This window comes from Pseudophryne corroboree, chromosome 5 (assembly GCF_028390025.1).
Source record: "Pseudophryne corroboree isolate aPseCor3 chromosome 5, aPseCor3.hap2, whole genome shotgun sequence".
NCBI lineage: Eukaryota > Metazoa > Chordata > Amphibia > Anura > Myobatrachidae > Pseudophryne > Pseudophryne corroboree.
In genome coordinates this window covers 123,996,352-124,103,465 of record NC_086448.1, presented here as the reverse complement: position 1 = coordinate 124,103,465, position 107,114 = coordinate 123,996,352, and the positions used below count along the sequence as shown (strand labels likewise).

Sequence of the window (107,114 nt, the reverse complement as noted above, 5' to 3'; positions counted from 1 at the left end):
AGGGAAGGAGCAAGCAGGGAGAGTGCAAAAGGGGACAGGAGAGAGCAGAGGGGTTGTTTTGCAAGGAGAGTTGAGTTGGGTGTGCTGTCACTGTGTTAGGGCTCTGCATAGTAGCATACTGTGGCTGTGTATGTATAGGACCAGGTATTCTCTGTCTATAAGGGGCTGTGTACTGCCGTACACTACTGCTGTATATCCTCTGTGTGTGAGCCAAAGCAAAAATATATTTCTATTGGTGCGTCACTCTGACTACTAGTACAGCGGCTGCTGTACACTACTGTTATATATCCTCTGTGTGTGATCCAGAGCAAAACTTATATTTCTATTGGTGCGTCACCCATTGAGGACTACCAGTACTGCCGTACACTGCTGCTATATACCCTCTGTGTGTGATCCAGAGCAAAAAATATTTCTCTTACGTCCTAGAGGATGCTGGGGACTCCGTAAGGACCATGGGGATAGACGGGCTCCGCAGGAGACATGGGCACTAAGAAAGAACTTTAGGTATGGGTGTGCACTGGCTCCTCCCTCTATGCCCCTCCTCCAGACCTCAGTTGATTACTGTGCCCAGAGGAGACTCGGTGCATTACAGGGAGCTCTCCTGAGTTTCCTGGAAAGAAAGTATTTTAGTTAGGTTTTCTATTTTCAGGGAGCCCGCTGGCAACAGACTCCCTGCATTGAGGGACTGAGGGGAGAGAAACAGACCTACTTTTATGTTAGGCTCTGTTTCTTAGGCTACTGGACACCATTAGCACTAGAGATGAGCGGGTTCGGTTTCTCGGAAACCGAAACCCCCGAACTTCAGCCTTTTTACACGGGTCCGAGGCAGACTCGGATCTTCCCGCCTTGCTCGGCTAACCCGAGCGCGCCCGAACGTCATCATCCCGCTGACGGATTCTCGCGAGGCTTGTATTCTATCGCGAGACTCGGATTCTATATAAGGAGCCGCGCGTCGCCGCCATTTTCACACGTGCATTGAGATTGATAGGGAGAGGACGTGGCTGGCGTCCTCTCCGTTTAGACTGTAGACTAGAGAGAGAGTAGAGAGTGACACTTGAGTTACTAATTTTGGGGAGCATATTAGGACGGAGTACTACTTGCTGATAGTGTGACCAGTGACCACCAGTTTAATCCGTTCTCTGCCTGAAAAAAAACGATACACAGCAGTGTGACACAGTCACATACCATATCTGTGCTCAGCCTCAGTGTGCCCTCAGTGTGCTGCATCATCTATGTAATACTGTATATCTGACTGTGCTGAGTGCTCACTGCTCACACAGCTTAATTGTGGGGGAGACTGGGGAGCAGTTATAGCAGGAGTACATATTTTAACAGTGCACACTTTTGCTGCCAGAGTGCCACTGCCAGTGCCAGTGTGACTGACCAGTGACCACTACTACTTGCTGATAGTGTGACCAGTGACCACCAGTTTAATTAATCCGTTCTCTGCCTGAAAAAAAACGATACACAGTGTGACACAGTCACATACCATATCTGTGCTCAGCCTCAGTGTGCCCTCAGTGTGCTGCATCATCTATGTAATACTGTATATCTGACTGTGCTGAGTGCTCACTGCTCACACAGCTTAATTGTGGGGGAGACTGGGGAGCAGTTATAGCAGGAGTACATATTTTAACAGTGCACACTTTTGCTGCCAGAGTGCCACTGCCAGTGCTAGTGTGACTGACCAGTGACCACTGACCACCAGTATATTGTGATTGTCTGCATGAAAAAGTAAAACACTCGTCGTGTGGTGTTTTTATTCTATAAACGCATTCTGCTGACAGTGTCCAGCAGGTCCGTCATTATATAATATATACCTGTCCGGCTGCAGTAGTGATATATATATATATATATTTTTTATATCATTATCATCCAGTCTATATTAGCAGCAGACGCAGTACGGTAGTCCACGGCTGTAGCTACCTCTGTGTCGGCAGTCGCTAGTCCATCCATAATTGTATACCACCTACCTGTGGTGTTTTTTTTTTTTTTTCTATCTTCTTGATACTACTAGTAGCTTACTTTAGGAGTCTGCAGTGCTGAGCTGACAGTGTCCAGCAGGTCCGTCATTATATAATATATACCTGTCCGGCTGCAGTAGTGATATATATATATATTTTTTATATCATTATCATCCAGTCTATATTAGCAGCAGACGCAGTACGGTAGTCCACGGCTGTAGCTACCTCTGTGTCGGCAGTCGCTAGTCCATCCATAATTGTATACCACCTACCTGTGGTGTTTTTTTTTTTTCTATCTTCTTGATACTACTAGTAGCTTACTTTAGGAGTCTGCAGTGCTGAGCTGACAGTGTCCAGCAGGTCCGTCATTATATAATATATACCTGTCCGGCTGCAGTAGTGATATATATATATATATATATATTTTTTTTTATATCATTATCATCCAGTCTATATTAGCAGCAGACGCAGTACGGTAGTCCACGGCTGTAGCTACCTCTGTGTCGGCAGTCGCTCGTCAATCCATAAGTATACTAGTATCCATCCATCTCCATTGTTTACCTGAGGTGCCTTTTAGTTGTGCCTATTAAAATATGGAGAACAAAAATGTTGAGGTTCCAAAAATAGGGAAAGATCAAGATCGACTTCCACCTCGTGCTGAAGCTGCTGCCACTAGTCATGGCCGAGACGATGAAATGCCAGCAATGTCGTCTGCCAAGGCCGATGCCCAATGTCATAGTACAGAGCATGTAAAATCCAAAACACCAAATATCAGTAAAAAAAGGACTCAAAAATCTAAAATAAAATTGTCGGAGGAGAAGCGTAAACTTGCCAATATGCCATTTACCACACGGAGTGGCAAGGAACGGCTGAGGCCCTGGCCTATGTTCATGGCTAGTGGTTCAGCTTCACATGAGGATGGAAGCACTCAGCCTCTCGCTAGAAAAATGAAAAGACTCAAGCTGGCAAAAGCACAGCAATGAACTGTGCGTTCTTCGAAATCACAAATCCACAAGGAGAGTCCAATTGTGTCGTTTGCGATGCCTGACCTTCCCAACACTGGACGTGAAGAGCATGCGCCTTCCACCATTTGCACGCCCCCTGCAAGTGCTGGAAGGAGCACCCGCAGTCCAGTTCCTGATAGTCAGATTGAAGATGTCAGTGTTGAAGTACACCAGGATGAGGAGGATATGGGTGTTGCTGGCGCTGGGGAGGAAATTGACCAGGAGGATTCTGATGGTGAGGTGGTTTGTTTAAGTCAGGCACCCGGGGAGACACCTGTTGTCCGTGGGAGGAATAGGGCCATTGACATGCCTGGTGAAAATACCAAAAAAATCAGCTCTTCGGTGTGGAAGTATTTCAACAGAAATGCGGACAACATTTGTCAAGCCGTGTGTTGCCTTTGTCAAGCTGTAATAAGTAGGGGTAAGGACGTTAACCACCTCGGAACATCCTCCCTTATACGTCACCTGCAGCGCATTCATCATAAGTCAGTGACAAGTTCAAAAACTTTGGGCGACAGCGGAAGCAGTCCACTGACCAGTAAATCCCTTCCTCTTGTACCCAAGCTCACGCAAACCACCCCACCAACTCCCTCAGTGTCAATTTCCTCCTTCCCCAGGAATGCCAATAGTCCTGCAGGCCATGTCACTGGCAATTATGACAAGTCCTCTCCTGCCTGGGATTCCTCCGATGCATCCTTGCGTGTAACGCCTACTGCTGCTGGCGCTGCTGTTGTTGCTGCTGGGAGTCGATGGTCATCCCAGAGGGGAAGTCGTACTCGTAAGCCCACTTTTACTACTTCCACCAAGCAATTGACTGTCCAACAGTCCTTTGCGAGGAAGATGAAATATCACAGCAGTCATCCTGCTGCAAAGCGGATAACTGAGGCCTTGGCATCCTGGGCGGTGAGAAACGTGGTTCCAGTATCCATCATTACTGCAGAGGCAACTAGAGACTTGTTGGAGGTACTGTGTCCCCGGTACCAAATACCATCTAGGTTCCATTTCTCTAGGTAGGCGATACCGAAAATGTACACAGACCTCAGAAAAAGACTCACCAGTGTCCTAAAAAATGCAGTTGTACCCAATGTCCACTTAACCACGGACATGTGGACAAGTGGAGCAGGGAAGGCTCAGGACTATATGACTGTGACAGCCCACTGGGAAGATGTATGGACTCCCGCCGCAAGAACAGCAGCGGCGGCACCAGTAGCAGCATCTCGCAAACGCCAACTCTTTCCTAGGCAGGCTACGCTTTGTATCACCGCTTTCCAGAATACGCACACAGCTAAAAACCTCTTACGGCAACTGAGGAAGATCATCGCAGAATGGCTTACCCCAATTGGACTCTCCTGTGGATTTGTGGCATCGGACAACGCCAGCAATATTGTGTGTGCATTAAATATGGGCAAATTCCAGCACGTCCCATGTTTTGCACATACCTTGAATTTGGTGGTGCAGAATTATTTAAAAAACGAGAGGGGCGTGCAAGAGATGCTGTCGGTGGCCAGAAGAATTGCGGGACACTTTCGGCGTACAGGCACCACGTACAGAAGACTGGAGCACCATCAAAAACGCCTGAACCTGCCCTGCCCTGCCATCATCTGAAGCAAGAAGTGGTAACGAGGTGGAATTCAACCCTCTATATGCTTCAGAGGTTGGAGGAGCAGCAAAAGGCCATTCAAGCCTATACAACTGAGCATGATATAGGAGGTGGAATGCACCTGTCTCAAGCGCAGTGGAGAATTATTTCAACGTTGTGCAAGGTTCTGCAACCTTTTGAACTTGCCACACGTGAAGTCAGTTCAGACACTGCCAGCCTGAGTCAGGTCATTCCCCTCATCAGGCTTTTGCAGAAGAAGCTGGAGACATTGAAGGAGGAGCTAACACAGAGCGATTCCGCTAGGCATGTGGGACTTGTGGATGGAGCCCTTAATTCGCTTAACAAGGATTCACGGGTGGTCAATCTGTTGAAATCAGAGCACTACATTTTGACCACCGTGCTCGATCCTAGATTTAAAACCTACCTTGGATCTCTCTTTCCGGCAGACACAAGTCTGCTGGGGTTCAAAGAACTGCTGGTGACAAAATTGTCAAGTCAAGCGGAACGCGACCTGTCAACATCTCCTCCTTCACATTCTCCCGCAACTGGGGGTGCGAGGAAAAGGCTCAGAATTCCGAGCCCACCCGCTGGCGGTGATGCAGGGCAGTCTGGAGCGACTGCTGATGCTGACATCTGGTCCGGACTGAAGGACCTGACAACGATTACGGACATGTCGTCTACTGTCACTGCATATGATTCTCTCCCCATTGAAAGAATGGTGGAGGATTATATGAGTGACCGCATCCAAGTAGGCACGTCAGACAGTCCGTACTTATACTGGCAGGAAAAAGAGGCAATTTGGAGGCCCTTGCACAAACTGGCTTTATTCTACCTAAGTTGCCCTCCCACAAGTGTGTACTCCGAAAGAGTGTTTAGTGCCGCCGCTCACCTTGTCGGCAATCGGCGTATGAGGTTACATCCAGAAAATGTGGAGAAGATGATGTTCATTAAAATGAATTATAATCAATTCCTCCGTGGAGACATTCACCAGCAGCAATTGCCTCCACAAAGTACACAGGGAGCTGAGATGGTGGATTCCAGTGGGGACGAATTGATAATCTGTGAGGAGGGGGATGTACACGGTGATATATCGGAGGATGATGATGAGGTGGACATCTTGCCTCTGTAGAGCCAGTTTGTGCAAGGAGAGATTAATTGCTTCTTTTTTGGTGGGGGTCCAAATAGAGATGAGCGGGTTCGGTTTCTCTGAATCCGAACCCGCCCGAACTTCATGGTTTTTTTCACGGGTCCGAGCAGACTCGGATCCTCCCGCCTTGCTCGGTTAACCCGAGCGCGCCCGAACGTCATCATGACGCTGTCGGATTCTCGCGAGACTCGGATTCTATATAAGGAGCCACGCGTCACCGCCATTTTCACACGTGCATTGAGATTGATAGGGAGAGGACGTGGCTGGCGTCCTCTCCATTTAGATTAGAAGAGAGAGAGAGAGAGAGAGAGATTGACCTGATTTACTGGAGCTTAGGAGTACTGTAGAAGTGTAGAGAGTGCAGAGTTTACTAGTGACTGACCACAGTGACCACCAGACAGTGCAGTTTTATTTAATATATCCGTTCTCTGCCTGAAAAAAACGATACACACAGTGACTCAGTCACATACCATATCTGTGTGCACTGCTCAGCCCAGTGTGCTGCATCATCTATGTATATATATCTGACTGTGCTCAGCTCACACAGCTTATAATTGTGGGGGAGACTGGGGAGCACTGCAGTGCCAGTTATAGGTTATAGCAGGAGCCAGGAGTACATATTATATTAAAATTAAACAGTGCACACTTTTGCTGCAGGAGTGCCACTGCCAGTGTGACTGACCAGTGACCTGACCACACTGACCACCAGTATAGTTAGTAGTATACTATATTGTGATTGCCTGAAAAAGTTAAACACTCGTCGTGTGACTTCACTTGTGTGGTGTTTTTTTTTTATTCTATAAAAAACTCATTCTGCTGACAGACAGTGTCCAGCAGGTCCGTCATTATATAATATATACCTGTCCGGCTGCAGTAGTGATATATATATATTTTTTATATCATTATTTATCATCCAGTCGCAGCAGACACAGTACGGTAGTTCACGGCTGTAGCTACCTCTGTGTCGGCACTCGGCAGTCCATCCATAATTGTATACCACCTACCCGTGGTTTTTTTTTCTTTCTTCTTTATACATACATACTACTACATCTCTTTATCAACCAGACTATATTAGCAGCAGACACAGTACAGTACGGTAGTCCACGGCTGTAGCTACCTCTGTGTCGGCACTCGGCAGTCCGTCCATAATTGTATACCACCTACCCGTGGTTTTTTTTTCTTTCTTCTTTATACATACATACTACTACATCTCTTTATCAACCAGTCTATATTAGCAGCAGACACAGTACAGTACGGTAGTTCACAGCTGTAGCTACCTCTGTGTCGGCACTCGGCAGTCCATCCATAATTGTATACCACCTACCCGTGGTTTTTTTTTCTTTCTTCTTTATACATACATACTACTACATCTCTTTATCAACCAGTCTATATTAGCAGCAGACACAGTACAGTACGGTAGTCCACGGCTGTAGCTACCTCTGTGTCGGCACTCGGCAGTCCGTCCATAATTGTATACCACCTACCCGTGGTTTTTTTTCTTTCTTCTTTATACATACATACTACTACATCTCTTTATCAACCAGTCTATATTAGCAGCAGACACAGTACAGTACGGTAGTTCACGGCTGTAGCTACCTCTGTGTCGGCACTCGGCAGTCCGTCCATAATTGTATACCACCTACCCGAGGTTTTTTTTTCTTTCTTCTTTATACATACATACTACTACATCTCTTTATCAACCAGTCTATATTAGCAGCAGACACAGTACAGTACGGTAGTCCATGGCTGTAGCTACCTCTGTGTCGGCACTCGGCAGTCCGTCCATAATTGTATACCACCTACCCGTGGTTTTTTTTTCTTTCTTCTTTATACATACATACTACTACATCTCTTTATCAACCAGTCTATATTAGCAGCAGACACAGTACAGTACGGTAGTTCACGGCTGTAGCTACCTCTGTGTTGGCACTCGGCAGTCCGTCCATAATTGTATACCACCTACCCGTGGTTTTTTTTTCTTTCTTCTTTATACATACATACTACTACATCTCTTTATCAACCAGTCTATATTAGCAGCAGACACAGTACAGTACGGTAGTCCACCGCTGTAGCTACCTCTGTGTCGGCACTCGGCAGTCCGTCCATAATTGTATACCACCTACCCGTGGTTTTTTTTTCTTTCTTCTTTATACATACATACTACTACATCTCTTTATCAACCAGTCTATATTAGCAGCAGACACAGTACAGTACGGTAGTTCACGGCTGTAGCTACCTCTGTGTCGGCACTCGGCAGTCCATCCATAATTGTATACTACCTACCCGTGGTTTTTTTTTCTTTCTTCTTTATACATACATACTACTACATCTCTTTATCAACCAGTCTATATTAGCAGCAGACACAGTACAGTACGGTAGTCCACGGCTGTAGCTACCTCTGTGTCGGCACTCGGCAGTCCGTCCATAATTGTATACTAGTATCCATCCATCTCCATTGTTTACCTGAGGTGCCTTTTAGTTGTGCCTATTAAAATATGGAGAACAAAAATGTTGAGGTTCCAAAATTAGGGAAAGATCAAGATCCACTTCCACCTCGTGCTGAAGCTGCTGCCACTAGTCATGGCCGAGACGATGAAATGCCAGCAACGTCGTCTGCCAAGGCCGATGCCCAATGTCATAGTACAGAGCATGTCAAATCCAAAACACCAAATATCAGTAAAAAAAGGACTCCAAAACCTAAAATAAAATTGTCGGAGGAGAAGCGTAAACTTGCCAATATGCCATTTACCACACGGAGTGGCAAGGAACGGCTGAGGCCCTGGCCTATGTTCATGGCTAGTGGTTCAGCTTCACATGAGGATGGAGGCACTCAGCCTCTCGCTAGAAAAATGAAAAGACTCAAGCTGGCAAAAGCAGTAGCACCGCAAAGAACTGTGCGTTCTTCGAAATCCCAAATCCACAAGGAGAGTCCAATTGTGTCGGTTGCGATGCCTGACCTTCCCAACACTGGACGTGAAGAGCATGCGCCTTCCACCATTTGCACGCCCCCTGCAAGTGCTGGAAGGAGCACCCGCAGTCCAGTTCCTGATAGTCAGATTGAAGATGTCAGTGTTGAAGTACACCAGGATGAGGAGGATATGGGTGTTGCTGGCGCTGGGGAGGAAATTGACCAGGAGGATTCTGATGGTGAGGTGGTTTGTTTAAGTCAGGCACCCGGGGAGACACCTGTTGTCCGTGGGAGGAATAGGGCCATTGACATGCCTGGTGAAAATACCAAAAAAATCAGCTCTTCGGTGTGGAAGTATTTCAACAGAAATGCGGACAACATTTGTCAAGCCGTGTGTTGCCTTTGTCAAGCTGTAATAAGTAGGGGTAAGGACGTTAACCACCTCGGAACATCCTCCCTTATACGTCACCTGCAGCGCATTCATCATAAGTCAGTGACAAGTTCAAAAACTTTGGGCGACAGCGGAAGCAGTCCACTGACCAGTAAATCCCTTCCTCTTGTAACCAAGCTCACACAAACCACCCCACCAACTCCCTCAGTGTCAATTTCCTCCTTCCCCAGGAATGCCAATAGTCCTGCAGGCCATGTCACTGGCAATTATGACAAGTCCTCTCCTGCCTGGGATTCCTCCGATGCATCCTTGCGTGTAACGCCTACTGCTGCTGGCGCTGCTGTTGTTGCTGCTGGGAGTCGATGGTCATCCCAGAGGGGAAGTCGTAAGACCACTTTTACTGCTTCCACCAAGCAATTGACTGTCCAACAGTCCTTTGCGAGGAAGATGAAATATCACAGCAGTCATCCTACTGCAAAGCGGATAACTGAGGCCTTGGCATCCTGGGTGGTGAGAAACGTGGTTCCGGTATCCATCATTACTGCAGAGCCAACTAGAGACTTGTTGGAGGTACTGTGTCCCCGGTACCAAATACCATCTAGGTTCCATTTCTCTAGGCAGGCGATACCGAAAATGTACACAGACCTCAGAAAAAGAGTCACCAGTGTCCTAAAAAATGCAGCTGTACCCAATGTCCACTTAACCACGGACATGTGGACAAGTGGAGCAGGGCAGGGTCAGGACTATATGACTGTGACAGCCCACTGGGTAGATGTATGGACTCCCGCCGCAAGAACAGCAGCGGCGGCACCAGTAGCAGCATCTCGCAAACGCCAACTCTTTCCTAGGCAGGCTACGCTTTGTATCACCGCTTTCCAGAATACGCACACAGCTGAAAACCTCTTACGGCAACTGAGGAAGATCATCGCGGAATGGCTTACCCCAATTGGACTCTCCTGTGGATTTGTGGCATCGGACAACGCCAGCAATATTGTGTGTGCATTAAATATGGGCAAATTCCAGCACGTCCCATGTTTTGCACATACCTTGAATTTGGTGGTGCAGAATTATTTAAAAAACGACAGGGGCGTGCAAGAGATGCTGTCGGTGGCCAGAAGAATTGCGGGACACTTTCGGCGTACAGGCACCACGTACAGAAGACTGGAGCACCACCAAAAACTACTGAACCTGCCCTGCCATCATCTGAAGCAAGAAGTGGTAACGAGGTGGAATTCAACCCTCTATATGCTTCAGAGGTTGGAGGAGCAGCAAAAGGCCATTCAAGCCTATACAATTGAGCACGATATAGGAGGTGGAATGCACCTGTCTCAAGCGCAGTGGAGAATGATTTCAACGTTGTGCAAGGTTCTGCTGCCCTTTAAACTTGCCACACGTGAAGTCAGTTCAGACACTGCCAGCCTGAGTCAGGTCATTCCCCTCATCAGGCTTTTGCAGAAGAAGCTGGAGACATTGAAGGAGGAGCTAACACGGAGCGATTCCGCTAGGCATGTGGGACTTGTGGATGGAGCCCTTAATTCGCTTAACAAGGATTCACGGGTGGTCAATCTGTTGAAATCAGAGCACTACATTTTGGCCACCATGCTCGATCCTAGATTTAAAGCCTACCTTGGATCTCTCTTTCCGGCAGACACAAGTCTGCTGTGGTTGAAAGACCTGCTGGTGAGAAAATTGTCAAGTCAAGCGGAACGCGACCTGTCAACATCTCCTCCTTCACATTCTCCCGCAACTGGGGGTGCGAGGAAAAGGCTCAGAATTCCGAGCCCACCCGCTGGCGGTGATGCAGGGCAGTCTGGAGCGACTGCTGATGCTGACATCTGGTCCGGACTGAAGGACCTGACAACGATTACGGACATGTCGTCTACTGTCACTGCATATGATTCTCTCACCATTGAAAGAATGGTGGAGGATTATATGAGTGACCGCATCCAAGTAGGCACGTCACACAGTCCATACTTATACTGGCAGGAAAAAGAGGCAATTTGGAGGCCCTTGCACAAACTGGCTTTATTCTACCTAAGTTGCCCTCCCACAAGTGTGTACTCCGAAAGAGTGTTTAGTGCCGCCGCTCACCTTGTCAGCAATCGGCGTACGAGGTTACATCCAGAAAATGTGGAGAAGATGATGTTCATTAAAATGAATTATAATCAATTCCTCCGCGGAGACATTGACCAGCAGCAATTGCCTCCACAAAGTACACAGGGAGCTGAGATGGTGGATTCCAGTGGGGACGAATTGATAATCTGTGAGGAGGGGGATGTACACGGTGATATATCGGAGGATGATGATGAGGTGGACATCTTGCCTCTGTAGAGCCAGTTTGTGCAAGGAGAGATTAATTGCTTCTTTTTTGGGGGGGGTCCAAACCAACCCGTCATATCAGTCACAGTCGTGTGGCAGACCCTGTCACTGAAATGATGGGTTGGTTAAAGTGTGCATGTCCTGTTTTGTTTATACAACATAAGGGTGGGTGGGAGGGCCCAAGGACAATTCCATCTTGCACCTCTTTTTTCTTTTCTTTTTCTTTGCGTCATGTGCTGTTTGGGGAGGGTTTTTTGGAAGGGACATCCTACGTGACACTGCAGTGCCACTCCTAAATGGGCCCGGTGTTTGTGTCGGCCACTAGGATCGCTTATCTTACTCACACAGTCAGCTACCTCATTGCGCCTCTTTTTTTCTTTGCGTCATGTGCTGTTTGGGGAGGGTTTTTTGGAAGGGCCATCCTGCGTGACACTGCAGTGCCACTCCTAGATGGGCCCGGTGTTTGTGTCGGCAACTAGGGTCGCTAATCTTACTCACACAGCTACCTCATTGCGCCTCTTTTTTTCTTTGCGTCATGTGCTGTTTGGGGAGGGTTTTTTGGAAGGGACATCCTGCGTGACACTGCAGTGCCACTCCTAAATGGGCCCGGTGTTTGTGTCGGCCACTACGGTCGCTAATCTTACTCACACAGCTACCTCATTGCGCCTCTTTTTTTCTTTGCGTCATGTGCTGTTTGGGGAGGGTTTTTTGGAAGGGACATCCTGCGTGACACTGCAGTGCCACTCCTAGATGGGCCCGGTGTTTGTGTCGGCCACTAGGGTCGCTAATCTTACTCACACAGCTACCTCATTGCGCCTCTTTTTTTCTTTGCGTCATGTGCTGTTTGGGGAGGGTTTTTTGGAAGGGACATCCTGCGTGACACTGCAGTGCCACTCCTAAATGGGCCCGGTGTTTGTGTCGGCCACTACGGTCGCTAATCTTACTCACACAGCTACCTCATTGCGCCTCTTTTTTTCTTTGCGTCATGTGCTGTTTGGGGAGGGTTTTTTGGAAGGGACATCCTACGTGACACTGCAGTGCCACTCCTAGATGGGCCCGGTGTTTGTGTCTGCCACTAGGGTCGCTAATCTTACTCACACAGCTACCTCATTGCGCCTCTTTTTTTCTTTGCGTCATGTGCTGTTTGGGGAGGGTTTTTTGGAAGGGACATCCTGCGTGACACTGCAGTGCCACTCCTAAATGGGCCCGGTGTTTGTGTCGGCCACTAGGGTCGCTAATCTTACTCACACAGCTACCTCATTGCGCCTCTTTTTTTCTTTGCGTCATGTGCTGTTTGGGGAGGGTTTTTTGGAAGGGACATCCTGCGTGACACTGCAGTGCCACTCCTAGATGGGCCAGGTGTTTGTGTCGGCCACTAGGGTCGCTTAGCTTAGTCATCCAGCGACCTCGGTGCAAATTTTAGGACTAAAAATAATATTGTGAGGTGTGAGGTATTCAGAATAGACTGAAAATGAGTGGAAATTATGGTTTTTGAGGTTAATAATAATATGGGATCAAAATGACCCCCAAATTCTATGATTTAAGCTGTTTTTTAGGGTTTTTTGAAAAAAACACCCGAATCCAAAACACACCCGAATCCGACAAAAAAAATTCGGTGAGGTTTTGCCAAAACGCGGTCGAACCCAAAACACGGCCGCGGAACCGAACCCAAAACCAAAACACAAAACCCGAAAAATTTCAGGCGCTCATCACTAGGTCCAAACCAACCCGTCATTTCAGTCACAGTCGTGTGGCAGACCCTGTCACTGAAATGATGGGTTGGTTAAAGTGTGCATGTCCTGTTTATACAACATAAGGGTGGGTGGGAGGGCCCAAGGACAATTCCATCTTGCACCTCTTTTTTCTTTCATTTTTCTTTGCGTCATGTGCTGTTTGGGGGGTGTTTTTTGGAAGGGCCATCCTGCGTGACACTGCAGTGACACTCCTAGATGGGCCAGGTGTTTGTGTCGGCCACTAGGGTCGCTTAGCTTACCCACACAGCTACCTCATTGCGCCTCTTTTTTTCTTTGCGTCATGTGCTGTTTGGGGAGTGTTTTTTGGAAGGGCCATCCTGCGTGACACTGCAGTGCCACTCCTAGATGGGCCAGGTGTTTGTGTCGGCCACTAGGGTCGCTTAGCTTACTCACACAGCTACCTCATTGCTCCTCTTTTTTTCTTTGCGTCATGTGCTGTTTGGGGAGTGTTTTTTGGAAGGGCCATCCTGCGTGACACTGCAGTGCCACTCCTAGATGGGCAAGGTGTTTGTGTCGGCCACTATGGTCGCTTAGCTTACTCACACAGCTACCTCATTGCGCCTCTTTTTTTCTTTGCGTCATGTGCTGTTTGGGGAGTGTTTTTTGGAAGGGCCATCCTGCGTGACACTGCAGTGACACTCCTAGATGGGCCAGGTGTTTGTGTCGGCCACTAGGGTCGCTTAGCTTACTCACACAGCTACCTCATTGCGCCTCTTTTTTTTTTTTTGCGTCATGTGCTGTTTGGGGAGTGTTTTTTGGAAGGGCCATCCTGCGTGACACTGCAGTGCCACTCCTAGATGGGCCAGGTGTTTGTGTCGGCCACTTGGGTCGCTTAGCTTAGCCATCCAGCGACCTCGGTGCAAATTTTAGGACTAAAAATAATATTGTGAGGTGTGAGGTGTTCAGAATAGACTGAAAATGAGTGGAAATTATGGTTATTGAGGTTAATAATACTTTGGGATCAAAATGACCCCCAAATTCTATGATTTAAGCTGTTTTTTAGGGTTTTTTGAAAAAAACACCCGAATCCAAAACACACCCGAATCCGACCAAAAAAAATCGGTGAGGTTTTGCCAAAACGCGTTCGAACCCAAAACACGGCCGCGGAACCGAATCCAAAACCAAAACACAAAACCCGAAAAATTTCCGGTGCTCATCACTAATTAGCACCAGAGGGAATGGAACGCAGGTCTCACCTCGCCGTTCGTCCCAGAGCCGCGCCGCCGTCCTCCTCGCAGAGCCGGAAGATAGAAGCCGGGTGAGTATGTGAAGAAAGAAGACTTCAGAGGCGGCAGAAGACTTCAGTTCTTCATAGAGGTAACGCACAGCGGTAACGCTGTGTGCCATTGCTCCCACACAGCACACACACGGCAGTCACTGTAAGGGTGCAGGGCGCAGGGGGGGGCGCCCTGGGCAGAAATAAGGACCTCCAGAGCTGGCAATAAGTATATATACAGGCTGGGCACTGTGTATAAAAGAGATCCCCCGCCATTTTTTTCATTTTTCAGCGGGACCGAAGCCCGCCGCTGAGGGGGCGGAGCTTGTTCCTCAGCACTCACCAGTGCCATTTTCTCCACAGCACACCGCTGAGAGGAAGCTCCCCGGACTCTCCCCTACTTACCACGGTGAAAGAGGGTTTTAAAGAAGGGGGGGGCACATAATTTGGCGCAAATACATTATAACAGCGCTATCTGTGTAAACATATTGTGTTTTTTTTTCCTGGGTCATTAGCGCTGGGTGTGTGCTGGCATACTCTCTCTCGGTCTCTCCAAAGGGCCTTGTGGGGGAACTGTCTTCAGATAAGAGGATTCCCTGAGTGTGTGGTGTGTCGGTACGCGTGTGTCGGCATGTCTGAGGTAGAAGGCTTTCCTAGCGAGGAGGTGGAGCAAATGAATGTGGTGTCTCCGTCGGCAACACCGACACCTGACTGGGATATGTGGAATGTTTTAAGTGCTAATGTGAATTTATTGCACAAAAGGTTGGACAAAGCTGAGTCCAGGAATTATGCAGAGAGTCAGGCCCTGCCTGCCCCTATGTCGCAGGGACCCTCGGGGTCTCAAAAGCGCCCACTATCCCAAATAGTAGACACTAATACCGACACGGATTCTGACTCCAGTGTCGACTACGATGATGCAAAGTTACAGCCAAAATTGGCTAAAAGTATTCAATATATGATTATTGCAATAAAGGATGTTTTGCATATCACAGAGGAACCCCCTGTCCCTCACACGAGGGTACACATGTATAAGGAAAAGAAACCTGAGGTAACCTTTATCCCTTCTCATGAGCTGAACGAGTTATTTGAAAAGGCGTGGGAATCTCCAGACAGGAAACTGAAGATTCCCAAAAGGATTCTTATGGCGTATCCTTTCCCGGCTAAGGACAGGATATGGTGGGAATCCTCCCCAAGGGTGGACAAAGCATTGACACGCTTATCCAAAAAGGTAGCACTGACATCCCAAGATACGGCTACCCTCAAGGATCCTGCTGATCGCAAGCAGGAGGCTACCTTAAAGTCCATTTACACACACTCTGGTACCTTACTCAGACCGGTGATAGCGTCGGCTTGGGTTTGTAGCGCTGTAGCAGCGTGGACAAATACCTTATCAGCGGAATTGGATACCCTGGATAAGGATACCATTTTATTGACCCTGGGTCATAGTAAAGATGCTGTCTTATATATGAGGGATGCTCAAAGAGACATTGGCCTACTGGGTTCCAGAGTCAACGCTATGTCGATTTCTGCTAGACAAGTCCTATGGACCCGGCATTGGACAGGTGATGCCGACTCAAAGAGGCATATGGAGGTTTTACCTTACAAGGGTGAAGAATTATTTGGGGAAGGTCTCTCTGACCTGGTCTCCACAGCTACGGCAGGTAAATCAAATTTTTGCCTTATATTCCCTCACAACCGAAGAAAGCGCCACATTATCAAATGCAGTCCTATTGGTCAAATAAAAACAAGAGAGTACGGGGATCGTCCTTTCTTGCCAGAGGTAAGGGCAGAGGGAAAAAGCTGCCAACCACAGCTAGTTCCCAGGAGCAGAAGTCCTCCCCGGCCTCTACAAAATCCACCGCATGATGCTGGGGCTCCGCTGAGGGAGTCCGCCCCAGTGGGGGCACGTCTTCGACTTTTCAGCCACATCTGGGTTCACTCACAGGTGGATCCCTGGGCAATAGAAATTGTGTACCAGGGTTATAAGCTGGAATTCAAAGAGGTGCCTCCTCGACGATTTTTCAAATCGGCCCTACCAGCTTCTCCCCCAGAAAGGGAGATAGTTTTAAATGCAATTCACAAATTGTGTCTTCAACAGGTGGTGGTCAAAGTTCCCCTGCTTCAACAAGGGTGGGGGTATTACTCAACCCTATTTGTAGTCCCGAAACCAGACGGTTCGGTCAGACCCATTTTAAATTTAAAGTCCTTGAACCTATACTTGAAAAGGTTCAAGTTCAAGATGGAATCGCTCAAAGCGGTCATCGCCAGCCTGGATGGGGGGGATTTTATGGTATCCCTGGACATAAAGGATGCATACCTTCATGTTCCCATATATCCACCTCATCAGGCGTACCTGAGATTTGCGGTACAGGATTGTCATTACCAATTTCAGACGTTGCCGTTTGGGCTTTTCACGGCCCCGAGGATTTTCACCAAGGTAATGGCGGAAATGATGGTGCTCCTGCGCAAGCAGGGTGTCACAATTATCCCGTACTTGGACGATCTCCTCATAAAAGCGAGATCGCGAGAGCAGTTGTTGATCAGCATGTCACTTTCACTGAAGGTGTTACAACAACACGGCTGGATTCTCAATATCCCGAAGTCACAGTTAGTTCCTACGACTCGTTTGACCTTCTTAGGCATGATTCTGGATACAGACCAGAAAAGGGTTTATCTTCCAAGAGAAAAGGCCCAGGAACTCATGACTCTGGTCAGGGACCTATTGAAGCCAAAACAGGTGTCAGTGCATCACTGCACTCGAGTCCAGGGAAAGATGGTGGCATCTTACGAGGCCATTCCCTTCGGCAGGTTCCATGCGAGGACCTTCCAATGGGACCTACTAGACAAGTGGTCCGGGTCACACCTACAGATTCATCAGTTGATCACCCTGTCCCCCAGGGCAAGGGTGTCTCTCCTGTGGTGGCTACAGAGTGCTCACCTTCTAGAGGGTTGCAGGTTCGCCATTCAGGACTGGATTCTGGTAACAACGGACGCGAGCCTCCGAGGTTGGGGAGCAGTCACACAGGGCAGAAACTTCCAAGGTCTTTGGTCAAGCCAGGAGACTTGTCTTCACATCAACGTCCTGGAGCTGAGGGCCATATACAACGCCCTTCGTCAAGCGGAGACTTTGCTTCGCGACCTACCGGTTCTGATTCAGTCAGACAACATCACCGCAGTGGCTCATGTAAACCGCCAAGGCGGCACAAGGAGCAGAGTGGCAATGACGGAAGCCACCAGGATTCTTCGCTGGGCGGAAAATCATGTAAGCGCACTGTCAGCAGTGTTCATTCCGGGAGTGGACAACTGGGAAGCAGACTTCCTCAGCAGACACGATCTACATCCAGGAGAGTGGGGACTTCATCAGGAAGTCTTCGCACAGATTGCAAGTCAGTGGGGACTGCCCTAGATAGACATGATGGCGTCCCGCCTCAACAAAAAACTACAGAGGTATTGTGCCAGGTCAAGAGACCCCCAGGCGGTGGCAGTGGACGCCCTCGTGACACCGTGGGTGTTCCAGTCGGTCTATGTGTTTCCTCCTCTTCCTCTCATACCCAAGGTGTTGAGAATAATAAGAAAAAGAGGAGTACAGACAATTCTCATTGTTCCAGATTGGCCACGAAGGACCTGGTATCCGGATCTGCAGGAAATGCTCACAGAAGATCTGTGGCCTCTTCCTCTAAGACAGGACCTGTTACAACAGGGGCCCTGTCTGTTCCAAGACTTACCGCGGCTGCGTTTGATGGGATGGCGGTTGAACGCCGGATCCTAGCGGACAAGGGTATTCCTGATGAGTCATTCCTACTCTGATAAAGGCTAGGTAGGACGTGATAGCTAAACATTATATATGGTGGAAGTATGTTTCTTGGTGCGAGGCCAGAAATGCTCCTACGGAAGAATTCCATCTGGGACGTTTCCTTCACTTCCTACAGACTGGAGTGAATTTGGGCCTAAAATTAGGCTCCATTAAGGTTCAGATTTCGTCCCTTTCCATTTTCTTTCAGAAGGAATTGGCTTCTCTCCCAGAAGTACAGACTTTTGTCAAGGGAGTGCTGCATATTCAGCCTCCTTTTGTACCTCCAGTGGCACCTTGGGACCTGAACGTGGTGTTGAGTTTCCTTAAGTCGCACTGGTTTGAACCACTTACAATGGTGGAGTTAAAATATCTCACTTGGAAAGTGGTCATGTTGTTAGCCTTGGCTACGGCTAGGCGAGTGTCAGAATTGGCGGCTTTGTCTCACAAAAGCCCCTATTTAGTTTTCCATATGGATAGAGCGGAATTGCGGACCCGTCCTCAATTCTTGCCAAAGGTGGTTTCGTCTTTTCATATGAACCAACCTATTGTGGTGCCTGTGGCTACGCGAGACTTGGAGGAGTCCGAGTCCCTTGATGTGGTCAGGTCTTTGAAAATTTATGTGGCCAGAACGGCTAGGGTCAGGAAAACAGAAGCACTGTTTATCCTGTATGCAGCCAACAAGGTTGGCGCTCCTGCTTCCAAGCAGACTATTGCTCGCTGAATCTGTAACACGATTCAGCAGGCTCATTCTACGGCTGGATTGCCATTACCAAAATCAATAAAGGCTCATTCCACCAGGAAAGTGGGCTCTTCTTGGGTGGCTGCCCGAGGGGTCTCGGCATTACAGCTGTGCCGAGCTGCTACTTGGCCGGGTTCAAACACTTTTGCAAAATTCTACAAGTTTGATACCCTGGCTGAGGAGGACCTCATGTTTGCTCAATCGGTGCTGCAGAGTCATCCGCACTCTCCCGCCCGTTTGGGAGCTTTGGTATAATCCCCATGGTCCTTACGGAGTCCCCAGCATCCTCTAGGACGTAAGAGAAAATAAGATTTTAAACCTACCGGTAAATCTTTTTCTCCTAGTCCGTAGAGGATGCTGGGCGCCCGTCCCAAGTGCGGACTACTTCTGCAAGACTTGTATATAGTTTTTGCTTACACAAGAGTTATGTTACAGTTTTCCTCAGTCTCGGACTGATGCTGTGTTGTTTCATACTGTTAACTGGTTCGTATTTCCCAAGTTATACGGTGTGGATGGTGTGGGCTGGTATGAATCTTGCCCTTAGATTAACTAAAATCCTTTCCTCGTACTGTCCGTCTCCACTGGGCACAGTTTCTCTAACTGAGGTCTGGAGGAGGGGCATAGAGGGAGGAGCCAGTGCACACCCATACCTGAAGTTCTTTCTTAGTGCCCATGTCTCCTGCAGAGCCCGTCTATCCCCATGGTCCTTACGGAGTCCCCAGCATCCTCTACGGACTAGGAGAAAAAGATTTACCGGTAGGTTTAAAATCGTATTATTTCTATTATGTATTTGAAATAATAATAATAATAATAATAATAATAATAATAATAATAATTTTATTTATATAGCGCTCTTTCTCCAACAGGACTCAAGGACTGGAAGGGGTGCTCAGTCTGCTTTATCTGAAATGGGTGATCTGTCCGTCCATCCAGAGGCTCCGCCCCAGTGTAAAATTAAAATAATAAAAGCTAAAAACAAAAATCCTAAAATTCTAATTATTAAAAAAAAATTTTTGTTTGTGCTGTACCCTAGTGTACTATACAATTTTTATTTTATTTTCTTTAGTACTGTGACACTGCTGGCATTGTGCGACGCTGTCTGTGTAGTCAACCGCAGTGTGTAATTATTATAAATATTTCTGATTCATTTGTGTGACACTATAACCACCGGTTTGTGATATAAAAAATAATATATATATTTTGAATTAAATTTATATTTTGTGCTGTGTCATCCCAGTATACATCCAGGGACTGCAACTGCTCCGTCCATCTAGGGATGTTCTGTCAGTCCACCCAAAATAAAAAAAATAAAAGACATCTTTTTTTTATATTTTGTGCTGTATCCTCCCTTAATACATCCAGGCGTGCTCTGTCCATTTCAGGGTGTGGTGTCTGTAGCTCATATTCTTATTATAACTTATTGTCCTATTTTCATAACTCTTCTTATCACCACATTGTAATTACTTCAAATCAATATTATTAACAATAATTATAAATTAGATACATTTAAATTAAATGAATATAAATAAACTCTCCACACTCATATAGTGAACTTTCTGCATATCGAAGATATCTTTGAGAAAATGGAGAATTTGATTCTAAATAAATTCAATTAAATAAATTGAAATTAAAATAAATTAAATAAATTAAATATAAAATATTGTCTTTTTTTATTCTTCTTTGCCTTGATCATCTTTTTGTGAACTGAAATCTTGAGCCTTGCCTAATGCATCTTTTTTTAAATACATTACTTTATATCATAGGTTCTCAAACTCGGTCCTCAGGACCCCACACAGTGCATGTTTTGCAGGTCTCCTCACAGAATCACAAGTGAAATAATTGACTTCACCTGCTGACCTTTTAAAATGTGTCAGTGAGTAATTAATACACCTGTGCACATGCTGGGTTACCTGCAAAACATGCACTGTGTGGGGTCCTGAGGACCGAGTTTGAGAACCTCTGCTTTATATATATCCAAGGGCTGCTGCTCCTCTGACCAGCTACTGTACCTCGATGCAACCTTTTGGTCTAAACTGGATAAAAACAATATTGTGAGCTGTGAGATGTTCAGAATAGTCTGGAAATGGGTGGAAATGAATGTTATTGAGGTTAATAATACGGTAGGAACAAAAACACCCCAAATTCTGTTATTTTAGCTGTTTTGATTATTTTTTCGAAAAAATCCAGATCCAAAACCAAAACCCACAAGGGTGGTTTTGGCAAAATCAATCCAGATCCAAAACACGAAGTAAATCCAGATCCAAAAGCAAAACACAAAACCAGAAAAATGTCCTGGTGCACACCCCTAATTTATTCTCCTCCTCCTCATGCTTGGAAAGCTTTCACACTTCATACAGTATGTGTACCTCTGCCCTTATCCCTCTCATGTATTTCACTGATCTACCCCATACGTTTGCCCCTCTGACCACTGCCTTTCCATGTGTATCTCTGACCACTGCCTCCCCCAAGCGCACCTTTCTTACCACTGCCTCTCTATGATTTCCTCTGACCACTGCCTCACCATACTGTATGTTTCTTTGACCCCCTACTTATGAGTGCCTCTGAACACTTCCTCCATATCCCAGACCCTGTCCCCACCATCATACACAACTGTGCATTTGCCCCTCTCAAAGCTGGTGGCTGAAGATCATGTAGCATAGATGAACAGAGATAAGACCATGTTCAATACTAGAGTCTAAAGATGGTATTCATTCTTAATATAATTAATTCTTAAAGGTGTCTTTACACCTCTACTGGCACCCAGTGGACAAAGGGAAATAATACCAGCCAATATGAAATCTCTGCTAGAATATGTACATCTAATACTTTAAGCCTGTATTTACCTCAGCCACCCATGGATCTGGCAATGAAATAGTGACTATCAGCCATATCCAATAGTCACATATTCAAGGAGTCTTTGCAGTCCTTCGTTTTACTCCATTTTCTCTCTGATATACTTTACAATTGTGGGGGTCACTCTGACCCGATCGCACGCTGCAGTTTATTGCAGTGGTGCGATCGGGTCAGAACTGCGCATGCACTGGCGCTGCAGTGCACCGGCGCATGCCAGACGGCCGAAGGCTGTCGGGCCACTAAGATTGCCTCTGCCTGATTGACAGGCAGAAGCGTTCGCTGGGCGGGGGGGGGCAGAACGGTGGCGTTTGGCCGCCGTTTCGTGGGCGCAGTCCAGCCAATGCAGGCGTGGTCGGACCGAATGGGGGGCGGGCTGCAGCGGCTGCGTGACGTCACACGCAGCCGCTGCGGGCCGGTGAGCGATGAGTAGTTCCCGGCCAGCACGCTAAAGCTGCACTGGTCGGGAGCTACTCTTGAAGCGCAAAGGCATCGCCGCTGTGCGATGCCTTTGCACTTCTGCGGGGGGCCGGCAATGACATGCGGGGCGGGATAGCCCTGTGCTGGGCACCCACCCGCATGTTAGTGTGAATGATCGTAGCTGTGCTAAATTTAGCACAGCTATGAGCAACTCGGAATTACCACCTGTATCTCTAATCATGGGCACTAAGAAACTGAAACAAGACAAATCTGTACCTCCTGTGCATTTTTGGAGCCTATATATCAGGGAAGGATATGTTTCATGCCAGTCTTCCACCTCCTCATCTTACTACAAGGACACCATCTCCTCTGGTTCACAAGATGAATCCCTGACTGTTACCATTGATTGTCCAGTTACTTTGTTCTCTATCTGTTCTGTCATCTTTAAAATTGAAAATGAAAGTGGACTTTAGGAAACTGTCAAGGATATAAAGTGCAAAATGACAGAGCTGGGAGCATAAACCGATCATCTGGGGCACGAAATGGAAGAATTGGTCTTTTCCCACAATGTCTTCAAAGTTAAGCTTACATACCTTGAAGACAGATCACAATGTAACAACATTAATATCTGAGGAAGACCAGATGATGTCTCTAATGCACATGTGTACACATACTGTATGTCACTTCTCTTTTTCCAACAGTCATTATCATCCACTTCCTCCTCAGACTTGCTCATTGACAGACTACATTGACTGCTTAAGTCAAAGGAGGCTGCTGAATCTTTTCCTAAAGATACCCTACCCAGAGTCCACTTTTTCAAAGAATGGCTTCTCAGAGTGGCTTAAACGATCTCTGGTTCCCTTGGGGATATTCAACTATTTGCAGATATTTCCCCAACTGCTTTGGAAAAATGGAGACTTTTCTGGCCTCTATTGACTACCCTTAGAGCAGCCATCATCCATTATAGATGGGGTTTTCTCTTCCTTCAGAGTGGTGTCTGTGTTTCCATCTTCTCATCTGAGGCAGGATTATCTCTCTTGAAGAACTGAGACATTTCATTTGCAATGTCATTGTCATATACCCCTATTCACAAACGTAACATCTACCAGGTTTCGAATGCCTCAATAACTGCCTGGTGGTACCTCTCTTAGGGAGGGTGAGTACAATAATATCTTTTTAAGCTTATTTTCCTTTTTTTGTGATTGGGTTTTATTTGCAATCACAATGTAATATATTTTATGGTGAATTTCAGTCATTACACAGGGACACCCTGCATGTGCTGTGGCAAGTGAAATTTGTACCCATTTATCTTACATCTATTTGCACACTATACTCTGTATCTAATTTTGACTTACTGTTATACTCAACATTTAACTAAAAATGCCCTGATACAAAGTCAAGTGAATGTGCTATTGATTGAGAGATTATTTTGGTTAAAAAGATTGCATATTTGTTGTTTCACTCAATCCTGAGCTAGGCCTCTTCAACTCAGTGAGGCTAATGCAGATGTAGACGGCATAGCTATAGCTGCTGCTTCCTTGGTTTCATTGTTGGTTTCATTCTTTTCTATGGCTCTTGACTTTGACTTGTCTCCGGTCTACTGTCTGCCTACCACCGGCCCTGATCCAACTCTGGTTAAACTGTAATGTCTTGCATAAAAGGATTACCGCAAGAATGCGGCACAAGAGTCTCCTAAGTAGGGACCCTCTTATCTACCACAAGATTACAGTCTGGATACAATGGACATCTGGGGTAATATAAAACGTAACTTTTATTTGTTATCACAAAGTAAAATTGGAGTAGAGTAAACTCCAAAAATATGTTAAAATGCGAAATATGAACACATAACATATACAGACATGAAACACAACATGGTTAAAAAGTACACAGGTTCAAATTATCATTATATACTGGCCACAGCCAGTGTTCTTGATAATGAGACAATATGTGTCAATTGATAGTTGTCTGTGTGAAAGAGATAGGGAAGGCTTTTGAGGTATTTTCTGGGTTCTGCTGTCCCGTATTTGCTAAAGCATTGAATATGGGGTGAGAGACCCCTACTGGTTTCAGCCAATGTAAAGAAAAGAAGATACCAGGGTAATTATGGTGTGTAACTTCTTTCTTTGTCTTCATTAAACTGTAATGTCTGTCTGCTACTAGTCCAACCCAGCTTTATATCACAGCCATAGGGGGAGATGTATCAAGCATTGGAGAGAGATAAGTGGAGAGACCAATCAGCTATTCAAACTCAGCCTTTAAAATGACAGAAGCTGATTTGTTAGTACTTTATCTCTTTCCTCTATATCCCTAAAGTTGAACTCCAAGGGCGATATTCAACTGTTATATTGCGCCAATCTATCTAAACTGACAGGAGATCACATGGCGATATTCAATTGATCTGTTGTATTGCACATATTGCGCCCTTAGAGGTCGGGTTTAGCCGCATAAAGCAGCTAGACCCGACCAAACTAATGGGCACAACGTGAAAAGTCCAATTTGTAAACCCCATGGCTAATTGGATCCACCCTGTATCAGGCTGTCCCATTTGGAAACTTCTCATTATCTACCACTGAATACCATTTACAGTTCTCACGTACACATATAAAGCCCTCATAACCCCACTCTTTCCTACATCTCCAAATGTGGTTATTTCTACAATCCCTTCCGTCCTTGCCGATCTTACACTGAATGCTGCCTCACCTCTGCTCTGATAACGTCCTCACACTCTCTCACTCAGACTTTCTAACACTCTCCATACCTTTAAATTAGCCCTTAAGACTCAACTATCATAAAAGCCTATCAATTCCTCCAAATAACTCACTTCTCACTTTTCACAACAAGGTGCTGCAGACTTCTTAAGGTACCCTATAAATATCTATTTGTGTTTTACTGAAAAACAATACTTTACAAGTTGCTTAGTATATAGCAATCTACATCACTGCCACATTTTCAGTCACTGTCTTTTTTAAATAAATAGACAAATGCCCTGTTCGTAGAAAAGCATGCTGTTAATTTTTTGCTTTATTTGTTTACATTGAAGACTTTTTTGCAACACAGATGAACAGAATATTTCAAATGTATACTGCAAAGTACAACTGACCTTGGGGCAGATCTGAATCATAATTCCAATAATGTTAATATATCAAAATTAATTTATCACTTCTACATGACTGAATATAGGTATTTTAGTTGGCTTTTTATATTAATATTTCTCTGTTTTATTTTTTTCACGTCCACTTTAATTTTTTTCATACTTTTCATTCGATTGCAAATGATGGACATTTTCGTATCATAGCTTTGTCTCCTCTATTACTCTTTGCACTGGCTTTTCTTCATTTGAAATGTTTTTTTGGACCTCTGACACCAGCATTGAGATAGATGTGTTGGGATCTAGCAGTGTTACGAGAGGAACATTTACATTCTTCTCCATAAAGATACGATTTTGCAATGTCATAGCCAACATTGAGTCAATCCCAAGAAAATTCAGAAGACTATTGCTTGCAATGTCACGTGAGCTGACATTGGTGAGCTCACTAATTAGTAACAAAATGTAATCCTCTGGAATTTCATTAGTTTTGGAAGATTCCTTAATTTTTGGGGTGTCTTCCCAACTTTTAATTTTTTCAACCATCACATTGTAAAACCGCTTCTTCAGTGATGGAATATTAGAAATGAGGTTTGCATACATGGTTTTAAAATCAAATTTGACTATTGCCTGATGATTATTGTTTAGTAAAAGACATAGTTTCAGATACTCATGAATTTCCTCGGTATTCAGAAGAAGTATTCCTTTTGCCTGCAAAAGTTTATGAATTTGGTGCTGATTGAGCAACACTCCAAGATTGAGACCTCCCCAATTTATTGATTGCCCCGATAGACCAATATTTCTTCTGTATTGACAGAACATATCTAGAAAGGAGTTGGCAGCAGCATAATTTGCTTGTCCTGGATTTCCTATAAATGAAGCTACAGAGGAATAGCAGACAAAATAATCAAGCTTTTGGTCTATTGTAGCACAATGAAGATTCACTGTCCCATCCACTTTTGGGCTAAGGACTTTCTCAAACAGTGAGAGGTTTAGATTCTGCAAAACTCCATCATGTAAAACTACAGCACTGTGAAAGATGCCTCTGATTGGAAAGTTTGGAAACATTTTTTGTATTGATTTTATGGCATTTTTCACTTCAGAATAGTAGCTTATGTTACATGGTAACGTGATTATGTTAGTATTTTCCCTTTCATTCTGAACCTCAGATATTTGTTTTTTAATTTCTGGGGTTGGGTGTCTTCTGGACAAAATCACAATGTGGCCACCTCCATTCCGCACAATAAATTTCACAGTTTCAAAGCCAAGACCAGTTAGTCCCCCCGTGACAATGTAAACCGCATTGTGCCTGAAGAGCACTGGATCAGATGAAGACAATGTAATTCTCGAGATTGTGTTGTTGTCTAGCTCAATAAGGGGTACGCATTGGGCTGTGAAGTAGCTGGTTGTTATGTTCTTTGTACTACATGATGGTTGAATCATATTCTTTGGAAGAATAAGATGGATGTCTACAGATAGTGACTGTAACCATTTATATATGTCTTTTGCAAATTTCTGTAAATTTGCCTTTTGAAAAATGGCAGCAACATAAAGCAGGTGGACATGAATGTCTTGTCTACAGCTTAGCGCCAGATTCTGGTAACTCTCATGGTTGCTATGACCACATATTACAATTACATGTTTGAGGAGTGGCAGCTTGAAAAGAGCTTCTGCTGAGACAACATCCGGTGAAGGGAGAATAATCATGGCACTGCACTGTATGAAGTCCGCTGTAATTTCTTGAGATATTACTGTTTCCCAGCCTACTTGTTTTGCTGTCTTGGATAAAACAGTGCACAAAACTGACTTTATTTCAGTAGCCATAATACCTAGCTTGGGTTTGTTCTTTGCATGTGGTAGCTGGTGACAAAAAACTTCCCAGGCTAAGACAAATAGCGAAACGCAAGGAGCATTTCTTAACATTGGAACTTTCCTCACCAAATAGCAAACATTCTCAGGAAGTCTCACTTTAGAGGTTGCAACAGTTGGATAACATGCAGTTATACGATCACCAACTTGAATTTTCTTGACATTTTCTCCAATGGAAGTTACAGTACCAGCAAAGTCCAGAGCAATTAATTCATGTTCTTCATTAGACAAAGTGCTCCAATACAAAGTATTTCCATACTTCCAGCTTGACATACTAACAGGAAAATAGTCTTCAGCGTGGATACATATTTGATCAACCATAATCTCGATCCATTTGTCTGTGAGCTGACTATGTTTGAGATGAGTTTGTTCAGCAGTAAGTCCTGTTACTGTGTAAGGTTCTGCAGTGTACAAGGTGAAATAGTCTGACTTTTCTAAAGTTGTTATTTGCTGCCTACAGTTTTCAGTGTTGGTGGGTATAATTTCACTTGTGTAAATACAACCTTCATTGATCCAAATCTCTGGATAATCATTTGGTTTATAATTAAGAAGAACTTGGCCTAGGGCTTCCACATCTTCAGGACTTGAAGAACTTATATCAATCAGTTGAAATGTAATATTAGGCTTTTCAATGATACAAGCTCTTGTCATACCAATTAAAGCAAAACCAGGATTAATGTCATCCAGGGTATTTCTAGTATTCCTCAATGTGACTGTCCTGATAGTAGCCTTGGGGGTCCATTGACTCACTGCTAAGATCAACTGCCGATAGACCTCACAGCACTTTGCTAGATACTGTGTGAGATTGGTTGGAATATCCTTGCTCAGTGCTTGGATTCCCCACATGAACACAACATCTTTACATTCACTCTGGAGTATTTTATGTATCTGAATATCAGAATCCCAGCTTTGAAAGGAAATGAAGCTCAGTCCATCATGTATGTATTTTGATAATTGTTGGCTTACTCCATAGTTGTCTGCATAAATCAGCATATTTGGCTTTTGTTCTGGTATATCTATGGATTGGGGAGTCTGTGTCCAAGTGACTTGGAAAAAAGTGTTTTCTTGTTTGGCCTCTGTTTGCTTCACAAATGACATCTTCACGTTTTTTAATTCCACTAACATCATGCCATTGTTATCTGCAAAACATCCACACAGTTCAAAGTAATTCTTTGTTGTTTTTATCAATTGTATGTATAGGATCATTTCTTCTTGGAAGGGTTGAAAAACAGTCAAGCTACCTATGGATGATGGGAAGATTGCTGTAGTATCTTTGTCTCTATCTCCCACACAAACAACCATTTGAAGAAAACAGTCTAAAATGACTGGGTGTATGTGGTACTCATACATTGTTTCTCTGACTTCTTCACTTACTCTTATTCTGGTGATTGCTTCTTTAAGAACATCTCCATAATGAATGTCATCAACAAGCTGTCTGTAAGCCTTCCCGTACTCGAACCCAAATTTATATAGCTGCTCATAAATTTTTTCTTTTTTGAAAATTAAATGGCATCTTTTGAAAATATGTTCAATAGAGATTTGTTGGCTTATCTTTGTTTTACAGTGATTTATTTTAATTTGCCCATTTGCATAAAGATGTGATGTAAGCACATCAAAATGAGTGATCTGGTCTTCTCGTTGTAGCTTTACATTTAGCTCTAAATAGTCTTGGCGAAGAACACATGGTCTAGAAAATGTAACACTGATTTCCAGAGAACTTAGAGGAACTTTGGGTATTAAACTGGTAGCTGTAGCTGCCAGTCCAAGCTCTACATAAAATGTCCCAGGAACTAGGACGGAGCCCAGGTTCTTATGCTCATAGATGTATGGTGTCAGTGCTTTAGACACTGTACATCTGAACTCTGTGAAGTTCTCACCTATTCCATGGAGAAGTGGATGGATAGCAGTTGCTACTGTCATACTTCCTTGCCTGATTTTTTCAAAATTTATGTCTTGCTTGATGTGATCAAACTGGTATCTTGGAATCCCAGCTGGGGAAGATTTATATAACTTGTAGATATTGCCCCAGTCTGGATTGTACCCCGCTGTAAAAAGCATCATCAACATAGAAAATATAGTCTCATACTCTTTTTTGGGTTGCACAACTGGTAAAATGATTGTATTTGATCCTAAAGTTTCCAATATATTTCGTTGCAATGCTCTTCGGGGTCCTATTTCAATATATATTGGGTGTTCTTTATCCTTTGCAGAAATTTGTACAGCTTGTTCAAAAGCAACTGGTTCACGTATATTTTTAGCCCAGTAGTCCCCAGTAGTGAAATCTCCTTTGGATGCTGGCTTTCCAGTCACTGTTGAAATTAATTCAGTTTCCATCTTTTGTGGTTTTAAATCCTGTAGTATGTTTTTTATCTCACTTAATATAGGATCCATCAGGTGGCTGTGGTACGCAGTGGGAACATCTAGCACATGGAGAAATATATTGTTTTTACTGTAATGTTTAGTTACTTTCTCATGAAGGTCCTGTATTGACTCTCCATCCCCAGAGATTGTACATGAGGTAGGACTGTTGTAAGCAGCAATACATACTTTGCCATTGTAAGACACAGTAAGTTTAGATATTTCAGTCACAGGTAGATTTCCAACAACCAACATTTTCCCCCCTGTGACCTTACATTGCAATGTGCTCCTGAAATAAATAACTTTAACAGCATCTTCCAGTGAAAGAAGTCCAGAGCAATGTGCAGCAGCAACTTCTCCAACTGAATGACCCACAATGCAGTCTGGTTTGATACCCCAATATCTCAGGAGAGCCACTAAAGATACCTGGAGTGTAAAGAGCAGTAACTGGGCCACATCTGGACTAGAGAAATCATCACACTCCTTCTCTAGCAATTCTACCACAGACAGGGTTGTGTAGACTTGAATCATCTCATTTATCTCTAAACATTTATCTTTGAACACTGGCTCATGTTCCAGTAACATCTTGCACATCCCTTTATAAAGGACTCCATTTCCACAGAGTACATACACAATCTGAGGACTTCCTTTGGCTGGAGGTGTCTCCGTATTCACAGACTGAAGTTGTTGATGTAAATGGGTTAATGAAGATGTCAGAAATGCTGTCCTGTATTTGTAACTAAGATGACTTCTTCGGCAAGCTGCTGTGTAAACCAGGTTTTCCAGAGATACAGATGTCGGCTTATTCAGCTCACGTTTTGTATCTTCAATGGAAAGTTGAAGAGATTTTCTGGAGGCTGCAGATAAAATAAATATTTCAACAGGTCTTTCTGAATGACATTGAGGGTATATTTGTTCACATTTCTTGACCACAACATGAGTATTAGTTCCCCCAAACCCAAAACAATTAATTCCTGCTATTCTTCCAAACTTTACATCCTCCTGCCATTTTTCTGGGCTTGTAGGAACAATTAAATTTGATTCTTCAATTTTTTTGATTCCAAGTTCTTTAGTGTAATGTAGCGATGGTGGAATAACTTCATGGTGCATCATGAGCAGTACTTTTATTAGACCAGCCATGCCAGCAGCTGATTCAGTGTGACCAATGTTCCCTTTAACTGATCCAATCTTTAGAGGCTTCATTCCACTTGGACGCTTTTTCCCAATGATGTTTCCTATGCTGGTGACTTCTATTGGGTCCCCAACAGGTGTTCCTGTGCCATGAGCCTCGACATACTGCACAGAACATGGGTCTATAATTCTATATATGCTTTGCAATAATTCCTCTTGTTGGTGCTGAGATGGTTTGGTGATTGGTGTAACTGATCTTCCATCTTGGTTAACGGCAGTTGCATGTATTATACCCCAGATGTTGCAAAACTCTTCTTTGGCCTGTGGAATGAGAATGCATTTGTTAATTATAGTCACACTGGGCCTGATTCAGATGCGGTCATAACCTCGATCATGTCACAATGGAGTGATTATTAGCAGACTGCATATGTGTTGCAACCAAATTGCGCACGTGCCAATGTACCTTTGCAATGCTGCTCACAAAGAGGAATCAGTCGCAGAGTGATTGACAAGAAGAGGTCATTTGGGGAGGTAACTGGCACTGCCTGCAAACACACAGGCGTGTCGTGACCATTTTGGGGGCGTGTCTCAGCATGCAACTGTGATCTCCTATGCATAAACTATGAAGCCAGTGTCACAGCTTCCACGGCTAGTCTGCATGGCCATGGAAGCACTCAGAGAGTCAGTGTTCCTCTCATCTACGCGGCAGTTGCTTCAGAGTACACAGTTGCCGAGCATGTTGCGATGGCTTCGGTGTGAGTCTCTGTTCCCTTGTGGGTGGCTGCTACACTTGTGATGCCTCTCCGTTCCGTCACTGAAAAAGTCGGCATTGTGTCGGCATTGTGATCGCATCTGACTCAGGCACATTATCTTCAGATTTCTAAAGGTACCATATGTTTAAAAAATATAAATGAAAAAATATACTTGCCAATGGATTTTCCAAAAAATAAATGCGACGGCTGTTGCCACAGATAAGAAAAAAACCATGAAAAAAAAGCACCGGCAAGTTGTGTTTCTAAGTTTATTAAACCCTTATGAAAATTGTATACATTAAAACAATTCCCATCAAAATATCAGCCGTTCAAAAATGTATATTCCTTATATTACAATTTTACCTTTACGATGGATTTATCCTACCACAATACATACAGTAGATTACTAGATTCAAAAGCTTCCTTCAGTTGCTCTCTCCACCCTGTAGTCTAGTTTTTTTTTATTTCAGTTGGCAAATACTTTGTTAATAACAGGCTGTATTAATTATAACAGCACATATACTTTTATATGGGCAGCTAAAATCAAAGACAGTGTATAATTTCATGAAAAACATTTTCTTGCAGTGTTCAATAAATGTGCGTGTATAATGTATATATATATATATATAGAGAGAGAGAGAGATAGATAGAGAGAGAGAGAGAGAGAGAGAGAGAGGTGTGTGTGTGGGTGAGGGAAGGGGCAACATAGAACAGGCTTTCTCTGGGAACAATGAACAATGTTGTCATGCCCCTTCCCCGCTATGCATGCATCTTATGTCCCTATTGGAAAAGCATTGGGGGGGGGGGGGGGCACCATTTCTCTTTCTGGCACAGGGCACCAAAAAGTCTAGTTACGGGTTTGGAATCTGTATCTGCTATGATAATGTGGCCACAACTTTTTCTCATACCACGTTCTGTTGCGCTTAGCTGTGACTTAATGTGCGCTTAGTATGTGTTAAAACAAATTCCTGTCCACACCAGCGATAATATTTTTTAGCCATCCTTTGGTGCAGATGCAGAATGTGCAAGCCGTGAGACGTACACTTTCTGCGCCCCTGTGTTCAATAGCACCATAAGCGGTTGCAGATGGTCCTACATTTTTACACCATCGTGTCCAACATCGAAAGTGGCACCTACCAATGGCAGATACAGTCTCCCCATCTGAACTGAAAATGCAGGCCACTTGCACTGGGATCCGGTCTTTAGTTCGACAGCACTTAGGTCAACACTCATCAGGTCGAACTATTGGTCGACATGCATTAGGTCGACATAGGCAGGTGTAGACCTAATGACTGTTGACCCTATGATCCACACCCCTTGCATTGACATGTCTGCAACAGGGTGTTTTTTTCCACTCTCTTCGGGCCATATCCCAGACACCGCCCAGGAACACCCATCATTTTGCCTCACAATGGGGTAGATGTACTCAACCTTGGAGAGTGATAAAGTGAAGAGAGATAAAGTACCGACCAATCAGCTCCTAACTGTCATTTTTCAAACACAGCCTGTAACATGGCAGTTAGGAGCTGATTGGCTGGTACTTTATTTCTCTTCAGTTTATCTGTCTCCAAGGCTGCATACATCTCCTCAAAACTCTGGTGCCAGCACCTTCATACTTAACAGCAAAATCCCAAATAACCATCCCAGGAGACCTGTTTTCCCGCTATGCTACATGGGTCTGGAAACTTATCCAGGATCCCATGTGTTATCATCCAAAAACGGGACATTTTTCGTCTGCAAAAAAATGACTATGATTGGATAGCCCAATAATGACCATCAGGTTAGACTTGCGATATTAGACTTTCTTTTTTCAGACAGTAAAGTAACATGGCTAATAGAATACACCACCTCATTGGATAAATGAACAGGGTAGGTTGAGGAATGATCTTCAGCTGTCGGAGCCTAAGCTAAAGTTGTCAAATGCCCATCCCAAGACAGCATCGATGTTACTGTGAGAGCGAGCATACAATGTTAAAGAGACTGAAACACCTGACTGGTTTCATCATTGTGGTGCGACTTTATGAAAGGTAGGATGCATTTTAGTCCAAGGTTAAGTTTTATATAACCTTTATTAAATCAGTTCAGGTGTTCCAATTAGGGAATATATTCAACTGAAGTCGAAAACTACCGTCTGTCGAAAAGACGGCAGTTTTTGACTTGTGATTCGACCTATTCAATATATCCCAAAATTGTCGAAAAGCATGTGGATCGGCGGAATAGCTGCCGATCCACGTGCTTGTGTCAAAAACGGGGCCAAAACCACTAGGTTTTGGCCCCCTTTTCAACCATCTCAGTCCAACATAAAAAAATGTCGGACTGAGATGAGGGATTAGAGCAGGAGAGGGGGAGAGCCGAGGCAGGGACGGGCTGAGCAGCGCTGGAGGACTGCTGCCGCTCACAGCAGCGTCCACCCGGCTCCAGCAAGCAAAACCTCGCTTGCTGGAGCCGGGTGGACACTGCCGTGAGCGGCGGCTGTGAGAGAGGGGGAGACGGGGAGCGGGACGGAGTGGTGGCTGTGACGGGGGACGGAGCGGCGGCTGTGATGGGAGACGGAGCGGCGGCTGTGATGGGGGACGGAGCAGCGGCTGTGAGACAGGAGGGACGTGGGAGAGCCGCGGGCAGATGGGGGAGAGCAGCGCTACAGCAGCGGCTGCTGCCGCTGTAGCGCTGCTCTCCCCCGTCTGCCAACGGCTCTCCCCCGTCTTTTGTAAAAGTCGAATTGAGATGTCCATTGAATAGACCAGGTCGGATCCATTCCAACAAATGAATGTCGGAATGGATCCGACTTCAATTGAATATACCCTTAGATCCTTTAGGTCTTGTGGTGAGAGGGCTTGTGTCTCACCACAATTGCCCACATTTCTGTGGGATCAACTCCCACCAAGGGAGAGGAAAATAAGACCTGCACATTCTGCACCTGCAGTAGAAGTATCGAACTCCTGGGTTTACAGGACTTCACAGCTCAAAGTGGAAAGTGGAAAAATAGAATTCTGGGTCTTCCAGCTCACCCAGAGTCATCAGGAAGTCAGAAGCAGGAGAAGAGTTTAAAACTCCCATACACCCACTGCACGTTGCACTGATGCCTGTTAGAGGCCAGCAAGTAGACTGCAGTTTTATAGTGCCAGGGACTGTGGATGTTGGCTGTGCCAGGAGAGCATGGAGGATGGTGGCTGCAGGATGTTGAGCATGGGGAGTGATAAGACATTTACTTTCATTTGTTAATTTTAAGTTATGTACCTGTGTGACCAGGCCCAAGCCTGTGTATGTTATTTCCAACTTGTCATTTTGGTAAATAGGGACATCCTTGCGCGTCAAAGGCACGTGCCCGAAATTAGGGTGTGTGGCTTCATGGGTGGAGGCGTGGCTTTGCTGGTAGGGGGTGTGGACTCGTGGCAATGTCAGTAAAGACACTGTGTTTTACCAGAAAACCTGTCTGAGAGTCCTTATTTCCAGTACCCATTTTACAGTCTCTTGTTGCAAAGACATCATTTCTTTAAATCGGCAAATGTACAGTATCTGAATCGAAATATATTTAGATTTTATATGGGATATTTATGTCATGTCTCAGGTTGTTATATCTATTTATGAATTTACTGCCTTATTCAGGTTAATATAGACCTGCAGATGAGTGTTTTAGGATCTGGTCAGCATTTTTGGATTACCTGTTCTACAGTAATAATGTGTTCATGTAATTGCATCTAAAGAAGAACTAGACACATAGGGGTATATTCAATTGAAGTCTAAAACTGCCGTATGTCGAAAAGACAGCAGTTTTCGGCTTACTAAGGTTGAATCCTGATTCGACCTATTCAATATATCCCAAAAAATTTCGACAAGTCGATGAATTTGACTTGTTGAAAAGCACGTGGATCGGCGGGATAACTGCCGATCCACGTGCTTGTGTCGAAAACGTGGCCAAAACCCCTTTTCGACCATCTCAGTCCGACATAAAAAAATGTCGGACTGAGATGAGGGATTAGAGCAGGAGAGGGGGAGAGCCGCGGGGAGACGGGGGACAGGCGCGGGAAGCCAGGGGAGATCAGCGCTACAGCACAGCACTGCAGCAGGATGTCACACAGCCGTGCCGCTCACGGCAGGTTCCACCCGGCTCCAGCAAGTGAGATCATGCTTGCTGGAGCGGGGTGGACACTGCCGTGAGGTCGGGCGGCTGTGTGACATCCTCCTGCAGCGCTACTGTAACGCTGAACTTCTGCGTCTGCCGGCGGTTGTTCCCGCTGGTCTACCAGCGGCTCCCCCTCTTTCTCCTCCTCTGGGTCCCTCATCTCAATTTGACTTGTAAAAATTTGAATTGAGATGAGATTTGAATAGGGGTTGTCGGATCCATTCCGACAAATGCATGTCAGAATGGACCGGACTTCAATTGAATATACCCCATAGGCACATGTCAGAAGTTGTATTTTTTTTCAACATTCAGTGTTCTACAGTGGTAGAGAAAATAATGTTTTTTACAGAAATCTATTAGGAAAAGTGCTATGATTTCTCCACTAATACTCCTTTTCCACTATACTTTTAACCTGGGTTATTGCTGGGTCAACCCAGGTCGAGGTTTGGTGTGAAAGGGTCAGATAATAATTACCCAGGTCATATTACCCAACCCTGGTAGCCTGCTGTGGCACCGACCCATGTAGCCTTCTGTTTGAACAGTGCGACCTGTGTCATGTGACCAGGGTCACACTAAAAGCATATGGAGAGCTGCATCACCAGCGTTTGGAGATGATGTTATCTCCAAGCGCTGGCAGAGGTAAGATCTGGCAATAACCTGGCGCAAGCCTGCAATGTGAACACAGCTGTGACATGCTTGAAACCATGTTCATTTACTCAGGTCAGAACCGGGTTTTTGTTGGAAAATGGGTATTACCAGGCCATCCCTTTTAACTACATTCTCTTCAATCTTATTTAAACATCTTATTTAACAATCGCACATTTTTGCATGTTGCACAATATAAGATGTAAACTTTTATAGAAAGGGGAGAGGACAGAAGGCTCTTGTGTGGGCGCACTCTTATAGAAAAGAAGTAAATTTGATAAGGTAATTGAGATAAATGGTTAAAACATAACTTTTATTGACTAATATTACAAACGAGGTTGTTACCGGAGATCTATCCTTTAAGAATGCAATATACCGAGCATCTTAGTGAGATAAAAAATGTTCTGGTCTCTTAATGATTAAAAGTGTGTGGAAGGGCGGTAGACATTAGTTGGTCATACCCCCATTCCCACTTGACCAGTACAGACTTGCTGTATTGATGGAACCACAGGGTAGTCAAGACACAAAAATAATGATAATAACTATGCTCTCTTGGCTTAAGTAGAATTAGAGAAATGATCAGAAGTCATTCCTCTGAGTATAATACAAGAAAAATGGACATGCTCCTATCTGGATTTGAGACAGTAATAACGGTAGAGGTAAATATGGCACCTCACGTAGATGGTGCCCGTGACCAAAGGTCTGGAGATTGCAGAGTAAAGAAAACAAGTGGTGATACTGCTGTTGGTGTTGCTACCACATAGGTGAGGAAAAAATCCCACTCTACAACACCAGGTATTCGCAGGTGGTCCCCCTTCCTGGTACTGACTTGGCCCAACGCTGTTTAGCTTCCAAGATCAGACGAGATCGGGCGTTGGCAGCGTGGTATGGTAGTAGAGAATTTTATGTGAACATCAATGAGAGTGCACCTATTTAAGAATATTGAAAATCAGAGCCGACAGGAAGAGGATTGAGGAAAGATGGAGTAAAAAGGTGGATCTGCTTTCCACGTTAGACCTGATCCAATATTCCCACTCATGTGGTGCAATGTACCAGGAATCGTAAATGAGAGTCCACGAAGGATAGTGATCTATAGACAGTTGAAGTTAATGAGAATCATGATCTATAGACAATTTGAAATTAATAAAAATACAGTCAGAAAAACACTATCACAGGTATATTACAGTATATCCCGACAGATAGTGCATGATAGGAGATGCTGATTGAAACAGATAAATGCGTAGTCACTCTGGTGATACGGTCTATTTCAAAACTGAGGGTAAGGTCTGGGATCTATAGGGTTAAGCACTGAGGTGACTGATTTATAGAAACTATACCAACATATATCTGTTAACCATGTGTGTCATACACTGTTTGCCACGTAGTCCCGGATAGAATATGGGATGCTAATATATACTAATTATCTGCATGCATAAATTGCTATGAGGAGGCAATAATAAAAATGGATGAATACCAGCACTTAAATAAGTATAACAAATATAATGGTCAAAAATTAATAACACCTAAACTAGGCGTTAGTTTCCAATAGGTTCACTCAATGCTAGGTGAGTGCTAATGAATAAAGGTCTCTAGATAATCACCCCTATGATACGTACTAGGTACGAGATAATTCAAGCGGTACTGCTAGGTTTTGTAAGTAGGAGTTGCTATCCGTGTCAGAGAGCCACAGGATAGTAATGCTTACAGTTTCACCAGAGATCAGGGTAAGCCGAGAGAGCAAGGCAGATAAATGAAGCTAAATGCCAGGATACGGTAGTGTCGACGGGACCCCTGTTCCTAAATGCGGAAGACGCGTTTCGCCCTAGGGCTTGTTCACTTCCGGGTTCCGATGTGTCTAATGTCTAATGTACATTATTATAGCAGTACCCTGTTCTACCCATCTGCTCCCTTGTGAAGGTGTCACATTTTGCATCACTATTGCTGATATTTGTTGGTCCACAATTGCATGCTAGTGTACAAAGGCAGATTACAGCCTATCTCAGAATAACACAATTGCAAACAAACCATTTTTTCATCATGAATTACCTTTTTTAGAGGTTTTAGGAGAACAATACCACATCCTTCCCCTCTTCCGTATCCGTCTGCTTTGCTTGAAAAAGGTTTACTTGTACCTTCCGGAGAAATCATTTTTGCTTTACTAAGAGCAACATAGACACGAGGTTCCATAATACAGCTGACACCACCGCAAATCGCCATCTCACAGTCTCCTGTTCAAGCAGAAATTTCCATTTATATCTCAGTTGTTTGTATGCAGTGTGCATATATGTGTGTGTTTGTGTAAGCATTATAGCTGCGATATATAAGGAAATACAGTATCTAAAAAAAGTTGACTTTTACAATTAGTTCACAATAAACACTGTGTACAGCAATGAATGTAGACACTACGGTTACAGTAGTGTGGGAACAGCGGGTGGTGGTCAATGGAACATTTTAGAGCTGGGCTAAAGTATTAAGTAGTGTACCTCAAGGATCTGTACTAGGGCCTCTTCTGTTTAACATATTTATAAATGACATAGCAGAGGGTCTTGAGAGTAAATGTTTGCAGATGACACTAAACTGTGTAAGATAATTAAATCAGATCAGGATGTTGACTCTCTTCAGAATGACTTAAATAAACTGGACGTTTGGGCAGCTTAAGTGGAGTATGAGGTTTAATATAGAGAAATGTAAAGTTATGCATTTTGGGACCAAAAACAAACATGCAATCTATAAATGAAATGGGGTAATTCTTGGGAAATCAGTAATGGAGAAGGATTTGAGGGTGCTCATTGACAGTAGGTTTATCAGCAGTGCCCAATGTCAGGATGCAGCAGTAAAGGCCAATAAGGTATTAAGAGACATGATTAATATTTACAAATACATCAAGGGACAATGCATGGAACTGTCAGGCAATTTGCTTATTGAGAGGTCTGGACACAGGACACGCGGTTACACTCTACGGTTAAAGGAGAGGAAGTTTAACACCAAGCACAGGAAGGGTTTCTTCACAGTGCGGGCAGTAAGATTATGGAATTCACTGCCAGAGAAGCTTGTAATGTCTGACTCAATTGATGTGTTTAAGAAAGGGTTAGACACATTTTTACTGAAAATAGCATCCAAGGATATAATCTGTAATAATAATGTAAGACAGTATCTGGCTCAGGAAAGATAATCCAGTGATACATTATCAGTAAATCAAAATATAGGTTGAACTCGATGGACAATTGTCTTCTAAAGGTGAAAATGAAAATGAAAGTTAAAGACCCGGCTGTGGCTCATTCCTGTTTTGCATTTTGGTTATGTATTTTATGTTATACTTCTGTTTATGTTCCCCGTGGGTGTCATGGGGTGTTCGGAGCTCACCCTTAAGGAGAGGGTACTGTTATGAACCACAGGTAGTGGTTCATTCCTGTTTTCGGTATTTTATGTTTATAGTTCTCTTGCAGGCCAGGATTTCCCTTTGCTCTGGTTTAGAATATTGTTTGCTGTTGGTGGTGAGTCTGTGTAATTGCAGCCTGTTTCCATGTGGTTGGCCTCACCTGTCTGCTGATTGCATTTTGTCAGTTTGGAGTCATGCAACAGGTCAGCTGCACGACATAGTTAATTAGGGCTCTCTGTTATATTCTGGCTCAGTGCAATACACAGACGCCGGTGATAGTTCTTGAGTTCTGAGCTAGTTCCTGAGTGTCGGTTCCTGAGTGTCGGTTCCTGAGTGTCGGTTCCTGAGTGTCTGATCCAGTGTCTGATCCCATGTCCTGCCGTGAAGCGTTCCTGTCCAGAAGTCCTGTGGCTTTGTCTGTGCCTGGTCGAGTATCTGGCTTCTTGGTGTCCACCGGTCTGTCATTTGGGATTCTGCCTGTCCTCCGGTTCTGAGAGCCTGTGTCGGCTACATTGGGGGTTCCTGTCCGTTGGCCGGTATTTGTACCAGTTCCGTGAGTAGCGGCTTTGCAGCGTCCGTCGGCCTAGGCCGCTGTATTCCTTGGTTATATCTGTTACTGGTGTTTTGCAGAGGGTTCTGCATATGCTGTCACCGCCGGTACACAACAGTATAGTGTCGGCGTGTGGACAGCATTTCCTTTGTTGTTCTTTTCCTTTGGCGGCGTGCCGCACATGTATTTAGTTTTAGGGTTGTTAGTAGCCCCTAGCCTTCAGTTTGCTTTAGTTAGAGGTCCCCTTGTTATTATCCTGTCTCGGTTCACGCCTTGTCTCACTCTAAGACCTGGGGGCATCAGAGTTGGGCAGACCTAATCCGCCCTTCAAGCGCGGCTGCCGTGGGCCCAAGAAACCATAGTCACGCAGGCGTGAACTGACCACACGGGTGAAACAATGGAGGTAGGCTGCTAGGGGCTATTTCCATACCACACCTTATTTCAGCGTCACGTTCTGGTGCTCTGGACTCACTATGCAACATCTCTCTTGTTCTGAGCACCAGGAACGTAACAACGGCTTGTGATACCACTAAACACTACAATCAAGTTAATTTTGTTCTAATGTTGTTGATTTGTAAAAAGGGATATTAAGGATTCATAGATTTGAATGAAATCACCAAAGCTGTCCTGAGAGCATCTCCCTCAAACTTATTGCCAATTACTACAGCTAAAATACTCAGCGAACTGGGAGACACAAGTTTCCACGTAGGAAATAAATCCATCTGGAAAAAGGGAAAAATCAGGAAAAATAAAATTTGACAAAAGATTCTGGGGCAACTGGAAATGTACATTTGGTACAGACATGTCAAAGCAAAGTGATGAAAAGCTTCACACAGCATCTAGCAACCAGATCTTGGGAATACCTCCATCATTACTTAACACTTTTGTAGGAACAAGAATAGCCAAGAAACCCGCATTATAGGATCTGAAATAGAAAATCTTAAAACTCCTAAACATACCCCAGGTTGTGTGGCTAAGAGACCAACTTAATGCCACTTGGATCTATATATTGGGACCTCCGGCGGCTGCAGGACTTCCAGGATCCAGTGTTCATGTGAGAACATGCAGCTCCCGAGTCTCCTTCAGCGCTGCCAGGCTCCTTTGACCAGCTGCTCCTTCAGCTACCAGGCAGCGCTGAAGAAAACTCGGGAGCCACGTGCTCTTTCTGCAGGACTACTGAGACTAGGTGTTCTCGCGAGAACACGCGGCTCCCGAGTCTCCATCAGCGCTCCCAGTGCCCCCTCCTTCCTGTACCCGAGGCACATGACCCCTTAGCCCCCCCCCCCCCCTAGTTGTGGGCCATGGATTAGCTCTATCATTTACTTATTGTCTCCCAGGAAATTAAAGAATTAGAGAGGGCCTGATTCATTAAGGATTGCAAATGCAAAGCTGCTCGCAGCAGCTTTGTATTTTTAGTCCTTAGCAATGCAAATGCAGTAGGAGGTGCATACCATCTCCTCCCTGCATCTGCAATGCGATTGCATTTTAGATGAACATCGCGACCAGATGTTCATCTGCAACGGCAGGCTGAGTAAGCTTCAGCCTATTCAGCCTTGTCATCACAGTGCAGCTTGCAGGGCAAAGGTAACTGCATCTCTCAACGCAGTCCTTGGCCTCGCCACTCCTGTAAAATGTGGGTTAACAGGCAGAGGCATTCATGGGGACGGGCAGGGGCAGCCAGCGTTTGGGAGAACGGGGGGTTCTCCCGAACGCTGGCTGCCCCTGCCCGTCCCCGTGAATGCCTCTGCCTGTTAATCAGGCAGAGACATTTGCATTTTAGAGAAGAGATCGCAGGACCTGTTCTGCACATGCACAGAACAGGTTCTGCGGGTGCACAGTCCTTGAACATTGGCAAAATGCAGTAAGGATCGCTTTTGCGAATTAGCCCCTATGACTGAATAAGAGAATAGTGGCAAGACAATAGCATCCTGCTTTAGGCAACATGTAGTAAGAGCATTTAGCTCTAATGCATTGCAGAGTTAAAATAAGATGGAAACAGCACCGCAACTACCTGTGTGCCTGGCACACAGCGCAGTTGCCCTGAGTGCGCACAGCCAGCGGCTTGTAATGAGTCAAATTTACTCATTACAAGCCGCCTGTTCTGTGCGCGCCCATGTGCCACGTTGGAGGAGAGCAGCAGAGCCGAAGGCAGGGAGGAGGAGGAGGGAGGGGGACTGGAACCGCAGCAGCGCTATGTAATTGGTAGTAGCGCCGCTGCAGCAGTCCCCCTCCCTCCTCCTCCTTCTACCCTACGGCTGCCCGGGATCTGCCAGCACAAGGAGCCTGACTGCCAGTGGGGAGAGATGGTAAGTATCTCTCTCTCTCTCTCTCTCTCTCTCTCTCTCGCTCTCGCTCTATCTATCTCTATTCTGTCTGCCACAATGTGTAAAAAGGGGGACTGGCTGCCGTAATATGTAAAAAGGGGGACGCTGTCTGCCGTAAGGTGTAAAAAAGGGGACGCTGTGCGCCATAATGTGTAAAAAGGGGATGCTGCCTGCTGTAATGTGTAAAAAGGAAGACTGTCTGCCGTAAGGTGTAAAAAGGGGGACGCTGTGCGCCATAATGTGTAAAAAGGGGACGATGTCTGCCGTAATGTGTAAAAAGGGAGACTGGCTGCCGTAATGTGTAAAAGGGGCTCAACCTGGTGTAGTGGCGCTACTGTGCAGCGTAATTTGAATAATAGAGACTACTGTGCACCGTAGTATGAATTGGTATTATTTTGTGGCCATGCCCCTTCCGTGTGAAGCCACGTCCCTATATATTTTTTGCGCGCACTGCCCCTATCTTGCATGGGGGGAGGGTGCCAATGCCGTTTCTTGCACACAGCGCTAAAATGCCTAGTTACGGCACTGGATGGAAATACTACTGAAACACACAGATCATTTGTGGGTGGTCTAGTGCAAATATTAGTTGATAGTAATGGTGGCTGTCACTACTAGTAACTCGCTAGTGATTGGTCTATTGTCCTGCTTAAACTGATATATGCTACCTTTGTCTCTCAGGCAAAAAATGTGCTTTTGCAATTGTTTCTGAAAAAATTAGAGATGAGCGGGTTCGGTTCTCAGAGATCCGAACCCCCCCGAACTTCACCTATTTTACACAGGTCCGAGGCAGCCTCGGATCTTCCTGCCTTGCTCGGTTAACCCGAACGAGGCCGAACATCATCATCCCGCTGTCGGATTCTCGCGAGATTCGTATTCTATATAAAGAGCCGCACGTCGCCGCCATTTTCACTCGTGAATTGGAGATTGAACGGAGAGGACCTGGCTGCGTTCTCTCCCTGAAAAGCTCCGTAATCTGTGCTCAGTGTTCTGCAAATATCTGTGCTCAGTGTGCTGCAAATATCTGTGCTCAGAGTGCTTCAAATATCTACGTTCTCTGCCTGAAAACGCTCCATATCTGTGCTCAGTGTGCTGCAAATATCTGTGCTCAGTGTGCTTTATTGTGGGGACTGGGGACCACCAGTATATAATTATAGTAGTACAGTACAGTAGGCCATTGCTGTATCTTGCAGCTCTGTGTCACTGCAAGTATCCATTCCATATCTGTGCTGCATTTTTGTGAGCAGTATATATAGTATTACAGTGCAGCATTTTGGTGACCAACAGTATATAGTTGTACAGTAGGCCATTGCTGTATCTTGCAGCTCTGTGTCACTGCAAGTATCCATTCCATATCTGTGCTGCATTTTTGTGAGCAGTATATATAGTATTACAGTGCAGCATTTTGGTGACCAACAGTATATCGTTGTACAGTACAGTATGCTGTATCTTGCAGCTCTGTGTCACTGCAAGTATCCATTCCATATCTGTCCTGCATTTTTGTGAGCAGTATATATAGTATTACAGTGCAGCATTTTGGTGACCAACAGTATACATATATAGTACAGTACAGTAGGCCATTGCTATTGATATATTACTGGCATATAATTTCACACATTAAAAAATGGAGAACAAAAATGTGGAGGGTAAAATAGGGAAAGATCAAGATCCACTTCCACCTCGTGCTGAACCTGCTGCCACTAGTCATGGCCGAGACGATGAAATGCCATCAACGTCGTCTGCCAAGGCCGATGCCCAATGTCATAGTAGAGAGCATGTAAAATCCAAAAAACTAAAGTTCAGTAAAATTAAATTAATCGAAATTAAAAGCATCTGAGGAGAAGCGTAAACTTGCCAATATGCCATTTATGACACGGAGTGGCAAGGAACGGCTGAGGTCCTGGCCTATGTTCATGGCTAGTGGTTCAGCTTCACATGAGGATGGAAGCACTCATCCTCCCGCTAGAAAACTGAAAAGAGTTAAGATGGCAAAAGCACAGCAAAGAACTGTGCGTTCTTTTAAATCACAAATCCCCAAGGAGAGTCCAATTGTGTCAGTTGCGATGCCTGACCTTCCCAACACTGGACGGGAAGAGGTGGCGCCTTCCACCATTTGCACGCCCCCTGCAAGTGCTGGAAGGAGCACCCACAGTCCAGTTCCTGATAGTCAAATTAAAGATGTCACTGTTGAAGTACACCAGGATGAGGATATGGGTGTTGCTGGCGCTGAGGAGGAAATTGACAAGGAGGATTCTGATGGTGAGGTGGTTTGTTTAAGTCAGGCACCCAGGGAGACACCTGTTGTCCGTGGGATGAATATGGCCATTGACATGCCTGGTCAAATTACAAAAAAAATTCACCTCTTCGGTGTGGAATTATTTTAACAGAAATGCGGACAACAGGTGTCAAGCCATGTGTTGCCTTTGTCAAGCTGTAATAAGTAGGGGTAAGGACGTTAACCACCTAGGAACATCCTCCCTTATACGTCACCCGGAGCGCATTCATCAGAAGTCATTGACAAGTTCAAAAACTTTGGGTGACAGCGGAAGCAGTCCACTAACAACTAAATCCCTTCCTCTTGTACCCAAGCTCCTGCAAACCACACCACCAACTCCCACAGTGTCAATTTCTTCCTTAGACAGGAATGCCAATAGTCCTGCAGGCCATGTCACTGGCAAGTCTGACGAGTCCTCTCTTAACTGGGATTCCTCCGATAGATCCTTGAATTTAACGCCTACTGCTGCTGGCGCTGCTGTTGTTGCTGCTGGGAGTCGATCATCATCCCAGAGGGGAAGTCGGAAGACCACTTGTACTACTTCCAGTAAGCAATTGACTGTCCAACAGTCCTTTGCGAGGAAGATGAAATATCACAGCAGTCATCCTGCTGCAAAGCGGATAAATCAGGTCTTGGCAGCTGTGTTGGTGTTAAACATGTGTACAGTATCCACCGTTAATTCACAGGGAATTAGAGAATTGCTTGAGGTACTGTGTCTCCGGTACCAAATACCATCTAGGTTCCACTTCTCTAGGCAGGCGATACCGAGAATGTACACAGACGTCAGAAAAAGAGTCACCAGTGTCCTAAAAAATGCAGTTGTACCCAATGTCCACTTAACCACGGACATGTGGACAAGTAGAGCAGGGCAGACTCAGGACTATATGACTGTGACAGCCCACTGGATAGATGTATTGCCTCTCGCAGCAAGAACAGCAGCGGCGGCACCAGTAGCAGCCTCTCGCAAACGCCAACTCGTTCCTAGGCAGGCTAAGCTTTGTATCACCGCTTTCCATAAGAGGCACACAGCTCACAACCTCTTATGGAAACTGAGGAACATCATTGCAGAATGGCTTACCCCAATTGGACTCTCCTGGGGATTTATGACATCGGACAACACCACCAATATTGTGCGTGCATTACATGTGGGCAAATTCCAGCACGTCCCATGTTTTGCACATACATTGAATTTGGTGAGGCAGAATTTTATTAAAAACGACAGGGGCATGCAGGAGATGCTGTCGGTGGCCCGAAGAATTGCGTGCCGAAGACTGGAGCACCGCATGCCGAAGACTGGAGCATTAGCAAACACTCCTGAACCTGCCTCGCCATGATCTGAAGCAAGAGTTGGTAACGAGGTGGAATTCAACCCTCTATATGCTTCAGAGGATGGAGGAGCAGCAAAAGGCCATTCAAGCCTATACATCTGCCTACGATATAGGCAAAGGAGGGGGAATGCACCTGACTCAAGCGCAGTGGAGAATGATTTCAACGTTGTACAAGGTTCTGCAACCCTTTGAACTTGCCATACGTGAAGTCAGTTCAGACACTGCCAGCCTGAGTCAGGTCATTCCCCTCATCAGACTTTTGCAGAAGAAGCTGGAGACATTGAAGGAGGAGCTAAAACGGAGCGATTCCGCTAGGCATGTGGGACTTGTGGATGGAGCCCTTAATTCGCTTAACCAGGATTCAGAGGTGGTCAATCTGTTGAAATCAGAGCACTACATTTTGGCCACCGTGCTCGATCCTGTGTCTAAAGCCTACGTTGTATCTCTCTTTCCGGCAGACACAAGTCTGCACATGTTCAAAGACCTGCTGGTGAGACACTTGTCAAGTCAAGCGGAACGTGACCCGTCAACAGCTCCTACTTCACATTCTCCCGCAACTGGGGCTGCGAGGAAAAGGCTAAGAATTCTGAGCCTACCCGCTGGCAGGGATGCAGGGCAGTCTGGAGTGAGTGCTGACATCTAGTCTGGACTGAAGGACCTGCCAACGAATACTGACATGTCGTCTACTGTCACTGTATATGAATCTGTCACCATTGAAAGAATGGTGTAGGATTATATGAGTGACCGCATCCAAGTAGGCACGTCAGACAGTCCGTACGTATACTGGCAGGAAAAAGAGGCAATTTGGAGGCCCTTGCACAAACTGGCTTTATTTTACCTAAGTTGCCCCCCCTCCAGTGTGTACTCCGAAAGAGTGTTTAGTGTAGCCGGTCACCTTGTCAGCAATCGGCCTACGAGGTTACTTACAGAAAATGTGTAGAAGATGATGTTCATCAAAATGAATTATAATCAATTCCTCCGTGGAGACATTCTTCAGCAATTGCCTCCAGAAAGTACACAGGGACCTGAGATGGTGGATTCCAGTGGGGACAAATTAATACTCTGTGAGGAGGGGTATGTACACAGTGAAAGGGGTGATGAATCAGACGATGAGGAGGAGGTGGACATCTTGCCTCTGTAGAGCCAGTTTGTGCAAGGAGAGATTGATTGCTTCTTTTTTGGTGGGGGCCCAAACCACCAGTCATTTCAGTCACAGTCGTGTGGCAGACCCTGTCACTGAAATGATGGGTTTGTTAAAGTGTGCATGTCCTGTTTATACAACATAAGGGTGGGTGGGAGGGCCCAAGGACAATTCCATTTTGCACCTCTTTTTTTTTTTTTTTAATCTCTGCATCATGTGATGTTTGGGGCTAATTTTATTAAGTGCCATCCTGTCTGACACTGCAGTGCCACTCCTAGATGGGCCAGGTGTTTGTGCCGCCCACTTGGGTCGCTTAGCTTAGTCATCCAGCGACCTCGGTGCAAATTTTAGGACTAAAAATAATATTGTGAGGTGTTCAGAATAGACTGGAAATTAGTGTAAATTATGGTTATTGAGGTTAATAATACTATGCGATCAAAATGACCTCCATATTCTATGATTTAAGCTGTTTTTGATGGTTTTTCTTTTTAAAAAACACCAGAGTCCGACAAAAAATTTTCAGGGAGGTTTTGCCAAAACGCGTCCGAATCCAAAACACGGCCGCGGAACCGAATCCAAAACCAAAACACAAAACCCGAAAAATTTCCGGTGCACATATATGCAATGTACATGTTTCTGTTGTGTGAGGGATTTAGCGCTTCAAATGACACCAAACATGAAATTATTTTGGTTTGAATTTGCTACCACTTCAGGGAGCTGAATCCCAGTATATGGGCCAAAATATGCACACTCTGCATGGGATTTTTTTAAATGGATCTCAGGGGGTAATTCAGACCTGATTGCTGCATACAATCAGATCTGAACTGCGCATGCATCTGAGCGGCAATGCGCAATGGGGATCGCCGGTCAGCGACAGGATTCTGAGAAGGATCCATTTGCATTGGCGTTCAAAAGGATATTGACAGGAAGAGGCCATTTGTGGGTGTCAACTGACCATTTTCAGGGAGTGTCCGGAAAAACGCAGATGTGTCCAAGGGTTTTAAGGGAGGGTGTCTGACGTAAAATACGGCCACGATCAGCAGGATTCAATCGCAATGGCTGAGTAAGTCCTGGGCTGCGCAGAGACTGCACAAAATCAGTTTTGCTCTGCTACACATCCAAACGCACACTTGCACATCGATTTAATCCTCCCCCCTGTAGGCAGCGGCTATCAGATTGCAGGGCAGCAAAAAACGCAGCCCATCAATCAGGTCTGAATTACCCCCTCAGTGTGAGACCATTAACAAGAAAAGGGTTCTTCACAGTAAGGGCAGTAAGGATTTGGAATTCTCTGCCAGAGAAGGTGGTAATTGTTGACTCAGTCAATATGTTTAAAAATGGATTAGATAAATTCCTAGCTGAAAGAAATATCTAAGGATACAGCGTTTAAAAGAAGAAAATTTTAGAGCATGAATTACAGTGTTTATAATGGGTGTGGTATGGAGGGTCGACAGTAACTAGGTCGACAGTGTCTAGGTCGACCACTATTGGTCAACAGTAATAGGTGGACAGGGATGCTAGGTGGACAGGGTCTGTAGGTCGACATGGTCTAGGTCAACAGGTCAAAAGGGCAAAATGAGTGTTTATGTTTTTTTATGTCGTTTTCTCCGTACAGTGACCGGGAACCCCAATTAGTGCACCGTGTCCCCTCACATGCTCACTTTGCTCGCCATGCTTCGGGCAAGGTTTCTATTCCTAATGGTAGTCCACGTGGATCGTTAAGTATGAAAAAGTTTTTAAAAAAATTGAAAAACTCATGTCGACCTTTTGACCTGTCGACCTAGAACATGTCGACCTAGAGACCCTGTTGACCTAGTTACTGTCGACCTAGAGACCAGATACCGTTTATAATACATGTTGAACTCGATGGACATTTTGTCTTTTTTCAACCTCATTAACTATGTTACTATGTTACATCACAATTGCCAGGGTACCAACAGGTGTAACAACACTGTCTACATTTTTGGTTTGTTTTCATATATACTGTATATAATACACTGTGTTATATACCTTGTCTGATGGCTTGGCAGGCATAGTGTAATGCCACAAGGGATGAGGAACAGGCAGTATCAATTGAAAGGGATGGCCCAGTGAAGTTGAAGCAATATGATATCCTATTTGCTGCTATGCATGATGAGGTCCCGGTTCCATTAAAATGATTGATGTTATCAGGTGAATTATTATAAATACTGTCAGCATCTCTATTCATGAGACCTGCAAAAAGAATGGATAAATATGGAGCATTTTTGGAATGAACCCTCTCTTCATATTTATACTGCCAAACATTTTTTAATGCTAATGTTTGGGTCATTTTGTGTGTTTTTTTTTAAATAACAGCTGTTCTAAACATCCTCAATGGCTCTCTTCAGCAGTGTTTTAGATGCCTTTATTGTCATTCACTCTGTCATGGTGCAAATCCTTGTAATATGAACGTCAGCTACAGTATCTGAAATTGGAAGGTGAGCTCCAGGTTGTTCCCAGTCCGTGCATCATATATCGCTGCATATTGACTTCAGCTGATTTAATTTGTTTCTGTGCAAGTGGTGAATGTGCACAACATTAGTCTGAAGCCACTGACGCACTTTCATATTTAATGGGTGCAGTGTGTGCAGGTGTTCAGGGGGCCCACACCACACACCCTGCACCCATTTTTTTCAATACTTACCCTCTGGAGACCCACGTCGGTAGCAGCAGCGCTGCAGAAATCATCAGGAAAATGGTGCAGCTGCCATTTTCCCAGTGTTTTGCGCATTTACAGTAAGGAAATTCCTTAGAAAATGCCCACCGCGCCATTTTCCTATTGTTTCGCGCATGTGCAGTGAGGAAATTCCTTGAAAAATGCCTGCTGCGCCATTTTCCCAGAGACCTGCACATGCACACTAGACTCTGGGACAGCACTAAGGTTCCCTAGTGACCCTAGTGCCAAGAGCTACAGTGCTGCCAGCTAGAAAGGAGGGGGTACAGACATAGCCTGCACATGGGCCTCGTCCTCTCTAGATGTTACCCTGCTCTGTTCAGTTACAATGCACACTACTGCAGAGCATCCAATGGCAATATGATACTATGGCAGTGCCCAGGGAGAGACTGGTGAAGAATAAAAATAACTGAATAATAATAACTTGCAAATGAAATGCATCTTCCACTGGTCCCAATAAAACAAATTATTAGTATAGAAAAAAATGTGTACTATTGCGTTAACACCAGAATGGATTATTGGCACAGGTCTTGAGATTTGCTTTGCCTACTGCTTTAGTAAAACACAGTCCAAGTGTTTTATTCTCTGTAAAGCGCTGCGGAATATGTGTGCACTATGGGGGTCATTCTGAGTTGTTCGCTCTGTATTTTTTTCTCGCAACGGAGCGATTAGTCGCTAATGCGCATGCGCAATGTCCGCAGTGCGACTGCGCCAAGTAAATTTGCTATGCAGTTAGGAATTTTACTCACGGCATTACGAAGTTTTTTCTTCGTTCTGGTGATCGGAGTGTGATTGACAGGAAGTGGGTGTTTCTGGACGGAAACTGTCCGTTTTATGGGAGTGTGCGAAAAAACGCTACCGTTTCCGGGGAAAACGCGGGAGTGGCTGGAGAAACGGGGGAGTGTCTGGGCGAACGCTGGGTGTGTTTGTGACGTCAAACCAGGAACGACAAGCACTGAACTGATCGCAGATGCCGAGTAAGTTTGAAGCTACTCAGAAACTGGTAAGAAGTGTCTATTCGCAATTCTGCTAATCTTTCGTTCGCAATTTTGATATGCTAAGATTCACTCCCAGTAGGCGGCGGCTTAGCGTGTGCAAAGCTGCTAAAAGCAGCTTGCGAGCGAACAACTCGGAATGACCCCCTATATAAATAACTGGTAATAATAAATAATACTGAACACAGTTTGATATATTATATGAATAAAATATAAAGAAAATCTGTGGATTTGGTGCACTGCTCCGATTTATGAGAAGTTACAGTAACTCAGGTATGGAAAATCTAAACAGCGAAGCCTCCATCACCTGGAGGACTGACTTTATGGACTGATATAGTGCAACACCTGAAAAAAATACCATCAACAATAGATTTAAAGCTTTGGTGACTGAGATTGTAGATTTTTCCTTTGTAGCAAACTGTAGAAGACTGGGGCTTTACAAAAGTGTGACTTTAGGTAACTAACATGGCCTCCAGGAATAATTCCAGGTCAAGATTGGTTGGCAAAGGGAACTTCCGACAACCACACAAAAATGCATAAATTCTGCACATGCGCTGTATGCGAAAAAAACTTGCTTTTTGCTTCCACGAGCAGAAATCCGTCCCTCTCAGAATCAGGCCCTTGGGTTGCCTCTAGGATATACAGTATTTTATACTGTATGGATGGTGTAATGGTTAGCATTACTGCCTCACAGCACTGAGGTCATGGGTTCGATTCCCACCATGGCTCTACCTGTGCGGAGTTTGTATATTCTCCCCGTACTTGCGTGGGTTTCCTCCGGGTACTCCGGTTTCCCCCCACAATCCAAAAATATACTGGTAGGTTAATTGGCTCCCAACTAATTACCCCTAGTGTGAATGTGTGCGCGTGTAAATGTGGTAGGGAATATAGGTTGTAAGCTCCACTGGGGCAGGGACCAATGTGAATGGCCAAATATTCTCTGTAAAGTGCTGCGGAATATGTGTGCACTATATAAATAACTGGTAATAATAAATAATACTGAACACAGTTTGATATATTACTTGTCTTACCTATAAACACCCCAGTTTTGCTTCCACTGATACTCTCTGTTGGATAGCCTGCATTTTCCAGAGCCCTGTATGTACATTCCAAAAGTAATTTGTGCTGGGGGTCCATAGTCTCAGTCTCTGAAGAATGGATTCTAAACAGATTGTTGTCAAATTCATTCATTCTAGAATAGAGAAAATAGGATTTTAATACCTACCGGTAAATCCTTTTCTCATAGTCCGTACAGCAGGCTTTTTCAACCAGTGTGCCGCGGCACAGGTGTGCCGCGGAGCCAGAGCAGCTTCCTGCACCTTCAGAGTGAACTGTTGGCACAGGCTCTTCATAGAGGATCAGTCGTGCTCCGCCCGTGACCTATCCATTGAAAACGGTGTGATATCATAGGTCACGGCCGCCGCATCTCACCACCCAGCCAGCCCACCCGCCTGCATACACATCTTCCAGATCCCGCCTGCATACACAACTTTCCTTGCCCACCCACATCCACACCTGCCTGATCACCCACTGCTCAGTGGCCCTCATTCCGAGTCGTTCGCTCGGTATATTTCATCGCATCGCAGTGAAATTCCGCTTAGTACGCATGCGCAATATTCGCACTGCGACTGCGCCAAGTAATTTAACAATGAAGATAGTATTTTTACTCACGGCTTTTTCTTCGCTCCGGCGATCGTAATGTGATTGACAGGAAATGGGTGTTACTGGGCGGAAAAACGGCGTTTCATGGGCGTGTGGTTAAAAACGCTACCGTTTCCGGAAAAAACGCAGGAGTGGCCGGAGAAACGGAGGAGTGTCTGGGCGAACGCTGGGTGTGTTTATGACGTCAAACCAGGAACGACAAGCACTGAACTGATCGCAGATGCCGAGTAAGTCTGAAGCTACTCTGAAACTGCTAAGTAGTTTGTAATCGCAATATTGCGAATACATCGGTCGCAATTTTAAGAAGCTAAGATTCACTCCCAGTAGGCGGCGGCTTAGCGTGTGTAACTCTGCTAAAATCGCCTTGCGAGCGATCAACTCGGAATGAGGGCAGGTATTCGCAGAACTACACTATGAACAACCCCAACCACTGAGGGACAGGGAGGAGGACAGCTGATAATAATATTTGTTATTTTATTTCTCCTGTGGGGAACAATAGGATTTCAATAGGATTTATGTGGGGAGAATAAAATTTATGGATTTATGGGGGGAACAATGTGAATAATTCATGTGGGGAGCAATAGGATTTATGTGGGGAGAAATGTGATTGATTTATGTGTGGAGCAATAGGATTTATGTAGGGAGCAACATGATTTATGTGGGGAGCAGTGTGATTTCTTTTTCTGTGTAGGCCAATGTATGTGTGGATTTTTTTTATTTTATTTTTTTTACTGTGAGGGCCAATGTGTGTGTTTTGTTTTTTTCTGTGGGGAACTGATGGTGTGCCTTGGCAATTTTAAAATATTGTTTGGTGTGCCGCGAGTAAAAAAAAAGGTTGAAAATCACTGCCGGAGAGGATGCTGGTGTCCATTTCAGTGCCATGGGGTATAGACGGTTCCGCAGGAGCCATGGGCACTTTAAGACTTTTTAAGGGTGTGAACTGGCTCCTCCCTATATACCCCTCCTCCAGACGTCAGTATAGGAACTGTGCCCAGGGAGACGGACATTTCGAGGAAAGGATTTACTTTTAATTTAAGGGTGAGATTCATACCAGCTCACACCTCAACCATGCCACACAACATGGCATTCAACATAACACACGCCAACAGGCATGAACCATTTGCAGCAACATGCTGAAAATAATTGTAACACAACACTTGTGTAACTACAACAAAGTAACTACTGCAGGTAACGTACGCACTGGGTCGGGTGCCCAGCATCCTCTATGGACTAGGAGAAAAGGATTTACCGGTAGGTATTAAAATCCTATTTTCTCATACGTCCTAGAGGATGCTGGAGTCCACTTCAGTACCATGGGGTTATACCAAAGCTCCAGTATGAGCGGGAGAGTGCGGATGACCCTGCAGCACCGATTGACCAAACTTGAGGTCCTCATCGGCCAAGGTGTCAAACTTGTAGAACTTTGCAAACGTGTTTGTCCCTGACCAAGTAGCTGCTCGGCAAAGTTGTAATGCCGAGATCCCCCGGGCAGCCGCCCAGGATGAGCCCACCTTTCTAGTAGAATGGGCATTTACCGACTTCAGTATCGGCAATCCTGCCATGGAATGAGCGTGCTGAATCCTCTCTCTGATCCAGCGCGCAATAGTCTGCTTAGAAGCAGGACACCCAATCTTGTTGGGAGCATACAGGACAAACAGAGCCTCTGTTTTCCTTATCCGAGCTGTTCTTGCGACATAATTCTTTCTAAAGCTCTGACCACATCAAGAGACTTTGACACAGTGAAAGTGTCAGTAGCCACTGGCACCGCAATAGGTTGGTTCATATGGAAAGACGAAACCACCTGTGGAAGAAATTGTTGGCGAGGTCTCAACTCTGCCCTATCGTCATGGAAGATCAAATAAGGGCTCTTGTGAGCAGGGCCGGTTCCGGGGCTTCTTGCGCCCCGGGGGGCTTCATACAGGGGGCGTGGTCTGTTACGCCCCCTGTACTGTAGTAGGATGTGCGGTGCGTGATGACGTCATCACGCACCGCACAGCAAAGGTCCTATCCACGAAGGAAAACTAGACGCTAAGCGTCTAGTTCCCTTCGTGGAGAGGACCTTTGCTGTGCAGTGCGCGATGACGTCAACGCGCACCGCACATCATTACAGTAAAGGTCCTCTCAACGAAGGGAAACTTGACGCGTAGCGTCTAGTTTCCCTTCACAGCGGACAGCGGGCAGCGGCACGGGGACACAGCAGCAGCGGATCTTGCCATGGTGCGGCGCCCTCCGGAAGGCGCCAGCGCCCTCCGGAAGGCGGCGCCCCGGGCAAAAGTACTGCTTGCCCGTAGCAAGATCCGCTACTGCTTGTGAGACAAGGCCCCCAACTCAGACACCCGCCTTGCGGATGCCAAGGCCAAAAGCATCACCACTTTCCAAGTGAGAAACTTTAATTCTATCTCCTGTAGAGGTTCAAACCAATCCGATTGAAGGAACTGCAACACCACATTAAGGTCCCATGGTGCCACTGGAGGCACAAATGGAGGCTGGATGTGCAGCACCCCTTTCACGAACGTCTGAACTTCTGAAAGGGCGGGCAATTGTTTTTGAAAGAAAACTGACAAGGCCGAAATCTGGACCTTTATTGAACCCAATCTTAGGCCCGCATCCACACCAGCCTGCAGAAAATGGAGAAAACGTCCCAACTGAAACTCCTCTGTAGGAGCCTTCTTGGATTCACACCAAGAGACATATTTTCTCCAAATAGGTGGTAATGTTTAGACGTTACTCCTTTCCTGGCCTGAATAAGAGTGGGGATGACTTCTTTGGGAATACCCTTTCGGGCTAGGATCCGGCGCTCAACAGCCATGCCGTCAAACGTAGCCACGGTAAGTCTTGATACACACACGGCCCCTGCTGCAGCAGGTCCTCACGAGGAGGAAGAGGCAGAGGATCTTCTATAAGCAACTCCTGAAGATCTGGATACCAAGCCCTCCTTGGCCAGTCTGGGGCAATGAGGATTGCTCGAACCCTTGTTCTTCATATGATTTTTAGAACTTTTGGTATTAGTGGAAGTGGAGGGAAGACATATACCGACCGAAACACCCACTGGGTCACCAGTGCATCCATTGCTATCGCTTGTGGGTCTCTCGACCTGGAACAATATCTCTGAAGCTTCTTGTTGAGACGAGATGCCATCATGTCTACTTGAGGAACTCCTCAAAGACTTGTCACCTCTGTGAAGTCTTCTTGGTGGAGGCCCCATTCTCCTGGATGGAAATCATGTCTGCTTAGGAAGTCTGCTTCCCAGTTGTCCACTCCCCAGTGGCAAACGCAGGATTTGCATGGGGGGGTTTCCAGAACTGGGCGGAGCCAATCACGGGGGTGCGGACTGAGGCGACCCAGTATATGCTAGGTCCGTAAAACTAGTGTGTCTGTGTGTATATATATATATATATAAATATATATATCTACACACATATATATATATATATATACATATATATATACATACATACACACACACATACATATACACATATACAGAGCATATTAAACATGCATACATACATATATATATATATATATATGTACACACACATACAGTACACATATATATACACACATGTATATATATATCATGTGTGTGTGTGTGTGTGTGTGTGTGTGTGTGTGTGTGTGTGTGTGTGTGTGTTTATATGTATGTATACATATGTATATATGTATGCACATGGATACATATGTACTATAATTAAAATAAAGTAAACTTTTATTGCACTTACAAGTGCCACCAGGAAGACAGCAGGCTGCAGAGGACGCTAGACAGCCATTAATAATACTCATGCAGCTAAAAAAAAAAAAAAAAAAAAAAAAAATTTTTTAGTGGAGGGGGGTTTCTGGGTGCTTGGAAACCCCCCCTGGGTGCGCCACTGCTCCCGGAATGAAAATTGCTGACAGAGCTCTTGCATGCCTTTCTGCCCAAAGGAGGATCTTTGTCACCTCTGCCATTGCCGCTCTGCTTTTCATTCCGCCTTGACGGTTTATGTAAGCGACTGCTGTTACATTGTCCGACTGGATCTGCACGGGCTGATCTTGAAGAAGATGTACCGCTTGTAGAAGGCCGTTGTAAATGGCTCTCAATTCCAGAACGTTTATTTGAAGGGAGGTTTCCTGACTTGACCATTTTCCTTGGAAGCTTTCCCCCTGTGGGACTGCTCCCCAGCCTCGGAGACTTGCATCTGTGGTTACTAGGACCCAGTCCTGAATCCCGAACCTGCGTCCCTCTAGTAGGTGAGAACTGTGTAGCCACCACAGGAGCGAAATCCTGGCTTTGGAGGACAGGATTATCTTCCGGTGCATGTGTAGGTGGGATCCGGACCACTTGTACAACAGGTCCCTCTGGAATACTCTGGCATGGAATCGGCCAAACTGTATGGCCTCGTAGGCCGCCACCATTTTCCCCAACAACCGAATGCATTGATGTATTGACACTCTTGTTGGTTTCAAAATCTGTTTGACTATTCCCTGGATTTCTAGAGCCTTTTCTACTGGAAGAAATACTCCCTGTACTTCTGTGTCCAGTATCATCCCCAGAAAGGACAATCTTGTCGTCGGTTCCAATTGTGACTTCGGAAAACTCATGATCCAACCGTGTTGTTGGAGTCCTTGACAGGGAGAGTGCAATGTTCTGCACCAACTGTTCCCTGGATCTCGCTTTTATCAGGAGATCGTCCAGGTAAGGCATTATATTGACTCCTTGTTGTCGAAGGAGGACCATCATCTCTGCCATCACCTTGGTGAATACCCTTGGTGCCGTGGAGAGCCCGAACAGCAACATCTGGAACTGGTAATGGCAATCCTGTACCGCGAATCTCAGATAAGCTTGGTGAGGAGGATAAATAAGAACATGCAAGTAAGCATCTTTTAAGGTCTACTGACACCATGAATTCCCCTTCCTCCAGACTGGAAATCACTGCCCTCAGAGAATCCATCTTGAACTTGAACCTTTAGAGGTAGAGATTCAGATTTTTCAGGTTTAAAATTGGTCTGACCGAGCCGTCCGGCTTCGGAACTACGAAAAGGCTTGAATAAAAACCTTCTCCTTGCTGTGACAAGGGTACCAGGACAATGACTTGATCCTGACATAATTTTTGAATTGCAGCTGTTACGACTTCTCTGTCTGGAAGAGAAGCTGGCAAGGTCGATTTGAAAAATCGTCATGGGGGGACGTCTTGAAACTCCAGTTTGTATCCATGGGACACTATTTGTAAGACCCATGGGTCCAGGCCAGATTGAAGCCAGATCTGACTAAAAAGTTTCAGACGTGCTCCCACCCGAGTGGACTCCCGCAAGGGAGCCCCAGCGTCATGCTGCAGATTTGGCAGAAGCAGGGGTTGATTTCTGCTGCTGCGATCCTGGAGACGCTGCAGATTTCTTTCCTCTTCCTCTTCCTCTACCTGAAAAGAAGGGGGAACCTTTGGCCTTTTTGTATTTGTTGAGCCGAAAGGACTGCATGTGAGAGTGCTGTGTCTTTTTCGCCGGTGCAGGAGCATAAGGAAAGAATGTCGACTTACCGGCGGTAGCCGCAGAGACTAACGCATCCAGCCCATCTCCACACAAGGCCTCACCTTTATACGGGAGAGCCTCCATATTTCTTTTGGAATCTGCATCAGCATTCCACTAGCGAATCCACAACGCCCTCCGAGCTAATACTGCCATGGTAGCGGCTTTTGAACACAAGAGTCCAATATCTTTCATGGCTTCTAGCATGTATGCAGCAGCGTATTTCATATGACCTAACGTTAGGAGTATGTTGTCTCTATCTATCGAGTCAATTTCAGATGACAAGTTATCTGACCATTTTTCGATAGCCCTACTCACCCACGCGCAAGCAATGATGGGCCTGAGCAACGTACCATTGGCCACATAAATAGATTTTAACGTAGTCTCCAACTTGCGGTCTGCCGGCTCCTTCAGTGAAGCCGTCCCAGGTGCAGGGAGAAGCACCTTTTTAGTTAACCTTGACAGGCACTGTCTAATACGAGGGGTGACTCCCATCTTTTCCTGTACTCTGCCGGGAAAGGATAAGCAACCTGAATCCTTTTGGGAATCTGAAATTTCTTTTCAGGGTTTACCCAAACTCCCTCAAATAGAGTATTAAGCTCATGAGAAGGAGGGAAAGTTACATGAATTTTTCTTTCTTTATAAAAATAAGCCTTCTCCTGAGGTACAGGAGGGGCTTCCGTAACTTCCAAAACTTCCTTTATAGCAACAATCATATATTGAATGCTTTTTGCCAATTTATGATCTATCCCCCTGGAATCACTATCGTCAACACAGGAATCAGAGTCCGTGTCGGTATCAGTATGTACTATTTGTGCAAATATTATGTCTATTATGTGACCCAGAGGGGTCGCCTGCAGATGAAAAGGCAGAACTATGAAAAATCACATCTTCCACTGATTTTCTCCAGCTCTCTGCATGAGACTCAGACTTATCTCATCTCTTACTGATATGATTCACACTATCACGTAATTCTTTCACCCATTCAGGCTCGTGGTCTGCCGGCATCGCCACCACATTACAACTCTGTGTCCCTAAAATGGCTCCCTCAGGGGAAGAGCTCCCTGCCTCAGACATGTCACACACGTGCACAACCACACCACAGACACTCCGGGACTTATAGGGGACATACCCACAGTAAAATCTGTCAGAAGGACACAGATACGATTTGACAGTTCACAACCCAGCGCCAGTAATAAATTGTCTGTGAAACACAAAATGTCCACTGACATGCAGCGCTTTTATAATGGTAATCACACAATATATAGCCAGGCTTGCCTACCCTCCCGCATTCAGCGGGAGGCTCCCGTTTTTTAATTAACCCTCCCGCTGCCCCGCAAACCCTGCGGTGCCTCCCGGATTTTACAGGTCCTGCCGAAAATATGAACTGCGCATGCGCAAGTCCAAAAATGCCAGGGCGCCTGCACGGGACGGGAGACGCCACTGACGTTGGCTGACTTTCCTGAAGAGGCAGTGTGAGCGGAGGATCTTCACTGCAGCCAGCCACAGTGTGGGATAGAGGAGCAGAAGCTTTGGGCAGAGACCGGGAGCTGCACTGTGTGAGCCCCGAAGGGGTGGGGGCTTAGCAATGCAGGGAGCTGCTGTGATGGATAACAGCAGTCTCAAAGCCCTTCCGTGCCCATCCCCCTGGCTCGGTCTCACCTTCATACCCCCCATCAAATACGGAAATATATTTATTTTACCTGGGCCCCGCCCCCTCCCGCGATCCCTTTCTTCCCCTCAGAGGCAGGAAAACATTTTCTTCCTGGTACAGCAGCAGCAGAAAGCCGAGGCTCCGCCCATCTCAGGCTCCGCCCCTCCCGCGTCCCGCGATTTCCTCCCCTCCACCCAGAACTACAGTATGAGAGGATCCAGCACAGAGCTCCTGCAGGTAAGAGCTCTCTGTGCTCACCATCTTCACACCAATATACTGTATTAGCATAACAAGCTACAAAGCATCATAATTTTGTTACTATGGGCCTGTTATTTTTCCTTTAAATTGACACTATGGGAAGTATCCAATTAGGTGGGTTTACAGGATCGAAACGGCTGGATATTGCAATTTTAGACCCAATCGTGCAAAAACACATGGGATCCCATGTACACGATCCCATGTGTTATCACGGCTCCGTCAGCCGCTTATCGCGGTTTTTGCTTCAGGTGGCTGAGGCATCCGAAGCGTAATCAGCGATAAGTGCCGGCATCAGGGGGAGGAGCGCGCCGCATTGGGGCTAATAGGATAGCACCCAGCGATACAGCTACCTGCGGTCATTGACATGGCTAATTGGATACCCCCTTATGTGTTAGATCTGAAATCTCCCCAGCTCCCTGTGTCCTTGAAGTCTGACATTCCTGACACAGGATGGGGCACTAAGTAATTTACACAGCACATACCGGCAGGTCCGGCGACAGGGGGGTACAAAGGGTACACCCGTCCCAGGACCCGAAGTTAAGGAGGACCCCGCGGTTCAGGGGGGCATGCACAAAACATTGCTGCAGTGTGATAATCTGACCACACCGGCAGCCAGTCCAGCACAGCGCAAATAGGCTATAAAGAAATAAATATATCAATCCGGCCAGTGTACCCCATCACCTCCCTCGGTTACCTCGTTAACTGATCTGATCCATGTTCTAAAGACTCCGCCCGCTCCTGCCACTCAACTCGGAGCTGCTTCCCAGGGGCGTCTTTAACTGGGTTTCACAGTGCCTGACAGGGGAGGATGGTCCGTCTCTGCCTTGTTGTAACAGCCAAGGCCGCCTCCTTCCCGGAGCTGCAGATGGAAGTCAGCGTCACCAGGACCCACACTGCACGGACAGCGGAGATCACCGGCAGTTTTATGAAGAATTCGGTACTTAAATGTACTTAGTGTTAAGGGGTGTGATAGCTTGACTGTATCTCACCGGCAGTGCAGCACCTCCGCGCTTCACTGTCCTCTCAGAAAGTCTCTCTAATGGTCGATCCTGTCCTCTTTTTATCTTTTATTTTACCTCTGTGAGGGAGATTATTAATTAACTATAACTTCCCTCTGTGAGGGCAACATACATCTTTAATACACCCCACCAGGAGGGGCACTCATTAACAAATAAATTATTAACTTAAGGTTTTTTTTTTAACAGTTTTATATCAATTTGCTAACCCCACATTTATAATACCTCAACAGCAAACAGGGTATTACACACACACACACACACATATATATATATATATATAGAACGAAAGGAAAGGCTGCGGCACTCCAGTTGCAAAAAAACAGTGTATTGGTTAAAAGATCATAACAGCAGTACAGATGGCAGCGACGTTTCGGTACTCGCAGGTACCGTTTTCAAGCTACATACTGCTGAAAAGAAAACAGAATAAACAAGAATAACATGTATGTACTTACTTAAATACCCCCCGCCGCTGAGAGAAGCCGGGTCGCAGCAGCGTCCCGCATGGTGTCCATCCACGACGGGCGCTTGCCGATGACGTCATGCCGCACAGCGCCGGAGTATTCCAGGGGAGCGTGATGCGTTGCCTGGCAACCGGACGCTGAGGACTGAGATCTCTCCCCGGCCTCCCACAGCAGCTAAAGGAAACACAAAACGAAAACTAAACACTAGTAGGAATCGCACATCAACCTAAGATAGTAAAGGTCAATAGTAAATTATAAAAAATACATATTTGCAATGTAGTGTGGGCGCAAGCAGATAAAATTGCGCACACGCTGATCAGAGCAACAGATAATCATGAAAACAAAAGAGATGCCCAAAATTAGTTAAATAATATGAGTATTGCTACACCATAGAAAAAACATAAAGAGAGACAACTATTGCGGAGGCTAAATATTGTCAAAATATCATGAGCCTCTCATAGCAAGTAAGGAAGGAAGAGAAAGCGAACTGGGGACCTAATTATGTGCATTCCTTATGTTTGAACTAAATGCAACAAGAGCAAACGTAACATATCACATATACTAAATATAATAAGTGTTACTGGTGAATGGAATGCCCTTTATAAAAAAGTGTTCCAGTTATAACGTTCGTTCAATCCGGCTGGTGATACTGCATTGAGACGGTGAATCCACTTCATCACACACTTCAACAGCTTTCCACTACGATCGCCACCACGAAGTGATGGCGGAATGTGATCTATTAACATATGATTCAGCGAGGACAGCGGATGTCCGAATTGTTGAAAATGTCGGGCAACCGGTTGATCCGAGCTCCCACTGGCAATGGCTTTTCCAATGGAAGATCTATGAAGTGCCATGCGTTCTCGTGCTGTACGGATTGTTTTGCCCACATAGTACAGATTGCATGGGCAGATAATGATATAGATCACATAAGTGGAAAGGCATGACAACGTATGCTTCAAAAATATATTTTTTGAAGTGTGTGGATGTTGAAATGATGGGCCAGTTAACATATGAGAACAGGTGGTGCATCGAGGGCATCTGTAGCAGCCTGGTGGTTTTGTCATAAAGTGAGGTGCCGGAGCCGGTTTATCAAAGCCAGTGGTGTCCGTGTGGACAACCATGTCCTTAATATTTCGACCTCTTGTAAAACACGCCATGGGCCTTTTAGACTTGAAACAGGGTAAAGCTTCATCAGATGCTACAATAGGCCATAGAGCACGACTCGCTCTCTGGACCACTTGACTTGATGTAGAATATTCCAACTTCCAAGGGATTGTAGATTGGGTATCCTTCACTTTCGGAATAATCAATTGGGACCGGTCTAATGCTAAAACTTCCATTTTTTGTTTCTTTAAGTCAGTGAGGTTGTATCCTCTGGCCACAAATTTGTCAATGACAGCATCAATACTGTTTGCTGCTATTGTTTTATCGCTTGCTATTCTTGCCACACGCATCATTTGTGATTTGGGCAGACCTCGTTTAAGAGGTTTCGGATGGAAACTAGAAGCTGATAGCAAAGTGTTCCGGTCAGTTGGTTTGGAAAACACCTCGATTCGTAATTTGTGGTCGACAATGGATACTTGGACATCCAAGTAGTGGATTGCAGCTTTGCTATAATTTGCCGTGATCCTGATGGTGGATGGTCGGGAATTGATGGTTTCAATAAGGCCCAGCAAGGCTTTTTCATCGCCCAACCATAACATAAATAAGTCATCAATATAGCGCATATATATTGAAATATATCGTGCACTCTCTGGAGCAGCAAAGAACATGGACTCTTCCTCAGAGAACATAAAGATGTTGGCGTAGCTGGGTGCTACATTACTGCCCATGGCACATCCCGACAGTTGTCTGTAGAATGTGCCATTGTAGATGAAATAATTGCGTGTTAATGTGAGTTCAAGCAACTGCATGAATACGTCGATGTCAAGATCAGTAATCCCTTCTTCCAAATAAAACGTTCTTACTGCTGAAAGTCCCTGTGCATGGGGGATCGACGTGTACAGACTATTGATATCCATTGTGACTAGAAATGCGTTTGCTGGGATATCAGTAATGACAGCTAGTCGGTTAAGGAAGCTTGTAGTATCCTTGATTAGTCTTGCATGTCGGATCACATAAGGTTGGAGAATCTGATCGAGATACATCGCGATGGGCTGGTACAACGAGTCGCGAGCCGAGATGATTGGGCGCCCTGGGGGAGACACGGGGTCCTTGTGGATCTTGGGGACGGTATATATTATCGGACTCACTGGAAATGGTTGTTGTAGGGCCTGTAGGAGAGTGTCGTCCAATTGGCCGTTGGCTTTTGCCTGTTATAAAATGTCTGTGAGTTCTGCTTGATACTGATAAGTCGGGTCACCATCAAGCTTCTGGTTTACGGCCGGGTCCGCTAATTGTCGTTCAATTTCCGCCATGTAGGCCCCCAGATCCTGGACCACAATGGCACCCCCCTTGTCTGCCGGACGAATTACGATGTCTCTATACTCAGACAGATTTTTGAGGGCAAGGTGTTCGTCCCTGCTTAGATTTTGATGTGGCCTAGGTTGGGCATCCACAAATTTCTGAACCGAAGCATCCATCAACCGGGAAAACGTTTGTATTGAAGAGTTTTGAGAAATGGGATCAAACTTAGAACGGCTTCTCTTCCTCAAAAATTGTTGTGTAGGTGATGTAGTGGAGACTTCCGTGGCATGTTGAAAGTGCTCCTTTAATCGGAGCGACCTGGAAAATCTGTAAAGATCAACGTTCCAGGTTAGATCATGATGTTTATTGGTCGGCACAAAGGAGAGGCCCTTGTTAAGAACCTTCTCCTCTGTCTCAGTGAGCACATGGGAAGAGAGGTTGTAAATCATTTTTTCTTTTGGGAGGGAACTTCTTTTTTGCCTCAAGTTTTGACCCCCGCGGCGGGTGGCTTTGACTTGACAGCCTGGTCTTTTATTTTCTTGTTCTGTCCGCCTGGGGGCATGGAGGTCCCCTCTAAAGGGTCGTCAGAGTCCCGAATCTGAAAGTCACTGTCACTGTTAGAAGTAGCAGTGCCTCTTGCCCTGGCTTCACGGCGTTGTCGCCAACCTTGGCGAGATCCTCCCTGCTGTGATCGCATGGAAGGGCGTTCGCCACCCATTAACCAATGGTAAACTCTGTTGGTCTCATAATCTTGTACCACTGTGTCATATTTCTTAAGCTTGAATTTAGACAATTCCTTCTGGTAGGATTCAATAGTTGACTTGATTTTGGAAAGCCAGTCGGTGCCCGTGTCAGCAGATAAAACAGGAACGTTGGTCGTTTGAAACTTGTTGATTTTCTCTCTCACCAAGTGGAGTTCTTTTTCAGATTCTTTAATCACAAGTAACATAAGGTCAAGTCCACACTTGTTCACAATCCCTATCCACTGTTGACAGAATTCCGGGCTGTACCGACCAATGGTTGGTGCATTGCGACAGCGGAAGCCGCGTGGTATCATCTTCTCTTTGAAATATTTGGTCAGTGTGACCCCATGCATTAGATAGTCTGTTTCCCGTTTTTTTAACTTAACTAGATGTTGAAACACTTCTTCGGGTGATAAATCTGATTCAAAGGAAGGCCACGGTTCTTTGGATAGGATGCCTTCGGCCTCCTCGTCAGTAAAGCTGCATAACAGTCCCTTAGTTCGGGGCATACTGCGGCAGCCTGGCGCAAAGCCACCACTGTCATCCGACTGTGCTTCCATAATGGAATGTGTCAGTGTTCCAAGAGGGGTAGGTAAAAACAGCTGATGGTGCAGGGTTCCGTGCGGAGTCTGGTGACTCACAGAAAACAGTCCAAAAATTGAACCCGCACTCAGATGCTGATAAGTCAAAATAAATAGAGGGTGCCCTCAGCAAATGTGAAAATGCAGAACGAAAGGAAAGGCTGCGGCACTCCAGTTGCAAAAAAACAGTGTATTGGTTAAAAGATCATAACAGCAGTACAGATGGCAGCGACGTTTCGGTACTCGCAGGTACCGTTTTCAAGCTACATACTGCTGAAAAGAAAACAGAATAAACAAGAATAACATGTATGTACTTACTTAAATACCCCCCGCCGCTGAGAGAAGCCGGGTCGCAGCAGCGTCCCGCATGGTGTCCATCCACGACGGGCGCTTGCCGATGACGTCATGCCGCACAGCGCCGGAGTATTCCAGGGGAGCGTGATGCGTTGCCTGGCAACCGGACGCTGAGGACTGAGATCTCTCCCCGGCCTCCCACAGCAGCTAAAGGAAACACAAAACGAAAACTAAACACTAGTAGGAATCGTACATCAACCTAAGATAGTAAAGGTCAATAGTAAATTATAAAAAATACAGACATTTTAACACAGACATTTTACAACAGGCAAAAGCCAATGGCCAATTGGACGACACTCTCCTACAGGCCCTACAACAACCATTTCCAGTGAGTCCGATAATATATACCGTCCCCAAGATCCACAAGGACCCCGTGTCTCCCCCAGGGCGCCCAATCATCTCGGCTCGCGACTCATTGTACCAGCCCATCGCGATGTATCTCGATCAGATTCTCCAACCTTATGTGATCCGACATGCAAGACTAATCAAGGATACTACAAGCTTCCTTAACCGACTAGCTGTCATTACTGATATCCCAGCAAACGCATTTCTAGTCACAATGGATATCAATAGTCTGTACACGTCGATCCCCCATGCACAGGGACTTTCAGCAGTAAGAATGTTTTATTTGGAAGAAGGGATTACTGATCTTGACATCGACGTATTCATGCAGTTGCTTGAACTCACATTAACACGCAATTATTTCATCTACAATGGCACATTCTACAGACAACTGTCGGGATGTGCCATGGGCAGTAATGTAGCACCCAGCTACGCCAACATCTTTATGTTCTCTGAGGAAGAGTCCATGTTCTTTGGTGCTCCAGAGAGTGCACGATATATTTCAATATATATGCGCTATATTGATGACTTATTTATGTTATGGTTGGGCGATGAAAAAGCCTTGCTGGGCCTTATTGAAACCATCAATTCCCGACCATCCACCATCAGGATCACGGCAAATTATAGCAAAGCTGCAATCCACTACTTGGATGTCCAAGTATCCATTGTCGACCACAAATTACGAACCGAGGTGTTTTCCAAACCAACTGACCGGAACACTTTGCTATCAGCTTCTAGTTTCCATCCGAAACCTCTTAAACGAGGTCTGCCCAAATCACAAATGATGCGTGTGGCAAGAATAGCAAGCGATAAAACAATAGCAGCAAACAGTATTGATGCTGTCATTGACAAATTTGTGGCCAGAGGATACAACCTCACTGACTTAAAGAAACAAAAAATGGAAGTTTTAGCATTAGACCGGTCCCAATTGATTATTCCGAAAGTGAAGGATACCCAATCTACAATCCCTTGGAAGTTGGAATATTCTACATCAAGTCAAGTGGTCCAGAGAGCGAGTCGTGCTCTATGGTCTATTGTAGCATCTGATGAAGCTTTACCCTGTTTCAAGTCCAAAAGGCCCATGGCGTGTTTTACAAGAGGTCGAAATATTAAGGACATGGTTGTCCACACGGACATCACTGGCTTTGATAAACCGGCTCCGGCACCTCACTTTATGACAAAACCACCAGGCTGCTACAGATGCCCTCGATGCACCACCTGTTCTCATATGTTAACTGGCCCATCATTTCAACATCCACACACTTCAAAAAATATATTTTTGAAGCATACGTTGTCATGCCTTTCCACTTATGTGATCTATATCATTATCTGCCCATGCAATCTGTACTATGTGGGCAAAACAATCCGTACAGCACGAGAACGCATGGCACTTCATAGATCTTCCATTGGAAAAGCCATTGCCAGTGGGAGCTCGGATCAACCGGTTGCCCGACATTTTCAACAATTCGGACATCCGCTGTCCTCGCTGAAACATATGTTAATAGATCACATTCCGCCATCACTTCGTGGTGGCGATCGTAGTGGAAAGCTGTTGAAGTGTGAGATGAAGTGGATTCACCGTCTCAATACAGTATCACCAGCCGGATTGAACGAACGTTATAACTGGAACACTTTTTTATAAAGGGCATTCCATTCACCAGTAACACTTATTATATTTAGTATATGTGATATGTTACGTTTGCTCTTGTTGCATTTAGTTCAAACATAAGGAATGCACATAATTAGGTCCCCAGTTCGCTTTCTCTTCCTTCCTTACTTGCTATGAGAGGCTCATGATATTTTGACAATATTTAGCCTCCGCAATAGTTGTCTCTCTTTATGTTTTTTCTATGGTGTAGCAATACTCATATTATTTAACTAATTTTGGGCATCTCTTTTGTTTTCATGATTATCTGTTGCTCTGATCAGCGTGTGCGCAATTTTATCTGCTTGCACCCACACTACATTGCAAATATGTATTTTTTATAATTTACTATTGACCTTTACTATCTTAGGTTGATGTACGATTCCTACTAGTGTTTAGTTTTCGTTTTGTGTTTCCTTTAGCTGCTGTGGGAGGCCGGGGAGGGATCTCAGTCCTCAGCGTCCGGTTGCCAGGCAACGCATCACGCTCCCCTGGAATACTCCGGCGCTGTGCGGCATGACGTCATCGGCAAGCGCCCGTCGTGGATGGACACCATGCGGGACGCTGCTGCGACCCGGCTTCTCTCAGCGGCGGGGGGTATTTAAGTAAGTACATACATGTTATTCTTGTTTATTCTGTTTTCTTTTCAGCAGTATGTAGCTTGAAAACGGTACCTGCGAGTACCGAAACGTCGCTGCCATCTGTACTGCTGTTATGATCTTTTAACCAATACACTGTTTTTTTGCAACTGGAGTGCCGCAGCCTTTCCTTTCGTTCTGCATTTTCACATTTGCTGAGGGCACCCTCTATTTATTTTGACTTATCAGCATCTGAGTGCGGGTTCAATTTTTGGACTATATATATATATATATATATATATATATATATATAGTGGCGGGGTCAAGTTGGGGTCCCCCAGAGATATGAGCGCACTGGGCCCCAGAATTTCTCTTGCCGGCCCTGCATACCGAAAAGTGTTTATTTGATTTACAGACCCTGCAGGCAGGGCCGGCACTCTCCACACTCTGCTGCTATCCCAGGCTTGCCTTCCCTCCAACATTCAGCAGGAGGCTCCCAGTTTTTAATATAGCCTCCCGCTGCCCTGCAAATCTTACTTGTCCTCCCGCTTTTTCACTGTCACCCGTGAGAATCTGGACTGAAATGCCGGAGGCGGGACCTGTACGGGGGACATCCTGACACATGATGTCATGTCACTTAAATGCCGACCACCGCGGGTTGTGGGTAGCGGTGGCCGCCTAGCAATGCACGTTCAGAGAGGCACAAACCAAAATCATTGCCATTGTAGGCTCTAACTCCGCTCTTAGCCTTAGAGGGAGGGATGTAGTTATGTGACCGCTGGTCTCCAGCCCACCGATCACAATACCGGCACCTACGTTCCGCCCCTATCACAATCAAGAGTGGGAATAGAACTGTGGTGAGCAAAGCTTGCCACTGAGCCCACAAGGGTCTTCGTTGCACTCGCCCCCCGCCGGGCATCTGATTGCCGGGATCCCAGGGTCGGTATGGTGACCGTCAGTCTCCCAACCACCGGTCACATGATACCAACCCAGAGGGGATGTAGTCCGCATCCCAACAGTCAGGATGCCAATGGTCACAATACTGACAGTGGCATCCCGACACATTCCGCCAGTTGGCATTAGGTTTAGGGTGAGACTGCAGGGAAGGGGGGGGGGTGTAATAGGGTCAGGCTGTGGGAAGGAGGGGTTAAAGTTAGGCTGTTAGGGGTTAAGCTGGGGGACAGTTGGATGGAAGGGTGTGGGACGGGAGGGTTAGTGTTAGGCTGTGGGAGGGAAGAGTTAGGTTTAGGCACTAGGGGGAGGGTTAGGGTTAGGCTGCGGATGGGAAGAGTTAGGGTTAGGCACTATGGGGAGGGTTAGGCTGCGGGAGGGGAGGTCAGGGTTAGGCATTAGGAGGAGGTTTAGGCTGTGGATGGGGAGGGTTAGGCTGTAGGAGAGGGAGGTTAGGGTCAGGCTGCGGGAGGGATAGTTTAGGGGGAGGGTAAGGGTTACAGTACCAAAATGTGTCAGGATTATGACTGTCGGGATCCCGTATCCAACCCGGCCACAGCTTTTTAGACTAATGAAATTAATGTGCAGTGCTTTTGGCTAATTACTATTTTTAAGGAGAATTCTTCATTGGATAAGGGTCACAGCTCTCTTCTCTAATTGTGTACTGTACTCTTTCTTATATAGTCCTACTTATCCGGAATATTGGTTGGACTTTCAAAGACACTTTTTTTTATTCACGTGAACCAGATTAGACATTCTATATTTGCAGTGGTCACAAATGTGTTAATTGGTTGCAACCATGTAGCATACAACTATATTGATGGATGGGAATATGTTACATGTTGCATTGTAACTTTTTCAATTTTTTTATTGTTCAGGTACAAGCGGTTTACAACCGTTTAATACATTTAAGTTGTTTCGATGTGTAAATAAATTGCTATATCTACTTATAATAATAGAGCTGAATTTGTTTTACTGGGTTCTTATGCAAATGTCAGCACTGCTTAAATTCTTTGTTTTGTTGTTACCATTTATTAGGGCTGCCACCCTTTCAAGCAGCTGCTATATAAGTATATATTGCTGTGTGCCTGGAATTATTTCATATCTTCTAGTGTGTAGCATAAGCGGAGGCTAGTGTGCTTGGTAGCAGTGTGAGCCGCAGTGGTGGCCTCTTCTCCCCACACGGTGGTCTGTTAGAATGTAAGGGAATTAAGTAAACCAGAACTGCACAATAGGATCTGTAGTGGTTGGGCAGGAGAATGGGAAGAGACTGGGTGCTGAGTGTCACAGGCATTAGCTGCACTCTGAAAGGGCACTCACTGACAGTCATCCATGGCTATCAGTGAGTGCTCTATCTGAGGGCAGGCAATGCCTGTGACACTCGGCACCCATTTACTTCCCTTTCATCTGCCAGCATTTGGGTCTTGGGTTACTATACAAATGAAGCCAAGCTCACAGTGGCTCATCATAAAATGAATAAATGTCATTTGTACAGTTGTATATGCAAGTTCTCATTTACTGTGTATAAGTTACCAGGGTCATTACAGGAGGGAGCAAAGGATGATTTTTAAATAAAATTAAGTAACCTCACCAGTCCATTGTTGGAGCTAAATACACACTTTGGGTGGTACATGACACGCCCCCTCAACGGCACACCGCACATTCTGCTATGACTTACAATCTCCCTGAAACTAGTTTTCAAAAGTAGGCAAGTATGTATATAGCACCAAATTTCACTGTGCCCCCCCCTGTTTTGCACCCTGATACTTGGTTCAGCAGTAGAGGAGGACCAGCGTTCTTCTCTGCAGCCTGAAAGGAGAGAAAATGGCGCTGAGCAGTGTGCTGGCTGACTGAGGAGGAAGCCCCGCCTCCGTAATGGCGCATTTCTTCTCAGCATTTATGAGGTAATTTTTTATACTGGCGGGGGTAGGACTGTGCCTCAGCATCTTATGCCCCTTTATTTGCCAGTTTTACTAGGTTTCATGATGCCCAGGGCGCCCCCCCCCCCCCCGCGCCCTGCATCCTGCAGTGCCTGTGTATGTGTGGGTAGTATGGCATGCAGCATTCCCGCCCGCGCGGTACCTTTTAGCCGCCACGATGTCTGAAGATTTCTTCTTACACTCACCTGTCTTCTGACTGCTGGCTCTGTAAGGGGGCTGACGGCGGGTTGTGGGAGTGAGCACATAGCCGCAGCTAGCGTTCAGTTCCCTTCAGGAGCTAATGGTGTCCTGTCGGCCAGAAGCAGAGCCATTAAACTATTCAGGAAGTTGGTTCCTACTTCTGCCCCCTAAGTCCCACGAAGCAGGGAGACTGTTGCCAGCAGTTCTCCCTGAAAATAAAAAACCTAACATAAGTCTTTTCAGAGAAACTCAGTAGAGCTCCCCTGGAGTGCATCCTGTCTGCCTGGGCACATTTTCTAAACTGAGGTCTGGAGGAGGGGCATAGAGGGAGGAGCCAGTTCACACCCTTGAAAAGTCTTAAAGTGCCCATGGCTCCTGCGGAACCGTCTATACCCCATGGTACTGTAGTGGACCCCAGCATCCTCTAGGACGTATGAGAAAAATAGTTTCCACTAAGACTGCTAGCTAACAAATGTGTAAATGTTTTGCATGTGATTTCTAGAGATGTTACACTAAGGATAGATTACTAAGCTGTGATGTGTCAAAGTTACCGATGATCAGCGGCTTTGAAAAATGAATTTAAAATGGTCACTGTAATAAATACTAAACAATTAGTATGATTTAGGATTTATTACAGTTGCAGCTTTTAGCTGCTGATCATTGGCTAGTAAATGTTTTGTTTTGGGTGGCATGATGCCTTGAAACCTACTTACCAATTCCTCTTGAAGGTCACGGAGACTCCAAAATTTATCAGAATTCCTACGGACCTCTGGAATAGTTATACACCCTCTGCTGCGATGATGCAATTCTCATCAACATAGCCCCATCCCCTCTTTTTGTTGATGCACTTGGTGGTATTGCTTTTGAGTAGAGATGAGCCGTTTTGTTTTAAATTGATAGCACCTGAACTTTGGGGATCCAAGTGGACTGAGTCCCGAGTCGTGTCTTCCGTTCAGTTCAAAACTCGGATTTAAAAACTGAATTTCAGGTTTTCGATTGCATGTAAAGCTGGGTACACACTAGACGATATGTCATCCGATCCGGCAGGGATATTGGGGGTCATTCCGAGTTGATCCTTCACTAGCAACTTTTTGCAGCGCTGTGATCAGGTTAATTCTTGGTGAAGCTGCGGTTGTCTATGCACCGCATTGCAAAGGTGCGTCGTACAGGTACAAAGAGGATCGGTGCTGGGCGATAGATTTAACGAAGAATCCATTTGCACAGCCGATCGCTAGGTGACTGACAGAAAGAGGGCGTTTGTGGGTATCAACTGACCGTTTTCTGGGAGTGTTTGCAAAAACACAGGCATGTCCAAGCGTTTGCAGGGCAGGTGTCTGACGTCAATTCCGGGAACAAAAAGACTGAAGAGATCGCAGCAGCTGAGTAAGTCCTGAGCTACTCAGAAACTGCAAAAAACTTTTTTGTGCCGTCAACTGCAAAAGTCTTCACACACTTGCAAAGTGAAAATACACTCCCCCATAGGCGGCGACTATCTGATCGCAGCACTGCAAAAAGTTGCTAGCGAGCGATCAACTTGGAATGACCCCCATTGTGCACATTGTTTAGTGTGCACCCACTATGTTGCTGACAATGCACTCCCGCATGTATCAGCGACTTCCTCTGTCGGCCCTGCATTCATCATTAGCGAGGGACACGCTGCTGAATGCAACATGACCACCGCCATTGCACCGTCGCTGCCGTCATGAGGCCCACTCGCCGGGACCCGTGTACTGTGTACCCAGGTTACATGCTTTTAGCTGTTTTTATTGATTTTTAAAGAAACCAAGATCCAAAGCTGAACCAAAGACACTTGAAGCTGGTTTCTCAAAACCAAAACACGATGATGATTTAGAACCAAATCCACGGGGGTCTGCACATATTTTAGGAATGCCAAATTATGCAATTCAATGCATCCTTCTAGTGACTAACTTCATCTCCATTTATTGGCAAGTACTGTTTGTTTAAAAGGAACAGATGGTTTCAAATGTTTCCTGAATCATTAATACAACAGCTAGAAGTGTCCCAACTACTTTAGGATAGATGCCTAATAGATATACAATTATCTCCTTTAAGTTTATGCAAATTTGAAATTCCTATATGTAATATATTTATGTTTAAGAACACATAGAATTGCAAAATGTATTTACAGTATAACCAGTTAGTTCTTTGTTTCTTACTTTAAAACAAAGAATTTCTTTAATCAATTGAATTATATTGGAGTATCTACTCAAAGGAATTCTGTTGCATGGTAAACAAAAAAAAATACTTATCTGTAAATATAACATACTTACCCCTCTACAAGGGCTGCTCGACGGGTGCATATTTTGCCAGGATTGCTACCATTTGAATCATACCAATTCTTGGTGTTAAATCTTTCCTTTGGTATCTCTATTGTACAGTTTCTTCCCTCGACAATCACTTTCCAAAAATTATCGATTCCTTCACCTGTTCAGTAAAAATATAGTTTGCAAGATGTAACATTAACAATAAGGGTGGAATTCAATTGTATGAAAAGTCAGTTGGGTGTCTGTTTTTTCCTATCTAATAGACAGGAAAAAACAGACACCGAACCAACTTTTCAAACATTTGAATTCCCCCCTAAATGTCAAATCTCTAATATCAGTTTATGTATCATCAGTATACACTACAATGTATTCATTATTATAATAATTAATCTTCAACCTATTACGTGCTGTAGAAAATGTTTTTCGTTATATTATGGCACAGTGCACCTTGTGGTCAACATAAATGTAAAGTATGTGCACATATGTAAATGCATTTCATTAAAAAATAGATATTGTGGTAGTCCATTGTTATCGAGGAGAGTCCAGCTGACCTTCTTTTCCCAGAGCCGTAACTTGGTGTGTGCTAAGTGTGCCTTGCACACAGCGCACTTGCGGTGGGATCGCATAGTACGCTGTGTCACACACTCAGCGGCAGAGGATTTTTTTTTATTTGTGCCGGCCCGGCCCCAGCAGGCTGTCAGTGCACGCTGATTTGACAGTTGGCGGTGGGACCAGAGCCGGCTCACGCCCACTGTAGCCACCCTTCCCTCCTCCTGCAGTGTGCATGTGACCAGCAGGCAGCAGCGCGCGGAGGCCGGGAGACTGAGCGGGCTGCGCCGCAGCCGGACCGGCTAAGCCTAAGGACTAGGAGTCAGGCAGCCGCAGCGCGTATAGTGGTGTGACCCGCATGGACTGGATTTCACTTCCAGTCAGCCTCCCAGCGGTCTCACAGAGAGGAGAGGCGCTGATCGAAACAGGCAGAGCCTGACCCTGTGGTATGTGCTCTCCAGGGGGAAGGGGGGGGGGGCAATCGGCACTTGGTGAACCAATCAGTAACCACACGACGTCACTGACAGTGTGCCTGCCAGTGTTGGCCTCACCTCCAGCAGCACTGTCCTGGCAGGCACCCCCCCACGCTGATTGTTGGCCTCACCTCCAGCAGTACTGACTACTGATGCCAACAATCAGCGTGTGGGGGGGAGAGGGGTGCCTGCCAGGACATTGCTGCTGGAGGAGTAAAAGGGGGATGCTGTCTGCCGTAATGTGTAAAAAGGGGACACTGTCTGCCGTAATGTGTAAAATGGGTACGCTGTCTGCCGTAATGTGTAAAAAGGGGACGCTGTCTGCCGTAATGTGTAAAAAGGGGACACTGTCTGCCGTAATGTGTAAAATGGGTACGCTGTCTGCCGTAATGTGTAAAAAGGGGACGCTGTCTGCCGTAATGTGTAAAAATGGGGACACTGTCTGCCTTAATGTGTGTAAAAAGGGGACACTGTCTGCCGTAATGTGTGTAAAAAGGGGGACTCTGTCTGCCGTAATGTGTGTAAAAAGGGGGACGCTGTCTACCGTAATGTGTAAAAAGGGGATGCTGTCTGCCGTAATGTGTAAAAAGGGGGACTGTCTGCCGTAATGTGTAAAAAGGTGGACTGTCTGCCGTAATGTGTAAAATGGGCTCTACCTGGTGTAGTGGTGCTACTGTGCGGCGTAATTTGAATAATGGAGACTACTGTGCACCGTAGTATGAATTGGTATTATTTTGTGGCCACACCCCTTCCCTATGAAGCCACGCCCCTAAAAATTTGCACGCGCCTACTGCGCGCACTGCCCGTGTTTTACGCGGTAAGAGGGCCCCAATGCTGTTTCTTGCACACAGCGCTAAAATGCCTAGTTACGGCACTCTTTTCCCGTTCCTATAAATCGTTTTAGCTATAATTATAACATGACACTACTAAGGAATTTCTCACTCTTGTAGGTCTAATAGGAGAAAGTCTCCTGTAGTGCCAAATTTCATTACTGCAGAGAAGAAGGACTCTTAATGACATCAGACAGATTCTATTGAATTAAAACAATATACTACTGGGAGGGATATGCTTGGGTTTATGGACCAACAATCTGATTTATTTAAATTAACTCATTTAATAGAATCCTCCATGTCCATGTGATATTTATTTTCTTGAATTTCTGCCCTCTTGTCATCCATGGAGTGAGACTGAGACACCGTAAGCACAAAATTGATGCCTTGGTAGAAAACATAGGGGTTGATGCATATAGTAACCAAACAGCACTGAGGTAGCATTTATCAAGTACACTCTATAAAATGATAGGTAGAAGCTGATTGGTTGCCATAGGCAACTTCTCCACTGGTTTACTTCTCCACTCTTCATAAATTAAATCAACCTTATACTCTTCTTCATCACTCAAGCTTTGGTATCCCAATCCATGTTAATCAAATTGCTCACCACATTTTCCCATCTTTTCAACCTTTAAAAAAAATTACTCCTAAACATTTCTCTCCAGCAAAACCCAAGCAACGCAATGTGCTGCTCATTTCAATTGCATTCACATTACTTCTATGTGAAATATTTGACTTCTTATCATTTTCCCAGGGGTTGACTTATCAAAGCTTGTGAAGAGAGTTAAAGTACCAACCAATCAGCACCTAACTGTCATATTATAGGCTGTGTTTGAAAAATGACAGTTAGGAGCCCTCCTCCCAGTGTGATGTCAGGAGCCCTCTATAAACTAACAGGAAGTGGAGGAGGAGCCAGTACTAAGGAGTTTCCTGATCAGACAGGAACTTCTCAACAGCCTTAGAGCACAGACCCAACCACTACCCACACTACATGGGCCATTAGATACAAGGTGACATAGTGGCAGGTGTAATATATAAAGTCACATGGTGGCAGGTATTACTTACAATGCACCATGGTGAAGAGGTATTACATACAGTGGAGTGGAGTCAGTGTGTATGAGAAATGTGTGTGTGTTTATGAGACAGTGTAGAATATGTGCAATACACATACAGCACATGTGCATGTTGATTTGCGGTCATGAAACAGATACTAAGTGTACAGGGACTATTTTGACCACATGATGCCAACACTGGGATCCTGACATGGATTTTATGCTACTTACATCATTTTACCCCTGCGGGTGTTATAACTTTAAATTAGAGATGTGCGGCGGGCACTTTTCGGGATTTGTATTTTGGTTTTGGATCTGGATTGGTTTTGCCAAAACAATCCTTTCGGGTTTTGGTTTTGGATCTGGATGATTTTTGAAAAAACACAAAAACAGCTAAAATCACAGAATTTGGGGATAATTTTGATTCCACGGTATTATTAACCTCAATAACATTAATTTCCACTCATTTTCAGTCTATTCTGAACACCTCACAATATTGTTTTTAGGCCAAAAGGTTGCACCGAGGTCGCTGGATGACTTTGCTAAGCGACACAAGTGTGCGGCACAAACACCTGGCCCATCTAGGAGTGGCACTGCAGTGTCAAACAGGATGGCACTTTTAAATACTAGGCCTCAAACAGCACATGATGCAAAGAAAAAAAGAGGTGCACCGAGGTAGCTTGATGACTAAGCTGAGCGACACAAGTGTGCGGCACAAACACCTGGCCCATCTAGGAGTGGCACGCAGTGGCTGAATGTCGAAAGTGGCCTGCAATTTTTTGGGCCACCGACAGCATCTCCTGAATTCCCCTGTCTTTTTTCAAAAAATTCTGCACCACCAAATTAATTGTATGTGCAAAACATGGGACGTGCTGGAATTTGCCCAGATGTAATGCACGCACAATATTGGCGGCGTTGTCTGATAACACAAATCCCCAGGAGAGTCTAAGTGGGGTAAGCTTTGTGCAATGATGTCCCTCAGTTTCCGTAAGACGTTTTCAGCGGTGTGCCTCTTATGGAAACCGGTGAACCGCATTTTTCAGGACACTGAGGACACTTTTCTTAATGTCCCTGTACAGTCCAGGAATCACTTTCCTAGTGAAGTGGAATCTTGATGGGATTTGGTACCGGGGACACACTACCTCCATCAGTTGTCTAAATCTCACTGCACTAATGGCAGATGCCGGATGCACGTCTAACACCAACATAGCTGTCTAAGCCTCAGTTATCCTCTTTGCAACAGGATGACTACTGTCATATTTCATCTTCCTCGTAAAGGACTGTTGGACAGACAATTGCTTAGATGAAGTAGTACAAGTGGTCTTCTGACTTCCCCTCTGGGATGACGATCGACTCCTAGCAGCAACAACATGGCAGCATCACTGGACTTATACGGCAGTACCACTGGACTGGACTTATATGGCAGCACCACTGGACTTATACAGCAGTACCACTGGACTGGGCTTATACGGCAGTTCCCCTGGACTTATACGGCAGCAACACTGGACTGGACTTATATGGCAGTACCCCTGGACTTATACGGCAGTACCCCTGGACTTATACGGCAGCAACACTAGACTGGACTTATACAGCAGAATCCCTGGACTTATACGGCAGCACCACTGGATTTATATGGCAGCACCACTGGACTGGACTTATACGGCAGTACCTCTGGACTTATACGGCAGCACCGCTGAACTTATTTGGCGGTACCACTGGACTGGACTTATACGGCAATACCCCTGGACTTATACGGCAGCACCACTGGACTTATACGGCAGTACCCCTGGACTTATATAACAGCACCACTGGACTTCTACGGCAGCACCACTGGACTGGACTTATATAGCAGCACCACTGGACTTATGGCAGCACAGGACACCACCACTGGACTTATGGCAGCACAGGACACCACCACTGGACTGATGCAGCACAACACAGTTCCACTGGACTGGACTTATACAGCAGCACCACTGGACTTATAGCGGCACAGGACACCACCACTGGACTTATCGCAGCACAGAACTCCACCACTGGACTGATGCAGCACAAGACAGCACCACTGCAATGGACTGGACTTATACAGCAGCACTAGACTTATGGCAGCACAGGACACCACCACTGTGACTGGACTGATGCAGCACAAGACACCACCACTGGACTGATGCAGCACAAGACAGCACTGGAATGACACAAAAGAGCAGGTCGCCACCCCACGCTCTACACCACTTTCCCGCACAGACACTGAGGAGACACGTCCTCTCACTACACTCTCCAGGACTGGAGTGAAAATGGTGGCAACGAGTGACTCCTTATATGAATCCAAAACCTGCAAGAATCCGACACCGGAATGATGACGTTTTGCCTCGTCCTGGTTTCCGAGTCTGGCGGAAAAACCCGAGCCGGACTAAGATCCAGGCTCGGGGCATGATGTTCGGAGGGAGTTCAGTTCTCAGGGAACCGAACCCGCTCATCCCTACTTTAAATGTGCTGCTTACCTGAATGTTTAAGGTTACCTGACTGTATAAGGTTAATAAAGAGATACATTACCCACAGGGGCTACACACACAAATTGAGATTTATCTGAGATTCCTTGGATAAATACATGCATTTGCTCTATAAAACAATGGTTCATTTCTAGATAAGTAGCACCATGAAATAGAGATTTTCAGGTTTTCATATTTTTTCTTTGATAGACACATTTTATGCATCACGATGCCTCAAAGAGGAACACACTATGTAAACAAAGACTAAAAATCATTGTAGAATGTATTATTTATTATTAACAGTTTTTTATATAGCGCAGCATATTACGTTGTGTTTTACAATGAGAAAAAAGTGTCTGTTCCTTGCTTATTGGGACACGTTTATATGTTTCTGCTTTTTGATGGAACCTAATATTTGAACTGTGCTACTCAAAAATTCTGTGTTTGCACCTGGGCAGCAGTGGAGCATGGACTGCGATCTTCATCAGACATCCAAGCATCTGAACTGTATCTTCTTCTCCAGCCAAGAGTATGTAAGAGTTATTATTTTATTTTGGTATTAGGAAAGGATGTTAGTGGTCTGAAGCTTTGCACAATAAGATGTCAAAAAACTTTAAACTGGCCTCAGTTTGGGAAGCTATCATGAGACCTCCTGTCGGGATCTCGGCAGTCACAATGCCGACATCGGAATACTGACAGGCAGTGAAATGCTGCCGCCAGAATACCGGCGCCACAGGTTTTTCTCCCTCCACGACACCCATAGAGGGAGAATATAACCTGTGGCGAGCACAACGAGCCACCATGCCCGCAAGGGGCTTTCTAGCGCTTGCCCCACTGCTGGCATACTGGTCGCCGGTATCCCGATGTTGGGATCATGACAACCGGGATCCCGGCTGCCGGTAAAGTATATGTATTCCCTCAATTTAATGACCCATATAATACACGTCAGTCACAAACTTCCTCAACTAAGAGAAACCTTGATTTGTATTGCACCCTCCTTATATAGTCATATAGGGGGTCATTCCAACCTGATCGCACTGCGCATACGTATGCACCGCAATGCGCAGGTGCATCACACGGGTACAAAGCGCATCGTTGCTGATGGATGGATTGTATGAAGAATTCATTCGCACATCCAATCGCAAGGAGATTGACAGGAAAAGGACATTTGTGGGTGTCCAAGCATTTGCAGGGCAGGTGTCTGAAGTCAATTCCGGGCAAGAACAGGCTGAAGTGATCGCAGTAGCTGAGTAAGTTCTGAGCTACTCAGAAACTGCACAAAACTTTTTTGTACCGCCCGGCTGCACATGCGATCGCACACTTGCAAAGCAAACATACACTGCCCTATAGCCGGCGACTATCTGTTTGCAGCGCTGCAAAAAACAGCTAGCGAGCGATCAACTCGGAATGACCCCCATAGTCCTTAACTTACATTTTAAGAAAAGCAGATCATTGACAAAAGATACAGTACATATATGTTTCATTACAGTACAGAATGTGAACAACTCACCTCCTGGAAAGTTGCATCCTATTCCAACTATTGCAATGTGGTCTTCTAGCTCATCCATTGCACTGATGCTGCAGTCTTATCAGCTTGTCAGACACTTAGAGAAAAATGAAAGAGATTTATGAAGCGTATGTGATCTGTAACTGAAAAGTGTTGGTTTTGCATTGCTACACCTAGAAGATCTGTCTGGCACACACCAATGTTTAGGCCTATTCTCACTTGTGTATCACCCCTCCAAAGAAAAATAAGGAATATTGCACTGTGCTAAATTAATCATGTGTACGGTGATATGAGAATTGTCTTTTGCTACATATAGAAATTTTGTGTGTCTGGAGCACTTTATTCTATTGCTCTTGTTGAGGATTGATAAAGATCCCATTAAAAGTATAATAGACCTTAGCTGTTTCCGAATTGAAAGCTCTTTAACAGAGTGGAAATGGATGTCCATCCGTCTCCTTTACCTAATTTCATTAACTCTATTCATAAAATGAAAACTCTTTGTTGCAATGTTCTACAAAGTAGATGCACTAGAGAGCCTGCTCTGTACTATGCGAGGAACTACTTTGTCCTAAACTCATTCTGCTACCTGAACAAACTTCTACTCCTCTGTGAACCCAACCTTCTGGGTGGACTAGCCTTGTGCTGGGCATCCCACCGCATGTCAGTGTGCCTGATCATAGCCCTGTAAAATTTTGCAGGGCTATGATCAGGTCTGAATAAGGCCCCATAACCAAAACATGGGGGTTTGTGCATATCTCTCATTTTTAGTGCATTATAGTGTAAAGGGAGTGCTTGTAGAAGCCTTGATATTCATGGCTTACGTTATGACCTTAACTGTTTAACCAAATTATGGCACTATTATGTACTATTTTTATTGCATGAGCCACGAACAGTCCTGTTTTTTCTCACTTGGGGAAAGAAGAAGGGGCATGGCTAAAATAGTGGTGAAGCTTGTGTGCCCCAGTCAATTCTGGATTTGCTGGTTTTGGCTGGGTGTTTCTGTGGTACATTGTAAACAGCTTGGTATTGCCGTCAATTTTGTCATATTTGTATTGCGTAAAGACGGATATATGTTACGTATGGGCAGCTTTGCACTTTTGGGGACAAGCTTTTTCCTTCTTTTTCAAAGTATTATTATAGTGTAATTCCTTTATATAAAATGACTTGCAAAAGTACTTTTGCAGCCTTTAACTGTCTTGTTCATGTATATAACCTTCTCTCCCCATAAGAGTCACTATATGATCAATGTTATTTGATTTAGGACATCTTTTATCCATAACAGCTGACATTTTTTTAATGATTCACAGGTAGAGGCCTATTGAAAGCTAATTATTAGGGAAATATACTTTATCTGTGTAAACTTGGAGCTTCCACAGCAGAGTGTTTACATTTTTATAAGAAGCATTTTTTTTAAAACCAAATCTGCAGACAAATAATGAATAGAGGGTGGATGTAGTAAAGTGAAAATGTGGTAAAATCCCCATTTTCAGGGTTTTTACCACATTTTTGTATGCACTTTCCTCAGTTCTCCAGGTTTCCCCAGCAATTTAGCTGGAATTACCCTGCAAAAGCATATGTGGCTTCTTCTGCAATGCTATGTGGAGAGGGTTCCGTCATGAAACCCTCCCAGCATCCCCCTTCGGCTGCCGCTGGTCTGCGGATGCGCAGATGGACTCCAGGTTCATAGCCCCAGAAGTCCAACAGACGCAGCGCATCGCGAAGGACAGCTTTGATTGTAACAGTTGTCCTTCGCAACACTAATCACATATGTTAGTACATATGCGATTTGTTTTGGCATCATGGGGGTCATAACGAGTTGATCGCTAGCTGCATTCGTTCGCTGTGCAGTGATGAGGCAAAAAAATGGCACTTCTGCGCATGCGTATGTGGCGCAATGCGCACGTGCGACGTACTATTACAACGAACTATGTAGTTTCACACAGGGTCTAGCAAAGCTTTTCAGTCGCACTGCAGGCAGAGAGTGATTGACAGGAAGAGGGCGTTTCTGGGTGTCAACTGAGCATTTTCAGGGAGTGTTTGGAAAAAAGCAGGCGTGCCAGGAAAAACGCAGGCGTGGCTGGGTGAACGCAGGGCGTGTTTGTGACGTCAAAACAGGAACTGAACAGTCTGAAGTGATCGCAAGCGCTGAGTAGGTTTAGAGCTATTTAGAAACTGCACAAAAAAAATTGTAGCTGCTCTGCGATTCTTTCGTTCGCACTTCTGCAAAAAAACACTCCCAGTGGGCGGCGGCATAGCGTTTGCATGGCTGCTAAAAACTGCTAGTGATCGATCAACTCGGAATGACCACCCATGTGTGGTGGGATGTACCGTTACAGGTTGGTACTTCAACCCTATGAGTTTGAAAATTTACTTTCAGATCCTACTGCTTTGCAGTAAAATAATGTCTGTGATAATCTGTGTAAGGGTCATTTGCAATGCACACATATTTGTTGACTTTTTAAAGTTTTGGATAATTTTGCAAGCTATTGTATCTGTTCAGATTGCTGCCTTGGAAACACAAGTGTGGCTAAACATATGCACACAGAATGTAAGTTAAAGACTAACGTTAAATGCGTTAATACGTGTATGGGTTGAATCAAACTTCGCAACCACAAAAATATGAGTACAAAGTGTACATCGGGTGTACTAAATTTGTATAATAATTACACACACACTCTCCCACAGTCCAATAATGCAATAAAGTGTAATTAGAGGGAATCATTTTTGACAATAATGCTAAAGTTTATAACACCATAAAAAAGATAACTTTCATATCAACAACATTGATTTGTTCTAGACATACAATTTTTTATTTTTTTTATTTTATGATTTTCAAAATAGTATATAAAGTAAGGAAACACGGGCAGATTAAAAAATAGGGTACATAACAAAGGTTAAGGGATGTCAATAGATACAATCATGAACATGATCAAACAAAAAGCCATCAAATAATAGGCAATTTCGAAGTTCCAGCAAATAACAACTTATTTGCTGGAACACTGAACGGGTGAATCTTATCCAAGTAATTGAAAATAATATATAGGAAGTAGAATGGAGTATTTCAAGAACATAAAAGAGTGGCGCTACAGTATATGGTATTTAAGGTAGGTTCAGACTCAAAGTAATTCGTCCAGGGTGTCCAGACTTTTATGAAGTTGGAAGGGGTATCATCTGGGATCGGATGCAGGTGATTTCTATGGCAAAGCTGTATGACATTTACCAGAGTAAAAAATATGTTTCCTTTAATTTTGCATTGGACGAGGTATGTGAGGGATGGGTTGAGAAAGTAAGGAATGTAAGGGAGAATCTGAAAGCTGTACTCCTGGTATTGATCTGAGTCCAGAAATGCTGGACACAGGACCAAGACCACCAAATGTAAGTAGAGGTGGGTACACACTGATAGATATATCTGTAGATCAATTGATCTGCAGATATATCTATGGACGGATCGGGCAGTGTGCTGTGCATACACAATGCCCGATCCGTCGGGGATTGACGTCATGAACTGAGCGGGCGTGTACACACGCCCGCCCAGTTCAGCTGTCAATCACCGCCGGCTGCCGCAGCATGTGTACGGACGGACGGCTGGTCACCCATACACACACAGCGATGCGCCAATATATCAGTATATATATTGGCTGTCGGCTGTGCTGCGGGTCCGACGCGATATGTCTGTGAACGACGGAGTTCACAGACATATCCCCCGTACACACTGGCCGACGGACCCACAATATATCGTCCGTTCAATAGAACGGCCAATATATCAGACAGTGTGTACCCACCTTTAGTCACACAAACGCCAGCATAGATCAGTAGCAGAGGGATAGATTGAGTGGCGACGTGTGGGGACCAAATACTACCAAATGGAGTTTGTATAAATTCTCTTTAACACTTAGAGGGATTTCCTATTAGCCTCGTTGTAATTTCAGCTGCCAAAAAGGATCAGATATCGCGATTAATGACTGCTGGTCATTATCGCTGTATCCAATTAGATGCCGCTTTTAGCGGGCACAATTGAACCCGTGATCGCACTAAAACACATGGGATTGGAGATATATTCCCCATCCCATGTGTTTACGTGTCTCCGGCGGCTGCTTATTGGGGATTATGCGTGACTGAGGCACGTGAAGCATAATCCCTGATAAGTGCCGGCATCAGGGGAAAAGGATACAGATATCAGGGCTAATAGGATAGACCCCGGCGAACCTATTAGCAGTGGTAAAGTACAGCTGCTAATAGGGTATCCCCCTTAGGGGGATATTAAATTAGCCACGGTATTTTACCGCTGCTAATTGACCCCCAATAGCCGGCAGTATCATGGATTTTGTTCCATCTGCCAGAGGCAGGAGAAAAAAAATCTGAGATTATGGACCCATTATCATAAATGGAAAAACACTTGGATTCGGGAACTTATCACAGATCCAGTGTGTTTTTGCTTGAAAATGAGAATATTATACTGCACATTGGGCAAAAATCGTGAAACACCCCCCTGTTTTTTCAGACAAAAGTTTACCGCTTTTACCACATCCGAGATCTTTTCTTTCTTCTGAAAGCAAATTATTAATACGCTTCAGAGACAGATGATACAGAAAATTATGTTGTACACATATCCATACAGATAACATGTAAGAGGACAATTTCTCATACAGAATTCTAGTAACAATGCTAAAGAGGCGAAACAGAAGACAATAAAATGGGAGAGGAACGGGAGATCTCAGGGGGAAACAGAAATAACAAAAGGGGAAGCTATCTAGTACATCAAAAATGACAAGTATATCTTGTTAACATCTAATTTAATAGACCATGTAAGCGATCCGTATATAGAAAAACTGAAGCTAAGGTAGTACGTAAAGGATTCACTAACCCATTGAAGCAGGAACCATGTTGTATATTCAAAGACTCTAGTAATAGTGGTCTGTAGGAGGACAGGAAGGATGAGAATATAAATTTCCCATTGTTTGTAAAACGCTTCACCCCATTTTCAATGTCGGAAAGAGCGTTACGTCTATCAAAGTAGATATGATCTAGTATGGTATAGTAGTTTGAGACTCCATAGGAAGCTCAAAAATGTGTAACTATGGGGGAAAAGTATCAAACTAGCCTTTTTAAATTAAAAAACAGTTACTAGAACAATTGTAGAACAATTAATAGAAACTAGATCAGTCATAAGCAAACATCTTAGGGATAAAATTAAATTTTGATTTCGTAAATGCCTCAATAAATATTTACTGGGGGGAAGGGGGGATAAATCTGTATACATTTTGGAAAAAGCGAGCAGATGACAACACTACACAGAAAATGGAAAAATAATTTCACACTTTTTGTGCTAAAGTTTGCAATATATTAGCAGAAGCATAAATCATTAAAATTATAAAATATAACAGTGGTTTCCAAACTTTTTGGAATCACGCACCCTATAGAATCAGAATTTTATTCACGGCACCCCTAGGACAAAAGTATCTTATTGAGAAATGTAGAAATAAATAATTAATTACTGTACTGTAAGTAAATTGTGTTTTTTTGCATCCTTAGATCCAATTGTTTGGTGAGGGACAAGATTTGCATCTGTTTGTCCACATATTTTATGATTGGCAGCCACAGCAGTGGTTTTGCCTATTATATTAACCATAAATAATTTGAATTGGTCCTGGACTACCAATCCAAGGCCCCCCCTCTAAGTGTTCCGAGGCATCCCAGGGTGCCTAGGCACACAGTTTGGGAACCACTGCCATAGGCATAATGTTGTGTGTGCCATACTTTTTTTTGCCTATATAATGCGTGTGTGTGTGTGTGTGTGTGTGTGTGTGTGTGTGTGTGTGTGTGTGTGTGTGTGTTGTGTATGTTCTTGAGTTCTTGATAAAGGTGGCAACACCGAAATGTTGAACGATTTGAACAGATTCAGTAGTCCTTTATTCGCTTGCTTGAAGTCCTAAGAGTGCCGCCTTTCAAACATTTTATATATATATATATATATATATATATATATATATATATATATATAAAAATTTCCACGAACAAAGCCGCAGCACACTCCCAGTTCAATATCTAGGTGCCAGGTCAGATAAATGATGCAGTATTGTCCATAAACTAAGGAATCCCAAAGGAACTATGCTCTGGAATGACCAGCACACTATTCAATCATAAAACATCTTTCTGTGTTTTAATGTGTCAATAAAGTGCAAAAGTTCCAATGCAAACATGCAGCACAAGTAATTCAGCAGCAAAATATCAAATGCAATGATATACTCAACATCCCAACAGCCGTTTCGTATGCCTTCATCAGGGGAATAGTAAATACAGCATATTTGCCAAAGCACTGCTCGTCCTGCAGTGCAACAGAATAAAGTGCCAAGTGCCCAAAAGATACATTGCACACATAGCCTATTTAAAAACCCAGTGTATAATTACCTGATGATCAGCTGTCGCCGCCGGCCACACATGGGGAACAGTCCGACGTCACCCGGAAGCGCCGCTGTAAGCCGCTCTCCGGTCACGACGTCAGAGGACTGTCGTGCCCACACCTCCCTGCACACAAGATGCCGGGTTGCGTCACACCGCCACTCCCCCTGGAGAGTCTAAGCCCACCAGGTCCTCCCATGGAAGACACCGCCCCACCAGCGCATCAAATGACGCACAAGAGGCGGTGCCAATCCAAGACAGGCTAGCTGTCACGGACAATCCGTGACAATGAGCCTGTCCCACTGTGGCCGGAGGGAACAATGATACACAGGTCCAACAAATATATAACTATTAAATAAACCAAAAAATATATATATACAACAAAAACAGCATCCCAATCAGTGACTACCGGTTCCAAATGAGGCCATATAAATAATGCTCAATTAACCCTTAATCGTGCCCATATTAGGGCCAAATGTATATTAGAGTTAATGACCCCAATTACTGTCAGTTCACCGAGTGGGATGTGTAACAAAACATATATTCATAACCAAAAAAATATATTTAAACCATTAATAATTCCCTATCAGGCGATGGATCCAGACACAATCCAGAAGTCCAGGTCCACGTGTGCCCAATCCAGGCCAAAAAAACAAAAAACATATATAAAAAAGGGAAAAAAGGATTTTAGAGATTATTTACAAGAATGGGGAAAAAGAGAAATCTTCATTGAGTCCTTTTGGAGTCAATGTTTCAAGCCGACGAATCCACCGACATTCCTGTTGTAGTAGCAGCTTATGTCTATTTCCACCTAATTTGAGTGGTGGCACATGATCAATGGGCATGAACTGTAGATCTTTGATATTGTGTCCAGACAAAACAAAATGTTTAGCGACCGGTGGTGTGGAGCCATCCATTTTTATAGATGCTTTTTTGATGGACGAGCAATGTAAAGCAATACGTTCTTTCAGCATTCTCATCGTCTTGCCTACATACAACTTATTGTATGGACAAACAATCACATAAGTGACATAACGTGTTTCACATGTCATACGATGACGTAAATTATATATTTTGCCATTGGGAGTAGGATGTTTGCAATTGACACACGACCCACATTTAAAAGCTCCTTTTTTAAGCTGTAACCACACTTTTCTTTCTTGGGCTATAGGCACAATATCAGAATAAGTTATCTGATCTTTCAGATTAGAGCTCCGTTTGTAACAAAATAACAGCAGATTTTCACAATGTTTACCCATAATCGGGTCGGACTGTAGAATGTGCCAATACTTCAAGATCGCTTGTCTCATGACATTGGAAGACACAGAGTAGGTGCTGGAAAAAATCATTCGTTCTAGTTCATCAGGACGTATTTTGGGCTCCAATAGCTGCTTACGATCAAGTTTCAAACATCTGGAAATAGATTCCAAATCTATTTCCAGATGTTTGAAACTTGATGAGACAAGCGATCTTGGTAGGTGCGGGGTGTCCGTTACAGGTTCCCAGATACAAACCTTCTCCAGTATTCCATTCATTCCTACAGAAACAACAATTGCTATATTTGCCACTGAGGTGGCTAAGGAGGCCATCCAGGTGATATCTACTACAAGAGCTGAGTGCCGGTATTTGATATATATATTCGAGTGCCGGTATTTGGTATATATACTGTATGGCAAATATAGCAATTGTAGGTACGGCGGCACTCACAGGTCTTTTCAGCAACTCAAGTTAAAATCAGGCGACTGGAACCACAGCTGTCATCAACGTTTCAGTTTTAATTATAACATTTTCATCAGGATACAGAGAAAGAAAATGTGTCTTACCTACAGTATATAGCCAAACACCCCCTCATGCAATGCACCATGCGGACGCCGGTGGTCGGGACGGGAATGACGTCACAAACCTGCGGTGAGCGCTGTCCAGCACTAATCCCATCATCTGTGTAGCCTAACATCATATAAAACAAAAACAAACCATCACCCATCAATGTAATAACATCACATGGCATTATGGAGACCACTGTTACACACAATAGTCACAAGAAGGTACAGTGTACTAGAGAAGCAACTCATCAAGTTGAAACAAAGTATCCAATAAAACTATGCATGTATCTATCTTAACAGCGAGGCTATTTGCCCGGTCTAATGAATAAATAAAAAAACGGATATCTTAATGTCAACTTGAAGTGCTTTCATACTACATAATGTATAACAGAAACACTTTTATGACAATAACTATATAATCATGCAAAGTCCACTAAGTAAGTTGGGAATGCCCCAAGGTACATGCAGCCCCACATACTGTGTGAATACTATAAAAGCAATAATGTAGCACATCAGATATTGTAGCAAAATGATGTGCACAAGGGAATATGAAGACTGCTAATAACCTGAAAACACCACACTAATATAGCAACAAATACTCATCACAAATGCCCGATCTCTGGGCCGTATGTACAACTTGAACAACCTAAGATGCATAATTTACACATATCCACTTTGATGGTTTGTTTTTGTTTTATATGTTGTTTTATATGTTGCTGGGCTATGCAGGTGACGGAATTAGCGCTGGACAGTGCTCGCCGCAGGTTTGTGATGTCATTCCCGCCCCAGCGTCTGCATCGTGCATTGCATAAAGGGGGTGTTCAGCTATATAGATAAGACACATTTTCTATCTCTGTATCCTGACTTTATAATTAAAGCTGAAATGTTGCACCGAGGACAACTGACACATGCTATAATAAGTCAAAACAGGGTGCATTACTGACACATGCTATAATAAATAAGTCAAAACATGGTACATGAGAAAATGGGATAGCAAAAGATTAATTATGAAAATGTATTTCAAATTGAGGCTTCCTCCTCTCTAAAGTCTATGAAATAAAGACTGTCCCCAATGCCGCCCAAAAGTACCTATTATGAAAAGAAAAGTGGTGCAAGATAACATTGTCCTTGGGCCCTCCCACCCACTTTTAGGTTGGATATCAAAAAGGACATACATAGTTTAACACACCAAGCACTTCAGCAACAAAGACTGCCAATATTGGGGCTGAAGTGCTTGATTTGTTTGGGCCCCATAAATCAATTATTTGGAAAGACTACCTCCAATGACTAATGAGGACGTTGATGTAGAGGGTGTTAATTGCAAATTATTATAATTTTTTAAATAAATGTTATGTACTCATGGCAAATCAAATGGTTTAAAATGGAGGAGGTGCCTAGATGGTTAACGTCCCTGCCTCTACTAACTTTGACATCACAAATGGAGCAGATGCCTTCACAAACATTGTCAGGATTTTGGTAAAAATAATCCCACACCCAAGAGATGGCTTTTTTAATCTAATGCCTAGGCATCACAAGGGCTAGATTTTAAACATGGACAAGAACTGCTGCCACTGGTGCCTGACTTACACAAACAAAATCCTCATTATCAGCATTCTCATTAATGGCATTAGCTACATACTTATTTTTCTTATATTTATATATATATATATATATATATATATATATATACTGTGTATTGTTTATAAATATATATATCTATATATATATATATATACATTTATATATATTAGTTACCAGCACCATCAAAACTACAGGACAATATATCAGTTATGTCAGTGCCGGCAGCTGTGCGTGCCCAAACGGAGCAACACTTGAATTGTTCCGTTGCTCGCCATCTAGTGGCCACTGGCACATAAAACACTTGAATTTCCCTCATGGAAGTGAGGTGCAGCGTTATCCTTTTATTATATCGAATAAATATATATATATATATATATATATATATATTTGATCATTTTATAGGGGTCTCCACAAGTATGTTGCCTACGGGTCTCCACAGACCTTAATCCAGCCCTGGCCACGGCTGTGTCCAACTCAGAATTAGTCCTTGTGTTTCTTCATGAGTATTGATCTCCAGTGCAAATTAACAGATGTCAGACTGAAAGCATCACTGGCACTGAAGCTGAAGGCCCTGAGATTAAATCTAGAAGAATTATTATAGAAGTTAGTTTCATAAACTCCCAGATTGCTGCTATTAAGATCCAGGAACCATTAATTATGGCAGGGGAAGGATTAGTTATTTGATTTCTATTAACCAATCTTTGGATCAATAAAATAAGATGTCGACTAAAGACTTAGTAATGTGTGAGATTAGTGCTGTGTGTGCTTAGAATATAAAAATAGGGACTGACAGAGTTTCTTTACAGTGGCTAGTAAATGTTTCTTGCTAGAAATGGCAGCATCACTTTCACACAAAAAATTATAATCTTATGAAAATGTTGTATTTTTGCTAACAGAACCCATTGCAGTACTTAGCAACTATTAATATAGTTCCACATTTAACACTTCAAATTACATATATATTTCACAGTGTATAAAACTGACAAATTCATACATAAATTAAAAATCAATTAACTGAGAAATACAAGTGATTATATGAGAGAAGGCATTTTTACCTTTTGTCTAGTTTCTTGAAAGCAGAAATGTTAACATGCTGTTACACTATGGAGAGGATCCCTCTTATATTTCATTTTATGACTGCTGTATCTTGCTATTATCCAATCAACTTGTCATGTGTCACATTGAAAAAATCCTGTTTATTACAAATATGACCTTACCAAACCTTTATGAGGCGTAGTTGCTCATGTCCTAAATTACATTTGTAGATGATAATGAATTATAGTAGTAATAACAGTACACTGTAACATAGATAAATTGTGGGCATTTAACTGATACAATTGGAATTAAATGCAGATGCCAATTGGTATATTGGGTTGACAATGAATTTCTTTAGAAATGATTTTGAAAACGTAAAAATTGCAACACTTAAAAAAAAAAGATAAAGTAAATCCACAATAAGGAAGTGCACGTTGGTCGCTTGACTCTGAGCCAGACGCACAATTCTGATATTCATACAAATTGTAATTTATTTATTTTTTCAAATATGTTTCTTGAAAGAAACAAACATTACAGGTGATTCAATTACAATTTCACATACATGTTGGCAAGTCGATAGCAAAATAAAAGAGAACCAAAGCTCCAGAGGAAGACATTGGGAATATATATATATACTCCAAATGTGTTCATCTATTGCTTATCGAATCCAGATAGATCTTCCGCCTGAATTCGATCTCTCCACATGGTTTGAATGACAAGATAAATTGGAATAGTTTACTGTAATATATTCTTATTTGCTAAATCTTATATTTTGCTAATTTTATCTGTTCCAATTACCTTACTAATTATCTTACTAATTATTACAATTTGTTGTAATATGTGTTTTTAATATTAGTATGTTTTTTGGTATGTTTTTATGTGTATTATTCATGTATACTTCTGCTCCATTTTTTGCAGCACCTGCCTATATGCCCCTGCTCTACTGCAGCGCCGCAACTAGATGTGATACCGGGACTCCTTCTCTGGGACGCAAGCTGAGTGTTGCTTGGCAACACCAGCCAACTGGATGCCAGGAAGTGAGCGGCCTGCGGACATCCGGCGGCGGTGACGCGTGGCGCTGTGGGCAGCGGCGGGAGTAGCTCGATGGAGTACAGGTATTTAAACTGTTTCAATGTTTTATGTTTTGTTATTGGTGTGTCCTGAGGAAGAGGCTGGTGCCTCGAAACATGTTGAGCTTTTTGCACCATTAAAAGACGTTGACATCGTGTCCCTGGAGTGCCGTGCATCTTTGGAGGTGTTATATATATATATATATATATACATCCACCAGATCCGGCACTCTTGTTGTCCCAGAACAAAAACTTGCCAGGTGCCCTCCGTGACGGCCGTATTGCAGCGGCCCACAATATCCTCACACCACTCGGCGGCACTCCGGACAAATAAATTGGAGACTACAACCAATCCAAGATGACGTTGTAGTCTCCAATTTATTTGTCCAGAGTGCCGCCGAGTGGTGTGAGGATATATATATATATATATATAAATGTAGAAAATAATCAGCGGCACTCAGGGTCTCTTCAGTGAAAAACACGATGCATTAAAAAATTACTGCATTGTCCAACGTTTCGGGACTGACACGTCCCTTTGTCAAGGTGAGTAACAGTGAAATCAAACATGAAACATACCTTTATACCATAGAAGAAGATCCCCGTGCGCTCGCCGGGAAGCCGCTGCCTGCCCTCGGGACCCAGTGGCTTCTGTTGTCGTCATCAGAGTACAGCCGTCGGTGCCATGGAAACCAGATGCTCCGGCGCTTCCCTGATGCCGCACTGACAAGAAAGAAAGTGCATCTAAGCTTACAGCATTCCCACCACCTGCGGCTGACTGTGAACCCCTTTCTCATTCCATCATCAACTGTCCCTATAGAAAAACCTTACTGAAAAATGAAAAAAATGTACAAAAACCCAAACGGGGATGCAAAAGAAAGGAGTGTCTGTGATACAGTACTCTGCACGCTATTAAACAACATTTTTTTTTAAATATTGAGATGTCACATCTTATAAGTAAACCCTAACGTGCTACCGTAAAGTGCCTGTTATAATCATAAAATGTATAATCGATAGAGCATAGAATATATATGAAGTGCAGTAGTCTTGTAGTGCAACTAGTCAATAACAACCTCCCCTGACATTGTATCTAGGGGGATGTATCGAAATATGTGACTGTGAAATGAAATACATAAATTAGGCTTGTAGTGATGTATAACCATAAGATCAGTACATTCTGAGTTTTGGTCATGATGGAATGATAAAAGGAGCCCTCAGCCTGACACCTTAAAAGTGTTATTATATCAAACATGTTAGTACATGACTAGATAGTGGTGTTTAAAAAAATAAGTGTAAAACCCTGTTAGAAACCACTAGTCGTGGGAAGTACAGTTACAGAGTCCATGTTGTTACCACGAAGGAGGAAACAGAAAAGGAAATACGTTAGGGTTATATAACAAAAACCTGTATCTCCACCACCACATGCGTTATCAGGAAACTATATCATGTCCTATTGAGTAACATCTGTGTACATTGCAGAACGATACACAACACGATTGGCTGTCTAAATTAAAGGCACAGTGTGACAACTAACGAAGGGATCTAATTAAGTTTAAAAGAAATAAACATCAAATTGTTAAAGAAGATTATGAATCTAACCATGTCTATCGCTGGCTGATGGGTGGTGAACCTGGTGATCATAAACCTTATAATGCTCGGGCGAAACATAACTGGCGAAAGAGGAGGGAAGCACAACGCCTTATGTCAGCAACTTCTAACAGCGACAATGACGTCACCCAACAAGAGAGCGAAGGTGTTTCAGGTATATCAGATGCCCCTTTAAGGATGCCACAGAGCACCCCAGTAGGAAAAGAAAAAGGCAGACGAGGACGCCCACCCGCAGGGGTGGACAATGCACGATGAACCAGAGGGTCCTCAACAAGAAAGAATCGCTAGTCTACAATCTATCAGACAAGGTTTTCACGGAGGCTGAACAGGCAGTGCTGAATAAGGGTTTATCCTTCGTACCAACTACTAAATTCGATGAATTTACTTGGCAAGTGGATATTCATCGATTTGCACGAAAACTCAGGCTTCAGGAATTCTTTCAAAGCCAGCCAGAATCCGTTTCTACCATCAATGTTCAACACTCCTTTATCAACTCTCGAAACCTACCTACATTTGACCCTCCCTCATCTAATCCATCCATTAAATCCTACATACGACTAATGGATGAGTCCGTCTCCAAATACAATTAGGCCAAACCACACATAAATTACAACTTATCTAAAGTGGAGCAGAAAGCGTTAAAACAACTGGGGTCCTATAGGGACATTGTTATCCGCCCCGCCGATAAAGGGGGCGGGATAGTAGTGTTAAATCTTACTGATTACCTACAGGAAGCCTATCAACAACTTTCGGACAAACAGGTATATGAGGAATTATCCCAAGACCCTACACCCATGTATAAGAAGGAGATTGATTCTGTGCTAAAAACAGCAAGTCTCAATGGTCTGATTTCCCCAAAACTCCTTAAAGCTTTGTCTCAGGAATTTCCGATAGTCCCATTATTCTATACCGTACCAAAAATTCATAAAAATTTACAGCGCCCACCAGAACGCCCGATCATTTCAGCCAGGAACTCCATTTACCAGCCAATTTCAATCTTCTTGGACAATATCTTACAACCCTTGATAGTGAAACACAGATACTTCATCAAAGACACCACCTGCTTCCTGCAACGATTGGCCACCATTGAAACCGTCCCTGCTAATACTCTACTCTGTGTAATCGATGTGTGCAGTTTGTACACTAGTATTCCCCACAGAGAGGGCCTTCTGGCAATGGAAGAATTCCTAATAACAGAAAACATGGATGTTATAAACCGTGATCTGTTCCTACAACTACTGGAACTTATCTTAAAAAGGAATGTCTTTCTATTTGACGGGCGTTTTTTTTCGACAAAAAACGGGGTGCGCCATGGGGAGCAGCGTCTCCCCTTCTTTTGCAAATGTGTTCATGTTTGAGGAGGAGTTAGTTTTCTTTCAAAATCCAGAGAAAGCAGGGCAGATCCTATTATATACACGTTATATAGATGACCTATTCCTGCTTTGGACAGGACCACAAGAGGCCTTTGAGCAGTTGATGACGTCAATGAATGCACGAACATCTCCGATCAAATTCACTTATCAAACCAGCAGAGACAATATAAACTATCTAGACGTTCATGTATCCATCATTGATGATAAATTAAGTACAGGGCTGTACACCAAGCCGACTGACCAGAATACACTCCTACGGGCAAATAGTCACCACCCTAGGAGCCTCGTAAGAGGCCTTCCGAGGTCCCAGATGATCAGGATTTCCAGAATTATAAGCGATCGATCGACACTGGATAATAAATTGGACAAACTGGTCAACAAATTTCTTCAGCGGGGGTATGACCGTAAATCATTGATGGCACAAAAGAAGGAGATATTGGCAACACCTAGAGACAGATTATATTGAACCCCAAAGGTAAAACTGATAAGAAGGCTATCCCATTTATAGTCCAACACAATACAACGAGTGGAGTTATACCAAGGGCATCCAGGGCTCTGTGGCCTATCGTAGCCACAGACAAGTCATTACCTATGTTTAAAAACAGTCGCCCAATGCCCTGTTTTAATAGAGGACGTAACATCAAGGATGCCATAGTCCACACGGACATCACAGGGTTCAAATCAAGTATAGAACGCCCTAGCAGATTCTTAACCAGACCCCCGGGGTGTTACAAATGCCCCAAGTGTACCACTTGCACACATATGATTACTGGTTCTGAGTTTAAGCACCCGCACAAAGGCACCACGTTTAAAATCAGGCATGTTCTCACCTGCACCTCCTCATTTATTGTATACATCATCATATGCCCTTGCAATCTGTACTATGTAGGAAAATCAATTAGATCTGCCAGAGAAAGAATGGCCCTACACAGGTCACATTTTGCGGATAAAGGGCATTCTCTTAATGAATTCAAACACTGTATAATTGATCATGTGCCAAAATCGTTGAGGGGTGGTGACCGGGAACGAACATTACTCCGTGTTGAAGCAAGATGGATATATAAGTTAGAAACCATCAATCCCAAGGGCTTGAATGAACTGATGCCGTGGAACTTGTTTGTACATAAGTAATCAATAGATGAACAGGATGGGTCCCCTTCATTGATTGTGGATCCAGTTTTTTATCTCTGCTAGTAAATAATGAGGTCCAGGGCGTGAGTCAGTGACTTTACTTCGGGATGTGTATTATCCCCTAGGGGAGTTGGAATAGATATATCAATAGGACATGATATAGTTTCCTGATAACGCATGTGGTGGTGGAGATACAGATTTTTGTAATATAACCCTAACGTATTTCCTTTTCTGTTTCCTCCTTCATGGTAACAACATGGACTCTGTAACTGTACTTCCCACGACTAGTGGTTTCTAACAGGGTTTTACACTTATTTTTTTAAACACCACTATCTAGTCATGTACTAGCATGTTTAATATAATAACACTTTTAAGGTGTCAGGCTGAGGGCTCCTTTTATCATTCCCTCATGACTAAAACTCAGAATGTACTGATCTTATGGTTATACATCACTACAAGCCTAATTTATGTATTTCATTTCACAGTCACATATTTCGATACATCCCCATAGATACAATGTCAGGGGAGGTTGTTACTGACTAGTTGCACTACAAGACTACTGCACTTCATATATATTCTATGCTCTATCGATTATACATTTTATGATTATAACAGGCACTTTACGGTAGCACGTTAGGGTTTACTTATAAGATGTGACATCTCAATATTTAAAAAAAAATTTTGTTTAATAGCGTGCAGAGTACTGTATCACAGACACTCCTTTCTTTTGCATCCCCGTTTGGGTTTTTGTACATTTTTTTCATTTTTCAGTAAGGTTTTTCTATAGGGACAGTTGATGATGGAATGAGAAAGGGGTTCACAGTCAGCCGCAGGTGGTGGGAATGCTGTAAGCTTAGATGCACTTTCTTTCTTGTCAGTGCGGCATCAGGGAAGCGCCGGAGCGTCTGGTTTCCATGGCACCGACGGCTGTACTCTGATGACGACAACAGAAGCCACTGGGTCCCGAGGGCGGGCAGTGGCTTCCCGGTGAGCGCGCGGGGATCTTCTTCTATGGTATAAAGGTATGTTTCATGTTTGATTTCACTGTTACTCACCTTGACAAAGGGACGTGTCAGTCCCGAAACGTTGGACAATGCAGTAATTTTTTAATGCATCGTTTTTTTCACTGAAGAGACCCTGAGTGCCGCTGATTATTTTCTACATTTATGTTATTGAATTCAGTTCAGAGGGCACCAGGGCAGCTGATTACCGTTGTGGGAGTGCCGGTCCAAGAGGCAGTTGTGTGTGTATATATATATATATATATATATATATATCCAGTATAAATAGAGACATACATATAAATATGAAAATATCAAAAGAAGGGATTGTATACAGTCAATTGAGGATATTTCCTTGTCTATAAAAGAAAATCATAAAATAGGATAAAGCGAGCAGACTGACCCAAGGTAGGTATCTAGCGCCCATTAAATGAATCTCAACCTAGAAAGGTGGGTAGCCTTTCTCTAGTGTAGTTAAGTTATACCAAGAAGTGAGATGTACTATACCTCGAAGGAAGTCCTTCTCTTCAGTTGATAATGTGAGCACATAGGGCAGCCAAATAAAAAAAAAAATTGTGACCGAGATTCTAAATCTAAAGAACAGTCTATCCACGCCATCCTGTAAGTATAAGCCAATCTCGGTAACATAAGAGTAAGAGCAATGGGGGTAGAGTGTATCCACTGGGACAAAATAGTATTTTTAGCTGCTGCTGCTATTTTAGCAAGTAGAAGCGCAGTGCCTTTGAGGCAACACTTAAAACAATTGGAGTCTACTGCCACTCCAGTTAGAAATCTTAGTTTTGGGGTATAGTACGCTCGATAAAGGATCTTAAATTGCATTTCAGCAAATGAGGATGAGAGTAACTGTTTATTCAATTTGGCCGAGGCCGTAACAATAGTTTGTAAGGGGATATTAGGAGAGGAGTATTTCCACTTTGCCATACCTGTCGATAAGGTAATAAAGTCAATTTTCTTTCTAACCTGTTCATATAATAAAGAGGTAGGGAAGGAGGTACCTAAACAGGTTTTAATCAAAACATCAAATAATAGAGAAAGATTTGAATGGGTTAGCTCAGATAATAATCTAGTTACAAAACTACGGGCCTGGAAATAAGCAACTATGGGAATCTGGATAACAGGAAATAACTCTCCAGGGTGTGGGTGGTGGAGAGACCATCATCCATCAAATGATATGCTAATCGAAGTCCATGGAGATGCCAAGTCTCAAAAATCACTTCATGGTCACCCCATTGAAAATCATTATTATGTAATAACGGTGGGAATATTGTACGAGTTAAGGACAATCCTAAATGTTTACGTGATATATGCCATGCCATACACGGAGTGCACAGCAGTGGGTTACCTTTAACCTCTACAGGAAGAGAAATTGGAAAGGTGTGCAAAATGGAAATCAAAGAGCCCTTGACAAGAAAGCCCCATTCAATATCCAAAATAACAAAGGTAGAGGTTTCATCTATCCAGTCCAGTGCATATCTCAGATTAGAAGCTATTGCAAAGTCTTATATGTTGGGAAGATTGATACCCCCCAAGGATACTGGCTGTTGCCGTTTTAAAAGCGCAATGCGAGGGCGTTTGCCCACCCATATGAATTTGGATAAGAATCTATTGACAGTGGCGATATCTTTTTTATTCAATAAAAATGGCAGCATCTGGACTGGATATAGAAACTGAGGGAAAGAAATAATTTTAAATAAATGACATCTCCCAATATATTGTAACGGCAGATGTCTCCATTTTTCAAAATCTGTCAACATTTGAGTGACAAAGTGGGTATAATTGACAGTATATAGGGGGTCATTCCGAGTTGATCGTTTTTAGCAGCCGTACAAACGCTAAGCCGCCGCCCTCTGAGAGTGTATCTTAGCTTAGCAGAAGTGCGAACGAAAGGATCGCAGAGCGGCAGTAAAATAATTTTGTGCAGTTTCTGAGTAGCTTCAGACCTACTCAGCGCTTGCGATCACTTCAGACCATTCAGTTCCGGATTTGACGTCACAAACACGTCCTGCGTTCGGCCAGCCACGCTTGCGTTTTTCCAGCCATGCCTGCATTTTTTTGATCACTCCCTGAAAACGGTCAGTTGACACCCAGAAATGCCCACTTCATGTCAATCACTCTGCGGCCAGCAGTGCGACTGAAATGCTTCGCTAGACCTTGTGTGAAACTACTTTGGCTGTTGTGAAAGTACGTCGCGCATGCGCATTATGCGGCATATGCATGCACAGAAGTGCTTTTTTTTGCATCATCGCAGCACAGCGAACATCTTAAGCTAGCGATCAACTCGGAATGACCCCATAGTTTGGTAGGATCATTGGGAAATCGTAAACCCAGATACAAGAGATGATCTTGGGCCCAGTGAAAAGGAAAGGAGCTACCCCATCCAGATTTAGCTAAAATATGTAAAGCTAAAGCTTCAGTTTTATTAAAATTAACAGTGAAACCAGATATCAATTGAAAATCTGCCAAAATATTTTGTAAGGAGGGGAGCGCCTGTTTTGGATTACTAAAATCCAAAAGCAGATCATCTGCAAAGGCCGATACTTTAACCTCTGTACTGCCTAATCTAATACCTTGCCACGTATTGTCCTTGCAGAATACTCGGATCAGTGGGTCAAGTGCCAAATTAAACAACAGTGGCGAGAGGGGAAAACCTTGGCGGTTGCCTCTAGACAGTGTGAAAGTTGATGAATTTAGTCCATTAATAGTTAAATAAGCCATCGGATGTGAGTACAACATATTAAAAATACCAATAAATGCCGGGCCAAATTGTTGGGCATGGAGTATATGTGAAATATGTGACCAGGAAACCGCATCAAAAGCCTTGTCAGCATCACAGCTGACAATGATGGCTTCTTTGTTGTTTAATTGATGATAACGATGCAACGCCGCTACCAACATACGCACATTGTGGACCGAAGTTCTGCCCTTCACAAAGCCATTTTGAGCTGGGTGCAATATCCGAGGGAGAAAACTCTGCATACGTTGCGCCAATAATTTAGTAAAGAGTTTCAGGTCCTGATTTAATAGAGAAATGGGCCTATAGGATTGGACCTGTATAGGATCTTTGCCCTGTTTTGGGAGAACTACAATCCTAGCCTCAGTGAAGTTTGAGGGCGGTTGTTCTCCAGAAAGCAAGGAATTAAACAAAGTAACCGTGTGGGGTAACAAATGATCTAAGAGGAATTGATAGTATTCTGCTCTGAAACCATCAGGACCTGGGGATTTACCCTTAGCCAATGATTTGATCAAAAAGGATAATTCTACATCAGTTACTGGCACAGTCTCTAAATCTCTTTCCTCCTCAGTAAGGATAATCAGGTGGAGAGGTATATAGCAACTGGTAATAATCCCTGAAATGATTAGATATCTCCAACGGATCAGTAACCGGAGATCCATTTGAAGGGTTTATTTGCAATATATGAGAAGGAGCGTTATGTGAACGTACAAGGTTAGCAAGCAGTCTCCCCGATTTATTGGAACCATAATAATATTTACTACGCTGGACATCAAGGGCAAATTGTGCCCGTTCAGTACATACTGTAAGGTATCATAAGAGTGTTTGGCATCTAAATAATGTTCTCGACAGGCTATAGAGTCCGACTGCAACATGGTATCATATGCTGTGGTTTTTGAAAGTTTTCTCTGTTTCCTGGTCACATACTCCATCACCTGGCCACAAATTACAGGCTTCACCACAGCCCAAAACAGCTGAATATCATCTAAATGGCTTGCATTATCTTGTTCATAATTACAGAAAACAATTGTTAAGTGATTAAGAAAATCAGTAGACTTGGCAAGGTAGGCAGGAAATCTCCAATTATAAGAAGTAATCAGGGGATCTTTAATAGATAGGGTTACCCAAACCGGTGCATGGTCTGAAAGAGCAATAGGTCCTATACCTGAGTCCACCACCCTACTATATAAGGGGGGTAATTCCAAGTTGATCGCAGCAGGAATTTAGTTAGCAAATGGGCAAAACCATGTGCACTGCAGGGGAGGCAGATATAACATGTGCAGAGAGAGTTAGATTTGGGTTGGGTGTGTTCAATCTGCAATCTAATTTGCAGTGTAAAAATAAAGCAGCCAGTATTTACCCTGCACAGAAACAAAATAACCCACCCAAATCTAACTCTCTCTGCACATGTTATATCTGCCTCCCCTGCAGTGCACATGGTTTTGCCCAATTGCTAACTAAATTCCTGCTACGATCAACTTGGAATTACCCCCAATGTGTCAGAAAGTAACCAAAAATCAATTTGAGAGGAAGTATGATGGGGGTGAGAATAAAAAGTATATTCCCATGAAATAGGATGTTGGCATCTCCATCGATCACATAACTTTAAAGAATCTTTCAAAAAGGCCAACGAGGAGACATCTCCCTCCACCCCCCCGACCAGAGGAACAATCCAGGCCCCTAGAGAGAACAAAATTAAAATCGCCACCAAGCAGTAATTCTCCTTCTGCCCATTCCTGCAATTTTGAATATATAGTCGTAAAAAATGGTTCAGTCGAGCCTGTCGGTGCATAAAGTGCCGCTAATGTATATAAAGGAGCCCAGAAGTGAGAGTTTTATGAAAAGAAAATGACCTTCTGGTTCAGACTACGTATCCTTATACAGGATACTCAAGTGAACTGGCTTGAGAAATTATCTGCACAGCTGGACCAATACAAAAAGGACTTAATTAAATTTAAACGTGATAAAAAACGTGTGGTCCAGCAAGATTGTGATCAAAATCGGGTGTATATATGGCTTACTAACCCGGCTCCTCGTAACCAAGAGAAATCATTTCAGCATAACCGAAGAGCAAGGGCACGCTTCACAGATTACGAGGGGTCAAGTACCTCTGTTAGTAATAATGATTCACAAGTGGCGACTACCTCACATCAAGAGCGCCCTTTAGGGGCAATAACCCGAGCAGCTATTGGCAAACCACCAAAAGGACGTGGCGAGGGGGTCAAAGAAAAAGGCAAAGTAAAAACAAAGACTCGCAAGTAAGGAATGCGGTTTTTAACCTATCCAAATCCCCACTGTCTCAGTTAGAATACCATGTCCTGGCTAAGGGGCTTTCCTTTATTCCTACTGTTCGTCATGATCCCTTCCAATGGAAGGTGGAATCATTTAAGTTCAACAGGACACTGAAATTACGTGAACATTTTAAGACTCAATCTATCCCAGTGTCTGATGTTCCCACAGATATTCCTATACAGCTCAAAAAACTGCAACCAAAATCAAGATTTGAGCCTGTGTCGAATAGTCCATCGATTAAGACATTTTCGCGTCTTATTGATAGGCTTGGTAATGAATGTGATCAGTATATTGGAGGTCATGGTAACATGACAGGTCCTGAGCGACGGGCCCTTAAAGATTTACAGTCTCGTACTGACATTATAATTAGAAACGCTGACAAGGGCGGGGCCATAGTCGTACAGGACCTGTCAGATTACATTACTGAATGTGAAAGACAATTATCTGACGTTGATATATATGAGAGATTGACACAAGACCCACCATCGGTTTCAAAATGGAGCTGGACAGTGTGCTAGCTAGGGCTGTTGATAAATCATGGATTTCTAGTGAATTGTCTACTGCATTAAAAACTGCTTATCCAGTGGTGCCCATGTTTTACACTCTGCCCAAGCTCCATAAAAACAGTGAGAAACCCCCTGGCAGACCAATTATATCTGCCAGGGGATCTCTATTTCAACCTATTTCAGTATATTTGGATGCACTGTTAAATCCGTGTGTACAGCAGTCGATATCCTATCTCAAGGACACCAATGATCTTTTAGTTCGACTAAATAATTTAGGTAAACTTACATCTAATACAGTCTTTTGCAGTGCTGATGTTGTTGGGTTATATACGTGTATTCCTCATGACCTGGGCATATCAGCAGTAGCAGCCCTTATCAATGATAATCCTCATTATGTTGGTCCTCCTGTGGAATTCTTTCTGGAATTATTGCTTCTTGTGTTGACTAGAAATTATTTTCTGTTTAATGGCAATTTTTTCCTGCAGAGGCTTGGCTGTGCAATGGGGTCCAATGTGGCCCCATCGTACGCCAATGCCTTTATGTGTTGGATTGAGAAGCCTCTATTGCTCAATAACCCTTTCAGTCATCATGTCATCATGTATGTTAGGTTTATTGATGATTTATTAATTGTATGGGGTGGATCAATGGAATGTTTGCAGAATCTCCTTGATACCCATAATGCATCTTCTAGTGTGGTGAAACTCACTTATAATATGAGTCTGTCCACCGTAAATTTCTTGGATGTGAATATCACACACATGAATGACCAGTTATGCACGTCACTATATGTCAAGGAGACAGACCGCAACACTATTCTTAAATCAGATAGCTTTCATCCCCCCTCATTGAAATATGGACTGCTATATTCCCAGATGCTCAGAGTGCGTCGCATTACAAGTGATTCCTCTAAGATTGAAGGAGCTCTGGATGAAATGGTGTTAAGGTTTGAGCAAAGGGGCTATGATTATAAAACATTGTTGGCCACTAAGCAAAAGGTTTTACAGATCCCTAGGGAGGTATCTTTAAAGAGTAAGATTACGGTAGAAAATGGGACACAGAAAATTCCCTGGGTTAATAGATTTACTGAAGTAAGTAATAATACCAATAGGGAAATCAAAAAGATTTGGCCCATTATCAATACGGATAAAGATCTCCCGGGTCTACTCAACACTCGTGTTATGCCAGCATACTCCAGGGGTAAAAACCTGAGGGATATGCTGGTAAAAGTGGATGTAATGGAATTAGTGAAGGTCAAACCCAAACAACACTTTTTATCACGGAAGCCTGGGTGTTTCAGGTGATTTGGGTGTGTTACCTGCCGCTCTATGTTGGTAGGTGACTATATTTCTCACCCTAGATCAGGCAAGAAATTTACCATCAATTTCCCTCTCACTTGTACTTCAAGATTTGTAATTTATGTACTGTCTTGCCCATGTGGTTTACATTATGTGGGCAAGACAGAATGCCAATTCAAGGAGAGAATGGCTAACCACAGGTTGGCAATTAGGGCAGCCTTGGAGTCAGGATCCAGTGACCAGCCTATGGCCCGCCATTGTGTGCAACAATCGCACAGTATTGCGAGCATCAGGAGTAAAATAATTGATCATGTTCCAGCATCAATTCGGGGTGGTGATAGGGGCATAGTGTTACTCCAACTAGAAAGTCGTTGGATTTTCAGGTTGGATACACTGGCCCCTAAAGGCCTAAATGAACAACATGGGTTACATAGTTTTTTTATAACTTTAATTTATCTATAATCTTATTGAATCTACTACAATATGTTTATTTAAAATGGTAGAAGTCGATGAAATTATGAGAACTCCATAGATGCTGTTAGTAACATGGTCCTGGGTACATATATATATGCCACGTATTAAACGCTTTATATTTGGGAATTATTAAAATACAGTGTCCCATAACTTGTTTTTATGTAAAATATGGTATATATTATATTATATTATATATATTTCATTTTCTATATATGTTGTAATTTTGTACATTAGTAACGAAGTAATGTTTAAATGTTTGTTTTGTCTTCTGGTTACCTAGGTAACCGATATCCACACTTGACCTCCGTCTCCCTGCGGGCGCCCTTTGATGACGTCGTCCTCTGTGCGGCAGTGGCTGATGAGCAGGACGGCTCGTGGCAGCGGCTTGCAGTGTGGCGTTCGTCTCGGCGAGTGGGTCTGCAGGTGAGTCAAGGTGTTTGTTATGTGTGTGGTGGGAGGTCCTTATGTTGATATAAAATGTATGTTCATTGTGTGTTATGCATCCCTGACGACGGGCGGAGGCCCGAAACAATTGTTGGATGTTACTCCATTAAATTCACTATTGGTTGAAAAGTCTCCTGAGTGCCGCCAGATCTTCTTCACTATATATATATATATATATATATCTCTCCTTTGTGTGGGCGGCACTCAGAGACTTGCAAACAGCGTTTAAAGTGCAAAAAAAGACCCCACTGGGCCAATTTATTGGACTTTTTTTGCACTTTAAACGCTGTTTGCAAGTCTCTGAGTGCCGCCCACACAAAGGATATATACACAGATGTTGATCTGCAGGGAAGGCACCGGAGCAAGGTGAACGTAAGTCCGGAGTGCCAGGGACCCCAAATATATGGACATATATATATATATATATATATATATATATATATATTTACGTATGTACAGTGGTCGAAGCGGAAATTATGAAGTGGGGGTATGGAAAAGTGAAGGTTGCAATTATGCAAGCACCTCCAGGGAAGGGGGCACGGCCACTCAAAAGGGGGCGTGTCCTTCAGTGTAGTTTACCACACTATATACCCCTTATACACATTATGCACCACAATAGTAGGACCCCTTATACTACCTAGTACTGATGCCCCTTTCACATTATACCACACAATATGAGCGGAAATTCCCATTATACCGCACAAATGAGCCGAAATTCACATTATAGCACATGGTATGAGTCAAAATTCACAATATAGCACAAAGAATGAGCCGAAATTCACATTATAGAACACAGAATGAGCCGAAATTCACATTATAGCACAAAGAATGAGACGAAATTCACATTATAGCACACGGTATGAGCCAAAATTCACATTATAGCACACGGTATGAGCCGAAATTCACATTATAGCACACTGAATGAGACAAAATTAACAATATAGCACACGGTATGAGTCGAAATTCACATTATAGCACACAGAATGAGGCAAAATTCACATTATAGCACACGGTATGAGCCAAAATTCACATTATAGCACACGGAATGAACCAAAATTCACATTATAGCACACTGAATGAACCAAAATTCACATTATAGCACACAGAATGAGCCGAAATTCACATTATGCCACATGGAATGAGGAAAAATTCAGGGAGAGTGACAGAGGGACAGGGAAAGTGACAGAAGGGACATAGGGACATGGAGAGTGACAGGGAGAGTGACAGCAGGGACATAGGGACAGAGAGAGTGACAGCAGGGTCAGGGAGAGTGACAGGGAAAGTGACAGCAGGGACATAGGGACAGGGAGAGTGACAGAGAGAGGGACAGCAAGGGCATACAGTAGGGACTAGGGAGATGCTGTGTTCTGCGGTGCGGTGGATGAGGAGGCTGTGGCCGGCATGGTGCGGAGGAGGCGGAGGTGCAGAGAAGGACTGAGGGTGGCGGCGGGGCGGCACGGGAAGCCCGGAAACGGTGTATAAGATGAGTGTTTAATACACCTTTGTGAATTGCTTCACAAACTCTTGAGTGCCGCCTTGTCTCTTTTCAAAAGTTGCTACCAATTTGGAGGGCACACACACACACACACACATATATATATATATATATATATATATATACTAGGTGCTTCATCGCGCCCTACGGGCGCTCTTCACACCGTCGCAAGGGGCTACGCCCCCTTAACCCTTGCATGCCTTTCTGGGGTTTAATATTTGTATTATATGGAGTATTACCTGCATTCCTTTGTTAGTGGTTAAATATTGCACAATGAAAGGGCGTGCGATGGTGAAGGAGGCGCAGCCCCTTGCGACGGCGTGAACAGCACCTGTAGGGCACGATGTACAGAATGTAGCGGGTGCGGGGGGACTGCGGATGGTGTCTGTAGATGCTGCGGGTGGAGGGGAGGCAGAAGTGGGGGTGGGGCCCGGATGGGGAAGGTTCGGGAGGTGCTGCGCGTGGGGGAGGGGCAGAGGAGTGGGGGATGCAGATGGGGGAGGGGTCCGGAGGCACTGCAGGTGGGGGAGGGGCAGGGGTGCCACGGGTGGGAGAGGGGCAGGTGTGGGGATGTTGTGGATGGGTGAAGTGTTCCGGAGGTGCTGTGGGATGGGTGTGCCGGGGG

General features: G+C 44.2%; 1 protein-coding gene and 1 pseudogene across 1 annotated transcript; both read right to left on the bottom strand.

Annotated features, from left to right (window-relative positions):
- Positions 1-25,394: 25,394 nt before the first annotated feature.
- LOC134929565 (mycolipanoate synthase-like) lies at positions 25,395-80,274 on the bottom strand. The gene is made up of 6 exons (XM_063925157.1): positions 80,217-80,274; positions 73,323-73,476; positions 51,784-51,944; positions 49,073-49,276; positions 38,115-38,296; positions 25,395-30,869 (listed from the first exon to the last, which is right to left on the bottom strand). Exons 1-6 carry the CDS (start codon positions 80,272-80,274, stop codon positions 25,395-25,397), a joined length of 6,234 nt encoding a protein of 2,077 aa, XP_063781227.1.
- On the bottom strand, positions 36,849-36,967 carry LOC134930632 (5S ribosomal RNA; annotated as a pseudogene).
- Positions 80,275-107,114: the final 26,840 nt, after the last annotated feature.

Bases quoted from the DNA above. Each gene is read 5' to 3' on its own strand.
- LOC134929565 (XM_063925157.1), bottom strand. From the start codon at position 80,274: ATGGATGAGCTAGAAGACCACATTGCAATAGTTGGAATAGGATGCAAC. The intron at 51,945-73,322 runs GTAAGTATGTTA...TCTCTATTCTAG, and splicing joins CGAGCAGCCCTTGTAGAGGG to AATGAATGAATTTGACAACA. The intron at 49,277-51,783 runs GTAAGACAAGTA...TTCTTTTTGCAG, and splicing joins CAAAACTGGGGTGTTTATAG to GTCTCATGAATAGAGATGCT.